The 113,748-nt window shown below is 46.3% G+C and overlaps 2 protein-coding genes across 3 annotated transcripts; both read left to right on the forward strand.

Annotated features, from left to right (window-relative positions):
• The first annotated feature begins 17,713 nt into the window (after positions 1-17,713).
• DEF8 (differentially expressed in FDCP 8 homolog) lies at positions 17,714-34,532 on the forward strand. 2 transcript variants are annotated; one of them, XM_083165269.1, is made up of 12 exons: positions 17,714-17,891; positions 19,778-19,900; positions 21,227-21,330; positions 21,581-21,730; positions 21,858-21,999; positions 22,872-23,036; positions 24,063-24,190; positions 25,285-25,398; positions 25,553-25,633; positions 25,715-25,855; positions 26,551-26,660; positions 33,305-34,532. In XM_083165269.1, exons 2-12 carry the CDS (start codon positions 19,789-19,791, stop codon positions 33,399-33,401), a joined length of 1,344 nt encoding a protein of 447 aa, XP_083021395.1. In that variant the 5' UTR covers positions 17,714-17,891; positions 19,778-19,788; the 3' UTR covers positions 33,402-34,532. The 2 variants fall into 2 exon arrangements, with proteins under 2 accessions (XP_083021395.1, XP_083021396.1); XM_083165270.1 differs by lacking the exon at positions 17,714-17,891 and having other exon boundaries at positions 19,817-19,956.
• Positions 34,533-62,310: 27,778 nt separating this feature from the next.
• On the forward strand, positions 62,311-112,940 carry LOC146046206 (mitochondrial inner membrane m-AAA protease component AFG3L1-like). The gene is made up of 17 exons (XM_083165436.1): positions 62,311-62,387; positions 64,515-64,681; positions 64,992-65,067; positions 68,814-68,911; positions 79,267-79,416; positions 80,569-80,637; positions 80,931-81,055; positions 106,301-106,571; positions 108,236-108,373; positions 108,448-108,601; positions 108,696-108,803; positions 109,780-109,905; positions 110,008-110,118; positions 110,249-110,364; positions 111,054-111,254; positions 111,680-111,874; positions 112,244-112,940. The coding sequence occupies exons 1-17, from the start codon at positions 62,312-62,314 to the stop codon at positions 112,445-112,447; spliced, it is 2,385 nt and encodes a 794-aa protein (XP_083021562.1). The 5' UTR covers position 62,311; the 3' UTR covers positions 112,448-112,940.
• The last annotated feature ends 808 nt before the right edge of the window (positions 112,941-113,748 follow it).

Here is a 113,748-nt window from a genome sequence, read left to right on the forward strand (position 1 = left end):
CAGCAAACATTAAAACATTAACTGCATTTCACCCCGTGATCTGTCATCGCTTTAGACGGGAGATCGGATGCGATATGACAATTGAATCTATGCAAATTGTTAATATGATATTCTGCAATGTTATTATACAATATAATCATTACTCCCAGAACCACAAGTGTGTTACAAACACTGTAGTGTACTCAGGGTCTAATTCATGTTTGTACGCAATGGCTGATGTTCAAACAACATGGCACAAACGGAAACCCTTGTTGCAGAGTTGACAAGAGGTGACCACTTGGAGGGTTTAAGGGGAGTGGTTGGGAAAACACAGTGCCATGCATGATCATACATGCAAATACATGGTGCCTGTGCCACTACTGCTGCGGCCAGTCTGTGCAGCCATAGAACAACCAGCAGCATCCATGTGACTGAGTGTGCAATAGCTTTGGTGGGTGCATCTGATGATTCCCAGGTGGGATTGTCACTTGCTGACATGAGCAGGTCCTCAGCCTAGCGAATTGCGATTGTGTACACACATGACTTGGGCCCTCAGTTAACATTACGCCACACAGGAACTTCTCTTCTCATATGCCACTGTGCCCCCCATGCTGGCGATGTACCTCATGTATGGGGGCCCCTGGTCCTTACCGCCATGTTGTTAATCTGGCCCTACTCTGTTCAGTCGCAGTCTGTAGCCTGACGCTCCTCTTAGCACCAGGAACTGTTAGTTTAGGACAGTGTCTGGTATCTGATGGAGATAACGCCCTATCCTCCTCGGACATCTATTTGAGGTTCAGTAATTGCTAAATGAGATGATCCTATTTGTGGTGTCTCAGACAGCAGCTGTAAGTGTAATGCGCACATGGAAATGATTTCCCAAGCACTGAAGCACACCCTAACTGTGAACAACAAATACACCCGACGCATCATTCAAATGTCATCTGATATTATACTGCAATTATATATGGGGTATCTAATAATGCATGTCCTTCATGTAGCTTCTCTGTTGACGAAAATAAGTCTGATCGGTCATTAACACAGAGAAAGGAGAATATATTAAAGAGAATATTTATATATCCGCTATTAAGCTTCTTTTACAAGGTATATACACAAAGTTCAAGAAAAGGGGGCCTGCACCACCAAAGGCAGGACTGGTGGGGGTGTGCAGAGGCGGAACTATCATTGGTGCACCTGAGGACTAAGGGGCCCACTGCTGCCCCTGTCACCCTCTCCCTGTCACCCACTGCCTCTCCCTGTCATACTTTGCCTCTCCCTGTCACACTCTGCCTCTTCCTGTCACCCACTACCTCTCTCTGTCATCATCTGCCTCTCCCTGCCACACTTTGCCTCTTCCTGTCACCGTTGCCTCTCCCTGTCACCATCTGCCTCTCCCTGTAACACTCTGCCTCTCCTTGTCACCCACTGCCTCTTCCTGTCATCATCTGCCTTTCCCTGTTACCCTCTGCCTCTCCCTATCACCATCTGCCTCTCCCTATCACACTCTGCCTCTCCCTGTCACCATTTGCCTTTCCCTGTTACCCTCTGCCTCCCCCTGTCACACTCTGCCTCTCCCTGTCACCATCTGCCTCTACCTATCACACTCTGCCTCTCCCTGTCACCATCTGCCTTTCCCTGTTACCCTCTGCCTCCCCGTCACACTCTGCCTCTCCCTGTCACACTCTGCCTCTCCCTGTCACCCATAGACTCTTCCTGTTATCCTCTGCCTTTCCCTGTTACCCTCTGCCTCCCCCTGTCACACCTTGCCACACCCACTGTTCTCTCTGTAACTATCTGCCTCTCCCTGTAACCCACTGCTGTATTGCATATTGTAAACTTGGGTTGGGATGGAGGAAGGGGCCCCAAATAACATTTTTGCACCTGGGCCCACAACCCACAAATTCCACCACTGGGGGTGTGTACAGTGTGTTTATCAGTGTGGACAGTAACCACCTTTAAATGTTATATTTAAGTCTTGCTCCATTTACTAGTCTCCAAGCGACTTGCGCACTTATTCTACACTCTCCACCCAGTCGAACTGGGATTCAGGGACAATTTATCATATGTATCTTTTATCTTTATTTATAGATTTTTTACTTATACACAATAAACAAGCAATGAAAAAAAAATTACATACTTATATATCAGAATACAACATTCCTAATTTAACACATAATGGGGGAAATTTACTAAGAATACGAATACAAAAAAATCATATTCGTATTCTTTTTTTTTTAAATAACATTTTATTGAAAAGTTCAAAACAGTTTAACATTATGTAGTACACATGTATGACAGCGTATTCGTATTCTTAATACGAATGAATATGACTGCATACGGCTGTTTCAGCCGTTTGCAAAGTCGTGTTCTGGAGGGGAATTTACAAAGCAGTGAAATACGACTGCTTTGTAACCCTCCGATGGTGTAAATATTCGTATTAGCGGCAGTATATTCGGCCGTATATACGGTCGCTAATACGAATTCTTATAGGCAGTCTTCACAGATCAGTCAGATCCATGCAGGCTGCAGAGTGTAAAAGAAAATGGTAAAATAAATAAATAAATAATAAAAAAAAAAATGGTGTGGGGTCCCCCCCACAGCCATAACCAGCACCAGACTGAAAGAGCCGGGGCTGGTATTAAAAAAATCAGGAAACCAACCAAATAGGGTTTCCCCGATTTTTTAATACCAGCCCCAGGCTCCAGGGCCGGGGCTGGTTCCCAAAATACGGGGGACAAAATGACTAGGGATCCCCCGTATTTTAAGAAACAGCCCCAGGCCCAACCAGCCAGCAGGGTAATGTCACAGCCGGGGGACACTTATTATATAAGTTCCCGCGGCCAAAATATTCACCCTACTGACCAGTCAGCCTGGCCAGGGGCCCTGGGGGAGTGGGGACCCCCTAATAAAGGGGTCCCCCCCTCCAGGACTTACCTGACCAGGCTGAAGCCTGGTGCTGTCCCCGGGGACGCTGGAGGGGTGGTCAATGGGCTGATTCCGTGTAAAAAAAATAGAAGATACTATTATCTAATACTGTGGAACTATGAGTCCCAGCAAGCCTGGCATTAAAGGGCCCACTGGCACTTGTAGTTCCACAGTAGTAAAAATAGTCAAATAAACACACACTGACACACAAGAAAAATAAAGCTTTATTACATCCAAAGCCCATACATACTGATACTTACCTATCTTGAGCCCGTAGGTAGCCCTCGTTCTTGGTCCGGTGTCCTGGTCCTGGTCCGGGTTGGCGTCCGGGTCCATGTTGGCATCCATGTCGGCATCCGGGTCCAGGGTCCGAAGTAATCCATAGGGGACCTGTGGAAGGAAATTATACTTACAAACATCCTATGGCGAAGATCTGTCCTCTTCAATCAAGCAGTAGTCCAGGGGTCTTGGCAGAAAAATTAACCGAGTACACGAACCAAGCCGGACTGAGCAGGAGCCGCACAGTGTCTTAGTTTACATTGTGCGGCTTCGCCCCCCGAATACCGCTATTGGCCGGCTTGCGGCACCTAGCGGCCAATCAGTAGCCGCTAGGCCGCAAGCCGGCCAATAGCGGTATTCGGGGGCGGAGCCACAGATGTAAACAAACACACGTGCGGCTCTGCCTAGTCTGGCTTGGTTCGCGTACTCGGTTAATTTTTTTGCCAAGACCCCTGGACTACTGTTTGATTGAAGAGGACAGATCTTTGCCATAGGATGCTTGTAAGTATAATTTCCTTCCACAGGTCCCCTATGGATTACTTCGGACTCCAGACCTGGATGCCGACATGGACCAGGACCAGGACACTGGACCAAGACCGAGGGCTACCTACGGGCTCAAGATAGGTAAGTATCAGTATGTATGGGCTTTGGATGTAATAAAGCTTTATTTTTCTTGTGTGTCAGTGAGTGTTTATTTGACTATTTTTATTACTGTGGAACTACAAATGCCAGCGGGCCCTTTAATGCCCTGCATGCTGGGACTTGTGGTTCTCCAAGTCCCAGCATGCGGGGGAGGCTTGCTGAGGCTCAAAGGCAGGTATTCAATGCTTTCTATGGGGAGCTGCAGCGTTTCCTGGGTAGGATTCGCTGCACTTTCTCCCCAATTCTCCCTGTAGGAAGATTTGCCGGGCTGACGCCCGTTCTCCCTATTCAATGCCTCAGGGGCTCTCTGATGCCGCCGGGGAGCTGTGGGACGGCTGCAGGCAGGGAGACGGAAGCCTCCCTGCCTGCGCCGGACACTGCGGGGGTGAAGGAGGGCTGTGGGGGACAGAGGGAGAGCCCCCAGAGCTGGCAGGGGGCTGTGTTAGGGAGCCGCTACACACTGGTCCCGATCGTGCATGTGTAATGATCGGGACGAGTGTGCAGTGAATATATGAATATTAATGAGTGGCTCCCGGCTCGGCCCCCTGCTGGTGAATGTGTAAAAAAATATATATATATTGTTTACAAAAAAAAAAAAATATTAAAATATATTCATGTGCTGCAAGCACATGAATAAAAATAGCATGCCCCTTCACAGAAAAAAAATCTGATTTTTTGACACCAAAATAAAAATAAAAAACGCTTTATTTTCAAAGATCACATTCCAGTTCTCCAGAAAAAGATGACGAATGTAAAATAGAGAATCCGGGGAAAATCACTGGAGAAAGCAGTTCTCCACTTCAGCATTGAATACACTCTCAGTGAATTCCACTAAAAACCCCATTGAAAACCACTGGCGAATCGCGGAGAATCACAAACAGAGAATCGCCAGACATTCGCTCTTCATTTGCAGAGAATTGTGTCCATTGAATAGGGCGAATTGTTTTTCCAGTGAGAAAATTCCCTGTAAACCCGGGGAATTGACTGATTCCCCAGAAAATATGGAGAATCAGAGGCATTGAATAATGGCCTATTAGACAATAGTATCTTCTATTTTTTTACACGGAATCAGCCCGATGACCACCGCTCCAGGGTCACCGGGGACAGCACCAGGCTTCAGCCTGGTCAGGTAAGTCCTGGAGGGGGGGACCCCTTTATTGGGGGGTTCCCTACTCCCCCAGGGCCCCTAGCCAGGCTGACTGGTCAGTAAGGTGAATGTTTTGGCCGCAGGAACTTATATAATAAGTGTCCCCCGGCTGTGATATTACCCTGATGGCTGGTTGGGCCTGGGGCTTGTTCTTAAAATACGGGGGACCCCTAGTCATTTTGACCCCCGTATTTTGGGAACCAGCCCCGGCCCTGGAGCCTGGGGCTGGTTTTAAAAAATCGGGGAACCCCTATTTGGTTGGTTTCCTGATTTTTTAATACCAGCCCCGGCTCTTTCAGCCTGGTGCTGGTTACCACTGTGGGGGGGACCCCACGCCGTTTTTCTCATTTATTTATTTTAACATTTTTTACACACTTAAGCCTGTTTAATGCCAATTAGCGGATGTATTTTCAATACGGCCGCTTAGTTAATCAGGAATCACCATTCTTTTGAATGGTGATTTCTGTCGTATTCATTCAATGGTGTATTCATTCATAGTAAATGCCAAAAATAAGTATACACCAAAAAAAAAAGAATATTTTCGTATGAAAATACGATTTTTTTCCCCCGAATTTATCTTAGTAAATTTCCCCCAATATATCAATTTAAAAAAATCTTTATATATTGCGTTGAAATATACCCTCTCGAATGCTTATACTTTCTATCAATCATAATGAGACCAGCTTTCATATAGGGTAAATAAATTGATATAAAAGGAAAATAATACTAAGGGCCTAGAAAAAAAAGTGTAGGGTACCTAGACATTATAAACAAATAAGAAGAGAAAAAAAAAAAGTAAGAACATAAATAAATAAAAAATGCAAAAAGGAGGTTGAATTATTTGCTGGCATAGGCCCTTATTCTGGTTGGTGCGGTCAGAGCCGCACACGGGGCTCCGACCGCACAAACCAAGGGCCGCCCACCCGACGGATCGCCACGGCCGTCCGTACACGGACGGCTGGCGATCCGCACAAAAATGGTGGAGGCTACGCCTCCACCATGGTGGGAGCTGCCCCCTGCCTTCGATGGTCGACGACCATCGAAGGCAGGCCCGCACGCCGCGGCAGCTCCCGCAAGCTCAGACCACACGGACAATCGTCCGTGTGGGAGCTTGAAAGGGGGCTGAAAGCTGACATCCGGCGACGTCAGCTTTCCGCCCCCATGTCATGGTAATGAGGGCGTCATGCCCTCATTACCATGCACACGCCCCGCGTTTGCATGGGAACGCCCATGAAACGCGGGGCGTACACATAGGGTAATGAGGGGCTGAAGCCCCTCACGCCCCTATACGCCCCCTTTGCGGCGGACGAAATCCGTCTGCGGCGAAGGGGGCTGCACATGCGCAGAATGACCTCTGCGCATGTGCAGAACAAAAACATCGGCGGTACGGCCGCACGCGGGCCGTACCGTCCGATTTAGAATAAGGGCCATAGTTATGTACACACCAGTGGTTTGACCCAAGAAAAGTTCCAGTGTACCCCACCACAAGCCCACACTTCCAACAATACCCACTTTCCAGCCCCCTCAGATGAAAGTGTGATGAGGTGGTATTGTAGAAGTATCACAGCTGCCCCCTGCATTATTTGCAACAAGGATGTCTTCAGTATAGAGAGGAATAAAACTGGAGAGATGCAGGGGGATAAGGCTGGAGAGATGCAGAGGAATGTGGCTGGAGAAAAACTGGGGGAATGAGGCTGGAGAGATGCAGGAAATGAGGCTGGAGAGATGCAGGGGTATTCGGCTGGAGAGATGCAGGGAAATTAAGCTGTAGAAACACAGGGGATGAGGCTGGAGAGATACAGGGGATGAGGCTGGAGAGATACAGGGGAGAATGAGGCTGCACTGGTGGCGTATAAAGACGCACAAAGCTGCAAGAATCTATGGCAGCGATTCACATACTGTGCATCAAGGTATCCTGCAAGCTGCAAGCAACATGGGAGCCTTACCACAACACATGGGGTTGTGGTACAGGACCAAAGCAAATAATTCATGGCCACTACTGCTGCACCTGATTGGGTGCTGGGCCGGGAGCTCCTGTTGACTGGCGACCGACCCGCGGACCCACTCTGTAGACAACCAGTCTACCACCACTCTCTGCCCAGCTGTCAGTTCTGCCGGGCAGTCTTACAATGTGCCCGCTGGCTCCACCATGGCAAGGAGCATGTAAACCCCCTTGGCAACAAGCATAAAACCTCCTTGGCAACAAGCATGAAACCCCCTTGGCATGAAGCCTGAAGCCCCTAGCATCAAGCAGGAAGCCTTTGGCATTGAGCATGTAACCCCTGGCATTGAGCATGTAACCCCTGGCATTGAGAAAGAACCACCAAGCAATGAGCATGTAGGTAAGCAGAACTTATGTGGCATAATATGTATAGGGCATCACAATGTCTGGCAAATTACCAAATCACGGTGTGTGGCATATGTGTAATGGGCATCACGGTGCGTGGCATATGTATAAAGGGCATCACGGTGTGTGGCATATGTGTAAGGGCAGCACAGTGTGTGGCATATGTGTAAGGGGCAGCATGGTGTGTGGCATAATGTGTAATGGGCATCACTGTGTGTGGCATATGTATAATGGGCATCATGATGTGTGGCATATGTGCAATGGGCAGCACAGTGTGTGGCATATGTGTAAGGGGCAGCACGGTGTGTGGCATAAAGGGGCATCATGGTGTGGCATATGTTTAATGGGCATCATGGTGTGTGACATATGTATAATGGGCTGCACGGTGTGTAGCATATGTGTTATGGGCAGCATGGTGTGTGGCATATGTTTAATGGGCATCAAGGTGTGTGGCATATGTGCAATGGGCAGCACGGTGTGTGGCATATGTATAAGGGGCAACACGGTGTGTGGCATATGTGTAAGGGGCATCACTGTAATGGGCATCACTGTGTGTGGCATATGTGTACAGGGCATCACTGTGTGTGGCATATGTGTAATGGGTAGCATGGTTTGTGGCATATGTGTAAGGGGCTGCACGGTGTGTGGCATATGTATAATGGGCATCACAGTGTGTGGCATATGTGTAATGGGCATCACGGTGCGTGGCATATGTATAAAGGGCATCACAGTGTGTGGCATATGTGTAAGGGGCAGCACGGTGTGTGACATATGTATTATGGGCATCACGGTGTGTGGCATATGTTTAATGGGCATCACTGTGTGTGGCATATGTATAATGGGCATCACGGTGTGTGGCATAAGTATAAAGAGCATCACTGTGTGTGACATGTGTAATGGGCAGCACAATGTGTGGCATATGTGTAAGGGGCAGCACAGTGTGTGGCATATGTGTAAGGGGCAGCATGGTGTGTGGCATAATGTGTAATGGGCAGCACAGTGTGTGGCATATGTGTAAGGGGCAGCACAGTGTGTGGCATAAAGGGGCATCACGGTGTGGCATAGGTTTAATGGGCATCATGGTGTGTGACATATGTATAATGGGCTGCATGGTGTGTAGCATATGTGTTATGGGCAGCATGGTGTGTGGCATATGTTTAATGGGCCAATAGATTTGGTAATAGTGTCCCTGGGTGGCGCAACCCACGCTAGAAGGATGTATGAAAACACCAGCTATAATTAAAAAGAATTTATTCAACGATGGTGTACACCTAAAAAACACATATACAACAAAATGCAAGTGATCAATTCATATCAGGCATTACTTATGCACAATAAATCCCTTCGTTAGTCTGTACAATGGACAATCTGCAAAAAGACTCTCTCCTCACCAAATCATGGTGCTGCGGTGGGCTTAGCCCCTTAATGGAAAGGTCCTGCGACCACACCGCAGGTAGCTTGGTTCTTTTGCCAAGGAAAGTGCAGCGTGCTTCAAGCGTAGTCCAGAGTCCCCACCGGGATGAAAGTGCTTCGTGCAGTAAGTGCCTGGTGAATAAAGTGCCAAGTGCCAGCAGCAAGTGAAAAAAGCGGCTATGATCGCCGCTCCAGCAACGCGTTTCGGGGATAACGCTGTCCCCTTTTTCAAGCTGTATAGTCAGTAAGCTGCTAGATGGCTGTTTAAATCCCGTACCATCATCCTCTACCGCCAATCACTATCGCGCTATTTTCGCGCGTTACACAATTCAAAGTACCGTCATATGATCAATGATACTTCCTGCTTGCGTTCCAGCAAGTCAGGAAATATGCGCTCCATCGGTGAACATTCTGCCGGAAGTGATGTATCGGGACTGACGTGTCTGTTTCACGTCACATCCTCTGCGTTCCATCTACCGGAAATAGACGTCTCAATATGCTGACTAGGGATTTCTTTTGTAGTTTCCTATAACTTCGCGTGTCAGCATTACTTCCTGTTTGCGTTCCACCGATGGTAGTGATCATTACACATTTTCTTTCTCATATATTCGGATTTCTCAATGTATAGTGAAAGGTTTATGGGTAGTGACTCTCCTCATACCTTCTATGCAGTACTTCGTTCCTGCAATGTCCAGCCCTATTTACCGGGAGAGTCAGTCCCCTTACAGTTGTTTTCCTTTCCTTCTTTATTGATGAGTAGCATGTATGGTACATAAAAAACATAAAAATATAAAACGTAATTAGTAAACAAGAATATCCATAAAAACAAGCATATTATTCTAAAAACCATTTTAATTCGAAATCCGCATTCAATCCATTCGGAACAAGTGTATCTAAATTAAAAATCCACCTCATTTCTGCTTTTGCCATTTAGAAGAGAAAATGTTGAGGAACGTCCTTTTTTAGGTGGGAACAGGGACCTACCAAGGAGAGAATAATTAACAAGAAAACAAGGAGAGGTAAAAGGGGAGGGAAACCCTGCCCCAAAAAAATCATTACATCTCTGGACAGTACTTCCCCTGTCATCACAGATTCAACAGGAAAGATTTTTAATCTTAGCAGTGTGGAGTTAAATAATGATGAATTAAAAATTCTTAGTAAAGGACTTAAGTTTGCCCCCACTTCAAAGATAAACCCATTTGAATTATATGTCGATGTACAAAAATTTGTTCGAAAAGTTAGTATAAAGAAGTTCTTTTTAAGTAAGGATAATGAAGCCCCACCAGAAAGTTCCAACGAAAATAGACCCGTTAATACGACTAATTTGAAGTGTAAATCCAAGTTTTATCCTAAGCATGTCCAACAAGGTAATATAGAGTGTTTTAACTCTTTGGTATGTAAGGAAATAAGGAAAATAGAGTCATCCAAAAAGAAAAATATTAGCAAAAAAGAATGGCAAGCCCTAGAGGGCCTAAAAAGGAATGACTCCCTGGTAATAAAGCCTGCCGATAAAGGTGGAGGGGTGGTAGTCATGGATAAGAGTGACTATATAACAGAAATTGAAAGTCAACTCAGTGATGGAACTACATATAAAAAACTGCGAAGCGATCCGACAGTTTCCATTGTCCAAAAACTTAAGGATTTGAGTATGGATGCAATGGAGAAGGGTCTTATTTGTAAGGATGAATATGACTTTATAAACATCACCAACCCGACAACACCTACCATCTATATCTTACCAAAGATACATAAAAATCCATTGAAACCCCCTGGAAGGCCGATAGTCACAGGTACGGGCAGTATTACATCTAATTTATCGGCCTTGGTGGATTTTTACTTACAGCCATTAGTAAAAGACACTCGTTCTTATCTTAAGGATACAGGAGATGTGTTGAGAAAATTGAAAGATCTTAGATGGAATAATGATTGTATTCTAATTAGTGCAGATGTGAGTACTTTATATACAATAATTGATTGGAAAGATGGAAAGGATGCCATTAGCCACTTTCTGAACACTAGTGAATACAGTGAGGCCCTGAAAGATTTCTTAATAGAATCCATTCATTTTATTCTATTCAATAATTATTTTTATTTTAATGGCTGTTATTATTTACAAGTGAGAGGCACCGCCATGGGCACCAGGTTTGCCCCAAGCTATGCCAACCTGTTCATGGCATACTGGGAACTTATAACCATCCATGACAGGTTGGATAGCGGGGCAAGCCTGGTGTCCTGGTGGCGTTTTATTGATGACATTTTATTTGTTTGGCGTGGTGATGAAGAGGCCCTTAACGATTTCTGCTCTTATTTGAATGATAATGTTTTTAATATTAAGCTCACATTCAATATTAGTAAGAATGAACTTACCTTTCTGGATCTTAAGATCACTGCCCTAGAAGGTGAATTGCACACTCAGACATTTCGAAAAGAGACTGACTCTAATTCATATATAGAAATAAATAGCGAACATCACAAGAGATGGTTAGAGAATATACCATTGGGACAGTACAAAAGAGTAAAAAGGAACTGCTCCCGCAATGATGTTTTAGAAGAGCAATTCAAAGAACTTGATGAGAGATTTTTACAAAAAGGTTATGATCAAAAAAAGCTAAAAGAATCCAGAGATAAGGTGGATCTTGTTAGTAGAATAGACTTGATAAAAATACAAGAGAGACAAAATCAAGATAAAAACTTTGCTGAATGGGCCTTTTTCTCACAATATGGGGCACACCATAAACAAGTAGAAAAGGCGATCAAGAAGAACTGGCGTATTCTACTTGATGACCCAGTATTGGGCAAAGTAATACCTAAGCACCCGCACTTTATCTATAGGAAGGCACCATCGCTTAAAGATCACCTAGTTCGAAGCGCATTAATGGACAGAAACGTTATGAGTGAAAGAAACAAAGGGTTCCATAGGTGTGGTTCATGTGTTATATGTAAATCCACCTATCATAAAAACAACGAGAAAAAAGTACAGACCCTAGAAATTAAGGGAAAGAGTTATAAAATTAATCAGTTTATCACATGTAACTCTAGGAATGTTATATACATGCTCGAATGTGATTGTGGTCTCCTGTATATAGGAAAGACCACCAGGAATTTGAAACTTAGACTAGCCGAGCATGTATATAACATAAGAAAAGGATGTATGACTCATCCACTCTCAGACCATTTCAAAAAAATACACAATAAATGTGAAGGATCCATAAAAAGATTTATAGGATTACAACAGATAAAGACCAACTGGAGATCAAGAGATTTGGATATTCAGTTGGCAAAAGCAGAAATGAGGTGGATTTTTAATTTAGATACACTTGTTCCGAATGGATTGAATGCGGATTTCGAATTAAAATGGTTTTTAGAATAATATGCTTGTTTTTATGGATATTCTTGTTTACTAATTACGTTTTATATTTTTATGTTTTTTATGTACCATACATGCTACTCATCAATAAAGAAGGAAAGGAAAACAACTGTAAGGGGACTGACTCTCCCGGTAAATAGGGCTGGACATTGCAGGAACGAAGTACTGCATAGAAGGTATGAGGAGAGTCACTACCCATAAACCTTTCACTATACATTGAGAAATCCGAATATATGAGAAAGAAAATGTGTAATGATCACTACCATCGGTGGAACGCAAACAGGAAGTAATGCTGACACGCGAAGTTATAGGAAACTACAAAAGAAATCCCTAGTCAGCATATTGAGACGTCTATTTCCGGTAGATGGAACGCAGAGGATGTGACGTGAAACAGACACGTCAGTCCCGATACATCACTTCCGGCAGAATGTTCACCGATGGAGCGCATATTTCCTGACTTGCTGGAACGCAAGCAGGAAGTATCATTGATCATATGACGGTACTTTGAATTGTGTAACGCGCGAAAATAGCGCGATAGTGATTGGCGGTAGAGGATGATGGTACGGGATTTAAACAGCCATCTAGCAGCTTACTGACTATACAGCTTGAAAAAGGGGACAGCGTTATCCCCGAAACGCGTTGCTGGAGCGGCGATCATAGCCGCTTTTTTCACTTGCTGCTGGCACTTGGCACTTTATTCACCAGGCACTTACTGCACGAAGCACTTTCATCCCGGTGGGGACTCTGGACTACGCTTGAAGCACGCTGCACTTTCCTTGGCAAAAGAACCAAGCTACCTGCGGTGTGGTCGCAGGACCTTTCCATTAAGGGGCTAAGCCCACCGCAGCACCATGATTTGGTGAGGAGAGAGTCTTTTTGCAGATTGTCCATTGTACAGACTAACGAAGGGATTTATTGTGCATAAGTAATGCCTGATATGAATTGATCACTTGCATTTTGTTGTATATGTGTTTTTTAGGTGTACACCATCGTTGAATAAATTCTTTTTAATTATAGCTGGTGTTTTCATACATCCTTCTAGCGTGGGTTGCGCCACCCAGGGACACTATTACCAAATCTATTGTTCCACATAGGAGGTGGTGTACCTCCATAAAGTGTCACTGGGGCTGCACCCACCTAGTTAATTAGCGCTCACCATACCACTATACCATATATTTTTTCAGTACATATGTTTAATGGGCATCACAGTGTGTGGCATATGTGCAATGGGCAGCACGGTGTGGCATATGTATAAGGGGCAGCACGGTGTGTGGCATATGTGTAAGGGGCAGCACGGTGTGTGGCATAATGTGTAATGTGCATCACTGTATTGGGCATCACTGTGTGTGGCATATGTGTAATGGGTAGCATGGTGTGTGGCATATGTGTAAGGGGCTGCACGGTGTGTGGCATATGTGTAAGAGGCAGCATGGTGTGTAGCATAATGTGTAATGGGCATCACTGTGTGTGGCATATGTATAATGGTCATCATGGTGTGTGGCATATGTATAATGGGCAGAACGGTGTGCAGCATTTTTGTAAGGGTAATCACGGTGTGTGCAATTTGTGTAATGGGCATCACGGTGTGTGGTATATGTGCAATGGGCAGCACGGTGTGTGGCCTATGTGTAAGGGGCAGCACGGTGTGTGGCATAATGTGTAATGGGCATGGGGGCATGGATAGAGGCTCACAGAGACAAAGACGGGACAACACAATAATAGGCCACCCCCCTTTCCCGGCAAGCTATGACCCCTAATTCTGCGGCATGTGCCTTTGTCCCTCCTTACAAGAACAAAAAGTTGGGAGGTATGCCAGTGGAGAGGTGACGTGCAGGGAGGGGAGAGCTGTGGAAAAGTGGAGCCTCTGGAAGCTTTATTGACAAAGGCTGCTGTGATTGGACAGAAGCTGGATCTGCTGTCCAATCACATCAGCCCTGTCAATGAGGCACTTCCAAAAGTGCTGCATTCACTATTTATTTTAATAGGCTTTTTTAGCCCATGACTCAGCCCCACCCCCAGCCCAGCATAGCTTCATCCACCTCCAGGGCTGGGCAACAGCGGCCCTCCAGATGTTAGTGAACTACATATCCCAGGATGCTTTGCATTAGTTTTGCTATGTGACCATGCTGAAACTGATGCAAGGCATGCTGGGATGTATAGTTCATTAACATCTGGAGGGCCGGTGTTGCCCAGCCCTGACTTATACCCTTATACACTTGTTTGTGAGGCACGCTTACCGGTGCCTCCCAAGCAATTTTACAGGGTACAATTGAAAAAATAATGCAAAGAAAATACTTCTGACACAGAATATGCGTCAATGGTATATTATTTGTATTATTTTAAACAAGATAACAAAGTAGAGTTCGACAGTGAAAAGGTTTACATTAGTTTTTCACTTTTTTTGTCCATAATGTCAACATCCCCGGCCCCTTCCGGAAGGGGCCGGGGATGGTCGCATGCTGTGGAGCTCCGTCACCATCCACGGAGCTTCCACCATCCCCGGCCTCAGGAGCAGCTTGCGGCGGAGGGGACGGAGTCAGAGGAGGCGGGCAGGCAGCGGTGGAGGAGGGGGGAAGCGTGCACCGCGATCCCCCGAGGACGATGCGGCCGGAGCGGGGAGAAGGCTGACCCCACGCGCTCGCCGCAGCTCAGCAGCTCACCCGCACGGGGCGGGTGTGCAAATCAGCCCAGGCGCCCGCCACAGCTCACCCGCATGGGGCGGGTGTGAAATCAGCCCAGGCGTCACCCCTTCACTTCCCCTGGGACCCGCCAGCATCCCGACGCGGCCTCCGGAAATCGAGGCCCGGACCAAGCAGTGCAGCCGCGGCCTCTCCTGCCGGCTCCTGCCGGCTCTGACGCGGCCCCTGCATCTCAGGTGACGCGGCCGGCTCACAGTGGCTGAATAGTGAACGGATGCCCCCGGCAACACCACCGGCCGGGGGGGACACCCTAGGACCACCTCCACTGCCCTTTGGATGCAGTGCCGGGCAAAAGAAGGCGAAAGAAGACCAGCAGACCCGGTGAGAAGGGACCCATCCCCCGCCACCTAGGACAGGAGGCAGATCAGCCAGGAGGACCCCCGGCAATTTCACCGCAGTGGCCGGTAGGATCCCCCCCCCCAACAGGCCGCACCAGCCCCCGGGTAAACTCTGTGGCAGCTCCGCGCCCTCCCCCCCGCCTCCACTTCCACTGACTCTCCCCCGGCCTCACTGACTTTGCCCCCTCCTCCCCCCACCACCCACGGCTCTCCCCCAGGAAGATTCAAGTTGGCGCCGCAAATGGCTGCCTAGGAACTGTGCAAATGTATCATGTGTTAACTGTACTGTCCCTGCTTAACTGTACTGTCCCTGCTTATATTGCTACCTGCCTGGCTGCTGCAACGACCAGTGGCGCCGCTGATGGCTGCCTAGGCGCTGTGCAGCTCGGCAGGTATGTGTTTCCTGTGTGATAACTGTACTGTCCCTGCTTATATTGCTACCTACCTGGCTGCTGCAACGACCAGTGGCGCCGCTGATGGCTGCCTAGGCGCTGTGCAGCTTGGCGGGTATGTGCCCCCTGTGTGATAAATGTACTGTCCCTGCTTATATTGCTACCTACCTGGCTGCCGCAACGACCAGTGGCGCCGCTGATGGCTGCCTAGGCGCTGTGCAGCTTGGCGGGTATGTGTCCCCTGTGTGATAAATGTACTGTCCCTGCTTATATTGCTACCTACCTGGCTGCCGCAACGCCCAGTGGCGCCGCCGATGGCTGCCTAGGCGCTGTTCAGCTCGGCGGGTTCATGTCCCTTATGTGATAAATGTACTGTCCTGCTTATATTGCTACCTACCTGGCTGCTGCAACGACCAGTGGCGCCGCTGATGGCTGCCTAGGCGCTGTGCAGCTTGGCGGGTATGTGTCCCCTGTGTGATAAATGTGCTGTCCCTGCTTATATTGCTACCTACCTGGCTGCCGCAACGACCAGTGGCGCCGCCGATGGCTGCCTAGGCGCTGTTCAGCTCGGCGGGTTCATGTCCCCTATGTGATAAATGTACTGTCCTGCTTATATTGCTACCTACCTGGCTGCTGCAACGATCAGTGGCGCCGCTGATGGCTGCCTAGGCGCTGTGCAGCTTGGCAGGCATGTGATCCCCGCTAGTGATGTCTTAATGCTCTCAATGTAATGCGTTTAATGTCTCAATGGAATGTGTAAAATGTCTCAATGGTATGCATGTAATGTGTCGTCGTTCCCCCCCCCCCCCCCCCCATTTCATCCCTGCTTGATGCTGCACTGTACTCCACAAAAAATTCCTAGTGTGCGCAAGCACACATGGCCAATAAAGTTGATTCTGATTCTGATTCTGATAGGCGACATGAACACCGTCAAAGTGTACCACAGCCGCTTGACATGTTTAGGGCACACTATACTATTCTCCCTCCACACCCTACTAGATGGTAGAACATGAAATGGTACTTCCTCATATTTGTGGCCACAGCTTACGCTACGGAACTTAGGTAGTGTTACCCGCACCAACTTGGGTCCACGACACCCTCCTGTGTCCACACCACCATCTAGTGTCCACGCCACCATCCAGTGTCCACGCCGCCCTCCTGTGTCCACGCCACCATCCAGTGTCCATGCCACCATCCAGTGTCCATGTCACCATCCAGTGTCCACGCCGCCCTCATGTCTCCATGCCACCCTCCTGTGTCTACGCCACCAATGGCGTAACTATAGCCCCGCAGCCCCCGGGGTGGCGGGGAGGCGCTGAGGGACTGTGGGCGCCGATCTGCGAGGCTATAGTTACTAGCCCTCCCACCCACCCAAGTAAATTTACACACCCCCCTTACCCCTCCGCATGCCGCCGCCGCATTCAGGGTCCCGGCCGCAGCGCAGTTCACTTCTAATGAAAAATAACTATCAGAAAATGGCTGCCCCCTAACATCAGACAGTTTTTTGGGATGCTAGAGGATGCGCGGGCTGCTGTTAGGAGGCAGCCATTTTCTGATGGTCATTATAGAACTGCAGGAGGAGACGGAGCCGGGACAAGATATGCGCGGCGGGACCCTGAATGCGGTGGCAGCGGCATGCGGAGGGGTAAGGGGGGTTTTAACTTCACTTGGGAAGGTGGGTGGGAGGGCTAGGGGGAGGGGGGCGGCGCTGCCAATATCGGCGCGGGGGGGGGGGGCGCAAAAATTCTAGTTACGCCGCTGCACGCCACCCACCAGTGACGGCATCTATTACCTTTAGTAAAGTTGTGGCGAGCAAAGTGATCCCGTGAGGGGACAATGGTGCTATTCTGAAAGCAGCTAACGTAACCGGCGTAAGCTGTGGCCGCAAAGATGAAGTACCCATGAAATACCACCTGTCGGCACGTCAGCTCAATACACGTGAAAAACTCATGTTGACCTTTTGACTGTAGACCTTGCCATTGTTGACTTAATGCTTGTATTGACCTTCCGACCCTGTCGGCCTTAGCCATGTGATCCAAGGCCTGTCGACTTTAATTAGGTCGACCTAATGACCGTATCCCAGAGAGATCCCTCATCCCTGTGCTCTGCCGCATGTTCCCGGGCAGCAGACAGGGAGCGGCCTGCAGTACCCCGCAGCGGACGGCAGGTGGCGCCATGGAGGCCGCCGCCGGATAGGAGGAGCCCCGGCAGTCGTGCGATTATGAAAGCAACAACAGCGGCAGCAGCAGCCTGGGAGCGGGCCCGGGGCCGCTCCGTCTGATCACCGGAGAGCTGGCCGGTACCGGAGACACAGGCCGCTCCTGGCTGGGGAGGCCCCGGAGTCACAGGCCGGACATGCCTAGGTGAGAGGGCTGCAGTGTGGTGATCTGTCCTATACATTTCACCTATAAAGGGAGGGTTCTAGTTTTTCATCTATGGTGCAGCCCCGTGTGTGTTTGTCACCTATAGTGCAGCCCTGTGTGTGTGTCACCTATAGTGCAGCCCTGTGTGTGTCACCTATAGTGCAGACGTGTGTTTGTCACCTATAGTACAGAACTGTGTGTGTCACCTATAGTACAGCCGTGTGTGTGTGTGTGTGTGTGTGTGTGTGTGTGTGTGTGTGTGTCACCTATAGTGCAGACGTGTGTGTGTCTCACCTGTGGTGCAGACATGTGTGTGTCACCTATAGTGCAGCCCTGTGTGTCACCTTTAGTGCAGACGTGTGTGTGTGTGTGTCACCTATAGTGCAGACGTGTGTGTCAACTATAGTGCAGACGTGTGTGTGTGTCACCTATAGTGCAGAACTGTGTGAGTGTGTCACCTATAGTGCAGAACTGTGTGAGTGTGTCACCTATAGTGCAGAACTGTGTGAGTGTGTCACCTATAGTGCAGAACTGTGTGAGTGTGTCACCTATAGTGCAGAACTGTGTGAGTGTGTCACCTATAGTGCAGAACTGTGTGTGTGTGTCACCTATAGTGCAGAACTGTGTGTGTGTGTCACCTATAGTGCAGACGTGTGTGTGTCTCAGTTGTGGTGCAGACGTGTGTGTGTCTCAGTTGTGGTGCAGACGTGTGTGTGTGTGTGTCTTAGTTGTGGTGCAGACGTGTGTGTGTGTGTCTCAGTTGTGGTGCAGACGTGTGTGTGTCTCAGTTGTGGTGCAGACGTGTGTGTGTGTGTGTGTCTCAGTTGTGGTGCAGACGTGTGTGTGTGTGTCTCAGTTGTGGTGCAGACGTGTGTGTGTGTGTGTCTCAGTTGTGGTGCAGACGTGTGTGTGTCTCAGTTGTGGTGCAGACGTGTGTGTGTGTGTCTCAGTTGTGGTGCAGACGTGTGTGTGTCTCAGTTGTGGTGCAGGGATTCAGTATTGAATCCCAGGGTTCAGAATCCCGACGCCGGAATCCCGACAGCCGAAATGCCGACAAGGGGGGGACGTGGATCGCCCCCCCCTTGCGGGCTCGCCACGCAGCGGGCCCGGTGCCTCGCTACGCTCGGCACACTAATTTATTCTCCCTCCAGGGGTGTCGTGGACACCCACGGAGGGAGAATGTGTCGGTATTTCGGCGGTCGGGATTCCGGCGTCGGGATTCTGAACGCCGGGATCCCGACCGCCGGGATATTAACTGCATCCCGTGGTGCAGACGTGTGTGTGTGTCTCAGTTGTGGTGCAGACGTGTGTGTCTCAGTTGTGGTGCAGACGTGTGTGTCTCAGTTGTGGTGCAGACGTGTGTGTGTGTCTCAGTTGTGGTGCAGACGTGTGTGTGTCTCAGTTGTGGTGCAGACGTGTGTGTGTCTCAGTTGTGGTGCAGACGTGTGTGTGTGTCTCAGTTGTGGTGCAGACGTGTGTGTGTGTGTCTCAGTTGTGGTGCAGACGTGTGTGTCTCAGTTGTGGTGCAGACGTGTGTGTGTGTCTCAGTTGTGGTGCAGACGTGTGTGTGTCTCAGTTGTGGTGCAGACGTGTGTGTGTGTCTCAGTTGTGGTGCAGACGTGTGTGTGTGTGTCTCAGTTGTGGTGCAGACGTGTGTGTGTGTCTCAGTTGTGGTGCAGACGTGTGTGTGTGTCTCACCTGTGGCCGTGTGTGTGTGTCTCACCTGTGGTGCAGCCATGTGCGTGTGTGTGTGTGTCGCCTGCCGTGCATGTGTGTCACCTCTGTAGTGCAGCCGTGTGTGTGTGTCTTACCTGTAGTGCAGCCTTGTGTGTGTGTGTGTCACCTATAGCAGCCAGTAATATGTGAGCAATGTCCTGTTCCTGCAGGGTGACTGGATATGGAATACAATGACAAGTTGGCCAGGTTCCGTCAGGGTCATCTCAACCCCTTCAATAAGCCCAGGGAGGAGGAAAACCCCCATGAGGACGTACAGCAGGCGCCTTCTAAGGGTGCGTATTCCCAGAACAGGAGCTTAGAGACTATGAGAATCAGCTTTATTGGCCAGGTATATTTGCATATACTAGGAATTGTTTGTCGTAGCGGTGCAGCATCAAGCAGGGAACACAAGGGGGAAAGATAAAAGAGGTGTAACATGCATCACGTAATATAGAGCATTCGCACGTTTGAATTGGGCACAGTCCATATTGCTCAGTTGGTGGACAGCTATTGGGAAGAAGCTTTTTTGTAGTTCTTTGCTTGGATAACCCGACGGATGGGGTTGATGTTTGCCTGATGGGAGGGTTTCGAACAGGTTGTGGCCAGGGTGCAGTTTGTCTGCCGAGATCTTTCCTGCATGCTTCTTAACCCTGGCTAGGCATAGTTCTTGGATAGCGGGGAGATCCGCCCCAATGATCTGTGCTGCCATCCTCGCTACCCTCTGCAGCCTTCGTCTGTCTTTCACGTTTGCTCCTCCTTACCAGATTGTAATTGAGGAGCATAGTGGTACATTTACTAAGATTCAAGCTCTATTGAAGATGAGTTGTTGCTATGAGCAACCAATGTGATTCTACAGTACTTATTTAGCACCTTCTATAAGATGATAAAAAAAATCTGATTGGTTGCTATGGGCAACATCCCATCTTGTATAGAACTCCCATCTTAGTGAATGTACCCCGTAAGGAGCCCATGCATGCTCTGTTATGTACTATTAAAGTACACATTGTATCGGATCGCATGCATTGTGCATGCACTGCGATCCGATGTGTAGCTAGTACAAAAAGTATGTGCAGCACATACTTTTTATACCTAACTATGTGATGCGCGGGAGCGCGCGTCGCATAGTACAGAACGTAGCCAGACCACAACGGAGCGTGTATCTTCTCCTTTAGTCTAGAAATGTGATGAGAACAGACAGAAAGGAATAGGGAGAGGTATGGAGGCTGGTGGAAGGATACCGGTAACTGCGCGCAGTGATTGGTTAGAGCTGAAGGAGCACCATGTGGGCAGTCCACCTTTCTCCAATTGGCTGGCACCATATCTATCTATTACATTTCTCCCTATACATATATTAAGATAGTCAGCGACTTGGAGGAGGTTCCGGTGACTTTCCTATCCAAAGCCATCCTGGATTAGCCTTTATAATTTCTAGCCAATGGCTGCAGAGTCAGATTTGGGCCATGCTATGTTTGTGATATTGTTTCTATCTAGGAAATCCCTTTATGATGTGATTGGTCGCTACAGGCAATGCCACCTTGTGCATTGGGGTGATGTTCCTCACTGTCCCCCCTTAGATCTCTGTAATATCCGCAGCTGTTTGATGTTTCTTTTTCCACCAGAATCTCCACCAGGATCTCCCCCTCCACCGTGTGAGCCAGAGTTCCGCTGCCCTGAGCGAGTGATGGACCTGGGGGTGTCAGAGGATCACTTCTCCCGGCCCGTGGTGAGTGGGACCATATATTTCTATGATTGTATATTGCGCGTTATCCTGACCACCCGGCCTCAGTAAGCAAATTGTATTAGCACAAAGCATCGCCAGCATGTAACCGTGGAGATAGCAGCATGGCAGACCAAACGTGGGGGTGGAATGGACATCGGGGCCTCTTTGGACACTGCTGCGCTATGGGGCCATTAACATTCTCTGATACCACGCTGATGAGCTGTGCCATTCTCTCTCCATGCTCTGACCCCAGGGACTGTTCCTAGCATCTGACATCCAGCAGCTGCGGCAGGCCATTGAGGAGTGTAAGCAGGTGATCCTGGAGCTGCCTGAGCAGTCGGACAAGCAAAAGGATGCTGTGGTCCGGCTCATCCACCTCCGGCTCAAGCTGCAGGAGCTGAAGGTGAGTATGTATCTCTCTGCCACTGACGCTCTATTACATAACACATGGAATCTGATTTATTTATTGGGCGGGTTATTCTGTCTCTATCCTGGCCTGTGATCCATCATCCCCTCTCTTCCCTCCCCAGGACCCCCACGAGGATGAGCCCAACATGCGAATTATGCTGGAACATCGCTTCTGCAAGGAGAAGAGTAAGAGTGTGAAGCAGGTGTGCGACAAGTGCAGCACATTTATCTGGGGCCTTATCCAGACCTGGTACACTTGCACAGGTGAGACATTGGCCTCTGACTGCTGGGATACATCTCTGGCCTCCTGGGCATTTGCTGTGCCACTGGTGGGAGTGCGGACGACTGTGGCACCTGCAGTGATTGCTGTCTGCCATAGGGGTTAACATGCTTGTTGCCATAGGGATTAACCTGATCTCCGGCTCTTGATCACGGTAGCATCAGCATCTACTAATAATCACCACACTGAAGCAGCAGTACAGGAGTGAGCAGTGTTCCCGAGCTGCTGCTGCTTCAGTGTAGTGATTAGTAGTAGATGTCAGTGCTGGCGCTGTCGAAACCAAAAACCGGAGGTCAGCGGGAAGCTGCTGAGGCGAGCTGCTGCTGGACCCCGTCTCCCCGCCGGGCCCTCCTCCTCCCTACCTGCTCCTTATGCGCTGCCGCCACCCCCTCTGCGCCGCACACTGGCCCAGCCGCCCGTTGTCAGGTGCTGCCTGTCCAATCTGAGCGGAGTGGGTCCCATGGGACCAGCCCACTCAAGTGAGTTCCTGGAAGGTACTATATCGCTTATTTGTGGACCCTGCACCTCACACTGACCCAGCTATACCACAGATACCTGCACTGTTTAGGGCCAGCTTATCACTTCAGTAGGAACATTTACTAGGAACATTTACCTCATTGAGGCATGAGGCATGGCATCCTTATTGTGGGCAGAGGTCATTTTCAGAAAATCTATCCTATTATCTCCCCAGTCCTTTGACGTGCAGGGCCATATCTAGGGTGGAGGCTCCCATGGCGCAGCCCTGGGTGCAAGACCGAGGGGAGCCATGGATGCCTGTCCCCGATGCTTGGGCAGGTATATTGGTGTGACAATGCCATCTGAGGGTTGTATGATGTGGCTCTGTTCTGTTTCTCAGGATGTTATTATCGCTGCCACAGCAAATGTCTGAACCTCATTACCAAACCCTGTGTGAGGTCAAAGGTCAGTCACCAGTCGGAGTATGAATTAACCATTTGTCCCGAAGCCGGACTGGACACCCAGGATTACCGCTGCGCTGAGTGCCGGGCACCGATCTCCTTACGTAAGTATAGCAGGGAAATACAGCCAAGTACTTGTAGCAGGAAACCGGAAATGCTTCTTGATAACATCATAATACATGTTTTACATGTTAAAAAATTGGCTTTAACATTCCATGCATTTTGTTAGCATTGTTTGTACCTGATATTTATTATTATGGTGACTGAAATAAGGTCCATCGCAATACATTTTACTTGGACCGCACTCCGCACCCTGCTCTAGCCAGCACCTTCGGTGTGCATTGTGCCTTGTATGACTAGCAGGGAGACCGGACAGCATGAAGATGGGAGAGACTGATGGGGAAATTTACTAAGATGGGAGTTCTATTATACATGGGATGTTGCTATGGGCAACCAATCAGAATCTACTACTTATTTATTTAGCAACTTCTAAAAGATAATAGTGGGCCAGATGTACTTAGCTTCAAAAGTGATAAACAGACAGCCAATCAGCTCCTAATGGCCACAGACTGTGTTTGTAAAATGTCAGGCAGGTGCTGATTTATTGGTTGTTTATCTCTCTCCATTTTATCACTTTTTGAAGCTTCGTGCATCTGGCCCAGAATCTGATTGGTTGCCCATAGCAACATCCCATTTGAAATTGAACTCCCATCTAGGTAAATTTTCCCCTGAGCATCTTATATTGCCTGTTTTTTTTATAAGGTGGGGTTCAGTAAGTATAAGTGATTGTCACAGTGCCCGTCCAATTGGAAGCTGTGTACACTTTACTGTCCTCTGCATTGTGTCAGTGCTGAGTTCTCTGTTCTGTTCATGCTGATCTATATGGCTGGTCCACACTTCAATACGGATCAAGGATTAGTGTGGGGAGGGCGACTGTCTACAACTGATGGGGGAAAATGTTATCAGATCATACATATGCTTACAGCCTGTTACATTTGGGGTGACAAGCTAGTGAAGGTGATAGTCATGTAGTAGTGAGGTTTGGATGTCATCAAGCTGATTACATATTAGCTGGTCCTGTAGGGGCTGCTTTATACATGTACCAGTAACTGATCATTGCCTATATACAGGCGCTGCTCCCAGTGAGGCCCGTCAGTGTGATTACACCGGTCAGTACTACTGCAGCAATTGCCACTGGAACGACCTCGCCGTCATCCCAGCCCGTGCCATTCATAACTGGGATTTTGAACCACGCAAGGTAGGCATGGATCGCAGCTACGGGATTGCACGATAAAAGGTGGAGAGGAAAAAGTATCCTGTGTTCAAGAAAAAACAAAGTCAACATAGTGATCATTCTAGCACACTCGGGTCTGTATCACAGCACCCTGCACCTGTCACTGCCTGTGAAGTTCCTCTTTTCTGCCTGTAATGCTGCTCTTTGCGGTGGTGCTTCTAGCACACTCTGGTCTGTATCGCAGTGACAGGTGGAAGGTGATAGAACATTACAAACATATTATTCATCTGCCCTTCCTGATATGCTGTGAACCGTGTGATCTTTATGGAATGTTGTATTGAGGAGTCTTCTAGTTACCATTAGCCTTTCCTTGGCTAATGTCTGCAATGGGCTACAGAAAACGGGGCCGGATGACTCACCGACGGTCTGTATACAGACACCGAAATCCTGACTGTTCAGCTGTCTGACCGTCAGGATCCCTACCAACAGTGGCTGAACTCCCTCGTCAGAGATGTAGGTATACAGACTGTCGGCGAGTCATACCGAACCCACAGAAATCCATAGTGCATAAAGCAAGGTTCTGTAAGCCACTAGCTATTAACAGGACACTCCCCTTATTTATACTTTTACTTTTCTTTTTATATCACCCCAACATTAAATGAGGCCTTTTTGTAAAATATCCTGGTCATTTTGCTGTTCTCAGCTCATTTGAAGGTGCTTGTATCTGTCTGCATGCAGAGCTTGCCATCTAGTACAGTTTCATTATTTGCCTTCTCATCCCCACTAACCTGTATCACCCACCCCCCTTTCAGAATGTCACCAGTACATGTTAGAATTGGGCTATGGTGAGGACATGAATACTGGAACAATGTTATGTTGACATTCAGGCGCTGTTACATATTTTACCACATAAGGGCAAGTCCCTGCCTTGCCATGGACGGTGGTTTACTGTACGCACTGTTATAATTGGAGGTAACGCAATGGACTGTGGCCTATAACTGACTGCTGGTTCCGTTGTGTAGTATATAAGTCCCTTGCTTATATATAGCACGTATGTTCCCTTTAGGTTTAGACTCTCCTATCTCTGCCACCAACTCAAGTCTGGTCTCCACCTCCAGGTGTCGCGGTGCAGTATGCGGTACCTCGCGCTGATGCTGGGCCGGCCGGTGCTGAAACTGCGCGAGATTAACCCTTTGCTCTTTAACTACGTGGAGGAGCTTGTGGAGATCCGGGTAAGATCAGGTCCCGCTCATGATACTGGGCACAGCGTGCCAGTGCTGCCCATACAGTTGGGTAGAATACATGCGCCACCTCCTCTGGGAAATACAGAGGTTTTTATGTGTTTTGTTTGATGGTTTTCTTCCTGCTGTCCTCTTCCTATAATAGAAGTTACGCCAGGACATTCTCCTCATGAAACCGTACTTTATCACCTGCAAAGAAGCCATGGAGGCCCGGCTGCTTCTACAGGTCAGGAGAAGAGTGCAGGGGGTTGTGTCCTGTGTGCCGCTGGTTGTGTACTGCGTTGTCTAACCTGTGTTTTGCCCACAGCTCCAGGAGCGGCAGCACTTTGTGGAGAACGATGACATGTACTCCCTGCAGGATCTCCTGGATGTCAGCAGCGGGCGGTTGGGCTGCTCCCTGACGGACATACACACCACCTTCGCCAAGCACATCAAGCTGGACTGTGAGGTGCGACGGCAGATACAGGCATTACATGGCAGAGCGGGGTCCCAGGGCACAGTACACATACTCTCCAGGCTAACCTGTGGCTCTCCAGCTATTGTAGAACTACAGCTCCCAACATGCTTTACCAACTGTTATGCTGAGACTTGTAGTTTCACAACAGCTGGAGAGCTTCTGGTTAGCCAGGCCTGCTATAGGGGGAATATTTATCAAGTCCCATAGCAACCAAGCAGACTTTACCTACCATTTGTCTAGTACAGTCTAAGACATGATAGCTGGAATGTGGTTACTATGGGAAACCCTGCACCGTGTCCATTTTAATGCTTGATAAATCTCCCTCTAAGGGTGTTATGGCTTCACTTGAGGCACAATCGCCACCCCCCCACCCACACCCACCACCTGCTTGGGCACAGTGATATAGTGATGCGCCTCTAGTTGCTGTATGAGGCTCATTGGGACTGTTCCTGGAATAGGAAATAGCCTTCTGCCCCTGTACTATTATTTTGTGGTAGGTCACCACGTTTCTCTCATAGACTGTGAGAGAAAAACACCATGGTGGGTATTGCTTTGCACTTCCAGCATAGTACAGCCTTGTTCGTGACTCCCCTACATATGTGTTACCCCCAGTGTAGGGTCGTCTCTGGCTGACGTGACCCAGGGAAGCTGCTGCTCAACTCACGGTCTAATCTTTCTTTTCCCAGCGCTGTCAGGCTAAGGGCTTTGTGTGTGAGCTGTGCAAGGAGGGAGACATCTTGTTCCCATTCGACAGTCACACATCTGTATGCCAGGACTGCGCGGCCGTGTTCCACAGGTGAGGCCACAATCTTCTGTTACTTTAGTGATACGTATGGATAGGAGGCTAAGCACACTCATATGAAGCACTACTCCAGTTATTCCCTGCTCTATCTACATGCGAGTGGTGTGTATACAATATAATATAATAATGCTGCTCCTCACCTCTATGGCAGCCACTAGTGAAGTGTTACTCCGTTCAGCCACATACAACTACTGGTGCTGACATTACGGTTATGGCGATGAGTCACTTTAACTGGCTGCTGACATGACCAATATCTGTATAATTAGTGCATTCTGATCTTTGTCACTTACTTCACTCCTCAGAGACGCGATCATCTTTTATTCGGGACATGCTAGGGGCCACAGGGCTAAAGCTGGGTAGTGGAATGGGAGATTGAATTCTAGCACCCAAAAGGTTAAACTTCTCCGGCCTACCAGGCAGACTAGGCTCCTCTACGCCGCCTCCAGGCCAGGAAGCTTTTTTTCTTTTTGATGCTGGCAGGAGGCAACATGCACCACAGAGAGGGGCTGCTATAGGCAGCCTTGCTCCGCCGGGCTGTGCTAACAAGCGGACTGGTCCACCACCTGCTGGACCACCAGGAAAAAGGTGTGCGGGCAGTAGTACCGGTAGTGGGGCTGCCTGGCACGCACCGGATCTCTGCCATTTTACCGGCGCTGCGTGAGGTTACTTCACTGGTGGCCATTTGTTAGCAGCGGGTGTGACGACACAGCTGGCACCTTCTGTCACACAGGGTTGGACAACTGCAGTTACTTTCATAGCCCTGATCCTGCTCATGGACTCCACTTAATTATAGTAAGTTATTATTTATATTCTGTATAATATTATATGGTATAGCTATATTTTACCTGTTATATTTGGAATATGTACTTTATTTGGTTATACTGTGCTTAATGTAATTGTTAACATGAATAAGTCTAGGCCAGAGTGTTATTTACTATAGGTTAAGTTACCCATTGTTTTAAGTCACCTGACTATCAGATGTGATTTAACATAAGCAGTAACCAGTGTATAGGCCCCCATACACTAGCCGATTTTGGTCAGATTTCAGCCAGATCAGTCAGATCTGGCCGAAATCGGACCAAAGTCGGCTAGTTTTGATGTCCCCTCAGATCCGATGCGCGGTCCCGTGCGCATCGGATCTGCGTCGGGTGGTCGGACCTGCTGCACGTCCGACCACCCGACTTGGGACCTAGTGGGGCGGCGCGGCGGTGGAGGAAGCAGGGGGGGGCTGGGGACGCTGCGGGGGACACGTCTGTGCGGCGAGAAGGTAGAGGGAGCAGGGGGGGCTGGAGACGCTGCGGGGGACACAGGCTGCATAGAGCCGGGCAGGGGGAGCCGGCCGGGAGCTGTCAGTAATGAATAAAAAAAAAAAGCCCATACAATGAATGGGCGGCCTGTGATTGGCTGAGCGCTCTCTCAGCCAGTCAGCAATTGGCTGAGAGAGCGCTCAGCAGCCAATCACAGGCTGCCCATTCATTGTATGGGCTTTTTTTTTTTTATTCATTACTGACAGCTCCCGGCCGGCTCCCCCTGCCCGGCTCTATGCAGCCTGTGTCCCCAGCCCCCCCTGCTCCCTCTACCTTCTCGCCGCACAGACGCTGTCCCCAGCAGCGGGGGACACAGACGTGTCCCCCGCAGCGTCCCCAGCCCCCCTGCTCCCACCAGCTCCCACCTCTTAGCCCCCCCCCCCCCCCTGCTCCCCGGGTTTTTTACATGTGATAAATCAAGACGATTTATCACATGTAAAAAATGGCACATCAAGTGCCAATCTAATCAAGCTCCCCCGGGGAGCAGCCGGGGAAGCTCAGGGGGAAGTCGGGGACGACTTGTTCTAAGGACAAGTCGCCCTAGTGTATGGGGGCCTTATGTTTAGAGCTCCATGTAATCTGATCATGTACACCCCATTGTAGTCAGGAACCCAGACAGTTTGTGTCTGCATCTCATCAAACTCTCTAACATCCTGAACTGCCTGGGTTATGAATAGACAGGGCTGGGTATAACAAGAGTGAGCTCTACTGGCTAGGGGAGAGATTGGCACAGGAGGTGCAGAGAGAGGCATTGGACTTTTGACATACAGAAGCGGACTAGGCATTGCGGTGCCATCAGTGCAGACAATTCATGGTGAAGGGCACTGTGTGAGCTGGTATCCCAAGCCAGGGGACACAGAAATACTGCCAGCTTGTAGTAGCAAAGGAACGCAAGCATCGGTAATCATATACTACTGTGGGGACTTAGTAAGTAAGATACCTTCCTGGCTGGTAATTGTTACTGTCACAGTGCACTGTGTGTATATATATTTACAATAAAGGGCTTTTGCCATGTTACTAAACTGTTTACCTGAGTGATCAGAGAATCCACATCCTCACACAGCCACTCCCCTCCCGGGACAGTAGGTGGCATATCCCACACTGATTCCCACCACTGATCCTTCCTGTTCTCAGCATGTGTAGCAGGGACATGGAGAGCTCTAAAGGTACCCATACACGGTGCGATTATTGGATGCGTTTTGGTCCTGATTGCATCACACGCAATTTGCATGTCATTTTTGTGCGATGCGATCAGGACCTAGTTCAAAAAGTATGTGAAGCACATACTTATTGAGCTGTGTGATGGGAAGTGTGCGGGAGTGTGCATCGCACCACCCCGTTGCACTTTTAGCCACCTCCTTCACTGCCAGAGAGCCTGGGCCAGTCCTCCCTGTCCCTCTCCTCACAGGACACAGGTTACAGAGTTTGTGATCCAGTCAGCCATAGCTGCTTAACTCTTTGAGGTCCGCACCAAAATAAAAAAGTTTATTATAAACCGATTTCTCAACAGTTTTGGTAGAGGCCTATATCTCAAAAACTGTGGGGTCTCATTCTAAACTATTGATTGTTGTTAATATTATCCTCAGTGAATAAAAAATGCATAGAAAAATGTTTTCCTTTTTTTTTCTTTTTTTTAATGCGGACCTCAAAGGGTTAAGGAGCTTAGTGCCATTTTCTTTCTTTGCATTGTACTGTATGCCTTGTATGCTTGCTGTGTAGTCTGTACTACATTAACTGCCTGTCAGCAAAATACTGTGTTAGCTGAGCCTATTAGCTGCCTGTCTGTTACACTTTTTTCAGTGTATACAGAACCCGGTTTTGTCTTCTAGGGGTAAATCCAGTAAGACAGGGGCCCCAGTACTGCTGTCTTGCACAGCCTGTAATGCTGCCCTGTCCCCCCAGGACTATGTTCAGGACGGCTTATGCGCAAGCGCCGCCCGCAGCTCAAGCCTCCTCTCAGTAGCCTGCCTAGGCCACGTTGCTTACTCAGATGATGACGCAGCTGGTAGACAGGCTCTCCATCTACATAGCCCCAGCAGCCTGTGATGCCATCCTCATCCCTGGCTGGGCATTCTGCTGCAGCCTTTTTCTAGTTCGGAAACCCAATGGGTCATTCCGTCCTATTCTTGAATTGAAAAGACTCAACAAGTTTGTTCGAATCCTGAAGTTCCGAATGGAAGCATTGAGGGCCATAGTCTTAGCCTTACAACCAGGAGACTACATGGCATCCCTGACCATCCAGGATACATATCTGCATATCCCCATCAAGCTGGAACATCAACTGTTTCTGGGGTTGGCACTGTAGGACCATCAGTTTCAGGCTCTGCCTTTTGGACTGTCTACCGCCCCTCGGGTGTTTAAGAATGTCATGGTCGTGATGGGCAGCAAGCTTCACATCTAGTGTGTCTGGATACTTCCGTATCTAGAAGACTTATTGCTTCTGGCACAATCTGCAGAAGTTCTCAAGGAACATCTGAACACAGTGGTGATGGTCCTAGAATGTCACGGCTGGATCATTAATTAATTGGCCCAAATCATCCATGACTCCCGCACAGTCTATGATCCATCTGGGAGCCCAGTTGGATACAGTACATTAAAGGATCTACCAGACAGAGGAACATTGCCGGACTCTACAGTCCCGCATCCAACGTCTCTTTTCCCTCATGCCTGCATAAGGGTCCTAGGTTCGATGGTATCGGTGTTTGACATGGCGGAATATGCCCAATTCCACTCCAATACACTACAACAGGAGATCCTCACCAACATCCGGTCACAGCTGATAGCTTTATCACCGGCCGTACGTCCGTCTCTCTCTTTGGAACTTGTCTTGTGGGTCCTTTGCTTAGTTGAACCCTGGCTCGGGGGTCGTTCTGTGGAAGGTCCATTTGGACAATGTGACGATGGTGGCTTATCAACCACCAGGGTGGCACTCAGTCAGGCTGCCATGACGGAGACAGCCTGCATTTTTTCAATGGGCATAGAAGAAGAAGAAGAAGATTCCTTCTCTCTCAGCGATCTTTTCCTGGGAGTCTTCAATTGGGAAGCTAATTTCCTGAACCGTCAGCCTCCGGCGAATGGGACCTCATCCGGAGGTGCTGAAAAGGCTAGTACGACTGGGGTGGACCTGATGTGGACTTGCTAGCATCGGGCCACAACCATAAGGTCACCATAAAAGGGTCCAGGGCTTGCAACCCAGGGGCTTGCAACCCAGGGGCTTGTATGATGGATGTCCTGTCAGCCCTGTGGCTGTTTGCTCTGATGTACGTATTCCTTCCCATTTCGCTCCTCCTGAGAGTGATCCATAACTTGAAGGCGGAGGGTGGCACACTGATCCTGGTGGCTCCCAGTTGGCCCAGACTGATCTGGTTCTCTGATCTACAGGCGAGGTCAGTGCCCCCTCCAATCTGTCTCTAGGTCCAGACCTGCTCTCAGGGACTGTGTCTACACCTGGATTTGCGGAGTCTGGCTTTAATGGGGTGACTGGTGAGACCTCCCTGTTAAGGACCAGAGGCTTTAACGCCAGAGTAATCTCAGCCATGCTTAGGGCATGTAATCCTCCTTCATCGGGTGCTTACCATTGCATCTGGCGGACTTACTTTTCCTGGTGTAGTGCTTGCCACATCAATCCCAGAACTTACCACTTGACCAGGATTCTGTCCATCTTACAGAAGGGCTTGGAGGCTGGATTGTGCTTATCTTCTTTGAAGGTACAGGTTTCGGCTTTGTCCATCTTGTTCCATAGGAAGCTGGCATTGGTGCAGGATGTCCGCACATTCCTGCAGGGTTTCCTACTTATCCAGCCTCCATTTGTTCCCCCCCGCTAACCCAATGGGACCTTTCCCTGGTAATCGCTGCTCTTCAGGCCCCACCGTTTGAGCCCTTACGGTCAGTGGACCTTTTGTGGGATCACCTTGAAGACCATTTTCCTGTTAGCAATTGCTTCCGCCAAGAGGATGTCTGACCTGTCGGCACTCTCCTGTAGGTCACAGTTTCTGATCTTCCATTCTAATCTGGTGGTTCTTCGAACCGGTTTTTATCACTTCCCAAAGGTGGTGTCCAAGTTTTATGTAAACCAGGAGATTGTGGTCTGGGTCTTTCAAGGGTCAGATGCTTCTCCTGCACAGTCTTTCTTTGATGTAGTCTATGCTTTACGCATGTATGTGCGCTGCACTAAACCTTTCTGGAAGTCAGACTCTTTGTGCTCTATGGGTTTCAAAAAAGAGGTTGGCCTGCTACGAAGCAGACAATTGTCTACTGGCACCATTAGGTGGGCAAACTTGGATGCTTCCCATCCGGTTCCTGTGGGGTCTGGGCTCATTACAGTAGGCTTGTGGGGGTGTCTTGGGCTGTTAGGGGTGATGCAACAGTGGAGCAGATTTGCAAGGCATTGTCTTGGTCGTCTGCCAATTACTTCCTGCGCTTTTATGCATTCTACAAGTTTGTCTCCCAGGACTCAGTATTTGTCCAGAGTGTACTTGCTGCTGCACAAGTGCATCCCCACCCTTAGGTGGCTGCTTTAGGACTTCCCAGTGTTAAGCCTGGGCCCCTGATGTGTCCCGAAGAATGAAAAGAGACTTATGTCTGACCTGTTAAATATATTTCTTCATGAACGTCAGGGGCCACGGGGATTCTTACCTGCCGAATCCTACTTTTTGTTATTCTAATGTTGTAGTAACCTAGTTCCGCTGTTGTGTGGACTAGAATATGTTCAGACTGTGTTTCTGTATGGTGCTTCTCTTCCTTCTCTCTCTTCTCCTGCCTTGTCTGGTTAAAAACTGAGCTGTCTGGAGGTGGAGGGGAGGAGCCTGGTCTACCTGGGAGGCAGAAGAAGTTTAACCTCTTGGTTGCTGGAATTCTCTCTCACTTCACTACCCAGCATTAGCCCTGTGGCCCCTCACGTCCTCGAAGAAAGAGATTTAACAGGTAAGACATAAATCTCATTTTCCCGATGGTGTCCATCTTGGGGCATCTTATAGAATAGGATATACATCTTTTAATTAATAAATACTAGAACCTTGGTGTCACATGCCATATTCTGCTTGGGGTAGGATCATTTATATCAGGGCCTTGTCTAAGCTGCAGTTGAAAGTTGGGGTAAGAATAGACCGTACATATATACATCCTTAGGCTTTGTTATCTGTGTACGGAGCATTATCCTACAGTGTGACTCATGCTGCAATATAGGTCATTGTGCAGAAGTAAACACGGTCACACCCATATCTGGGAAACTTTCATTCTGGGTAATGCTAAATTGCTGCTTTAATTAACAGAACCATAAGATTCTGATTTGTTAATTATTGGAATTTAAAAAAAAAATCCTTTTTATTCCAGAGACTGTTACTACGATAACTCAACCAGCTGTCCCCGGTGCATGAGGTTAAACCAACGGAAGCAGACGGAGGAGCCTGGACCACAGCCCTGGCAGTAACGGGGTGTGTGTTCTGGGACTTGCGATCAGGAAGCTGCTGGGATTTGTGGTGCTTTGTGGTCACTGCTGTGCTGTCCAGGGTCTCTGGAATTTACTAAAAAGATGTATTTATTAAGAAACTTGAGGACACTTATGATTTTTATTTTAGTCTGTGACACATTCCAGACTAAAATACATTGTTGTATAGTATAACAGCTGCCTCCCAGACCAATCCTACACAATACTATGAGGACCTCCCAGACCAATCCTACACAATACTATGGGGACCGCTCTGTCTTTCCTCGGACGTTTGACAGAGATGAGTATAGGCTCTTATTTCTCATGTACATTGGTTGTGGTGCCTTATTTGCACATTTTACATGGTGATGTAGCAGTTCCAAAACTTACATCTCCTCCTGCTTCTCTGCTGGGAGTCGAGGGCCTTAGTGACAAGGTCTTTCCACTGATCGCTGCCGCCAAGGATTCTGAGCCTGAGCTGGTGCACCAATTTCCTGTTCAACCACCTGAACTTCCTATACATTTCTGGCTCTTGCACCATTCCCTCTGCAACAAGAGAAGTCTGTATAATGTCCTTCACATGGAACATTAGGGGCTAGGGATTATATTATTTTCTGTAGCACTATAATGGAGGGGTGGGGGTGTTAAGGTGACCCAGGGTTTATAAAGCTAAGAAATTCTTATGTACAGAAGATGGGCATTATTCAGATCTGAGCTCAGTACAAATGTGTTTGGTAAATGGGCAAAACAATGTGCATTGCAGGTGGGGCAGATGTAACATGTATAAAGAGAAAGTTAGATTTATGAGTTATTTTGTTTCTGTGCAGGGTAAATACTGGCTGCATTATTTTTTCACTGCAATTTAGATTTCAGTTTCAGCACACCTCACCCAAATTTAACTCTCTCTCTATACATGTTACATCTGCCCCACCTGCAGTGCACATGGTTTTGCCCATTTTGCAAACAAATTTGTACTGAGCTCATCTGAACAAGGGCCAATGTCTAATACGCAATTATACAAGCTAACGGATACGAGGCTTCCCAACTTTGTTGGGATCCCAAAAAATGAAATAAATAAATGAATGTGGGGTGTTGAATGTGGCGACATGAATAAAATATTTCTTGCCACTTTAATTTTGTCAAGTGATGACATAATGAATAAATCGCTGAGTGTTGCAGCACATTGTGGTATATTCTCAGATAAAGGACCGGATTCTATTCTGTGATTGTCAGCAGACAGGACATGTGCAGTATGCGACAGCTACACCTTGGCGGAAGATACAAGAGCAGACGTGATGTGATCTGGATTTTCTCCACTTGTGACCTGAGAGTTTCTGGACAGTTGTTAATATGGTCCATGATTAATTTACTAATTATATGAATATAAATGGTGTCTGTAATACAGGACTACTCCCTTTACTGGTTTGCACTAATGTGGGGTACACACAAGGATGTCCCGCTCACGATGCACAATGTGAGCGGGCTGTAAGTGTTTCTTCAGACCCGCTCACGATGAAGCGCGGGGGGGCACGACCCGCTCACGATGTGCACCGTGGGCGGGTCTGATCCGATGTCGACCCGCACCCGGAAGTATGGTTGTTTCCAGAACCTACCTGCTGCAGGTAGGATCTGAATAATGACCGACCGACCCGCGGGACCGCGCATCAGATCGGTATCGGTCCACACCAGGACAGAAAAGTGCCCAATCACCACACAATCTACATCCAATCGGAATTGGATCTAGATTGATGGGATCGCACCCTTGTCATCCTGGTGTGTACCCAGCATAACTGTTTGCCCTGTATTACTGATGGTAGGGTCAGGTGACACTGTATGGGAGACAGTAGGTGGACTGGGTCACTAAGGAAGGAACTGGGCTGCGTGTACTATTGCTCAGTAACCAGTAATGGGAGCAGACTTCCTTTTATTCAGGAAATGTGCAGCGCTGTCATGTGCCAAATAGATAATCAGGTCATAGAAACATAGAAGTTTGAAGGCAGATGAGAACCATTTGGCCCATCTAGTCTGCCCCTTTTTTATCCTTCAGGTAATCTCAACCCTTTTTGATCTTTATTTCTTTGTAAGGATATTCATATGCCTATCCCAAGCATGTTTAAATTGTTCTACTGTCTTAGCCTCTACCACCTCTGATGGGAGGCTATTCCACTTATCCACTACCCATTCTGTGAAGTTATTTTTTCTAACAATTCCCCTGAACCTACCTCCCTCCAGTTTCAGTTCATGTCCTCTTGTTCTATTACCGTATATACTCGAGTATAAGTCAACCCGAATATTAGCCGAGGCAACTAATTTTACAACAAAAAAACTGGGAAAACTTATTGACTCAAGTGGGACCCTCACTCGAGTATAAGCCGAGGGGGGCTTTTCCGCATAAAAAACTGTTCTGAAAAAGTAGGCTTATACTCGAGTATATATGGTACTTCTTTTCTTTTAAAGAAAAATTCCCTCCTGTTCTATGTTAAAACCCTTGATATATTTGAAGATTTCTATCATGTCCCTCCTTTCTCTTCTCTGCTCCAAACTATACATGTTAAGATCTTTTAGTCTTTCCAGGTAAGTTTTGTGATGCAGGCCATGCACCATTTTAGTTGCCCAGGTCTTTCCCGCAACCTCCTCCATTAACACTTTGTTACCTTCTATAGTATAATAAAAAACACAAATATATTCTTATGAATGATAAATCAGTAAATCAGCCCCTAACTGTAATTTCTTAAACACTTGACAGGAGCTGATTGACTGGAGCACTGTAGCGATAACAAGTTACTATATTTATTTATTACCAGTTATTTATAAAGCGCACACATGTTCCGCAGCGCTTTACAGTTATTTACTGTTTGAACAGTCACTTCCCCAGTGGAGCCTACAATCTATATTACCTACCACATGCACAGGCACAGCTATTATAGGGTTAATTTTGTTGGGAGACAATTTACCAGTATAATTTTGGATTGTGGGAGGAAACCCAAGCAAACACAGGGAGAATATACAAACTCCACACAGGACCATGGTGGGAATGGAACCTTTGACCTCTGCTGTGAGGCAGTAATGCTAACCACTACATTGTCTGTAATGCCCTATATATCTGCCCCATGATGTAACATATGCATCAGACGTTCTTTCGTACACCCTGTATGATACTGGAGGTAGACTACAGCTGGGTATACACCTAGGTGATGTGCTAACCCAGTGGTATGGCGATGTGAGGATTATATATATATATATATATATATATATATATAATATCACTGTACACGCTATGTGATCAGCAGTACAACAATGCTATATATTGTTACATGATTAATGCAGTGTCGCCTGTTGCATTGTCCTTTCTGACATCAGATGCGATCATCAAACTAATAGTATGTACACATGGTACAATCCAGCATGAGATTTTGACTATATAGTCAAAATCGCATCGAGATCGCACAGGTTTTTTTTACCTTGCTATCCCGATGTGCGCTCCTGGGACACACAAATCAAACGCCAGATAGACAGGGCAGCAATGACTATATAGTGGAAATCTAATGCAGATAGCATGAATTGTATGTAAATAGCACATGAGTTGGCAAAGATTGCATAGCAAGTCGAATAGCAAAGGAATCTCACCGTGTGTACACCCCATTAGACTAGGTACACACTAGTAGATATATCTGCAGACGGATTGGGCAGCTTGTTCTCCATACACGCTGCCCAATCCGTCAGGACTGACATCACAAATGGGCAGGGCATTTGCATACGGGCTGAGCTGACAATTATCATAGTGCAGCTATACAGGTGGTCAGCAGATCGCAGATCGCCCGTACACACAGCACGATGCGCCAATTTAGCTTTAAATATATTGGGCATTTGCTGTTTTACACAGCTGACGGGATATATCTGTGAATGACGCTGTTCAGATATATCGCTCATACATGTGAGCTCAGGGAGGACAGAAACCTCCAGTGGAGCAGAAGGGCAAAGGGCTCATACATACACATGGTGTATCGATATATTGGACAGTGTGTACACACTAAGAATTGTGTGGATTTGGGGTACACACTATATAATGGTCGTTATAATCTGTCACTGATCGTAAGATCAGCCGATATGTTGTATAAAATTATAACAAAAAAGAACAGTTTATGTAAGACTGCTTAGCGTTCATACAGACAGTGATACAGTTCTGGAAGTCTGGGGGTGTCAGCATTAGATAGATAGATAGCATCCAAATCCCATACAAAATGGGACAAACAGACGGCACTCGGAGACGGTTATTCAAACAGTGTATTAGGAAATACAGATAACGTTTCGGGGGACTAACCCAGTCAGACCTATTCCTACAGCAAATGTGCACCCTAACACCCCGCACATTTATACATACCTGACCCCGCCAGCTCCCTGGTCACCACACGCCGTTCCGCCGCTACCGGAAGTTGCCGCCGTCTACTGCCGGTCACGGACTCAGCTGGCGTTACCAAGCAACGCTCAGCTTGCATCCCATTGACCAGGAAGTGAACCGGCATTGACACACCAGCTACAGGGGAAGCCTGCATACGTGGTTACAGGGAGCTGCAACAGCCAAAATAGTATAATAACCAATAAGTCCTTGCGCAAAACACCATGTCAGACTGACCTGCAACAATGTACTGCAGCTAAGTGCGCCCACTCATCAAGACATACCAAAATTGTCCACATGTACGGACCATCGTCGCCGCATATCACCACCGCTGTCACTGTCATAAGTAACCTGGCGCGGACCAAGAGGGAAAATTACATTAGCAAAAATTACAAATATACATAAATATCTTGCATACATGAAAATACTAGATAGAAGAGTGTGATCATATACAGCAAATATTAAACCAAAACAGAATAAAGTATTCACATTAAACTATTCCAGTTTAGTTTCTTGTTGAGTCCGCCGGGACAAATAGTACCCAGCCGAAATATCCAACGTGACTCAAGAAGCTCAATGCATGGCCCTTTGTTTTGAAGTGGCATGCCACCAGTTGATCCACCTCTCTGCCGCCAATGGACAGATTGATGGCAAACCGGTGCAGCCCCATTCTTTCTCAAAGAGACCTGGTGGTCTGTCCAACATAATGTAACCCGCAGGGGCAAACTATAATATAGATCACATGTGTAGATCTACAGTTAAGGACATGCCTGATATCAAACTGCTTGTCAGAAGGAGGGTGCTTAAAGGATCTGCAGGTCACCATATGGGTACATGTAGTACATGAAAAACAACTGTAACAACCAGGGGGTTTGTAGGTGGTATTAACCGGTCGTGGTATACCCATGCCGGTTATATCTGGTCTCATTAATCTATCCTTCAGATTGGGGCCTCTTTTGAAGGTAGTCAAAGGTCTCAAAGACTGCAGCCCCGGGAGATCTTGATCTGTTTTGATAATGGGCCATAGGGCATTGGTGGCATGACGGATTTCCGGACTCGCAGTAGAAAAAGTGCTCGTCCATGGTAAAATGGTAGAGGCCAGGATCTCTAAATCATAGCCCCTCTGTATGAATTTAGCAACCAATTGATCGAGACGAAACTCCAATCTCTTGCGATCACTCATGATGCGAGCAATGTGCATCATTTACGACATTGGAAGTCCGTGTTTAGGCGTGGGTGGATGGTGGCTAGTGGCCATCAGAAAGGTGTTTCATTCGATATCCGTGCTATAAACATCAGTAACAATTCTGCCCATATCAATTCTGATAGACACATCCAGATAGTGTGATACCTCAGTGCTCCATGTAGCTGTATATCTAATGGTGGAATCCACTGAATTGATGTGACCAATAAGTTCCTGCAAACTCTCTACACCACCCGTCCATAGAATAAAGATATCATCTATGTAACGGGTGTATGCCAAAAGGTGTCGGTTTACCTCAGTGCAATTCAAGAACATCCTCTCCTCGTCGGCGAACATAAAAATATTTGCAAACGAGGGGGCCACGGCAGACCCCATGGCACACCCCCTTAATTGCAAATAATATGCTCCGTCAAAGATGAAATAATTGCAAGTAAGTGTAAATTTAAGCAACTCACAAAATAGATCATGATCAAATACTAACGGATCTAAATATTGCCTAATGAAATTAGATACAGCCTCCAACCCTCCATCATGGGGGATGGAGGTATAAAGGCTGCATACTTCCATACACACCATGAGGGTCCCTTCGGGGACAGTCCCTATTTTGTCCAACAAAAGCAAAAAGCTGGTTTGTCCTTGAGAAAGGATTTCTTTAGCAATAAAAGGGGTTGTAACAGGAAGTCCAGGAGTTGAGCAACAGGCTGATAAAGAGATGATGGGCCTTCCAGGTGGTCGTTCTCAATTTTTATGAACCTTCGGTAACGAATAGAGTACCGGGACCTTGGGCCATTCTGTACTCATCGCTTTTACAATTTTTGGTTTAATCTTGTGGTTTTTGAGTGCCTCAGACAACAAATTCCTGAGCTCCAGTTGATACTTCTTAGTTGGATCATGCCTCAATTTACAATAAACTTCTGTCTCCGCCAGTTGAGAATATAGCTCTTGCCTATAGTCATGGAGATCTTGAACCACAAACTTTATCAGCGGGCCTGATGACAATGTCCACATACTTGCTTAGCGATTTTAAGGCTTCAGCATCAGCATATGTTAAGTTCTTTTTAAATTTATCCGGGGCCATTGAAAATTTGTTGACTGACACATCAAGTAGACGTCCAAAAGTACGGATAGACGAATTGTAAGATGGAGGATCAAAGGATGATTTAGACTTACTGACGAGAAATTTATCCAATGGATTAGTCAAATCTTGAAGGGGATGAGACTGAAAATGTTCTTTTAGTCTGATCTTCCAGAGAAATTTGTGCTGATCCAATTTCCAGGAGAAAGGATCATGGTAATTTGTAGGCACATATGACAGACCCTTATTTAAGATTTGAATCTCTAAGTCAGTTAAGATATATATATATAAAAATAAAAGGGGGTCTGGTATTCCACAGCTGATATTCCCCCGGCGGGTGCCTGCACTACACCAACATGTTATACAGACCAGCAAACAAAATGCAGCACTCCAGCACGATTACGTCAAAATACTTTTAAAGAAACAGTGGTAAAACCAATAGCAACGTTTCAACAGCAATGTGTTGAAACCTCAGCAAGGAGCCTGATGACGACACAGTGCTGTTGAAACGTTGCTATTGGTTTTACCACTGTTTCACTAAAAGTATTTTGACGTAATCGTGCTGGAGTGCTGCATTTTGTTTGCTGGTATATATATATATATATATATATATATATATATATATAGCAAGGTGTGTGTTGACCTGGCACTCCCCCAGCTGGTCAGGGACCCAGGTGCCTTCTGGAACAGTTGTGCAGGAGTAGGCAAAGAAGCAGACAGCGGCACTCTGGGAATTTTCAAAAACATATATTAGTGCAAAAATAGCATACCAACGTTTCGGGGCATAAGGTACCCCTTTGTCAAGGTTACTGCACTGTTCACCTTGACAAAGGGGTACCTTATGCCCCGAAACGTTGGTATGCTATTTTTGCACTAATATATGTTTTTGAAAATTCCCAGAGTGCTGCTGTCTGCTTCTTTGCCTACTCCTATATATATATATATATATATATATATATATATATATATATATATATATATATATATATATATATAGCAGACAACACGGCGGCACTCGGACAATAAAAGACTCTCAGAAACAATGCATAGATGCCAACGTTTCATTTCAATGAGGTTTACTCATTTTCATCAGGGCAAAGAATACAAAAATCACTCACCATTTTATAAGTGCACCATCACCACGTTTCTGTCCTGAGCCGCGCAGCTCCACGCTTGACGCGGCCCCCTCTGATGACGTCACCCGGTGCCCGTCACCAAGTTTAAAAACATTCTAATGGCTGTCAAAAATACAAACATGAAATACTTGATGCATAGTTACGTATTGCATAACATGTAGCGCACATCATATACTGAGAAAAACAGATCAATAAATATATACGCTTAAAGAAAACAACTTAAACCAAGGGTCTCATTTAACCCCTTAGGGCTCAGTGAATCTAACTTGTAGATCCACTCTGCCTCTCTTTGCAGTAAAATCTGAGACCTATTACCACCTCTCTCAAGGGGAGGTATATGGTCTATGATTTTATGTTTGAACGCCGTAGGTGAGTGTCCCATAAGCGCATAATGTCTAGCAACAGGTTGTTCGCTGCTGCCAGTCAGCACCGCTGTACGTAAGGCTTGCCTGTGCTGTGCCATTCTGATTTTAAATTGGCAGTCGGTTTTACCGACATAGAACTTACCGCACGGGCAAACCAAAATGTAAACCACGAATTTAGTGGAACATGTGAGGCGGTGCTTAATGGGAAAGACTTTGTTGTTAAAAGGATGTTTGATACGGTCACCCGTCCACATGTATCCACATGTTACACAACCTGTGCATTTTACACAATCTAATTTGGCTGTACCAAAAAATGAAGTGGCTGGCTGTTTATCAAAGTGGGTAATATCACTGTGGAATAGGAAGTCCCGGAGGTTACGCCCCCGGGAATAGCTGGTGACAAGCTTTTTGTCCAACAGACCAGGCAGTTCACGGTCAGTGGAGACAATCGGCCAATAGGACTTCACAGCCCTATGCGCTAAACTGCTCCCAGTGTTAAACCTATTTGCCCAAAAAATTCTGTTGCTATTGGTTTTCTTGTTTTTATTTTTCAAGGTTTTGGCCCGGGGTATGTTAAGAACTCTATTTTTAGTGGCCAAAAGCATCTTATAATCATACCCTCTGTCTTGGAATTTTTTGATCATCCTATCCAGTTATTATTGGCTCTTAATTCTTTACCGGTAATTCCTTCTAATTGTGTGCTTTGTAGCATAGATGTAAATGCTTTGTACACTAGCATCCCCCATTCAGAAGGGATAGCTGCTACACGTCATTTGATTACCAACGACCCCCTGTATACTGGACCAGAGGTGAGCTTCTTTTGTGACCTTTTAGAAATGGTTTTAACTAAAAACTATTTCTTTTTTGATAACCAATTTTTCCTACAAGCCACTGGGTGTGCGATGGGGTCCTCAGTGGCCCCATCGTATGCGAATGCCTATATGATGGCTGTAGAGAGGGACATTTTTTTCACCGATACATCGGTTAGTGATAACATCGTATACTATTCTAGATATATCGATGATATGATTTTGTTGTGGAAAGGCACAGAAGAGGCTCTCCTCGATGTTATACATCGACAGAATGTGAGCATTAGTCCAATCAAGCTCACATGCAATCATTCTTTTAGCTCCATTGATTTTTTGGATGTCCGTATTTCCATTAATGATGGACGTTTGAGTACTTCACTTTTTGTTAAACCCACAGACAGGAACATGCTGTTATCACCCACCAGTTTTCATCCTGCATCAGTAGCCCGCGGGTTACCTTACTCACAGATGCTGCGCGTGCGCAGGATCTGCAGTGATGAGGATGATTTAAACATACAACTGGATAGGATGATCAAAAAATTCCAAGACAGAGGGTATGATTATAAGATGCTTTTGGCCACTAAAAATAGAGTTCTTAACATACCCCGGGCCAAAACCTTGAAAAATAAAAACAAGAAAACCAATAGCAACAGAATTTTTTGGGCAAATAGGTTTAACACTGGGAGCAGTTTAGCGCATAGGGCTGTGAAGTCCTATTGGCCGATTGTCTCCACTGACCGTGAACTGCCTGGTCTGTTGGACAAAAAGCTTGTCACCAGCTATTCCCGGGGGCGTAACCTCCGGGACTTCCTAGTCCACAGTGATATTACCCACTTTGATAAACAGCCAGCCACTTCATTTTTTGGTACAGCCAAATTAGGTTGTGTAAAATGCACAGGTTGTGTAACATGTGGATACATGTGGACGGGTGACAGTATCAAACATCCTTTTAACAACAAAGTCTTTCCCATTAAGCACCGCCTCACATGTTCCACTAAATTCGTGGTTTACGTTTTGGTTTGCCCGTGCGGTAAGTTCTATGTCGGTAAAACCGACTGCCAATTTAAAATCAGAATGGCACAGCACAGGCAAGCCTTACGTACAGCGGTGCTGACTGGCAGCAGCGAACAACCTGTTGCTAGACATTATGCGCTTATGGGACACTCACCTACGGCGTTCAAACATAAAATCATAGACCATATACCTCCCCTTGAGAGAGGTGGTAATAGGTCTCAGATTTTACTGCAAAGAGAGGCAGAGTGGATCTACAAGTTAGATTCACTGAGCCCTAAGGGGTTAAATGAGACCCTTGGTTTAAGTTGTTTTCTTTAAGCGTATATATTTATTGATCTGTTTTTCTCAGTATATGATGTGCGCTACATGTTATGCAATACGTAACTATGCATCAAGTATTTCATGTTTGTATTTTTGACAGCCATTAGAATGTTTTTAAACTTGGTGACGGGCACCGGGTGACGTCATCAGAGGGGGCCGCGTCAAGCGTGGAGCTGCGCGGCTCAGGACAGAAACATGGTGATGGTGCACTTATAAAATGGTGAGTGATTTTTGTATTCTTTGCCTTGATGAAAATGAGTAAACCTCATTGAAACGTTGGCATCTATGCATTGTTTCTGAGAGTCTTTTATTGTCCGAGTGCCGCCGTGTTGTCTGCTATTATTGGCGGGGCACCCTGCTCCTTCATTGACGGAAGGCAACGGACCAAGCTATCTCTAGTAGCGAGTGCCAGAACCCATCCAATCTATATATATATATATATATATATATATATATATATAAGACAAATGCGAGTACCGGCACTCAGATTTCTTTGAAAAAGCAAAATGCCCGGGTGCCAGGGACGCGGAAAAAATCCGTATAGAACAGCAACACATATGAACAGCACTCTCGGGTCTTGTAAAGCCAATAATAAATAGCAGGACACGGCGGTCTCAAGCAACGTTTCGTGCTTTATTGCACGTCCTCAGGCTCAAATACAATACAAACAAGTCTTACCTAAATAGCACCCCCATCACCGTGTGGTCAGGCAGCTTGCTTCCGTCCTCCGTCTGGTCATGAATGACGTCACTCCCTTGCGACGCACACCCGCCGGTGCGCTCAGACTTCCGGACCGGTTGCCATGCGACCCTGTAAACAAAAAATGTGCCATACATAAATGTTAAAAAGATACTAGATAATCAGCAACAAGCCATCCACTGAATATAATGCAAAACTACATAACAGAATATCCGAAAACTATTATGCATAAATAAAGTACAGAGACTCAAAGCATTTATAGGAAACAGGAGAAACTGCAGTGCTCATTTAACCCTAGCGGGTGCACCGTACTGAGACGGTGTATCCACCTAGTTTCTTGTTGTAATAATAATTTTGCACGATTGCCTCCCCTGATGCTGAATGGGATTTGATCAATAATTTTATATCTCATGGTGGCCAAACCGTGACCAAACTCCCTGAAATGTCTAGGGACTGGCTGCTCATTCAACACTTTTTTTCCTTCAAGCGACTGCCGGATGGTCGACCTGTGTGTCGCCATCCGTTCTTTAAATTGCCTTGTGGTCTTCCCCACATAGAGGAGACCACAGGGACATTTAATGACATACACAACGTGGGTACTAGAACAAGTTAAGACATGGCGGATAGGGATTTTTTCACCTGTATGGGGATGAGAAATGGTGTCACCAGTTTCTAGAAATCGACATATGGTACAATTGATGCATTTATAGCATCCAGGTCTTTTTTTCAAAAAGTTTTGCGCCCCTTGCTTTTGATGTTTAGACACGTCATTGCGAACCAGCCAATCTTTCAAATTGCGCTGTCGCTGGAAACTCGGGAGAATAGCTCTTCTAGCAAAAGGTTTGCTATTGGGGTCTTTCTAAATTAAAGGCCACATGTCTCTTGTCATCCTAATAATCTCAGGGCTTGCTGGACAAAATTTTTGTACAAATGGTATTTTCTCTAACTTATCAGTAACTTTTTGACGTGGCACCAATGTTTGATCTCTAGGGATTGACATTACTTTATTTTTGGCATCTTGTAATTCTTTTTTATTATACCCTCTGACAAGAAACTTTTTGATCATGAGATCAATCTCCTTTTCAGTTTCCTGTAAGTCATCACAAATTCTGCGTACTCGCAGAAATTGTGACATTGGTAATCCTTTTTTAGTAGCTACAGGGTGCTGACTGGAATTATGTAAAAATGTGTTTCTGTCTGTGGGTTTTTTATACAATCCTGTTTTAATTTTGCCATCTTTAAGGGAGATCTGTACGTCAAGAAAATGAATGGTAGTAGAACTAATTTCATGTGTAAATTTAATGGTAGAGTCCAACGCATTGATGGACTTAACCATTTGTTCAAAATCTTGTTTTGGGCCCGTCCATATCATGATTAAATCGTCTATGTAGCGATTCAGGAAAAAGATGTTTTTTGATATGGAAATATCACTCAAGAAAAATTCTTTTTCCACCTCAAACATGTAACTATTGGCATACGCCGGAGCTACGCAAGAACCCATTGTGCAGCCCCGGCGTTGCAGATACCAACGGCTGTCAAATAAAAAGTAATTTCTGGAAAGCATTAGATTAAGCAGTTCAATAAACAATGTTAAATCAGGACCATTGTAAGCAGAACTATTACACAGCAGCCTGCGGGTAGCCTCCACCCCTGCCCCCTACAGAGGCAACTAAACGACACAGAAGTATATCAACAACTTAATGAAGATCCTACACAAATCTTTAATCGTGAGCTCTTTAAAATTCTGGAGGATGCATCTAAACAAGGAACTATCACTGCATCTACTGCCAAACTCCTCTATGAAGAATACCCTACAGCACCGGTATTATACTCAATTCCTAAACTGCATAAAAATGCAACAAACCCGCCGGGGAGGCCGATTATCACCGCCAGGGACTCTGTTTACTACAAGGTGTCTAAATTCCTGGACTTTCACTTACAGAGTACAGTTCAGGGACAAGCGACATACTTGAAGGACACGACATCTCTGATTCTTAAACTTCAAAACTTACCTGAAATACCAGCAAACAGCTTTTTGTGCACTCTTGACGTGGTTAGTCTGTATACCTGCAGGCTGCTGTGTAATTGTTCTGCTTACATGTTTGAGGTGGAAAAAGAATTTTTCTTGAGTAATATTTCCATATCAAAAAACATCTTTTTCCTGAATCGCTACATAGACGATTTAATCATGATATGGACGGGCCCAAAACAAGATTTTGAACAAATGGTTAAGTCCATCAATGCGTTGGACTCTACCATTAAATTTACACATGAAATTAGTTCTACTACCATTCATTTTCTTGACGTACAGATCTCCCTTAAAGATGGCAAAATTAAAACAGGATTGTATAAAAAACCCACAGACAGAAACACATTTTTACATAATTCCAGTCAGCACCCTGTAGCTACTAAAAAAGGATTACCAATGTCACAATTTCTGCGAGTACGCAGAATTTGTGATGACTTACACGAAACTGAAAAGGAGATTGATCTCATGATCAAAATGTTTCTTGTCAGAGGGTATAATAAAAAAGAATTACAAGATGCCAAAAATAAAGTAATGTCAATCCCTAGAGATCAAACATTGGTGCCACGTCAAAAAGTTACTGATAAGTTAGAGAAAATACCATTTGTACAAAAATTTTGTCCAGCAAGCCCTGAGATTATTAGGATGACAAGAGACATGTGGCCTTCTAATTTAGAAAGACCCCAATAGCAAACCTTTTGCTAGAAGAGCTATTCTCCCGAGTTTCCAGCGACAGCGCAATTTGAAAGATTGGCTGGTTCGCAATGACGTGTCTAAACATCAAAAGCAAGGGGCGCAAAACTTTTTGAAAAAAAGACCTGGATGCTATAAATGCATCAATTGTACCACATGTCGATTTCTAGAAACTGGTGACACCATTTCTCATCCCCATACAGGTGAAAAAATCCCTATCCACCATGTCTTAACTTGTTCTAGTACCCACGTTGTGTATGTCATTAAGGCCCTTATTCTGATCGGTGCGTACTTTCCCGAATTCTTTCGGATCGCGTTTTTTAGCCGTCTGCGCATGCGTGGGGAACGCAATGCACATGTGCCACGTATGGTCTCCGTACTTGTTCTCACTAATACCGTACAGAAATGTGCACCGCAATCATTCGGCCAATATGGGTGTGTTATGGGCGTCATGCGGAATGACACAGGGGCGTAGTTTCAAAGTGGGCTAAACTGGGCGGAAACATGGGCGGACACGGGGGAGTACACATATTTGGGTAGGCGTGCATTCGGACAGCACGCCGAATGCACGCGAACAAAAAGGGTAGAAATGTGCGGTGTCCAAAAGGCTAGTATTGCTTTGCGGACACCACTCGGTCATGCGCTAGGCAATCGGAACGCCTAATCAGGACGGACGCAACACAACCAATGTCAGCTGAACCCAATACAATCACCTACTTTACTCATTACTTGTTAATGACACGCTTCTCACTGCTACAATTGGAAGCATTGCAGCTTAAAGGGAACATTACATGCTGCACTTGTCACACACTTTTACACAGCAAATAATCAACACAACTTAATATTAATAATACTAATACACATGTCACTTCTGCGTGTATCAATTAATACAGACATTTGTGGGGCCAAAATAACATTTATTAAAGAAACTTTGGCAAAAATGACAAAAACATCACAAAACAAATGGTACTATAACAGGACTAAAAGTAAATAATATATAATAAATAGCCACAGCAGAATCATTAGGAACACATCAGGTGGCTTCATAACAAAAGTACAGCACCAACACTTCAAGTACAGCACACAGAAATGCTAGCCCAAACAGGGCAACAGGGGAACCAAACATGACATTTGAACCGCGGGCAAATGTGGTGACCCTCGGCACGGATTTTGACACAGGATGCTGACACACACAGCTCAATGGAAGATTTGGGAAGACATAACGGTGGAGATTAATGGGGACACAAGTTCATTTGCGGGCAAGTTTGCCCCTGGCAGGCTCCTTGCCACGTGTAGCAGCTCTTCGGCCTCGCCCATGGCCACAGTCAGATGGTGGGTCACGTGGAGCACATGCTGGGGAGGGGGTGGATCTTCTTCCCCCTCTGGCAGCAGGGAGTGATGATGTTGGTAAAGCACCCGAAGCGGGTGACATTAGGACCCTATTGGTGGTAACTAGCTCCACCATAAGTTCATTATGGCGGAGGAGGAGTTCATTTTGCCGCAGGGCTTGATCAGCCAGCACCTGCAGGCTAGCAGCAATAGCTTGCTGGCTGTCACTCATAGCTTGCTGGCTGGCACTCATAGCCTGCAGGCTCGCAGCAATACTCTGCTGGCTGGTGGTCAAACCCTGCAGCACCTCCTCGGCCCTACGCACCCGCTCGAATGCCGAGTCTCCCTGCTGCACAATACTGTCTAGCACACGGCCCCACGTGGACAATTCAGCCGCGGACATTTCCGGCTGCTGCTGCACGGGCCTGCTACTGGGGCCAGGTGGCACAGACTCCACAACCTCCTCAAGAGAATCTGGACCAAGCGGTGGGGATGCTGTTGAACGAGAAATTACCAATTACCACACATTCCATGCCAAATTCAAAACATCTACTTATGGCCTGCCAAATAATTACCTTCAAGCGTAGAAGCCATCACTTCCGCTGGGGACTCGCTGTCTATGGTGCTCACCCCCCGGACCTCCTCCACTGCAATGCAGCACTGGGCCATCTCTTCAGGGGGGTTGAGCTTCAGCTTGCCAGGCATGGGGCCAGCCCCAGAGGTGTGGCTGTGTTGCCACCGCTCGGTCAATTTCTTCTTGAGGTTGCCTTTGAAGTCGTGCCACCTGCAATCAAAGTGTACATATTAATACATGTAACTCCTCATGTTTGCTGTAGCACCCATTGCAATCTGAAACATAATACAACATGTGCCTACTGACACCAAACTTACATTATATTCATTTTTAAAACCAACCCTTAGAAGATACAACAACAGTCACCCTCCAATAACTATCAATTCAATGTCATGGCCAACATGTCTGTGCCTCCAAGCAACGTGAACACCCATTGACCAACTCCATCTAATATTGAATGTAAACATTACTGGACTTGTACTGCTCAAATGTAACACACATGCACTTGCCTCTTCTTAACGTGCTCCGCCTCACAAACTTGTGGAGCCACTGCATTAATCTCCGCCGTTATCTCCTCCCAGATCTTCCATCTCCTTGTGTGTGTCAACTTTACCGCTGGGCACTCTATTAAATCACGTGCCCGGGTCACCAGGATGTCAAGCTCCTGCGGTTCATATGCCATGTTTCTTGTGGTTGGTTCCTCTGTTGCCCGACTGCGGCCACGAGCACGGCCACTGGCACGGCCACGGCCACCGGTTGGTGTACTTGAAGTGCTGGGCTGGCTACTCTGTTGGGAAGCCACCTGCTGTGTTCCCAATGATTCTGCTGATGCTGAGGATGGGCCAGCTGCTGATTGGCCTGATGTTGATGGCCCATCTGGCTGCTCTGGGTTGAGGGGGACATAGGTGGTGTTGGCTTCCATGCGGGACAAGAGATTCTGCACCACCTGTTCTTCCTCTGACTCTGAGCCAGCCATGTTTGCAACAACTGTTTGCCTTTCTAGGACAACTTTAAATACTATTTCTTTAATTGGCGTTAATCAGCTGCAACCTGCGTTCCGTACGGCCGCGTTCCGTACGCCAGCGTCAACCGTGCGGCGCATACGGGACGCCCCTTGGTGTGGAAAAATATTTCTCAAAAACCAGGCAAACTGAGTAAGTCAGATTTAGTAGCTAAATGCAGATTCCAACACCAATTACAAAATAAAACAGAGGTCACACATGAACTGTATATTTGAATGTACATCTGTACTGTGCACTTGTTTGGTATGTAGTACAACTGACACTACCCATTCCATATGTCAATCCAGTCCACCACTTAGCCACAAGTAATCAGTGCTAGCATCCAAATCACATGTGAAAGCACTCCAAATTCAGGCTGGATGCTAGCTACTTTTCATTCCACCTCTGTAGTAGGGGCCAGTAGAAGGTAAGTGTACACATGGCAGCATGGCCTAATTTTAGTAAAAGGTCTGCCACTATTTGCTATCTTTCTGCTGCATAGCTTTCATTATAAAATAGCTGTTTAGAACCTTGTGGAGTTAGGTGTAAGTGTCTAGTGATGCAGACTATTTCACCTGGTGCTTCTACCCATGTTTGGTGGATGGTATAGATTATATATAATGTGTTTCCATCTTATTTTACACTGTCTGTTTAGGATGGGTGTGCGATGCAATGGGTTAGCCGTCTGTTCTGGCGCATACACGCTGTTAGTGTAAAAATGAACAATAAAGTTAATACCAAATATCACTCTGATCAACCAATGACAGCACATGATTGTTTGATTTGTGCCATTGCTAAGATGGCGGCCTATGGGAGAGCAGCCCCATTCTCACCCGCGGAGCTGAGAACTCTGGTCTCCGTTATGGAGACCAGGCTGGGGCGGGCGGGCCCCTTTATAACCAACAGGCAGAAACGCAATGCGTATGCGGTTGCCCGCCGCCGTATATACGCACGCACCCAGGTGCGGCGGACCATCGCTCAGCTGAAGTGGCGGTGGTCCGACCTCAGGCGCAGGGAGCCAGAGAGGCTGCAAGAAATAAGGGCCAGCATTGCTAGATGTGAGTATTTCAACAGTAAATGGGGATTTGGACATGATTGCTTACCTGACATTATTTAATCCACTAAGGTCACCAGCCTGATCATGAGTTAAACATGGCATACAATATATGAGTGCTACTTCCTGTTTGACACCCTGTAATGGTCATAAAATATGTTATTGGGGAGGATTAATGCTTGTGATGCTTACAATGGCCCAAATGTCACAGCATACCTGCCATGTTACAGGCTGTGTTTTGTAAAGGCCACTAAGGAGCTGTTTGCCTGTACAATTATCTGTACTTCTAACCTTTGCATTTATAGCTTGATAAGGCTTAATAGTAATTACCACTAATTGCCACTTTTTTGATTTTTCACATACACAGCACGTGCTCGCACAAGACAGGCCCGGGAGGAGGCAGAGGTGGCCCTCGAGGACCTGCCGCAGGAAGGGAGCCCGGAGGAGGGGGCCCAGGAAATGGAGGAGGAGGAGGCAGCGGTGGCCCTGGAGGACCAGCCGCAGGAAGGGAGGCCGGAGGAGGGGGCCCAAGAAATTGAGGATGACGAGGGGTGGGCTGTGGAGGCACTGCCACCCGAGGAGGACGTCATCGAGGCCGAGGATGGAGCATTGGAGGCCCCTGAGGAGGAGGTGGAGGCCGGTGAGGTCGTCCAGGCGGCCGGAATTGGTATGTATACATAAGGATGAATTTATCCGTTTGGCATGTACTATTTGCTATGTAGCACTGGTGATTCAATTGATTTTTACAATACTATAAAATGACAAAACAAACGGGATAGCAACAGACACACTTTGGGGTTAGATAGGGTGGGCAAACCATCCCTTTCAGCCAGGACACATATTAATGACACAGGTTGTGAGGATGTCTTTCATCTCGATTTTAAGTGCCACTGAACCTGTGTAGTTAATCTGTATCCTGGAAGAAAGGGATGACTTGCTAATGTAAGTGTTTCATGTCCCTGCTGCTTGCATACAATCTGTAGCCTCATATAGGTGAGTAGAGTTTACTGGTGAATGATCTTTGTAAACTAGATTCAGTATGGCATAAATGGAGTATGGACAGGCGTGGCTTAGACTGGAGTAACAAGTGGTCAGTGCCCCTGGGCCCTCCTCTAGCTAACCACCCCCTGCGGTCTGCATGTATGTTATGCACCATAATTGTGTGTGTATTTGGTCTTAGTAATGCTTTTGAGCATGTGAGTGGGTTAGTGCTGCAGCTTACCCGAACTGGCATTCTGACAATGATTTCTGGAGCAGACCATCAGCAGGCAAGCCATGCTTGATTGCACAAATGTACTGAGCATTCCTGAGAGTTGTGTAACTCCCCTGCCAGGCTCCATCATATAAGAGACACTGAACTTTGTTTGCCGAATTGTGATTGGTGCAGCACGTGACATGCTTCTCAGAGCTTAGTCATGGGTGGGTTTGGATTGAGAAGGAGCAGTATGACTGTGAGGTGTTCGTCAGAGTAAAGGGTAGAGGGCCAAAATCAGGCTTTCCATGTAGTATGTATGCATGTATGTATAGGTGTATGTCTCATATATATAGTTATATATGTGTGTATATATATATATATATATATATATATACACACACACCTGTCACAATGCATGTTTAAAAAGTCGGTTTGACTATGTTAAATGTATGCATGAATATCATTAGTCATTTTTGAATTTGAATTTCCTCCACGCCCAAGCAGAGGAGGGTCGCCGTGGGGCCCTCCTTAGACTGAGAGGGCTGATGAGGCAAATGATGGAGGAAATGGACCGCATCATTGATGGGGAATTTTAATTATTTGTTTATGGACAGTTATTTTGTAATAAATCGTTATTTAAAGTTCAAAGTTGTCAGTGTTTTTTTCTAACATGCTAAAGTATATGTGTAACTTGTTTAAAAACTTTAAAATAAGCAAAATGTACATAGTGTATCTAGATGTATGTTAGGGTCACATGCTGTAAGGGTTAATGTGTGTCATGAATGTAGTAGGAATGTGGGTCAGTATAGATGAGCATTTAATTGATTGAAATTGATAACAATCCCTTTTTCAGGAGGTTGGCTAATTGCCTAAGTGGGTCATGTGATCGCTGTGTGTACTCAGTAAAAAAGTGTGGGATTGAGCGTAAATACTCCGCATCGGGGCGTACGGACAGCTTCCCGTACGTTCTGACGCGGTAAGACCGTGCTTGTGCGGGAAGACCGTGCAAGAATCTGTACGTTTCCACCGCACACGCACGGTTTGTATGTCGTCCGTACACACGCCCTGTTCTTAAAGAGTGAGTCCGTCCGAATGCGAAGGACACGTGGGCGTTTCTACGGACGAAGCCCGCACGCCGCCGCACAGCGTGGCGTGCGGACCGCACCGTAAGAATTCGGGAAAGTCTGCACCGATCAGAATAAGGGCCTAAATGTCCGTGTGGTCTCCTCTATGTGGGGAAGACCACAAGGCAATTTAAAGAACGGATGGCGACACACAGGTCGACCATCCGGCAGTCGCTTGAAGGAAAAAAAGTGTCAAATGAGCAGCCAGTCCATAGACATTTCAGGGAGTTTGGTCACGGTTTGGCCACCCTGAGATATAAAATTATTGATCAAATCCCATTCAGCATCAGGGGAGGCAATCGTGCAAAATTATTATTACAACAAGAAACTAGGTGGATACACCGTCTCAGTACGGTGCACCCCCAGGGTTAAATGAGCACTGCAGTTTCTCCTGTTTCCTATAAATGCTTTGAGTCTCTGTACTTTATTTATGCATAATAGTTTTCGGATATTCTGTTATGTAGTTTTGCATTATATTCAGTGGATGACTTGTTGCTGATTATCTAGTATCTTTTTAACATTTATGTATGGCACATTTTTTGTTTACAGGGTCGCATGGCAACCGGTCCAGAAGTCTGAGCGCACCGGCAGGTGCGCGTCGCAAGGGAGTGACGTCATTCATGACCAGACGGAGGACGGAAGCCAGCTGCCTGACCACACGGTGATGGGGGTGCTATTTAGGTAAGACTTGTTTGTATTGTATTTGAGCCTGATGACGTGCAATAAAGCACGAAACGTTGCTTGAGACCGCCGTGTCCTGCTATTTATTATTGGCTTTACAAGACCCGAGAGTGCTGTTCAAATGTGTTGCTGTTATATATATATATATAAATATATATATATATGGTACTTATGTAATATCTGGGCTCCCATTTTTCTTATGAGATCGTGTCCCCTCGCGGGGCTCGCTGCGCTCACCACGCTTCGGGCACGGTGGCTCGCTGCGCTCGCCACACTATATAAAATCAACTCCATGCGTAGTTGGATAGTAGGGGTATGAAAAAAATGGGGTTCATTTAACATGGGAGCCCAGATAATACATAAGTACCATATATATATATATATATATATATATATATATTAAAAAGGAAGTTCCGAGAACCCGCGCTTCAGGCAAAGGGAGCTGCCCTGTCCAGAAATAGTCACAAACTATTAAAACAATGGGTACTTATGTAGTATCTGGGCGTCCGATTTTGTGATTGTATGCCTTACCTTAAGGCATACAATCAGATGCGATGCGATGCGATTTGATGCGATTTTGCATAGGATTCAATGTTAAGAAGGTCCTGTTCATTTCCCCACTATCCAAGTGGGCATAGAGTTGATTTTATATAGTGTGGCGAGCGCAGCGAGCCACCGAGCCCGAAGCGTGGCGAGCGAAGCGAGCCCTGCGAGGGGACGCATATTTCTTAAAAAGTATTCTGTGTCCCCTCGCGGGGCTCGGTGGCTCTCTACGCTCGCCACAGGTTTATATCCAACTCCATGCCCACTTGGATAGTGGGGAAAGGAAAAGGACCCCTTTTTCCCATTGAATTCTATGTTAAAATGGACTCAGACCATTTTAACATTGAATCCTATGGAAAAATCTTGACCATCGCATCGCATACGATTTGGTCGCATGCGATGCGATCCGATCCGATTTCTAAATCGGACGCCCAGATACTACATAAGTACCAAACAATGTATATAGCAAAGGAATAGGATAAGGTGCTCTCACTTGGGGGATATATAATGCTCACAAAATGTCCCAATGGTGCAAGGAAATGGTCACTGCACTTTATGTCATAGCTGAACATGTCCATGAATCTCAAAGAGAAAACGAGAGAAGCACACTTCTCACAGTGTGGATTATATAATACTGTGAGATATTAATGTGCCATACAAGAAATGGGCCATGGCTTAGCCACAAATATATATATATATATATATATATATATGCATACATACATGCATACATACAGTATATATTTGTTTGCGTGACTTGTACTTTTGGTGCGGTTAGTCTTAAAAACATTTCCTTTAGTGTGACTTAAAAATAACAAAATTTCAGTTTTAAACTTCAGATAAAAAAGGGGGAAGTAACGCAGCTGTGGTTTTGGGAAATACTGTAAGTCTGTCCAATGAAGGTTTCCCCAGACAGATGGTAACTATGTAAAGTTCTATAAGACGCCTATTCCTCATCTCTATAGCTGCTCCTGTGATTATCCGACTGATCTGCTTTTTAAATTCTTCCTTTTAATTGTTCAGAGCTTATGCCTGTAACAATGCTGCGTAGGCTGATAATAGGATGGAGCTGTGTTTTATAGCATCATTGGCATCCAGAACACACTTTATCTCTGATTTAAAACACTTAAGAAGCTGCTCGTTTGATGTAATTTGCTTACCTAGTTGTGTTACGGCTTGGGTCCCTGCTATAGGCTGCCATTGGACACTTTTACGCGTTCTGAGAGTTCGCCTGTACCGAACCTGTTTCAAAATGCATCTAGAGAGAAAAAGTTTTTTTCCTTTTAAGAGATTTTTTCATTGTTTTATTATTCCTAAACCTCATATTTTATTTAATAATAAGTAACTTCTGACTGCGGAGAGATGATTATCTCCGTAGTAAGCAAGAAATGTTTATCTGATATTTAAAGCAAATTCGTCTGTTGCTAGAAAATGACCACTTCACATTCTGCAAACAAATTTCTGTTGTTCTGTACCCGGCAAATGACAAATCGCCTCCTTCTGGTGAATAGAGAGATTGTAGCGCCACCTGTAGTAGCAGTTACATAGTGCTGTGGTCCATTAGATGAACTATCTAGTAACTACAGCTTATCTCTGCATCTGACACAGTATTCCATAAGAGAAGTGTAGCTCTACCAGAATACACATCAGAACACATCTACTATGGTTTACTGTGTCAGATTTGCAGAAATCCGTTTGGATGCTCGTCCACTTCAGGGTTTATTTTGTATTACTAATCTAAAGTTTATCCTATGCGTATGGTCCATCAAATTCTGGTCTAGTTGTGGATCTCTGCATAAAGGCTATCAATCGTGATTGAAGCGTCTTTCTTATGTGCACCATCCATTGAAGCATTCATTTGATCTATCTGAGCATGTAAAAATACAGTTACTATTGACTAAAGATTAACAGACAATATTTTTACATCACCCAAGTGAAATAACCCCTGCTGATATAGTTCAGGGGTTCTCAAACTCGGTCCTCATGACCCCACACAGTTTTCCAGGTCACCTGGCAGGTGCACAGGTTCATTTATTACTAATTTACACATTTTAAAAGATCCACAGGTGGAACTAATTATTTCACTTGTGATTCTGTGAGGATGCCTGCAAAACATGCACTGTGTGGGGTCCTGAGGACCGAATTTGAGAACCTGAAATATAGCCTGAGGATAATTATCAGGATTTGTTGAGAACCAATTACTGAGACACCCAAATTATCTGTGAAGCATCTTCTCTGTAATATATACCATGCATCTGTGTTCGAATTAGGGTGGCCAATTCCGGGATTGGGATCGGTGGGATACTAGGATCTTGCCCCTAAAACGCCGGAATTTCAATCCCGGGATTGGGGGTTTTGAGTGCGCATGCACAGTCTAATGCCGGGCAGCATCTGAGTGGGTGCTCAGGCGCTGCCCGGCTTCTTCCGTCTGCGCAGTTTGGCGAAGTCAGAGGTCACACTGCGCAGGCCACACAGCCCCGTCCTGGGCGCGCTGCCATCCTGTCTCTTCAGCCCACCCAGATGATTGCTTCTCCCGCCCAGCTCACGGTCGCTCCACACATGTAAGTAAATATGCGATGAGGCCGGGGCATTTTTTTTTATTAGGGAAGCCAATCCCGGGATCCCGGGAATCTGGCATTTTCAATCCCAAATTCTGGGATTGAAAACAATGCCCCGAGATTGACATCGCTAGTTCGAATGATCCCTGATGAAGTCTTGTGTAGATGAAATGCGTTGGGTTCTTCTCTACATTGATCTTTCTCTACAATTGTGAAACACATTACGTCAAAGGATTTACTTTATGTAAATTGTTATCAACTTTTCAAAGGTTTAATGCAATTGTCCCACTCATAGAAGCACCTCGTTTTACCTGTCCCATACCTTTTACCCATCACTTTGCACATTTTCACCCCAAAACTAACATATAATTATTGGCTCATTCAAAATAATTATAAACTACAAAATGACCAATTATTCATTAAGGGGGGTTGCCAAGGGGTTCTGAGCTAAGTCCTGACATTTTTACCCAAAATTATGGATTTTTCCCAACTTTTCTCCTGCTCAGAGCAGGTAAAGAGAAATTTACTCTAAACACTATTGGGAATCAATTATCACATGTGCGCTGCAGGGTAGCTGCCATAAAGCAGTGATCGCGAAAACCCCCCAAAATTATGGGTCCCTGGGATCCCTCACTTACAAAAATCGGGGTTCTACTTGACCTTTTCTGGGTCCCAATGGAATAAAGCCTCCTCTCCCCTTCCCCAGCATGGCACATACAGAAGTCTCCCCCTCTCTTCCATATGGCATATACCTTGAGCCAAGGGCCAGCCTGAGACTATTTTTTTATTTGGTAAGCAAACATAGATTTGGGCACCCCAAAACTGTGGCTATTGTGGGTTGGGGGGGGGGGGAATCAATTGGCAATTTTCCCACTCACATAAAGCAAGATACATATATACTAGAAAAAGGCATAATGTCGGATAGGGACAGCTGTGCTGCACTAATCAGGATTGTAAAAGTAATGGCAGCAGGAACAGGAGGGATAGGGTTAGTGAAATCCCAGCAGAGTCTATAAGCTCCTCTCCTACAGGCAGCTCTGCCTGTTAAGAGTTAATTGCTGAGCTGCAGCCGCTCTGCCAGCCATGCAGTGAGGGGAGGGGATGCAGTCAATTTGCCGGCGGTCGGGATCCCGGCGGTCGGAATCCCGACACTGGAATCCCGAACGCCGAAATCCCGAAACTTTCTCCCTCCGTGGGTGTCCACGACACCCATAGAAGGAGAATAAATTAGCATGCCGAGCGTAGCGAGGCACCGGGCCCGCTGCGTGGCGAGCGCAGCGAGCCCGCAAGGGGGGGCGCTCCACGTCCCCCCCATGTCGGGATTTCAGTGGTCGGGATTCCAGTGTCGGGATTCCGACCGCCGGCATTACATATTGGATCCAAGGGGACAAGTGGGCCATTAACAGCCAGCACTCAGAGCCTGCAGGAGGTGACAGTGACACACAAGAGAGCAGCACCGTGAGGTAGGAGAGGAGGAGGGAAGTCCAGGGCCTGCGCCACCACTAGGCAGCTCTAGGCATTTGCCTTGGGCGCCGGCCACTGGAGGGCGGCACTTGGGACGGAGCAGGTCACAGAGTGTAGTGTACCCCCCTTCCCACTCTGCTGGACCAAGGTGGCTATCCCCGGCGGCTTTGTGCAGGCACTCTCCCGGGCGGTGATTGACAGCGGGGGATCAGGAACCGCTGCTGTGCTATGATGGTGCCATCGGACACACAGCGCGTGGGGACACTGAACTTGCGCTGTCTCACCATTATAGCAGAGCAGCGCTTCGTGAGCCCCCGCTGTCAATTGCCGCCCAGGAGAATCTCCCCCCCTGGAGTGACCCGGCAGCGGCGGTGGACGCATCACCCCCCCCGGCGGGTGAGCGGCGGGTGGGGGGCGGGTTAGCGTCGGAGCACTCCCCACCGCCTGGGGCGTTGTGTTAGCTAGCACCGGCCCTGGGGAAGTCTGCTGCCCGAGTCCTGCTAGCAATAAATCCCCTTACATGACACCAAGCAGCCTTCTAAATGGACCACTGCTCCGTCCTCACTGTCAAACCTCCCTGGTTCTGGCCCCCAATGCTGGTTTCAGTTCCTCATGCTCCGTCCTCACACCAGCCGCAGCTCTGTACCCCTGCTGAGCTGCAACTTCTGGTGTTGGCTCCAGCCGTCTGTTGTTAAGGCACAGTGCAGGAGCCAGCTTACGCGGCTTCCGTGCAATGCTGCCTATGACTCTGCGGTGACAGGGACCCTTTCATTTTCGCACCCAGCAGATGTGTAAAGCGGACGTAAGTCACGCTGTGTCTTGTCACACATATTAACAGGGCATGCACGCCGAATTGGCTGGGACCCAGGGGATCCAGCCATTCATAAAAAATTAGTCCCTGGTGCTCCAAAGTGGGTAAAATACTCGCTATAGCAAGCTATACCCTGCATAAAGCATGATGCGAAAAAAATGATGCGTTCTGCTTTTTTCCTGAACAAACAGGTTATTACAGCTAATTGGATATCCCCCCTATTCTTATACACTTCCTTATATCCCAGCTGTATTGTGTACTAAGAATTGTGCTTTAATTGTGTTATGTCTAGTTCTGTGTACCCTGTACTGTTCTAATGTGTTCTGGTGTTCATTCTGGCACCCGCTGTCTTTGGAGGCCCATGCAGTTCCTCTTCCCTGAATGGAGTGTCGCTGTCTGCAGTGGTGCTTCTAGCACAGTGTGGTCTGTATATCAGTACTGATGTGCAGGCCAGATCCTGTGCTGGAGGTACTGCGGCGGGCGGCGACACCCCAGGCTGCGTGGGTTTTCGAGGATGGCGGGTGCTGGAATGAACACTATGGGCCTTATTCTGATCGGAGCGGCCAAACGTGCATACGTTCGCCATTAACGTACGCTAGCCGTACGCGGCCGTTAGGGTTAAGTCCACCCACAAATCAGCCGCTTACGTACGGGCGGAAATACCGTGGAAGGGGAGTGGCGTACAAATGAGCGTACGGCAACGTACGCGGACGGGCCAGCCCTTACACTCCGACAACTGGCGTACAATGGAGCGTACACCACCGTTTACGGACGTCTCTCGGCCGTCTTCCCACCGACTTCTTGCGGCTATCTGAGCGTACGCCAGCTTGCACGGACGGGTCCCTATTGTTTTCAATAGAAAAGTCAGCTTATGTCACCGCTCGTGAGAGTGAGCGTACGTCCGTGTACGCTGACATACCCTTCACATATATGGACCTGCAAATCTTGCCTTTCAACTATAATTATGAAAATTAATTAATTGATTGAATTAATTAATGTGCAAAATAGTGGCCATGGGCTTAAAACATTGCTGAAACATCCTTTGTAGGTGTTAGATGTGGTTTATGTTATTGTATCATAAATACAAAACCTATGTTTGTATTAGAGTGAACACGTTGACACATGTCGACTTGTGTAGATTGAGTGTGCTACTGTGTAAAGTCTATGAAAGCACGTAGTGAATGTGTCTAACTGTTTAACAAATACCTACCTTAGCATATATAAGCAGGTCTTACAAAGATTCTTACCTTAAATTAAACAAACCTTTAAATGTAGAGAAGTATAGAAAGATAAGCTTCCAATGTGTTTGAGTGCTGTGTGTGGCTTGCAGGTAGTGAAATCATGGTTTGGACTTAATAGACTGCAGCATTGCTTATTACATTCAGGTGTATGTGTTTGAGTAGTAATCAGCGTAAATTAGCAAACCCAGACGCACGCTGGCATGCGGTATCTGTAGGGGTGGTTTGAGATGGCGGTTGGCGGCCGCCTGTTTTGTGTCCGAAATGAACGGTGCTTTAGTCGATCGTGCGGTAGTAGCACCGCTCATTTTTGGTGCACACCCCCGTGTACGCCCATATTTACGCCCATTTTCCCTCATTATTTCGGCCGCTCCCCTCATCACGCCCCTATGCCGCCCCCAATGCCCGTACGCTCGCGTACAGGTTTTTTCGCACGTAGAGACCCGTCCGTAAGCGTTGTGGAGTGGTCGCGCCTGCGCATTAGCGAATTTACGCATGCGCAGATCGTGAAAAACCCCGGGACGTACGCGTACGGCCCGGCCGCTCCAACCAGAATAAGACCCTATGTTCTATATGTACGGTGCTGGCTGGTGCAATCACATACCCTCCAACTGTACCGATTTTGCCGGTACAGTACCGTTTTTTAACAGTCTGTACCGGCAAAATCAGTTTGTACCGAATGTACCGCTTTTTTTTTACTTACAGTGTGCCACAAAAAAATCCTCCTATTGGCTGCTGCTGTCAGTTCCTGGGCCCTGCTGCTTGCTTCCCTGTGGTGCGCCGGCTCTCCCCTCTCCCCCTCCACTCCCATGAGTGCATTGCGGCCTGCGGGCATTGCATGGCGTCATGACGTCACGCGCCAGCACCGCACTCAGGCTCAGGCTCAGGACGTGCAGACAGAGAACTCGCCGGAGCGAATCTCTGTGAGGGAGAGAGGGATGCGGTGGCCAGCCCCGGCGCGCGCATGAGGGGGGATGAGGTACTTGTGAGTTATCTGGGCGTCCGATTTTTTGATTGTATGCCTTAAGTTAAGGCATACAATCAGATGCGATGCGATGCGATATCGCATCGCATCTCATGCGACCATCGGATGCGATGACCCGATTTTTCCATAGGAATCAATGTTAAAATGGACTGAGTCCATTTTAACATGGAATTCAATGGGAAAAAGGGGTCCTTTTCATACCCCTACTATCCAAGTGGGCATGGAGTTGGATATAAACCTGTGGCGAGCGTAGCGAGCCACCGAGCCCGAAGCGTGGCGAGCGAAGCGAGCCCCGCGAGGGGACGGTATTCCGTGTCCCCTCGCGGGGCTCGCTACGCTCGCCACGCTTCGGGCTCGGTGGCTCGCTACGCTCGCCACAGGTTTATATCCAACTCCATGCCCACTTGGATAGTAGGGGTATGAAAAGGACCCCTTTTTCCCATTGAATTCCATGTTAAAATGGACTCAGTCCATTTTAACATTGATTCCTATGGAAAAATCAGGTCATCGCATCGCATCGCATCCGATGGTCGCATGCGATGCGATGCGATGTCCCGATCCGACCCGATTTAAAAATCGGACGCCCGGATAACTCACAAGTACCGGGGATGATTCTCCATGAGGACACAGTGGTCGCAGCCCCGGTCCGGAGCCTGCCACACTAACAGCAAGTACATCATCCAGAGTGCAGCAGGTAGGTGGCTCACTAAATCACTCCAGCGGTGTCTTATAGTATCCAGCATCATGTCGCACCTGTTTACAGCTCATGTCACATGGTGGCTTGGTGGACTGCTGGCATATTAAATCAGCATATTTAATATACTTATTTTTTAAATAAGTATATTAAATATACTGATTTAATATGCCAGCAACCCACCAAGCCACCATGTGACATGAGCTGCATCAGGTGCTGGGCCGGGGGGGGGGGGGGGGGGGGGGGGGGGCAGGGTGCCATATGCCCCCCAGGGCTCTGTTATCTGCATACCCTCCAACATGCCTTGCCCCCCCCCCATTATCCATGGCCACGCCCCCTTTCAGTATGTGTACCGATTTCTGCAGGTCCTTACACTATCGCTCAAAATGGCTACAATACACACAGCGGTACTTGTGTAATATCTGGGTGCCCGATTTTTTAATTGGGTCGGAATTACTTAACATGTATTCCGCGTCCCCTCGCCTCGCTGCGCTCGCCACACTATATAAAATCAACTCCATGCCAACGTGGATTGTGGGGGTATGAAAAGGGTGGGTATACAATTAAAAATGGGGTCTGGGGGGCATTTAACATTGGACTCAATGTAAAATCGGGTCTCAGTGACCATTTAACATTGTATCCAATGTAAAAATCGGGTCGATCGCATCGCATGCGATTTGGTAGCATGCGATGCGATCTACGCGATTTTTCCGACCCAATGAAAAAAATCGGGTCCATCGCATCTGATTGCATGCCTTAAGTTAAGGCATGCAATCAAAAAATCGGGCGCCCAGATATTACACAAGTACCCACACAGCTATCACATTAATGTTATAGATATATATATATATATATCTGTACTGTTACTGGCTACCTAGCTCAGGGTTGCTGACTTTTTCAGTCTCCTCTCCGGGAGAAGCTCGGAGGGGAGACTTCCAGGGGAGACGAACGGCAGCGTTCGGGGAGGCTCTTGAGCGTGACGTCATTAATCCCCGCTAAAATGACGCGATTGTGACATTTTAGCTCCGCTCCTCCTCTGTGACCTGCGGATTGTGGCGTTTAAATGCAGAGGTCAGGGGGAAGACAGCGCAATCGGTGGGTGGCGTGGGGGTCCCCCAGAATCCGGGAAGGTTACCCACCTTTCCGGGGGGCCGGGAGGATGACCCGATTTTCGGGATCATCCCGGCCATTCCGGGAGGGTAGGCAACCCTGACCTAGCTGGCTGTGCAATAACCATGTGGCGCCGCTGAATTGGCTGCCTGGGTACTGCACAGCTCGGTAAATATGTTCCCCATGGCCGTGTCCCTTATTAGAATGCATCTAGTGCATATCTGTACATGTGATGTATATGTATGATGTATATCAGTACTGCCATTGTTACTTGTACTGATAACCCTTTGTATTACAGTATGCGCATTGTTATTTTTAATGTCTGTAAAGCGCCTTGAGTCCTGCGCTATATAAATAAAACTTACTAATGTCCTATAAGCATACTTGCCTACTTTTGGGAACTAATTTCAGGGAGATTGTAGTTGGTAAAATAATTTTGCACAGCACCCCCATTGAGGGGAGTGTCATGCTCCACCCTTAGAGCGTGTCTAGTTCCATATATGGAGAGACTGTGAAATGATTGTGCATGTTGCACCTAGAAGCGTGGGGGTGTACTGCTACATCTGAGAAGAATCTTTAAAATGACTTATATCCAAATGTAGATGAGCCCCAAAGCAGTTAGTAAGAGGTTTAGTGCTGGGAAATGGCACTGATGATTCAATGTAAATGTATCTATCTCTCATTCCTTTTTGCCCCAAAAATGTAACAGTGTAATGTGAGCTAAGTGAAATGAGGGAGATTGCTAGACTAATGAGGGAGAGAGGGAGATTGCTGCTATTTCAGGGAGTCTCCTGCAGAATGCAGGAGGGTAGGTAACTATGCCTATAAGCGACAATCAATCATTATGAAGTATTCTCCTCTGTTCTCGGAATATAATAACTAGGAACTTTCACATGGTGGCTCTTGTTACTGCCCGGAAACCCATAGATGCTGAACACTTTAGGCCTGATCGCGAAGGACCCATGGTGTGCCTCCAGAGCTGCCTATCTTAAATTCCGCTTTTCTATTTGTTGGAAGTTTCCAGGCATAAGAATGGGCAGAACAAGTCTGGCAGTGTCAGTGACATTGCCTCAGCCGCTTCCAGGGAGATGAGTCCCGGGCTGGGGCGCCTGCTCTGCGCCGGAGCTGTGAGAGGATGGGGTCGCGCTGTGTGGTACCGGGGTGTAGCAGGCGGGACACGCCGGGTGAGTGATGTCATGTAATGGTCTGAGTGTGGTACCCCTGTTCTTTATAGCTTACACATGTACCTCATTTCTCCACCAGTGCCTCATTTCTCCGCCTGTACCACCTGTACCTCATTTTTCCACCCGTACTACCTGTAACTCATTACCTACACTCTATGTGCCTTATTACATACACCTGTACCTGAGGAGTGGTTGATTTAACACAGGCGTGTCATAGCCAGAAGGTTTCTCTCCCACTGTGACGTCGCTTATGTTTAACATCTGTTTCCTAATAGCTGAGTGTGACATACCTGTCATTTGTTTTTTTCAGTCATTAACTGGCAGCCATGTGTTACAGCAGAGGCCACCTCCAATATTATCCTTTCTGGGCTCTAAACCATGGAGAGGTAAGTAACACTCCCTATATACAGTTCCCTTTATGCTTCACATTGCCCACAATAATGTTCATTTATTTTATAGATCCTTTATTAGGATTTATCTGCAATGGAAACTGCTTGAGCTGCTGACAATGCAAACATTACACTACCTTCCCAGTGATTTGCTTGTGATGTACATACTTATGTATATACTCCCAGAGGATGCCTGGGTGACATTGGCTAAGTCAGGGGACCATGAATGGATAACTACCGTGGCTCCCCCAGATGCAAGTGCACACTCCAGTATGTTTGTGCCAGTAGTTGCTGCAATTGTTCTCAGATGTGATGCTTATTTGCCTTAAAAATAATTTCCTCTTTCGTGCAGGCTAAAGCTGGGTACACATTACCGCAAATGATACAACGTTCTTAAGGGTTTCCCATGAACTCCCTGACAAACAATATAGTTCATACACACTGAATGATGTTTCAGAGAATATCGTTCAGTGACTATATCCAGGAGCATGCTGTTGATGATGATATAGTGCATGCACAAAAATATTATCGTGCATATTATCATTTAAAAAATCTCATCTAATATGTACCCAGTTTAATACTCAGAGACTGTTCAGGGTGCAGCAACAATTAAAATGTTCCTAAAAGAAACCAAATGATACTCTTGTTGTTCTGACAAGTGCTATAGAAATAAATAGTCTGCGCTCTCATCCACTTCTCTAAAAAAAGACTGTGGATTGCGCTTATATTAGCTGCTCAATTTTGTAATAAAAGTGCTAGAGAAAGTATAAGAATCGAGCGATTAATTATTTTGACAATGTGCAAGCCTTAAATATGCCTGAAGAGTAAATTAAATCTAAATGAAAAATAAATAATAATAAAAATATACCAGGTCGGACTGGCTGCCTGCTGGGCTTTGTGCGCCCTCTCCGTGTGCTGCCGCCATCTTGGATCCTCTGGCAGCTTCAGCTGGGATCTGGTGCCTCTGAAGTGCGGCCCTGTGACTTATGTGCGCTGGTGCCCCGGCAGGTGTCTCGGGGGGTGGAGGTACCTGGTGACCCTCCGGAAGATTGGCGGTGGAGAGCGGGAGTCGCCTCCTGAGGCGCGCTGCTCGAACGCACGGAGACGCCGGCGCCATCTTGCCCACCGGGCCCCTGAGCTGAGGTACCTGTGCTAACCTACTCTGGCGACCGCTGGGTTTCTCATCTTGTTCCTGCACTGGTCTCAGTGGGTGCCTTTGCTGTGTGATCTCTGGAACCTGCAGGGTCCACATGATATCTGCTGCGCACCGTCTGGCTGCACCTGGGTGAGACTACAGACAGTTGTCCTGCTGCTGCCGATCTTCTCTGAATAGTTGGTGATGTGCTAGCCATCACCAAACTGTAATCTATTAAGATCCTTATACAAGCAGCCTGCCTACTCTTGCTCAACTTGACAACCTGGCTGTGTACATTGCAGGCGTTGTGATGGATGTACAGCTGATTCTCAGGGCCATATCTGCCTCAGCTGACAGACTTGCTGACAGGATTGCTGATGTCCAGAAGCTAACCCTTTCTGCCTCTCCTGTCCCGGACAAATGTCCTCTTACTGTTCACCCCATAATGATGGAAGCATCTGTTCAACATACTCTGCTGGCTGTATGTGCCTCCTCTGACCGGCTTAATAATGGGCTTGCTGATATGCAGGGGGCTGATTCCTCTGCTCCCCATGTTCCTGATAAGCCTATTGCCGTGGATATGAAGATCCTGTCTAAGTGCCATGCCCCTGTGACCCCTGCAGCGCCTTTCTATGCATACATCTCAGATGGGCTCTATATGATGGATCTCCTTGGGTTTGAGACTCCTTGGTACCCCTCATCTATGTTCTTCACAGGGATCTCGTTCAAATCCGTGGCTTCATATTTCCACCTTATTCCTGATATGGTTCATCCATATGCACTCCATCGGCCTCTAGCGCTAGATAAGTGGGGCTTACAATATTGGATAATATATCCTGGACCCTCTCCTGATTATTCCCAAGTAAATTGGGCTGTCATTTGCTTATTTCTGTCATTTCAGGAGCTGGAGTCTTGGCCGGATTAGTGACTACTTATATGGTTGTTTAAGATGCCTCTCATGCTCTGCTTAAGACTTTATTATTTTTCTTACTTACACTGATTTTGCTCTTTACTATATGGTTTTGGGGATTGGCTGGACTGATTGTATTGCTTAGTGAGATGTCTTTTCAATGCCTATACTTTTTCTCCTTTAGCAATACCAATATTTTATTTTAATTTTTAATCACTAATGTTGCTCGTGAATATGTATATCCTGTTTATTTCCTAGACCTGGGCTTTATTAGTGTACAACGTGTAACCCTGCACTAAACTTTCTCCATGATGTGTGCACTATGATTGATGGAGAAGGTAGGGGAGTCACATTATAGCCTGTTACTATGGGCCTTATTTTGCTTCACTCTTTCTGACAAAATACTTCTTAGATGGACAAAACCATGTGCACTGCAGGGGGGCAGATGTAACATGTGCAGAGAGAATTAGATTTTGGTGAGTAATTTTGTTTCTGTGCAGGGAAAATACTGGCTGCTCTATTTTTACACTTCAATATAGATCTCACTTTGAAATAAAACCCCACCCAAATCTAACTCTCTCTGCACATTTTGCATATGCTCCCCTGCAGTGCACATGGTTTTGTCCATCTAAGAAGGATTTTGTCAGAAAGAGTGAACCAAAATAAGGCCCTATGTTAGGTCTGAGACCACTACCCCTTATGTATCCTTGATATAATATCCTGTAAGTAAGGGGGGGGGGGGGGGGGTCATGTAGTTTAGTGTAGGGTAGGTAATGGGATCCATGTACGCCTTAGTTGGGGGAGGGTTGTACAGGGTGGGGGGTTTTATGGGAGGTTTGATTTGGGTTTTTGGTGGTATTATTTTGTTAGAGTTAGTGGGTTTAGACTTTCCGACAGTAGACTAACTTTTTGATATATCTCTCACTTATAGTGTTACAGTACCATTTATAAAAATACTATGCGATTATGACTATATTATTTTATATGGGTGTATATGCCCGGATGGCGCTTTCGGGTACTGCGTTATATCCTTAGAAGTAACGGATGTCAAAATTGTCTACGTTACCTATGTTCATGCTACATGCTGTGTATGTTTGTAAGATTACTTATCACTATACGATTTGTTTCCTATGTCTGTCGGGATCTTGTTAGATTGTTTATATGTTGTGAAAATGCAATAAAAAAATACACAATTAAAAAATAATAATAATAAAAATATACCACATATTGTGGTTAATGTTTACAGCTCTTAATTGAGCCTGAGGGGGGGGGTGGGGTTTCCCCCGCAATGTCCAATATTGATAGCTTGCTATGGATGGTATTGAGTAAGTGTCCGGCAGGATAATAGCTTTTGGAGAGACTGGCTAGCTGACCCTACTCTTAACTAGCCTCCAGTCTGTATGCTGATGGTCTGATCATTGCTCATCACTCATCATCTGGTGCGGCTTTTTCCTCGCAACCAGAAGTTTGGGTGGGGGCTTCCAGTCCGGACAATGTGCGGCTGTGAACGCTTCCCCCTCTTCGCCAATGCGTTTTGAGGCTCTGAGGCCTCTTTGTCAAGGATATAGGGTTCTATGCCTACCAATAAGTAGAGCTGAGGAAAAAAACACACACCAGGGAATCCTCTAGATATAGGGAGGGATAGAAATCAAAAATACAACATATCCCTTTAATATCATTTCCACATTTCTCCTACAGAGAAGTCAAAAGAACCTGACTCCCAAGGCAGCAGTGGGGACAACAAGAAAAGAGATGACAAGAAGAAAGAGTCTGCCTGGTGGCAGAGGGTACAGAAGGTGAGACGTGAGAACAAATAGAGGGCGGTACTGTGACCTGGCAGAGCTTGCTCCTTGCGTGATGTAATGCAGACTATTACACGTGTCTCATGGGGAATAAGCTTGTATTACTGCAGGGGTTACTCGGGTACTAGGTGTGAGAATGGTGGCGGAGGATACAGAAGGTGAGACTGGTGCTGTCACCTGGCAGAGCTTCCCCCTTGCATGCTGTAATACAGACCAGCCCCTGTGTCTCATGGGTATTATGCTAGCATTACTGCAGGGGATTCAGTATGAAATCCCGGCGGTCGGAATCCCAGCGTTCAAAATCCCGTCAAGGGGGGACGTGAATCACCCCCCCCCCCTTGCGGTCTCACTGCTCTCGCCGCGCAGCCGGCCCGGTGCCTCGCTACGCTTGGCACGCTAATTTATTCTCACTCCAGGGGTGTTGTGGACACCCACGGAGGGAGAAAGTGTCGGGATTCCAGCGTCGGGATTCTGAACGCCGGGATTTAAACTGCATCCCTACTCTGGTACTAGGTGTGAGAATGGTGGCAGAGGATATAGAAGGTAAAATGGGAGAACACATGGTGCATTGTGCTGTCACCTGGCAGAGCTTCCTTCTTGCATGCTGTAATTCAGACCAGCCCCTGTGTCTCATGGGGATTATGCTTGCGTTACTGCAGGGTGACTCGGGTGCTAGATGTGAGAATGATGGCAGATTATTTTAGCTCCTCCTGCTCCTGTCATTTTACAGCAGTAGTCACTCCTCAGCGGTGCTGGCAGCTCCAGATTGGGTGGAAGAGCACTTCAGCAGAGACAGCAAGTGAAATTGAGCTTATAAAATGCTCATTGCAGTGTTTATAGCCTTGCACATACTCATATAGATATTTGCTTTGTGTATTTATATCTATTACTGCTAACCAGCTCCTCAATCTGGGAGCTCAGGTTAAGGGTGTGCTGGTCTCCCCAATATCTCTGAGTCCTTTCCTCACTTGCTTGTTAAGCATAACTGTGCACACATTAAGTGTTAGACTTCACATAGCTTCTATACACTTAACGCTGACTTTGACTGTTTGGTGTTTTACTGTGTGTTGTGGGGTGATACCTTTTCTACAATGGTTAGTGCTGCAAACCATGCAGGTTAACTTTCTAAGGGGGTTATTTTGGTTCACTCCTTCTGACAAATTCCTTCTTAGATGGACAAAACCATGTGCACTGCAGGTGTTGTAGATGTTACTTGTGCAGTGAGAATTAGATTTGGGTGGGGTTTTACTTCAAAGTGAGATCTATATTGCAGTGTAACCATAAAGCATCCAGTGCTTACCCTGCACAGAAACAAAATAACTCACCCAAATCTAATTCTCTCTGCACAATTTACATCTCCCCCCCTGCAGTGCACATGGTTTTATCCATCTAAGAAGGATTTTATCAGAGTGAACTAGAGTAAGGCCCTAAGTTTGTTCCTGCATCCACTTCTCAAGTCACTTGTGAACACTGTATGTCACCCCAGACTAGTGGGGGGTCCCCACAGCTCAGTGGTATCCCCACAATTGGGTGGGGATTCTCCGGAACCTCCCTGGGCAAGCAGCATTCAAAGTATGCTGGAATCTGTGTCCACTCAACTGACTGCAAATACATTGCAATCACAGAGAGTGCAATCACAGAGAGTGCAGCAGGATTTAACTGTCCTTTCTGCAAGGGTGGACATTCTCACTCCCATGGGTGGCCTGTCACACAAACGTGATTTATCTGCTGTAGAGCCTGACTCTGAGGAGGTGGCTGTTGAAGATGGGGAAGATGTGGATGACACACAACCAAGTTCCCAGGGGTCTCAGTCGCTGTTACAGGGTCTGAGTCCTTAATATTGGCCATAAGAGAAGTCCTTGATCACCCTCTGGCTGCACCTGTTGTTGAAGGTGATCCCCTTTTTCTTCTACGATCCCCATGGCAGCCATAACACTGGGATGTTTCCCTTCCCCCATAGATCAGACAGGAGTTTTTTCTCTAGGACCGCCCACCTTGGGTATAACAGCCTCCTCCTCCTTCACCTCAGTGTCTTTTTTTTTTTCCTGTCTCCGTTTAGAGAGGACAGAGTAGGAGTATTTGTTTTATTTCAAACAGGGTTACCTCTTATTATGGAGTGGCTTCCTGGGGAGGAGAAGATGTGAGGGGGATTGGATTTATCTATACCCCTGCACATACGCCCGTTTTACGTCTGCATAAAGTAATTGGGATGTACATACATTCTGGAGTTGGAGTCCGGCAAGGAAGGCAGCGTGGGCTAGAGACATGCGGCAGTCCAGGCTGTAAGCCGCGACTGCACGCTGCGGTGTTAAGCACTGTAAGGGCGGAAGTATGCGCCCAGAGCGCACTAAGTGTGTTCCCGGGAAACAGGGGGAAACACTTTCTGTTCCGCTCAGCCATCCTGACTGCTGCATAAACGCTACTCATGGCATCACACGCTGCACTGGAGTTAGCTGTTGCTGATATGGATGTGCCTTCTCCCCCTAAGCTGGATAATGCCCCTGTGAGGTAAGCCCTTTGGTTTTGGGCATTTAGAGGTTTTTATTTTCTAGTTACTCAGTATACTTATTATTTCTTATAGTGTGCCTACAGAAGGTACCCCCTGTACCGAAGAAAAGGCTTTCTAAGAAGAAATATATTGAGTCAAATTGCATGTCATGTGACAAGGTGTTTTCTGCCAGTCAAAACAAATCAATATGTGAAGATTGTGAAATAAGACATAAGGATCCCATAAGGGAAGTTATAAAGAAGAAATCAGAGCATACTGAGATATTAAGGGAACTTATGTCATGGATGAAGCAAAATTTCGTATCTAAAGATGAATTTGTACAGTCTCAGACAGCAAAGAGATCCAGATCACAAGCTGGACTGAGTCAGGATGATGGTTCATCAGGAATGGATGATCCAATAAAGGATTCCACGGATGAATCGGTTGAAATTGAGGATGATAGAACCTTCAATCTTGATATTGTGGAAAACGTATTAAAGAACATATATAAGGCGATGAACTACCAGGAAGCTCCAGGTACTTCAGTTGAAAAGGATCCTCTATTCGAAGACAGATCCAGAAAGGGAAGGTCCTTCCCAGTTAACAAAGTAGTAAGAGAAATAATTGCTAAGGAGTGGACTAATGTGGACAAGAATCTCACACTTAGTAACACAGTGGATAAGATGTATCCGTATAAGGATGAAGAATTTATTGGATGGTGTAAAATTCCAAAGGTGGATGCAGCGGTTTCAGAACTCACGTCGAGATCAACAATACCGGTAGAAGATGCACCAGCCTTCAAGGATTCTATGGACAAGAAGGTAGAAACCTCTCTACGAAAGGTGCATACTGCTTCCTCAGGAGCGCTCAGATCATCGGTGGCGATTGCATCTGTATCCTGTGCCCTTAGACTCTGGGCAGCCAACCTACATACTGATGTAGAAGACAAAATATCTAAGGCATATATATTACGCAACTTAGAAATAATGCAGAAATCCATTGACTATTTATGTGAAGCATCGCTTGACTCTGTATCCTTTGCGTCAAAATCCATGGCAGCTGGAGTAACAGCAAGAAGGGCGTTGTGGCTAAAGCCATGGAGTGCCAATGCAAATTCCAAAAATAAATTAACAGCATTACCCTTTGAGGGAAATTATTTATTCGGGTCCAAACTTGACGCCATGATCCAGAAACTATCAGGAGGTAAATCTGTCCGACTCCCACAGGACAGAAGAAATCGGTTTCCTTACCCAGGAACACCTAAACCATCTTTTAAAGAGGCGAGAAGTTACAGGCCTGGAAAACCATATTATAGAAGAGGGAATCCTAACCTATCTCGTCAGTCCTTTCGGCAGCCATTTCAGGGAAGATTTCAGTCTGACAGAGGTGGAAGACTATGGCTATCCACAAGGAATCAAGATAGGAGCGAGACTATTGAATTTGCCAGAGGCCTGGAGAAAGACGATTGGGGACAGATGGGTCCTGAATATAATACAGAAAGGTTATTCAATAGAATTTGCAAGATATCCGAGACAAGATCGGTTTTTAAGATCCAGAACACCAAGATTGATGGAAGAAAGGAGAGAGTTGTCACTGAAGATAGAACAACTACTAGAAATAAACGCTATAGAAGAAATTCCCAGGCGACATCACAGAAGGGGGTTTTACTCAAACTTATTTCTGGTGAAGAAGACCAATGGAGAATACAGGACAATCCTGGATCTGAGGGATCTGAACAAGACCATAAAGAAGATAAAGTTCAGGATGGAGAGCTTGACATCTATAGTGACTGGAATAAAGAAAGGGGCATTCTTAGCTTCAATAGACTTAAAGGACGCTTATTATCACATTCCAGTAAACACCTATCACAAAAGATTCTTCAGGTTCACTGAGTCAAACAGGCACTTCCAGTTCGCTTGCCTACCCTTTGGGCTAAGAACATCTCCGAGGGTATTCACAAAGGTCCTGGTCACCCTGATTGCAGAATTGAGAAAACTAGGAGTCCTGATATGGCCATATCTGGACGATCTGTTAATCGCGGGAGATTCGGAGGAAGAAGTTCTACAAAGTATAGAACTGACATTGTCAACTCTACAGAGGCACGGCTGGGTAATAAACGTAGCCAAGAGTCGTCTGTCACCAAGCCAAAATATTCAGTTCCTGGGCGTCCTAATAGATACTGTAAACTTCAACATTGTTCTTTCACCAGAGAGATGTTTGAGAATTCAGGGAATGATAGAGACCGTTCTATATTCAAAGAAGGTGACACTGATTATGGCAGTACAATTGTTGGGCATGATGACGTCCTGCATAAAAGTTATACCATGGGCCCAGGCAAATATGAGGAAACTACAAGGGTACCTGATACCTCTGATTCGAAGAGGATGCAGGGACCATCATTTAATAGTACTAAAAGACTCAATAAGAAGATCCATATTATGGTGGACAAGAGACCTGGAGGAGAAGAAGTCCAGTCTGGAGAGTCTGAATTATGTGGTATTAACCACAGATGCCAGCCTAACTGGTTGGGGTGCACACATGACGAATGCATCAGTACAAGGAGTATGGTCCCTGGAAGAAGCAATGAATTCCTCAAATGTAAGAGAACTTCAAGCGGTCTGGGAAGCAATAAGACAATTGAAGAATTACACAGAGGGGAATCATGTCAGAATCATGTCAGACAATGTGACGGTGGTCTCACACATAAATCATCAAGGAGGCACCAGGAGCAAAAAACTGATGAGAATGTCAGAGGATATTATGACCTGGGCAGAGAGATATCTTCTCTCAATCTCGGCAGTGTACATACCAGGCAGAAGAAATATAATCGCAGATTTCCTGAGTCGAAAGTTACTGGATCCAGGAGAATGGGAACTGAACGAAGATGTATTCAGAGAGATAATACAGAAGTTCGGAGTTCCGGAGGTAGACCTGATGGCTACTCACTCCAACAGAAAGGTGAGGACATTCTGCTCAAAATATTATCATGCCCAAGCAGCAACGTTGGATGCCTTTACAATCAAATGGCAGTTCAAACTAGGGTACATATTTCCACCTTTTCCCTTGATAGGCAGGGTGATAAAGAAGATACAAGAGGACAAAGTAGACCTGGTGGCAATCCTACCATATTGGCCACGGAGGGGTTGGTTCTCGAATGCCCTACGACTATCTGTACAGAAACCATGGGAGTTGCCCAACTGACCGGATCTGCTGAAGCAAGGTCCAGTACTATACTCAGAACCAGCGACATGTCTAAGGGCGTGGAGATTGAGCGGCAAATACTAAAGAAGCATAATCTCTCATCACAGGTCACTGACATGATGCTGAAGGCCAGAAAAGACGTCTCCTCATTAGTGTATTACAGGACATGGATAAAATTCATCGAATGGGGTCAGTTCTCAGGTGAATATTCCAAGATTTCCACTGGAGAAGTATTACAAATCCTGTTTGACGGTTTCCTATTAGGTTTAGCAACAGCCACCATCAAGGCACAAGTTTCGGCCTTAAGTGTTCTGCTGGACAGACCATTAGCTGAAGAGAAGATTTTAAAGAGGTTCAGCAGGGCCATGAAGAAAATTAGGCCTCCGATCAAGTCGATTGTGGCCCCATGGGACTTAAACCTATTGCTTACAGTATTAACCAAGCATTCATTTGAACCACTTATAGACATTCCGCTCAAACTACTTACTTTGAAAGTGGTCTTTCTCGTAGCAGTCACCTCAGCTAGGAGGGTGAGTGAGCTACAGGCGCTGTGGATTGAAGAACCCTATCTTATTGTGTTTCCTGATAGGGTGGTGCTGAGAACACACCCACAATTCTTACCTAAGGTTATCTCAAGATTTCACCTCAATCAAGAGATAACACTTCCCGAGTTCTATCCAAATCTTCAGAATGAAGAGGAAGAAATGTGGCACAAATTAGATCTGGTGAGAGCCATCTCTATATATCTGGAAAGAACCAAGACTTTTAGATCCACTAAGCATCTATTTGTAATTCCAGAAGGGATAAAGAAAGGAGGAGCACCAGTTAAGCAAACTATCTCAAGGTGGATAAGAGAGGTTATCCCATTTGCCTAAAAGAAGGAAAACAAAGTGGCGCCCCCTATCGTCCAGGCACATTCCACTTGGGCAGTCTCCACATCATGGGCGAATAAGGCGAAGGCATCTATTACAGAGATCTGTAGGGCTGCTACCTGGTCCTCGGTCCATACTTTCTCTAACCATTACGCACTTAATGTATCTACTGCCCACTTTGGGAACCATGTTCTGCAAGGAGCTATGTCCGTTTGACTGGCTTCGCCATATTAAATTTTTCATGCAGCTATCCCTCCCGTGTGTTTTTACTTGGGTATGTCCCAGTGTTATGGCTGCCATGGGGATCGTAGAAGAAAGAGTAGAATTATACTCACAGATAATTCCTTTTTCTTCCTAGAGATCCCATGGCAGCCACTTATTGCCCTCCCGTGTTATTGTGTTTTTTCTCCAGGAGTATGGAGACACTCAAGACACTGAGGTGAAGGAGGAGGAGGCTGTTATACCCAAGGTGGGCGGTCCTAGAGAAAAAACTCCTGTCTGATCTATAGGGGAAGGGAAACATTCCAGTGTTATGGCTGCCATGGGATCTCTAGGAAGAAAAAGGAATTATCGGTGAGTATAATTCGACTCTTTTGTGTCTCAAAAAAAGGCAGGATGTGGTATTCCCTGAACAGGCTGATTTGGAAGATGCTTTCAAATCGGCTTGGAAAAATCCTGATGAGATTTCAGGTGTCCATACGCTTCAAGTCCACTTTCCCCTTTGATGCCGCCGACAGGCGGGTGTGAGAGGAGCCTCCAGTTGTAGATGCTTCTATGTCCCGTTTGTCTAAAAAGGTGGTGCTCCCGGTACCTGGGACTTCCACATTTAAAGGTGCAGTGGATAAAAAGCTAGACTGTACACTCAAGTCTATGTATACGGCCAGTGGGGCGGTTATGCTCCCGGTACTCGCTAGTTGCTGGATGGCAAAGTCCATTCATACCTCGGCGACCCAAATCCAAGAGGGATTGTTGGGAGACATGTCCACGGCCCAGGTGGCTGATTACCTCCATCACATACAAGATGTAGCTAAGGTGCTTTGTGACGCACAAAAGGAGGTGGGCGCTATTAATGCACGTAACTCGGCCATGGTGTTCTCTGCCCACAGGGCTCTGTGGCTGCATCAGTGGGTTGCTGATGCTGACTCCAAACGCAGTGTGAAGAACCTTCCTTTCACGGTAAAGAGCTAGATGAGTTGATTTCTAAAGCTATGGCCGGAAAGTCAGTAGTCCTTTCAGACCGGCAGATTTCGCCCTAAGGTGAGAGGTGGCTCTAACGCTAACAGAGGCCTGCGTGGTAAATTCAGAAAGTCTGGGTCCTCTGCACCTTCAGACTGCAGCTCAGGTGCAGCGTCCCAAAAGCCCTTAGCATGACGGGCTACAACCACCACGAGACTTACTCGCCTGTCGTTTATCAGCCAGGTGTGGGAGGATTCCTGCCTCAGTCCATGGGTCAGGGGTCTTATTTCCCACGGCTACAAGCTGGAGTTCGACAAGTTGCCACCTGCATTGTTTTCTACGAATTCTGCAGTCAGGCTTGGACCTGGGCCTACGGTTCGGTTCCTTGAAAGTACAGATTTTGTCTCTTTCCGTTTTTTCTTTCAAAGGAAATTGGCTAGCATTCCGGAAGTACAGACATTTCGCCGGGGAGTTGGAGGATTCAAACCCCCTTTGTGCCACCTACGGCTCCCTGGGACCTTGCTGTGGTCTTAGGGTTCATGCAGTTGTCTTGGTTTGAACCACTGGCGTCAACTGATTTGAAGTACTCGCGTGTCAGTTAGGTGCTTTATCTTGCAGGAGTCCTTATCTGGTGTTTCACGCAGATAGGGCAGAACTGAGAACAAAACAGCAGTTTTTGCTGAAGGTTGTCTCGGCTTTCCATCTGAACCAGGCTATTGTGGTTCCATCACCCTAGGAGGTACTTGTGTATTTTCACGGCGCCCATCGCATACCATAAGGCATACGATGGTATACGATGCGAGGCAATACAATGTTAGCAGATGTAATACAATTTCAAATTGTATACCATCGAATTGTATGGTATAAGATTTTAAATTGTATAAGCACCCTAATGGGTGTTTTCAATGTTAAATGTGCCCCCTATAAGATAAATAATTGTATAAGCACCGTAATAGGTGCTTACAATGTTAAAAGCACCCCCACGCCACCCGTGCTATCAACGCCAACCCGAAGCGTGGTGAGCGTCGGCGGTACGCATCCTCCGACCTTTTCATACCCCCACTATCCACGTCGGTGTGAAGTTGACTTTATATAGTGTGGCGAGTGCAGCGAGCCACCGAGCCCGAAGCGTGGCGAGCGCAGCGGAATACATGTGAAGTACATGTTCTTGCCACACTATATAAAATCAACTCCACGCCGACGTGGATAGTGGGGGTATGAAAAGGTCGGAGGACGCGTACCGCCGCCCCTCTCGGGCTCACTGCGCTAGCCACGCTTCGGGTTGGCGTTGATAGTGGCAGTGGCGTGGGGGTGCATTTAACATTGTAAGCACCTATTAAGATTGTATATACAATTGCATCTCATTGCATTGTATGCCATATACAATTTTAAATGGAATACAATGCCATACGACTGAATATCGTGGGCGCCGTGATATTACACAAGTACCCCCTGGGATTCCGGAATCCCTGGATGTGGTTCGTGCGCTTAGGGCCTATGTTGGTAGAACGGCCAGGCTACGCAAGACTGATTGTCTTTTTGTGCTTTATGATGCCCAGAAAAAGGCTTTGTCGGCATCTATTGCACGTTGGATTTGTGCTACTATTAGTCAGGCTTATGGAGCGGCTGATTTACCGGTTCCACCTTCTGTGCAGGCTAATTCCACGAGAGCGGTGGACGCATCCTGGGTGGCTGCTCGGGGAGTGTTGGCTCTGCAATTATGCAGAGCAGCTACTTGGTCGGCTCAACACACTTTTGTAAAGTTCTACGTCTTGGCCAAAGGGGAGACCCAGTTTGGGCAGGTGGTGCTGCAGCTGTCTACGCACGTACCCCCCCCCCCCCCTTCTGAAAGCTTTGGTACATCCCCCAATGTATTGAGAACCCAGTATACCAAATGAATGATGTGCGGAGTTCTACTGCATCTTGTCACTTCAATGGGTGACGTATTTTGGCTTGTTGCCTATGTTGTCACAGGTGATATTTGCTTGTAGTGTTCTACAAGGAGTAAACTGTTTTTTTTACCAGTTATAAATGTTTAAGGGTGTGCTGGTATGAATCTCACCGCATTCACATATAGTTATATCCTTACCTCTCCTCGGGCACAGTTTTTACCTTAACTGAGGTGGAGGAGGAAGTAGTAGAGGGGAGGAGCCAGTACACCCACTGTAAAGAGTTCTATATGCTTGTCTCCTGCGGAGGACCTCTTCTTCCCCAATGTATTGAGAACCCAGTATACCATATTAACTGCGTGAAGAGGATTTACCGGTATGTATTAAAATCATATTTAAAATGTTGACATCCTGCACAGACTGGCCAACGGAGTGTTTAAACTCTAGGAGGGTATGTTAAGGACACGGGGGAGTTAGGATTAGGGATATTTAGTCACAGATGTTCTCAGCATGTCCCTGTTGGGCCTGGGAAAACACAGCTGCAGCTGCTGAACCATGCCAGTCCCCCCTAGACCACCAGTTGGGTCTTGTTGACAAAATGACGACGCCCATTGTTGTGACTGGTGGAAGGGGATTGCTTCCCCATCTGAATAGAGATCATGACCTGATGGTTACAGACATTTTCATAAACACTACAGTATCTTTCCGTCTTATCACCACCAGGGGGACTTTCCGTGGGATGATAAAGATTTCCGCAGCCTCCTCTTCCTGGCAGCTGGACTTGCCTTTGGGTTCACCGTGTTTTACCTGAAAGACTCTGGAAAGGAGATCAGCTGGAAAGAGTTTGTGCAGCTGTACCTAGAGAGAGGGCTGGTGAGTGAGGCCGTATGGCAAGTACTTTATTACTACGTAATATCATGATTTATATCTGTGAGCTGAGATCTGCCCCATGATATCCAACCATCCATTATGTGCCTTTCCATCTCACCCACCGATGGTCAGTGTTCTTTCTAGCACCCTGCATCTTTCTTAACCTGTGCAGTTCCTCTTCCCTGCCTGGGGTATCGCGATCTCCTGTGGTGCTTCTATAGCACGGGGCTGGTCTGTATATCAGTGCTGAAATGCAGACCACACTGTGCTAGAAGCACCACAGCAGTGGGTCCCCTCAGGCAGGGAAGATTAGGAAATGTGCAAGGTGTTAGAATAATCACTATATCCTTTTCCCTTTCTTTGTAAGGCCACATTGCCCTGCAGGTATTTACCATATGGACTTGGCTAGCCTCTTCCAGTCAATGACAGTAGGCGGTATTCCCCTCTCGCTATAATCATTTCTTCCTGAGTTGCTGAGAAAGTTGCCAGCGGAGCTTTTCAATTGTTGCTCAATTTGGGCGTGATCAGCTGCTTTGACCTGCCTTCCAGCTTGTAAAGTTACTTGTTTGACGGTCAAACAGGACTCTTCCCATTGCATTGATTAGTTTATTCGGGTTTAGCTCTTTTACGTGGATACATGCAACACTAATGCTATAAATTAGACATTTTGCTCATTCGCAGTAGCAAAAAAAGATTCAACTACGCAGACATCGGTTTTGTGTGGACCTCTGAATCAGGCCCTGAATCACTCCAGCAATTCCGTATGAACTGGAGGTACCCAAATAGATTTATTTATTTATTATTTATTTACAGTTTCTTATATAGCGCAGCAGATTCCGTTGCGCTTTACAATAGTAGACAGTGATAAGACAAACTGGGTAACAACAGACAGACTTGGAGGTAGGAGGGCCCTGCTGCAAGCTTACAATCTATAGGGATATAGGGGGGAAACATAAGGACAGAAGAGATGGTTCACCCTCCAGTGTTCCTATAGGTGTCAATGGTTAGCCTTGAGTTTGATAGCTTGTTGGCCAAATGAGCCCCCTGGCTAAAGCTGCTGTGAGGAGATAACTCTGTGTAGGGCTTCCGATAATTGTGTTGATGATGCAGGATCTCTGTGTCTTATGTCCTAATTGGCCTCTGTCATTTCTGCAGGTGGATCGTCTGGAGATTGTAAACAAGCAGTACGTGAGGGTGATCCCTGGACATGGCGCCACAGCAGAGGTTTGTACTATGGCTGCTGTGTGCTGCTAATTACCAGTGGTCTCTGATAATGGATAAATACAGCCAATGCTAAGAATAACCATTGAACCATTGTCCAGAGTGTCCCTTTTTTATAGCACCCTGTAGTTTTTTTTTTTTTTAATAAAGAAATGTGTTTGAGAATCGAGGTGATAACTAAGAACAGACATTCCCAAATCCAATAGGACGTATCGTCACTCAGCAACTGAATAATGCAGTGCATTCATTGGTTATCAGGGCTGCAGTACAATGTCTGTCATTAATGTGACCTACAGGCACACGCATGGTTTAACATTGGCAGTGTGGACAGCTTTGAGCGCAACCTGGAGATTGTGCAGAACGACCTGGGAATAGAACCGGCTGATCGTGTCACCGTCGTGTACAGCACCGAGAGCGATGGGTGAGTTCAACTGTGATAGGAGTTGGGCAATTGAAAATGGAGCTTACAGTAATGCATATGGGACAGCTGTGTTCCCCATTCTCTTGCAGTTAAGGCCCATACACACTAGAAGATTTTCATTTCAAAAGACTTTGCCAAAGTAGTGTGTACACACTGTGCAATTTTCCTCAAAGTGCAAATCTTTCATTATAAAAGGCGATTTACATAATGGGTGGGGTTTGAATTCCATTGGTTCCATATTTACATTACTGGCAGTGACACGGGGGGAGGGGGGGGGGGATGCAGCCTCCAGCGAGTCGCTCCACGGGGGGGGGGGGGTGTGGTTGTGCGGGCGCCGGAGCAAGTCAGCGGTGGTGCAGTGTGGCTCAACTGGCTTTAAGGGGGACGGGGTGCGGGTGCCAGTCACCTTGCTCCACGCCACTGACCTGCTCCCAGGTGCCGCCCTCCAGTGGGCCGGCACTGCCCCACCAATGTATATTTAAATGCAAACTGCATATATATGTGTGTGTATGTATGTATGTATGTGTGTGTATATGTATATATATATATATATATATATATATATATATATATATATATATATATATATATATATTCACTCACTCACCTTAACATTCAAATAATCAATTAAATAAATAATGGGGTTTTATTTGAATGTTAAAGTGAGTTAGTTTGTTGTAGTGAGTGCTGGGCCCCCCGTGTTTGTATTTACTAGAGTGTGTGGTCACAGGCCAATGCACCCCATTCTTAGGAATGGCGAGTGTGTTAGGGTACGTGTGTGTGTGTATATATGTATATATATATATGTATATATGTATGTGTATGTATATATATATATATATATATATATATATATATATATATATATATATATATATATATATATATATATATATATATATATATATATATATATATATATATATATATATATATATATATATATATACACAATATCCTTGGAAACCTTGACCAGGTAAAGCCCAGGGAAATGAGGCGGCACTCAGTCGACTTGTGCAGTAGATTTTTATAGGGTATTACAAATTAAAGTACATGCGTTATTCGTAACGTTTCGAGACTACATCAGTCTCGTCTTCAAGACGTGCGCTTAGAAAAGTGCAAGGTGCATTGTGCAAATAGAAGCAGGAATACAGAGCTCGTAGGCTCTCTTACCTTAAATGTGCTGCGTGTGGGGTAGAGATTGCGATCCCCGCTGTCTGGACCCGACTGACAGCTTCCGGGTGTACGGCTCCGCCTCTCTGACGTGGCCGTTGCCATGGCACCTATGGACGCTGCCTGTCTCCGTGCCTCAGATTTGGGGAAAGCTTTCTCAGTAAGACCAGCGTATCTGCTGGAAAAGTGCAAAGCGTGCATAAAATAAACCATAACAAAACAAGTGAAAGCAGCATATTAGAAAAGCATTGGCTAAAAAGTTCAAAGGTAATGACTAAATGTTTGTGGAACCTTTTGAATGAACTATAGCAAGTGTGCATAACGTATGTGCACAGACATGTGAGCGGGTGTCATGGTCCGCGCTCATTGTGGTAGCGGGCATCAAGCAACCTCTGCATATTTCTTACATGGTATTGTAGTGACATACATTGGCAGTTTTATATAAAGATATAAAGATATCTGTGATAAACAGTCTGTACTCAAAACAATTAAACAAACTGTCTGTCTTATACACATTGGCATATATGCTTTACTATGTATGCTGTCTATGTCAAGGGGTTAGGAGAATCAAAAGGGTGATCAATTCAATATGAAAAATTCAAATTGAAAAATTCAATTTGAAAAAAGGGGGGAGAACTGCTGTCGGTAGGATTCTAGATAAATGAATTCCAAGCAATTTTTTCGTTTAAACCCTGGGGGGCTAGTGCGTTCAGTCGGAATATCCAAGCCGACTCTCGTTGTGTCAGCAGTTTCTGTCGATCTCCTCCCCGTGGGAGTGGGGGAATATGATCAATAATCATGCTTTTTAAACTTTCCACACTGTGACCACACTGTTTAAAGTGCTTGGCCACCGGTTGCTCAATTTTTTCACCGCTGAGGCAAGCTTTTATAGCCGAGCGGTGAAGTGCCATGCGGTCCCTAAACGTCCGAATGGTTTGCCCCACATAGTATTTACCACAGGGGCATATAATTATATATATGATAAATTGGGATTTACAAGATACCACGTGATTAATCTTGTATTTTTGGCCCGTATTAGGGTGATTGAATTCTGATCCCGCTATCATGGTACTGCATGTGGTGCATTTGGGGCATTTGTAGCACCCTGGTTTCTTTCTCTGTACATTAAAAATGGGGACCTCAGTTTTAGACGGGATATTAGTTTTCACCAGCATATCGCGTAGATTTCTTCCGCGTTTATAGCTGGGCATGATGGTTTTATTTTTAAAGTAAGGCAGAGATTTGTCTGTTGTTACCAGAGGCCATACCGCTTTGGTGGCTCTCGGAAGGGCCATGCTAGCTGGTGTGTACGTGGTCACAAAGGGGATTCTTTGAGCTGCGGTTTGTTTTGGGGGGCGTGGCTTGAGCAATTGATCCCTGGGTATTAGCATCACTTCGGATTTTTGTTGTTTTAATATACCGGGGTCATAACCCCTCTCGATGAATTTCATGACCTGGTTATCTAGAGCCTCACCAAGGGCAGAGGGGTCACTGGTGATCCTGGCCACCCTGATCATCTGCGATTTAGGCAGTGCCCTTTTTAATGATGGAGCATGATAACTACTGTTTTTCAGCAGGGTATTCCTGTCTGTCTCTTTGTTGAAAACACATGTGGTTATGGATTGATTATTTAAAGATACAGTGACATCTAAATAATTAATACTGGATTTGCTCATTGTGTGGGTTAGTTTAATGGGGCTGTCTGACAAATTGATATTGCATATGATGTCCTCCAGATCTTCCATGGTCCCTTCCCAGATTAAGAACAAATCATCAATGTATCTGGTGTACATGATTATTCGGGAACTGATGATGGTATCTGTAAAGAAAAAATTGTTTTCTTGTTCAAACATAAAAACATTTGCTAATGATGGAGAGACATTCGAGCCCATTGAGCACCCAGTGAGCTGTAAATAATATGAGCCGTGATGCAAAAAATAATTACGAGTAAGGGTTAATTCCAAAAGATCCAAAAACAGAATAATATCCAAAGAAGAAAAATGAACTCGATGTAGAAATGATCGCATGGCTGCCACGGCTTGTCCATGAAGGATAAACCTATACACGGTTATCCCTCATGGACAAGCCGTGGCAGCCATGCGATCATTTCTACATCGAGTTCATTTTTCTTCTTTGGATATTATTCTGTTTTTGGATCTTTTGGAATTAACCCTTACTCGTAATTATTTTTTGCATCACGGCTCATATTATTTACAGCTCACTGGGTGCTCAATGGGCTCGAATGTCTCTCCATCATTAGCAAATGTTTTTATGTTTGAACAAGAAAACAATTTTTTCTTTACAGATACCATCATCAGTTCCCGAATAATCATGTACACCAGATACATTGATGATTTGTTCTTAATCTGGGAAGGGACCATGGAAGATCTGGAGGACATCATATGCAATATCAATTTGTCAGACAGCCCCATTAAACTAACCCACACAATGAGCAAATCCAGTATTAATTATTTAGATGTCACTGTATCTTTAAATAATCAATCCATAACCACATGTGTTTTCAACAAAGAGACAGACAGGAATACCCTGCTGAAAAACAGTAGTTATCATGCTCCATCATTAAAAAGGGCACTGCCTAAATCGCAGATGATCAGGGTGGCCAGGATCACCAGTGACCCCTCTGCCCTTGGTGAGGCTCTAGATAACCAGGTCATGAAATTCATCGAGAGGGGTTATGACCCCGGTATATTAAAACAACAAAAATCCGAAGTGATGCTAATACCCAGGGATCAATTGCTCAAGCCACGCCCCCCAAAACAAACCGCAGCTCAAAGAATCCCCTTTGTGACCACGTACACACCAGCTAGCATGGCCCTTCCGAGAGCCACCAAAGCGGTATGGCCTCTGGTAACAACAGACAAATCTCTGCCTTACTTTAAAAATAAAACCATCATGCCCAGCTATAAACGCGGAAGAAATCTACGCGATATGCTGGTGAAAACTAATATCCCGTCTAAAACTGAGGTCCCCATTTTTAATGTACAGAGAAAGAAACCAGGGTGCTACAAATGCCCCAAATGCACCACATGCAGTACCATGATAGCGGGATCAGAATTCAATCACCCTAATACGGGCCAAAAATACAAGATTAATCACGTGGTATCTTGTAAATCCCAATTTATCATATATATAATTATATGCCCCTGTGGTAAATACTATGTGGGGCAAACCATTCGGACGTTTAGGGACCGCATGGCACTTCACCGCTCGGCTATAAAAGCTTGCCTCAGCGGTGAAAAAATTGAGCAACCGGTGGCCAAGCACTTTAAACAGTGTGGTCACAGTGTGGAAAGTTTAAAAAGCATGATTATTGATCATATTCCCCCACTCCCACGGGGAGGAGATCGACAGAAACTGCTGACACAACGAGAGTCGGCTTGGATATTCCGACTGAACGCACTAGCCCCCCAGGGTTTAAACGAAAAAATTGCTTGGAATTCATTTATCTAGAATCCTACCGACAGCAGTTCTCCCCCCTTTTTTCAAATTGAATTTTTCAATTTGAATTTTTCATATTGAATTGATCACCCTTTTGATTCTCCTAACCCCTTGACATAGACAGCATACATAGTAAAGCATATATGCCAATGTGTATAAGACAGACAGTTTGTTTAATTGTTTTGAGTACAGACTGTTTATCACAGATATCTTTATATCTTTATATAAAACTGCCAATGTATGTCACTACAATACCATGTAAGAAATATGCAGAGGTTGCTTGATGCCCGCTACCACAATGAGCGCGGACCATGACACCCGCTCACATGTCTGTGCACATACGTTATGCACACTTGCTATAGTTCATTCAAAAGGTTCCACAAACATTTAGTCATTACCTTTGAACTTTTTAGCCAATGCTTTTCTAATATGCTGCTTTCACTTGTTTTGTTATGGTTTATTTTATGCACGCTTTGCACTTTTCCAGCAGATACGCTGGTCTTACTGAGAAAGCTTTCCCCAAATCTGAGGCACGGAGACAGGCAGCGTCCATAGGTGCCATGGCAACGGCCACGTCAGAGAGGCGGAGCCGTACACCCGGAAGCTGTCAGTCGGGTCCAGACAGCGGGGATCGCAATCTCTACCCCACACGCAGCACATTTAAGGTAAGAGAGCCTACGAGCTCTGTATTCCTGCTTCTATTTGCACAATGCACCTTGCACTTTTCTAAGCGCACGTCTTGAAGACGAGACTGATGTAGTCTCGAAACGTTACGAATAACGCATGTACTTTAATTTGTAATACCCTATAAAAATCTACTGCACAAGTCGACTGAGTGCCGCCTCATTTCCCTGGGCTTTACCTGGTCAAGGTTTCCAAGGATATTGTCTGCATATTGTGGAAGGCACCAGCTCGCAGTTGCCACGCATAAAGTGAGTGCCGAACAACCTGCATTATATATATATATATATATTACTTGTTTCCTATCTGGGCGCCCACTAAGTTAATTGAGCACCATGCTATTCTCCGTAGTGAAATCTGATCGCATCGCATCGTACACATACACGATATTGAACGATGCGATGCGATCCGATTCGATTTCCCATAGGAAACAATGTTAAATGGCTCAATTTAGCCAAATTATCATAGGAACAATAGTAAATGGGCCAAAAACACCCCTGAACATTGAAATGTCCCCCCAAAAGTAGTTGACGCCACCCCACCATCAACGTGAACCCGAAGCGTGGCGAGCGCAGCGAGCCCGCGAGGGGCGGCGGTACGCGTCCTCCGACCTTTTCATGCCCTACTATCCACTAGGGCGTGGAGTGAGAATAGAATAGTGTGGCGAGCGCAGCGAGCCACCGAGCCCGAAGCGTGGCGAGCGCAGCGAGGGGACGCGGATACCTTCACAGGTAAACGCGTCCCTTTGCGGGCTTTCCAGGTGTCCGCGTCGCCATGGACACCTGGGAAGCCCGCGAGGGGACGCGTATAACTGTGAAGGTATCCGCGTCCCCTCGCGGGGCTCGCTGCGCTCGCCACGCTTCGGGCTCGGTGGCTCGCTGCGCTCGCCACACTATTCTATTCTCAACTCCACGCCGACGTGGATAGTAGGGCATGAAAAGGTCGTAGGACGCGTACCGCCGCCCCTCGCGGGCTCGCTGCGCTCGCCACGCTTCGGGTTGGCGTGGATCGTGGGGTGGCGTACAAAAATTGGGGGGACATTTAAGGGTTAATGGGCTCTGTGGCCCATTTAACATTGATTTCTATGGCCAAATCGGGTGGATTGAGGCATTTAACACTAAAATCGGGTCCATCGCGGCTTTTAACATTGCTTCCTATGGGAAATCGGGAGCGTCGCGGGCATCGCGGGTACGTTTATGGCCGGCTGCGACGCGACCGACGCGATTTTTCAAGTTTAACATGGTTTTCAATGGGAAAATCGCGGGCATCGCGTCGGTCGCGTCGCGGGCAGGCATAAATGTACCCGCGATGCCCGCGACGGGCGCCGTTCTAGGTAAAGAGTACCGAAACAAGTACCATATATATATATATATATGTATGTATGTATGTTATATATATATATATATATATATATATATATATATATATATATATATATATATATATATATATATATATATATATATATGTATATATATCTGTATGTCTATATATCTATATATATCTCTATCTATCTCTATCTATCTCTATCTATCTCTATCTATCTCTATCTATCTCTATCTCTATCTATCTCTATCTCTATCTATCTATCTCTATCTATCTATCTCTATCTATCTATCTCTATCTATCTATCTATCTATATCTATCTATCTATATCTATCTATCTCTATCTATCTATCTATCTATATCTATCTATCTATATCTATCTATCTATATCTATCTATCTATATCTATCTATCTATATCTATCTATCTATATCTATATCTATCGGCACTCAGGACTTAGTAGCTTGGAAGTTAACCTTTCAGCCAAGCTACAGAGTTTCTGGCTTCGTTTGTTTCAAAGTCCTGAGTGCCGCGGTTTCCTCACTGCACATAGCACCTTCACAGGTTCAAGATGTCTCTTACCGATGGCACTGCATTGGTGGCAGTGGGCATATAAAAATATAAACATTGGCGGTCAGCTGGCCTGAAAGTCTCTGATCTTTCAGCCCGGCTGCCATACACACCTGGCGATGATGGCTCAAATATGAGCCATCATCGCCAGACATGCTGGTAAAACCAGCAGACGGCCCACTTTGCTAGCGATGATGCGGGAGCGCGCATCATCGCTAGTTGGGCATCGGTGGACCATACACAGCTGTTTTGGGTGATTTTCAGCTCAAAGTCTGCAAGTGTGTATGGGCCTTTAGATGTTTTGCTTTTCTGCAATACAAATTAATTACCAGCCTGTTCCTTTGACTGTATAATACATATACAGTTGTGCTCATAAGCTTACATACCCTAGCAGAATTTATGATTTTCTGTCCATTTGTCAGAGAATATGAATGATAACTCACAAACTTTCTTTCCCTCATGGTTAGTGGTTGGGTGAAGCCATTTATTGTCAAACAACTGTGTTTCTCTTTTGTCCAGTCCGGTGACACAGCTTCACCTTGGGATGTAGGAGGGTCCGCAGGAGCCAGGCACCTATGCTGAAATCTTTCCTCTGGCTGCAGGCTCCTCCCCTTCCGCATCCCATCATGCTTCAGTTTGTTTTAGGTGCCCACAGGAGTGGGTGCTATGCTCGGCTGCTCTTGCAGCCGCCAATTTTTTTCCTTTTGGATTTTACTAGAATAGTTAGGAATTTTTATTATTTTATTAACTTTACCTAGTGCAGGTTTTTCTTTTCCAGTGTGCGGCTTCTAGGAAGCGATGCACATTGAGAGCGCAGCAGAGGCTGACAGAAGCGCTTGTGTCAGCGCTTTGTGTGCGGCGAGACGCGGCTGCGTCTCATATAAAGAGATGCAACAGCGTCTCCTGCACCGTGCTTTGCCTGGGCCCGGGCAGCGTCTGAAACCGGCTCCTTACTTAGAAGGGGATCGTGGGGGTCAGACCTCTGGCAATGGTGGACGCCATCTTGGAGGGTTTATAGACTGAAATCCCTCTAGGGAAGTGAAGTCTATTACAGATGTCCAGCGCTGCTGGACGACTCCAAGTGATCCCAGGAAGAAGGGGAGGCACTGGAGGTGAGGAGAAACACTTGTGGGAGTGGCTAAAGGAGGAAAGGGTGCTAATTTGGCTATCCTACCCTGCTGAAGCAGAGACTTGGTCTCTTCCTACTCTGTGTACTGGCGCCATTTTCTCTCCACTGCGGAGCTGAAGCCTGGCTGAATTCTTCAAGGTACAGAGATTAGTTTCTCCTGGGAAAGCACCACCCCTGCTGACGCTGAAGTCACCTACCGCAAGCAGTCAGATAAGTGCACTATATACATTGACTGGTACTTTGCCTGACATTGTGCACCATGGGATAAATAGGACTGACCCGTGTGATAATGCTGCTGTGGAGAGGGGGGAGGTGTGGGTCATGTTATTAGACTGCAGATCCTGCGGAGTAAAATTAACATGTGAACAGATGGATCTAGTGCGCAAGCCCTGAGGTCTGAGCAACAAGAACCTGCGTGGGCTGCTGCATTGGGGAGGTCTATGAATGCCTTGGCTGAGGCTCTCAATAGGCAAATTGATAGTCTTATTAAGTCTCCTGGCCCTAGTTCATCCTCCCAGACTTCTATGGGATCTCCATGTTACTGCAGGTCATACAGGACACTACTCAAGGGGTTCATAAAATGAATTGCAGAACCTTCTGATAGCCCTTCCTCCAGATGGCCATCAGCTACACCTCCTCCATTATCTGTTGATTCTGATGAGGATGGTGTGTGTGAAGATGATTTACGTTGGGAGCAAAGGGAAGAGGCTGATGCTTCTGTCCCGGGCATTGAGGATTTAATCCTTGCTGTGAAACAGGCATTGGACCTGTCTGAAGAAGACTGGGTTCAGGCGCATTGTGTTTTTTTAAAAGAATGCGTAAAGAGTCTGTTACATTCCCTTCTGATGAAGGTATGGTCTCCCTGTTGGGAGAAGCCTGAAAGTTTCCAGATAAGAAAGTGACTATGTCTAAAAGGTTTGCAAATATGTACCCCATGGGGGGGCGTGGCGGGACCAGGCATCTGAGCGGACGTGGGTGCTGGGAGTTCCGCATAAATCCTTATTAAATATCCTGCCCCAGGGACCACAGACCTCCTGCCTCTCTTCACTTACCCTCCGGAGCCTTCCCTGCTTTTCCAGTGTCGCTTGTGACTCCCCTGCTCGGTCTGTGTGGGCTGTGGAGGCCGCTTGGACCTGCGGTGCATCGCGCTGCGGGCGCCATCTTGGATATCCTGGATGGGAAAGATCTGATACTGTCCTGCGGTGCGGTCTTGTCCTGGGCGCTCCTGTGCCTTTTGAAGCCTCCCCGGTGTCCTCTGTACTGCTCGCAGTCTTCCTTGGTGACCTGCGAGGGACTGCTGCTTGGACCTGCTGAGCTCCGTGCTGCCTTCTGCTAGGGTGGGTGATATTACTTCCCTGCTGCTGCTGCCGCGACATGATCGCTGCCGCAGCCTCCCTCATGGAGAGAGAGGCTCTGCCAGCTGCCCTGTCTCAATATCTGCTCCTGTAGCCCGCTATCCTTTGTCCTCCCGGCCGGCCACGGGCCATCCTTTAAAGATGGTGAAACGCGGTCGCCATCTTTAAAGCTCAGTGGATGTGGTCCCTGCTGCCTGGCCTCTTTGGTAAATACTCCCTATTTATTTGTGCACTCTGCGTCAAGGAAGTGTGTGGTGTGCTAGCCACCACCATTCTGCCTTCACTAAATACTTGCAATATATCCTGTATGCACTACTTCGAAGATGTCTGATCCTCTGTATCTAATTCTGGAGGCCATTATTGCCTCTACGCAGAGGATCCTCGTTGCACTGGGGGATGTAGATGACTCCAAAAATTCTGTGCTTGTAACTTCTGAATCCTCTGCTACCTTTCTGGATCAGGTCTGTTGGATGGCGGTTGACCTTGGTACCTGCGCTGCTGGGTATGAGGAGGATATGTCCTTATATACTGACCCTGTGAACCCTCCGGATTTAATTTGTCAAGTGGAGCCGTCCCTTAATATTTCCACTGGGAATTTGTCTCCTGATTTTGGCGGTTTATATAAAGCTCTGCCCTACAGCTCCGGCGGCCGTGCTTTCAGCAGGAAAATCCTTCTTTACATTTTCGTCCTTGGTTTGGATGGGAGGATTCTGAAATCTTTGTCTCAACACTGCCGATTGATGTGTGTGTGTATCTGGATATATGATGGTGGGACTGCAATATATGCTACTGCACATGGGAGGCGAGCCTGGCCGGACTGAACTTCTTCAATCCTTGCTAATTACAGAGCTTTTACCATTTTTGGCTGCTCCTTTGTTGACATATAACTGCATATTCTGTTTGTTTCTCATACTGAGATTTTTGTATTTCTGTATTTCTATCCTAATTTTGAATGCCACATATTGCTTTGATTATCCAAATATACCTTATGTTCGACATTGCTTTGGTAGTAGACCCAGGGCCTTGTGTGTGGTCAGAATAATCTGTTTTGATGGAAGGGGGAGGTGGATTTTGCACATCCTGACCCGGGGTTCTACCTATTTGGTAACTGGATCACTGGGGGCTTGTCCTCCTTTTTCTTTTCTTTTCTTTTTTTTTTTGCACGCTTACCTGGGCTCTTGGCAGTCTGTACCCTCAAGTTGCCTAAAAATAAAAAATAAAGTATCCTATTTTCTTTGCCCCTGCCAGTTATTCTGTCAGTATCCTGTGTTTGTGGGTTTGGGGGGGGGGGGGGGGGGGGGGGGGTGTTTAGTTAGTTAAATTAGTTAGTAGGGAGTATAGTGGGGTGGGTGGTGGTGGGTAAAATGGGTGAGGTAGGTTAGTTTTTGATTTGGCTAGGTTAGCTATATAGCTAAGGGCCGCTAACTTGCTTTCCCGTATAATTTATAGTAGTAGAGGGGTAAGGGTAGTTATTTTTCAGGGATCCAGGTACGCCTAAATTCGGGGTGGGTTGTACAGGGTGGGGGGTGGGGGGGGGTTGTGGTAGGGTTTGGGATTATGGGGAGGTATTTTGTTTTGTGTTGGAATGAACTTATTTTATTTCAAGATAGACATGTCACTGTCCATAGCTCATCGTGTTACCACATTCTGCTTGGTACAGTCGGGCAAAAAAGTATTTAGTCAGCCACCAATTGTGCAAGTTCTCCCACTTAAAAAGATGAGAGAGGCCTGTAATTTTCATCATAGGTATACCTCAACTATGAGAGACAAAATGAGGGAAAAAAATCCAGAAAATGACATTGTCTGATTTTTAAAGAATTTATTTGCAAATTATGGTGGAAAATAAGTATTTGGTCAAAAACAAACAAGCAAGATTTCTTGCTCTCACAGACCTGTAACTTCTTCTGTAAGAGGCTCCTCTGTCCTCCACTCGTTACCTGTATTAATGACACCTGTTTGAACTCTTTATCTATATAAAAGACACCTGTCCAACACTTCAAACAGTCACACTCCAAACTCCACTATGGCCAAGAGCAAAGAGCTGTCAAAGGACACCAGAAACAAAATTGTAGACCTGCACCAGGCTGGGAAGACTGAATCTGCAATAGGTAAGCAGCTTGGTGTGAAGAAATCAACTGTGGGAGCAATTATTAGGAAATGGAAGGCATACAAGACCACTGATAGTCTCCCTCGATCTGGGGCTCCCCGCAAGATCTCACCCCGTGGGGTCAAAATGATCACAAGAACGGTGATCAAAAATCCCAGAACCACACGGGGGGACCTAGTGAATGACCTGCTGAGAGCTGGGACCAAAGTAACAAAGGCTACCATCAGTAACACACTACGCCGCCAGGGACTCAAATCCTGCAGTGCCAGACGTGTCCCCCTGCTAAAGGCAGTACATGTGCAGGCCCGTCTGAAGTTTGCTAGAGAGCATTTGGATGATCCAAAAGAGGATTGGGAGAATGTCATATGGTCAGATGAAACCAAAATAGAACTTTTTGGTAACAACTCTACTCGTCGTGTTTGGAGGAGAAAGAATGCTGAGTTGCATCCAAAGAACACCATACCTACTGTAAAGCATGGGGGTGGAAACATCATGCTTTGGGGCTGTTTTTCTGCAAAGGGAACAGGACGACTGCTCCGTGTAAAGGAAAGAATGAATGGGGCCATGTATCGTCAGATTTTGAGTGAAAACCTCCTTCCATCAGCAAGGGCATTGAAGATGAAACGTGGCTGGGTCTTTCAGCATGACAACGATCCCAAACACACTGCCCGGGTAACAAAGGAGTGGCTTCGTAAGAAGCATTTCAAGGTCCTGGAGTGGCCGAGCCAGTCTCCAGATCTCAACCCCATAGAAAATCTTTGGAGGGAGTTGAAAGTCCGTGTTGCCCAGCGACAGCCCCAAAACATCACTGCTCTAGAGGAGATCTGCATGGAGGAATGGGCCAAAATACCAGCAACAGTTTGTGAAAACCTTGTGAAGACTTACAGAAAACGTTTGACCTCTGTCATTGCCAACAAAGGGTATATAACAAAGTACTGAGATGAACTTTTGTTATTGACCAAATACTTATTTTCCACCATAATTTGCAAATAAATTCTTTAAAAATCAGACAATTTCATTTTCTGGATTTTTTTTCCTCATTTTGTCTCTCATAGTTGAGGTATACCTATGATGAAAATTACAGGCCTCTCATCTTTTTAAGTGGGAGAACTTGCACAATTGGTGGCTGACTAAATACTTTTTTGCCCGACTGTATATGCTCTTTTGGATAACTATTTATGTTAAGCGATTTTGTTTAGTACACTATGCTAAGATTGTCACCTAGATATTCCTGCTTTTCTATGTTTGCCAGCTGCCCGAATGGTGGCTTCAGTCCCAGAAATATTCCAGGAATTGTGACTAATACTGTTTACATGATTGTAATAACTGCGTGTAATTTGATCTTATAACATGTATCTATTGACATGTCTGCTCATTTGGGTGTTTTGTTTGAATGGTATTTTGAAAAATTCAATAAAAACTACTGAATTAAAAAAAAAAAAAATGTACCCCCATGCCTGAGGAGCATGTAAAGTTGTGGGAGAAAGTTCCGTTAGTAGTGGCTAGAATGTCAAAGGCCACAGCCTTACTGGTCCAGGTGTGGCGCGGCCTTCAGGGACCTGTTAGATAAAGTGGAAGGATGCCTTAAGGCAGTGTTTGAAGGAGTGGGCTATTATTGCTTCCGCCTGGGTAGCAATGAAGTGGGCTGAGGCTTTGGGAGATCAGTTGCAACCTGATTCTGAGGCTTTTCTCTTAACTGAGAAGCTCAGATGTGCTGCAGAGTACATCACTGAGGCTGGTGAAGAAGGAGCTAAGATGGCGTCTAAGGTTTCCGACACGTCGGTATCTGCAAGACGAGCCCTCTGGCTTAAGGCCTGGGATGCAGATAGCGAATCCAAAGAAATCCCTTGTCATTGGCATTTAAAGGGGAGTTGCTTTTTGGTTCTGAACTAGAGTCCATCATAAAGAAAGCCACAGGGGGAAGAGTACTTTTCTTCCTACCACTACTAAAACTTCAGGTTCAAAATTTGGATTTTTCAAACCTGCTTTCCGCTCGTCCTTTCGAGGGGGAATGCCCAGCAAAGGACAGGCGGGAAAAGGTAGATTCCCGGCCGGTAAAGGGAAAGCTTCCAAATCCATTTGGAGCCTTTGGAAAGAAGCAGGTGTCTCAAGGCGAGGGAAAACCCTCTGCATGACTGGGTGGAGGCTCCTTGTTCTGCCCTCAGAGTGGGGGGTTGCCTCCTGCAGTTTCGGGACAAATGAAAGAAACCAAGGGTCTGAGGTTGGAATATTCCAATTGTCTCAAGAGGTTATCAGATAAATCTCAGGGGGAATCCTCCACAGAGATTTCTTCCAACCCCTTTGCCAAGAGAAGCCAGTTTGCACACGGCCCTTTTGGGGGCGGCGTTGGCTCTCAGGGAAAAGAGGGTTGTAGTCCCGGTTCCTCAGGAGGAATGTAAGAAAGGTTTTTACTCTATCCTTTTCTTGGTACACAAACCAGACGGGTCAGTCAGACCTATACTAAATTTGAAGTCCTTAAACCAACCCCTTTGGGTGGATCACTTCTGCTTTGAGTCTCTGCGCTCAGTGCTTGGCAGTATAGAGCCAGGGGAATTTTTGGCATTGGTAGATATTCAGGATGCTTATCTTCACATACCCATATGCACAGAGCATCAATCCTTACTTCGCTTTGCGATAGGGGAGACCCATTTGCAGTTCAGGCCTTTGGTCTGGCTACAGCACCGAGGGTAGTCACAAAGGTGATGACTGTCATGGCAGTGTCACTCAGGCTGAGGGGAATAGTGATTATTCCCTACCTGGACGATCTGCTATTCAAAGAAGAGTCAGAGAACAAGTTCCAGGAACACCTGTCGGTGGCAACACCGTTCTTGCGAGACATGGGTTGGGTACTCCATCTACCCAAGTCCCATTTAATCCCCTCACAGAGACTGCTGTTTCTGGGAGTAATAATGGACACCCACTTGCACAGGGTATTTCTACCAGAGTCCAAAGCGAGGGCATTGGTCAGCTGGTATTACTGTTACTGCAGGCTTCAAGACCTACAGTTTGGCAAGGGGTGAAGCTCCTCGGCAAAATGGTGGCGACTTTCGAAACTCTACAGTTTGCTAGGTTTCATTCCAGAACTCTTCAGTGGAACATCCTCTCCTGTTGGTCAGGGAATGCGAAAACCATGAAACAAGAAAGGTTACTTCCCTCTCAGGAGACAAAGGAGTGCTTACTATGGTGGACGGACATAGAAACCTTGCAGCTGGGACGGTCACTCCGCTCTTGGGACTGGGTGGTCATAACGACCGACGCCAGTCTCAGGGGTTGGGGGGCGGTTGCCCTTCCCCTTCGGTTGCAGGGCCTGTGGTTCAAACAGGAATCCAGATTGCCAATAAATATTTTGGAACTTTGTGCAGTGTGGAAAACGCTCTAACAAGCAGAGGATTGTCTGAATGGCCTTCCGATCAGAGTACAGTCAGACAACGCCACGGCAGTGGCTTACCTGAATCATCAGGGCGGGACTCGCAGCAGCATGGTGATGCAGGAAGTCTCGAAAATTTTCAGATGGGTAGAGATAAACATTCCTATTCTATCTGCGGTCTTCATTCCGGGGATCCGGAATGTCGAGGCGGTTTTTCTCAGCAGAGCGGACTTGCTGAAGTGGGAATGGTCCTTGCATCCGGAGGTATTCCAGGAGATTGTGAGTCGCTGGGGCTCCCAGAAGTGGATCTAATGGCATCCAGGAACAACGGTCTGGTTCTGAAATTTTGTTCCAGGATCAGGGACCCAACCACTTGGGTGGTGGATGCAATGACGGTTCCGTGGGAATTTCACCTGGTATACATTTTTCCTCAGTTCCCAATGATACCACGGGTATTAAGAAGGGTGAAGTCTCAATAAGTGCAGGCAATTCTGATTGCACCAGACTGGCCCAAGAGGTCATGGTTTTCGGACGTTCTGAAGTTATCAGCGGAATCTTGGCCCCTTCCTCTTCATCAGGACCTTCTAAGACCAGGGCCATTTCTGCACCTGGACCTAGCTCAGCTCAGTTTGACGGCCTGGCTTATGAGACCTCCTTAATAAGGAGGAAAGGATTGTCTGAGGCAGTTATCCAGACTATGCTTAGGGTTCGTAAACCGGTGTCTGCTGCAAATTACCATTGAGTCTGGCAAATTTACATTAGGTGGTGTGAGCGTCAGAAGGTTTACACTTCCAGGTTCAAAGTGGCCAGATTGTTGGATGGTTTCCAAGATGGTTTCTCTACAGGTTTGGGATTACAGTCCCTAAAAGTACAGATCCTCTGCTCTATCCATCTTTTTTTAGAAGAGGATAGCCTTTTTGCCTGAGGTTCAAACTTTTTTACAGGGTGTTACCAGGTTAAAACCCCCATATAGGCAGCCGGTGGCTCCTTGGGATTTATCGTTGGTTCTGTCAGTTCTGCAGAACCCTCCTTTTGAACCGTTCAGGTTGGCTGAATATGTTTCTTGGAATATGTTTCTTGGAAATTGACTTTTCTGTTAGCCATTGCTTCGGCTAGGCGTGTTTCGGAGTTAGGAGCTTTATCCTGTAAATCTCCACATTTAATTTTTCATGAGGATAGGGCTGTGCTTCGAACAGTTCCTACGTTCAAAAGTGGTTTTTTCCTTTCATTTAAACCAGGAGATTGTGCTCCCAGTGTTTTTCCTCCAGAAGGGGCAAAAAATAGGGACAAATTAAGGAAGTTGGACGTAGTTCTTGCCTTGCGAATTTACGTCGAAAAGTTAAAGGACATCCGCAAAACAGATCTGTTGGTTTTGTATGATGTGCATAAGAGGGGATGGTCTGCGTCTAAAGGTGCCCATACACGTTACAATTATTGTATACAATATTGTATACAATATCGCATCTCATAGCATATCGGTTTTGTGATGAGATCAGATGAGATGAGATCTAGTACAAAAAGTATGTGCCGATATGCGATGAGATGCGATATTGTATACAATAATTGTAACGTGTATGGGCACCTTAAGCAGATGATTGGCAGGTGGCTCAGGTCAGTCATTGCCTTTGCTTACACCAAGGTAGGTAGACCTGGTCCCTCTCAGATTAATGCTCATACCACCAGGTCAGTTGCTTCCTCATGGGCTGTGAGTCATGGAGCTACAGCGGAACAGTTGTGCAGGGCTGCCACTTGGTCCTCTGTTCACACCTTTACCAGGTTCCATGAGTTTGCGTCGGACGATGCTTCATTTGGACGGGCAGTGATGAGAACTGTCAGTCTGAGCGTACCCTCCCATAATACCGGCTCGTGATTGTCCCAAGGTGAAGCTGTGTCACCGGACTGGACGAAAGAGAAAAGGGGATTTTTGTGAGAACTTACCATTCGAACCCCTTTCTCTGAGTCCAGTCCGGTGACACAGCGATCCCTCCCCTACACTCAGTAAGTCATACCTTTCATGTGTATCATGTTATGGTTATATGATTGTGCATATAAGATGTCGGGCATTGTACGGAGTTGTGTATCCTAGTGTGCTTTAGAAAGAACTGAAGCATGATGGTATGCGGAAGGGGAGGAGCCTGCAACCAGAGGAAAGATTTCAGCATAGGTGCCTGGCTCCTGCGGACCCTCCTACATCCCAAGATGAAGCGGTGTCACCGGACTGGACTCAGAGAAAGGTTCGAACGGTAAGTTCTTACAAAAATACCCTTTTTACTCTTTTTTAATTATAATGACAACAGAGACTACCTAAATGACCCTGATCAAAAGTTTACATACCCTAGTTCTTAATACCGTGTATTGCCCGCTTTAACATCGATGACAGCTTTAAGTCTTTTGTGGTAGTTCTGGATGAGGCTCTTTTATTTTGTCAGATGTTAAAGCTGCCCATTCTTCTTGGCAAAAAGCCTCCAGTTCCTGTAAATTCTTGGCCTGTCTTACATGAACTGCACGTTTGAGATCTCCCCGGAGTGGCTCAATGATATTGAGGCCAGGAGACTAAGATGGCCACTCCAGTACCTTCACTTTATTCTGCTGTAGCCAATGACAGGTCAACTTGAACTTGTGTTTTGGATCATTGTCATGTTGGAACGTCCAAGTAAGTCCCATGCGCAGCTTCCGGGCTGAGTGCAAATTTTCCTTTTCCAGTATTTTCTGATAACATGCTGCATTCATCTTGCCATTCATTTTGACCAAGTTTCCTGTGCCTTTGTAGCTCACACATCCCCAAAGCATCAGCGATCCACCTCTGTGTTTCACAGTAGGAATGGTGTACCTTTCATCATAGGCCTTGTTGACTCCTCTCCAAATGTAACGTTTAAGGTTGTGTCCAAAAAGTAAAATATTGGTCTCCTCACTCCAAATGACTTTGTTCCAGAAGTTTTGAGGCTTGTCTTTGTGCTGTTTGGAGTATTGTAAGCGGGATGCTTTGTGGCATTTGCGTAGTAATGGCTTTCTTCTGGTGACTCTCTCTCTTTTTTTTCAGCGAGTCCTCTATTTCAGATGAAGTTATTTGTGGATTTTTCTTTGCATCCTGAACGATTTTCCTGGCAGTTGTGGCAGAATTTTTTGTTGTTCTACCTGACCGTGATTTGGTTTCCACAGAATCCCTCATTTTCCACTTGTTAATTAGAGTTTGAGCACTGCTGATTGGCATTCTCAATTGCTTGGATATCTTTTTATATCCCTTTCCTGTTTTATACAGTTCAATTACCTTTTTCCCACAGATCCTTAGACAATTGTTTAGCTTTCCCCATGACTCAGAATCCAGACACGTCAGTGCAGCACTGGTTGAAAGATGCAAGGGTCTTTCAGGAGAGCAGAAACTCACTGCTTGTGTGTGTGTGTGTGTGTGTGTGTGTGTGTGTGTGTGTATAAAAGGTTAAACAGATCACAGGTGAGGATGGTTACCTTTAGTAGCCGTTCAAACCCATTTGTGTCAACTTGTGTGCATGTTATGAGGCCAAAATCTCCAGGGTATGTGAACTTTTGATCATGGTCAATTATGTAGTTTCTGTTTTCATTATGATTTACAAAGAGTAAACACAGTTGTTTGACAATAAATGGCTTCACCCAACCACTAACCATGAGTGAAAGAAAAGTTTGTGAGTTATCATTCATATTCTCTGACAAATGGCCAGAAAATCACAAATTCTGCTAGTGTATGTAAACTTATGAGCACAACTCTGTGTGTGTGTGTGCGCGCTATAGTGAGTACCACCTAGCCAATTCAGTTAGTCCATTCCACTGATACTCTTATCAGATATTTAAGAAAACAGTTCTTCCATCCACTTTTCAAATAAGGAGACTCCTACTAAGATAAGTGATCCTTTATTCAGAAGACCCATATATATATTTTCCTCTACCTCCCCATGGCAGCCACTAATGGGTTAAGTCCTGTAGGGTAGTACACTGGAAAGGAAACACAAAAAAAAAAAAAAAACCCACTGGGCCCTATATAAGCTCCTTCTACATAGGTATCTGTGTCTTTTTTTTCAGAGTAGTGGACAGGCTTACCTTGAATTACCAGCCCTCTCCACTGCCTAGCGTTGTTGGGGTTGAGGATAATAGTATTAGATATGGTACCCCGCTGTCGAGAGCAGTAAAGGGGTACCTGCGTCTGCTGGGTGTCCAAGGCCGAAAACCGGAGCAGGACAAGAGCGGGGCGTCTTCCGGGAGCAGCATGCTAGCCGGCGTCTGAGGATTTCAGCGTGGCTTGGCCAGAAGAGATGCGGGGAGGCGCCCTGTGGGCGCTCAAAACTGAGCCGGCGTCTGACGTCAGGAGGCGTGCCCCGGCTGGGGGAAGTCTGAGGATGCGGTGCTGGCTCAGCCGGCGTCTGGAATGACGCAGCCGGGAGGCGCTGGGGGATGGGACTCGCGTCAGTAGGACGCGCCCAGCAATTTAATTCAAGTTTAAAGCCGGGAGAAATTGCGCTGACCGGCGGTAGCACCAGGGAGCAGTGACTACAGGTCTAGTGAAGCTCTGAACCCAGCAGACTGGTATGACTCCTGAGACAGCGTTGCTAGAGGAGTGCATTATGCTGTATGATATATTGTTGCTGATTTGATATTATTGCTTCTAGCTTAATGCTGTTAAGCAAAGGGCAGCATAATGGAGGATGATAAAAGGCATCAAAAGAAATCAGGGTAAGCCAGGATTCTGGAAAATAGTGCATTAACTTGTATGCTGAATGGGTTGTGATTACTGCATATGCTGTTTAGGTCTGATACCAGCAAAGGAAAAGCGGATGTCAAAGATAAACATAAGAAGCATCACCCATCAAAATGCTCTTTGTGACAAAGTTTTATTAGACACATGCATGGGATCCATTTGTGAGGCATGTAAAGTAGCCCAGCAAGGGACATTACCGCAGATGACAGAGCTTGTAAGCATGTTAAAAGCGGCTCTGGCTGACGCTTTTTTCACTAAGCAAGACATGGGAATGATGTCTACTAAAAGGAGCAGGGCAGTCTTATCAGATGGATCTGATGATTCAGGAGAAGGCCCATGCATTAAAGAGGATGATCTAGAAGGAGAGCTAGATCAGGATAAAACGGATATGGACTTTAATCCAGTATTAATAGAAAACTTGCTGGCTCTTATACACAAATCTCTCAATATAGAAGAGGCCCAGGAGGAAGAGAAGTTACAATACTTGCTCTTCTGCAATAAAAAGAAAAAAGTTAAAAACATTTCCCCTCTCAAAAACCCTTAAAGAGTTGGTAGAGGAGTGGCGACATCCAGATAAAAAAGTGGCGGTGCCATTAAAGTCGCGAAAATGTATCCCTTTGACCCAGATCAAGTGAAAAATTGGGAGGAATTCCCAAAGGTAGACACAGCCATCGCCAGAATCTCCAGAAAAACAACTTTGCCATTGGAGGATGCTAACATCTTCAAAGATGCGAGGGAGAGAAAAATTGAGGTTAGCCTCAGAAAGCAGCATGTTACTACTGGGGCAGCAATAAAAGCGTCTTCAGAGATGGCGATTACATCCAGGGTCCTACGTTCCTGGTGCCAAGATCTTGAATCAGATACCTTGGATGGGATCAAGAGATCTAAATTAATAAAGGTCATGCAAAATATTCAGGTTGCGGTAGAATTTCTTTGCGACGCATCATTGGATGTAGTAAAGTTGGCGGACAGGACTGGCGCCACTGCAGCCGTGGCTAGGATGGCTTTATGGCTGAAACCGTGGGCAGCGTATACGCAATCCAAGCAAAAATTGATATCTTTGCCTTTTCAAGGACAGTATTTATTTGGAGCAAAACTAGACGATATTATTACAATGCTATCTGGTGGCAAATCTGTGTGGCTGCCACAAGACGAAAGTAAGAGGCTTTTCGGGCAAGCCCTTCAGATATCAGCAGAATGAATTCAGAATGAATTCAAAGAGGCAAGAACCTACAGACCGGAGAGGAATTATAAAAGATCTTGGGCAGGCAGGAGCTTCATGGCCAAAGGGGAAGAGAGGGAAGATATCCCTCCAGACAATTCAGCCAATGACTCCAGAGTGACAGTTGGGGGCAGACTGCTCGCATATGGGCCGGTCTGGGCCCAATCTGTCGAAGACGATGGGTGTTAGAAATAGTAATGTACGGATACAAGATCGAATTCGTAAAACACCCAGGGACTTGGGAAACAGAGTCTCCCATCCCACAAGATCCAGAGGAAAAATCAGCCTTATTTGCCAGTCTAACCAACATGATTCACCAAAAAGTGGTCCTGAAAGTACCAAAAGATCAAGAACTTCAAAGTTGGCAGTCGAAATTCTTCGTAGTCAGGAAACCATCATAAAGGTTTCAGGACAATCCTGGACCTAAGAAGACTAAACTCTTTCTTGATAGTAAAAAAGTTCAAGATGGAGTCGCTAAAAACAAGTCTACCGGATATCAAGAGGGGCATATTTAACAACCATGGTTTTGCAAGACTCCTATTTATACGTGCCTATATTTCCGGGACATCACAGATTTCTGAGGTTTCGATTAAAAGGAGAAATGTATCAGTTTGTCACCCTTCCCTTCGGATTGGCCACTTCACCCAGAACCTTCACAAAAGTCCTGGTAGTTTTAATCGCCAACTTAAGACAACAGGGCATCTCCATGTGGCCCTATTTAGACGACATTCTTATCATGGCTCTAACAAAGGTGCAGTCGGAGGAGCACACGCTGAGGGTTATGCAGTACCTGAAAGATCACGGATGGCTAGTAAATCTGAAAAAAAAAGTCAAATACAGCCTTCCCGTATAGTGAAGTATCTGGGAGTATCAATAGACACTCTCTCTATGACAATAAAATTGACAGAGGACAGGAAGAAGAAGCTTATCAACGAAGTGGTCAGGCTTCGAGACAGAAGATGGGCATCTTCAGGAGACTTTATGAAGGTCAATCGGTCTTATATCAGCAGCACTGGACGCCGTATCCTGGGGCAGGTTTCACATGCAGTCCCTACAAAATTGTTTTCTCACACAGTGGGACGGAGACTGGAAGAACAAAAGTCAGTGCATCCAACTGTCAAGGGGAGCAAGACAGGATCTGACATGGTGGTCTCGCAAACAAAGACTGGATCAAGGAAGGATGTTTGCAACAAAACAGCAAGTGGTGGTAACTACAGATGCCAGTCAATCAGGCTGGGGGGCAGTATGCGGAGGTCGCATAGCTCAAGGAATCTGGTCACGAGATAAATCAAAAACATTTGAATATCAGAGAAATAAGAGCAGTTCTTATGGCTTGCCAGCATCTGCAAGATCTGTTACTCGGAAGAGATATAGTCATAAGGTCAGACAACCAGTCTGTAGTTATAATACATCAACAAACAAGGAGGAACAAGAAGCAGAGAGCTGATGACAGGAGTGGTGAAGATATTCACTTGGGCAGAAAACCGAGTGAACAGTCTGATAGCGGTGTTTGTAGCAGGCAAAGAAAACGGTCAAGCCGACAGTCTCAGCAGACATCAGTTAAAACCAGGAGAATGGGAGTTGGCACCAGAAATATTCAGGAAGTTAGTAGAAATGTGGGGAATGCCCAAAATAGATCTGATGGCCACAGTGAAGAACTCCAAAAGTACAGAGGTTTTTTCGAGACACTGGGAGCCACAAGCAGAGCAATCGAACGCACTAACGGCCGAATGGGAAAGGAATCTGGTGTATGTGTTCCCTCCTTTTCCGGTCATAGCCAAATTACTGGCCAAGATTCAAAAAGAGAAGGCAATAGTAATGGCAGTTCTTCCATACTGGCCGAGGCGGGCCTGGTTTCCCAAGCTGATGGAGATGGAAATAGACAATCCCTGGGTACTAGCGGAAAGGAATGATTTGATCGGAGTATGGCAGGCTCAACCGCCCAGCTGGAAATTAACGGCGTGGTTCCTGAGACCCAGCTGTTAGTGGAAAGAGGTTTTTCTAAAAAGGTAGTAGGAACTCTCCTTAAAGCAAGAAAGGGGTCAACTTCTAAAACCTATCATAGAGTATGGAGAAAGGACATTACCTTTTGTAGGTCATCCAGTAAACATCCTAAAGAATTATGGTGTGTACACATGGCAGATATGCCGTGCTATGCGAGTCCTGATCTGATCAGATGGTATCGGGACTTGCATAGCACAGCATGCTGCAGAGGGACAATTTAGACTATATAGTTTTGCCTGCCCTCACTATATCGCTGCCGATTTGCGCTCACTCGGGAGCGCGCATCGGGCTAGTTAGCCCTAAAAAGCCGACAATATGCGATATGGCTTCCGATGTTCACTATATCGGGATCATCGGAAACCATATCGCCCCCGTGGGTACACACCATTATCCACGGTGATGGAATTTCTTCAAGCTGGACTGGATAGGAACTGATCTACCAGTTTCATCAAGGTTCAAATTTCAGCTTTATCAGCAATGCTGGACTAGAAATTAGCTGAAGATAACTATATAGGAAGATTTGTACAAGCAGAAAAACAAATTTAAACCTTCATTCCACAATCCTTTAGCACCATGGGACCTCAACCTGGTACTTAACGCATTGGTAGATCCGCCATTTGAACCTCTTCATGAAGTGGCTTTAAAATGGCTGACAATCAAAGTGGTGTTTCTGATGGCTATTACCTCGGCCAGGAAAGTGTCTGAGCTGCAAGCTCTCTGGATAAGGCAGCCTTTTTTGAATTTCTTTGAAGAAAAGGTCGTACTGAGAACTAATCCACAATTTCTTCCAAAAGTGGTCTCATCATTTCATATCAACCAAGAAATTGTTCTTCCATCCTTTTTGTTCAAACCCTACCAATTCTAAAGAAGAAAGACTACAAAAGTTAGATGTAGTAAGGGCACTTAAAATTTATCTGGAACGGACAAACGATTATAGAAAGAATGAGACTATTCGTTTTGACTGAAGGGAAAAACAAAGGTCTGGGGGCCAGTAAAGCGACTTTGTCCAGATTGATTAAATCGGGCATCGTTGAAGCTTACAAGATCAGAGGGCAACAACCTCCTATACAGTACTATTTTTCGGGAAAAATAGGTTCAGGAACTCCAGGTCTGGGGGTGGATCTATTAAATAAAAAAAAACATATATAATAGAGAGAGGGAAGGACAGATAGATGTATATATTGTATTTAGAAACAAAGACACTCACAGGTGACTTTAAAATAAAACTTATCTTATGAAAAGTACATTTTCAGTTCCTGATGATGTCATATTTAATTAGAGGTTCAGGAACGGAGTTCCTGCTGAAAAATAGCACTGCTCCTATAGGCCTTAAAGCTCATTCAACGAGGGCTATGTCCGCTTCGTGGGCGGAGAAAGAAGCAGCCTCTCTAGAGGAACTCTGCAAAGGGGCCTGCTGGTCCTCAATCCACACATTCACAAAACATTATAGGGTGGATGTGGCGGCATCTTCCGGCAGAAAAGTACAGAGTGCTGTTATTTAAAAAAAAAACAAAAAACTACAGTATGTATTATTTCAGGATGAGGTGAGGTAACCTAGTATCCTTGTGTATTTTTTATCCCACCCAGTGACTAAACTGCTTGGGTATTACCCATTAGTTGCTGCCACGGGGTGGTAGAGGAAAGTACAGATTCTTACCTGTTAATATGCTTTCTTCTACTCCACCATGGCAGCGTAGTTCCCTCCCATTGAGTTGTATATGATATGAGTTGAAGCTTTATAACAAGACACTGATACCTATGTAGGAGGAGCTTATATAGGGGGCAGTGTTCTTTTTTTTTTTTTTTTTTTTTTTTTGCGTTTCCTTTCCAGTGTACTACCCTACAGGACTTAACCCATTAGTGGCTTCCATGGTGGAGTAGAGGAAAGCATATTAACAGGTAAGGAAAAAAAATAATAAATATATATATATATATATATATATATATATATATGTATCACACACACACACACACACACACACACACACACACACACACACACACACACACACACACACACACACACGGTCTCAGCTGGATTTATGAACCGTCTCCAGTTAGTTTACATATAGCACCCAGTATATTGATGGTGCTCTAACATCTCTGTATCCTGTGGTCTTCCTGCAGGTCCTTTCTGCTGAACGTCATTCCCTCGCTGCTCATCATAGGCTACCTGTTCTATACCCTGCGGAGGGGTGTGATGGGATCCGTTAGAGGCGGCAAAGGGGGCGGCATTTTCGGTGTCGGAGAGACCACTGCCAAGATGCTGAAAGAGAACATCAATACCAAATTCCGGGATGTGGCTGGGTGTGAGGAGGCCAAGCTGGAGATCATGGAGTTTGTCAATTTCCTGAAAAATCCCAAACAGTATCAACAGCTGGGGGCCAAGATACCCAGGGTAAGGGCTGGGGGGGAGCTGTATCATTTGCAACTCCCGGGGAGCTGCAATGTGGAGCGAGCAGGGGGGCCGGGGACATCGAGGTGGCGGGCGGGGGATGCTGCAAGGTGGCTGGGGGGACGGACGCACGCTGCTAGTAGTGCGGACTCTGCGGGGGACACAGGCGGCAGTAACATAGAGCCGGGCGGGGTGAGAAGGGAGCTGTCAGTACTGAAAAAAAAAAAAGCCCATACAATGAATGGGCAGCCTGTGATTGGCTGAGCGCTCTCTCAGCCAATTGCTGACAGGCTGAGAGAGCGCTCAGCCAATCACAGGCTGCCCATTCATTGTATGGGCTTTTTTTTTTTCAGTGCTGACAGCTCCCGGCTCCCCCCGCCCGGCTCTATGTCACTGCCGCCTGTGTCCCCCGCAGCGTCCGCACTACTAGCGGCGTGTCCCCCCCCCCCCCCCCCCCACCCGGACAGAGCATGACAGCTCCCTGCTCCGGCTCCCCCTAAGATTTATCTTATGTGCAGCCGGTTAGGCGTCCCGACACGGGACTGCGCATCGGGTCGGACCGGGTGTCAAAACCTGCGATTTGGTCCGATTTCACTGCCCGATACATCTGGATCGGGTGAAATCGGGGCCAAATTGCATAGTGTATGGCGGCCTTAAGTTCTGTGCTGAATATCTGTACAATGGGAGCAGATAAGGGAATGGTTTTCTCATTTGTGCATTACACATTCCAATAGGTTCAAGATTTTATTTATTTTTCCCTTTTTTTGTTTTGTGTGACTATTGAATTTATGTGTAATGCCACACTGGTGCCCTCCCCGATAGAGGGCTAGTGATGTTAATGCTTGCTACCCCCTCACCAGCATGTATTATCTGTGCTCGATCTACCTCCACATTAGACCAATAATACAAAATAAAAATGATTTACGGTATATATGTTAATCGGGGACATTCCACCTTCAGATGACTTTGCCTTATGGGCTTCTGCACACCCCGCTGTAGCTTTTTACTATGCATGATCCTGGCTTCCGGCTCCCCTCTCTTCTAGTCATGTCCTCTTGTTGCCGCTTGGCACTAAAGCCGCTCCATGTTCTCTCTTTGAATGCAGTTGCGTTCTACACACATGCTTGTATTGCGTTCAAGGGCCTGATGATATAAACACTTTGCTGGGAGGCAAGCAAGGTATTTAGCAAGAGTTATGTACAAAGCAATATATCAGAGTTGCCAGAAAGTGACTCTATATCATGCAGCGACGTACACCATTTCCGTGCATTGTGTAAACCATATATCAATATTAGTGATGCTGTGCTGGGGTTCAGTCCTAGGTCTCTAGAACATCTGTCTCAGTGCGCTGCATTCTCTTTACCCCTGAGCAACTGTTTTTGGAGAGAGAAGTGTTTCTAACATACTGCGCCAAACTTCCCAACTCCATGTCTGTAGCACAGGCTTCTGGGAAATTCTGCCTTTTTAACTCTGTCCCCTGGGATTCCTTCCTTACACAGGTCACTATGGATGTCTAGCCTATGTACTTATTAGTGCTCATCAGTATAGGATACCGCACTCGCAGCTTTTGTGTAACAGAATCTGCCCCTTGGTGTACAATAAGCCTCACCGTGTAATTCTGGATTGCCCTGTTAGTAAAGTATGGATATGTCTGTCTTCTTCTGTAGGGGGCAATGCTCACTGGACCCCCAGGCACCGGCAAAACCCTCCTGGCTAGGGCCACAGCTGGGGAAGCCAACGTCCCGTTTATTACTGTGAATGGATCGGAGTTCCTGGAAATGTTTGTTGGCGTTGGTCCGGCCAGGGTAAGTGGGCAGTGGCGCTGTGGCCATTACACTACTAGTTATGTGTCCTTGCCCATCACTTCTCTCTTCTGTAGGTGCGAGACATGTTTGCTATGGCCCGAAAAAATGCTCCGTGCATTTTATTTATTGATGAGATTGACGCTGTTGGCAAGAAGAGGGGACAGGGGAGCTTTGGGGGACACAGTGAGCAAGAGAACACCTTAAACCAGCTGTTGGTGGAGATGGATGGTGGGTAAAGTATCCGTTCTCTTACAGAACCTTGAGGTCTTTCTATTGGGCGCAGACTTGTCCGAGATCTAATCCTAATTCTCTTAATATTCAGGCTTTAATTCCGACACGAATGTGGTGATCCTGGCCGGCACTAACCGTCCGGATACACTAGATCCAGCTCTAATGAGACCGGGACGGTTTGACCGTCAAATCTTCATAGGTAAAGTCGCAAACCATGTAGAAGGAATTGGATTGTTATTATTATAACCCGGGCACTGTATGAAATCTGCAAAGTGTAACAATATGGTTGTGTGTAAGGTGTATGGTTCAGCCGTGCTAAGATAATCGGGCCAGTGAGGGACTTCTTATAGTCCTGTTTCTGTTATTGCTTTATCTGGACCTACCTAAAATCCAGTTCTATATGCTGCTGATCCATCTATTGTGTGGGGATGAACCTCATGCGGCTGTAGGGATTGGATGAGATAACATTTGGGATTACTTACTCCTGTTGCCATGAAACCTTCTTACAGACAGTACATGAGTAGGTTAGTCTTTCCTCTGGGAAATGTCGCTGTCCCCTGTATTGTCTTGTTCTTTGGTAGACCGCCCTAGAGGTACTGGGGATGAGGAATGCACAGGATCAGCTTTACTATTAGGTAGCTGCCTAGGGCGCAGCCATTTGGGGGGTCACTACTGAGTCTGCCTATGTTGAAGACATACTTGTCGTACTTTAATACAGGTGATGGCTGTTGCGAGTCTAAAATCCACCTCTGCACTTTCACTTGATTAACTGGAAAGTGGTTATTGGTGGCAGTGTGGGTTGGGGGGTTGCGTACGGTTCCCAGAAGCCTTAAGGTGGCCATACATCAGAAAGATATTGTACCCAATCATACAATCTCAATTGATTTGTAAGATGGATTGTGTGCACATTGTGTGTCCAAAAACCACCAAGAACTGCCAGGGAATTGAAGGGAAATTGGGCACAATCGATCTTAAGATCGATCTTTCTGATGTATGGGCAGCATTACACCAGCCCTGGGGGTGCATAGAACTGACTACAATCCCCCCAACAGCTCTCCGCCAGCCTCTTTCTATTTCTTTAGAACCACAATCACCGACATTACCAGAGGATAGTGGATTGTCCTGCACAAAGGATAACCCTTTTATAGTAAATAAATACATTTCCTCTCTTGCAGGTCCTCCTGATATTAAAGGCAGGGCCTCCATTTTTAAAGTTCACCTTCGCCCTTTGAAGTTGCCTGAAAGCCTCAGCAAGGATGCCTTGTCCCGGAAGTTGGCGGCTCTAACACCTGGCTTTACAGGTGAGGGCATCACAATTGTCTTGTGTCCCAACATTCAGTCCATGTGACTGGCTGGCCCGCCACTAACCATTCTCCATTGTGACATCTCCTTGCCCCTCCCAGGTGCTGATATCGCCAACGTCTGCAATGAGGCCGCTCTGATTGCCGCAAGGCACCTAAATGAGTTTGTGGTTGAGAAGCACTTCGAACAGGCCATCGAACGGGTTATTGGAGGTGAGTGCTCTGGGGATGAGTACAACGTATAGTGAAACGCTTACAGTGTCCAGTTAAATGATCATTACAGGTATTGCTATTGAGAACAGATTTGGGTATTTGGACTTGAACCATTCCCTTCTGTTTTCAGGACTGGAGAAGAAGACTCAGGTCCTTCAGCCAGAAGAGAAGCGCACAGTGGCCTATCATGAGGCTGGACATGCTGTGGTCGGCTGGTTCTTGGAACATGCTGACCCTCTACTCAAGGTAACAAAAGAAGGTACCAGCGATTTGTGCAGCCTTACACCCGGACAGACCATGCTGCAGTGGAAGTGGTGGAGATGCCTTCATTTGGTGTATTATTTTCTTACTTATCCTCCTCATATTTGACTTTTTTGCATGAAGTTTATCTGTTTTCTCCCAAGCGTAATGTCTGTGGAGTATGTGCTGTGTCATACATGGCTATTTAATGTTCTATATCAATATTAAGTATCTTCTGCTCTATATATGCAGGGTAAAGTGCAGGGTCTGATTCAGACTTGCCTGCTAGGTTGTGTACACTTGCAGCCTAGCGAACAGGTCAGCATCGCCCGCTAAACACCCAGCACGCCCTGTATGCGAACAAATCCTCTCACCTGCGGCTGCAGGGGAGAGATATTCTTGGATAGCTGTAATGGAGTGGGCACTGACATGTGACGTCACCCGCCAGTACCGTGCAGGTATCGACCCGCCTGCATTCCCATAGAATGCTGGACGCTCCCCCTGCCCGCCCCCTCCCTTCCCTCAAAAAAGTGAATGCCTCGACGAGTGTGATACTCGCCAAAGATGTTCGCAAAGGGGGTCTGCACCATGTGCGTAATGTGATCAGGCTAGAATCAGTCCCATAGTCCTGTAGTCATAGGCCCATGTTCTGTGATGGTACATATGAGACCTTTTACTCCCTTGTGCTCCCTCAGGTGTCAATCATTCCACGTGGGAAGGGTTTGGGTTATGCCCAGTATCTCCCTAAGGAGCAGTATCTCTACACCAAGGAGCAGCTGTTTGACCGCATGTGCATGATGCTAGGGGGCCGCGTGGCCGAACAGATCTTCTTTGGTCGCATCACAACCGGCGCACAGGATGACCTGCAGAAGGTCACACACTCTGCATATGCACAGGTAAGGACATAAGAGCAGTGCCTGGATGTGGCGTGCGTAGTGCCTGGGTGTAGCAGGGTGTGGCGGCGCTGTGCCCGAAAATAATCCCTTTCTGACATCTTTTATAACAGACCATACAAGCTTACATTACAATCCTGCACATACATGTGTCCCTGGGGAGAACTGCAGACGGGGTTCAGTGCACCATTGCAGTAATGGCAGCAGGTATATTTTCCAGCTGATTCCCACACCCTGCGCATCTGATCATTTCCCTAGGATCTAGTAGTTTCTATAAGCATCACACAGACAGCGGCTTTGTGGCCTGAACCAGTGCACATTAGAAGGTAGCCATATAATTCCGTGGGAACGCTTGACTGGTGCGTTATATTGGAGGTGCGACTTGTAAAATGACTTTGCTTTTATACCCGCTCTGTTTCCTCCTATAGATTGTGACCTTCGGGATGAGTAAGAAGGTGGGGCAGGTGTCTTTCGACCTTGCACGTCAGGGGGAAATCTTTGCAGCCAAGCCGTATAGCGAGGCAACAGCAGAACTGATCGACCAGGAGGCCAGAGAATTAATCGTCTCAGCGTACGAGAGAACCCTGCAGCTGCTAACACAGTGCAAAGAGCAGGTGGAGAAGGTAAATGTTACTTAGATGTATTTGCCAAGTACTGTCCAACTTGTTACTGTATACAGTGACTGTAAAGCAATGCATTACATTGTACGTAGGGCTAACGTGCTAAAATACACTTTTGCTGCCACTTTCCGTTGCCTCTCCCAAATAGTCCCAGACTGTCATTTTGCAAAGAACCCTAAGCTCTATCATTAGGGGTACCTTGGGAATGAGCAGTGCAACTGTAGTACATGTACTACCAGACAATAATCACTCAGCTGCGTAAATTTCGCCACCGTGAACATCTCCGAATCAGCCCATAGGAAGCGCATTGTAGTAGAAGGTCTTTGCTTTATTTACTTGCAAACCATTAACCGCAGCCTTTGTCACCACTAGGTCGGCAAGCGTTTGCTGGAAAAGGAGGTTCTGGAAAAATCCGATATGATTGATCTATTAGGACCTAGACCTTTTGCTGAGAAATCCTCCTATGAAGAGTTTGTGGAAGGGACCGGTAGCTTTGAGGAGGACACGTCTTTGCCAGAAGGTCTGAAAGACTGGAACCGAGAGAAGAGCGAAGCGCAGGAAACCACAAAGCAGTAGTGACGTGGACCTGGGACTTTAATCTCCTAATGAATTGTAATCTCAGGGAGGACGACCAAGAAAACAATGGGCCAATTTTCTTCCTTTGTGTGTATAGGACCTTACCAGCAGTGCCTCCGGAATAGCCATGGAGAGGGGAATTTACCTCTAGCCAAGCCCTGTGGGGGGTAGACCCTTGGCCTGCCTGTCTCTTGCTTCTCTGCTATCGCTGCACTTCTCAGTGAAGGGCCGGTCAGGTGTGGACGCACCTCCAGTCTCACAGGGACTCACACCCCCCTCACTTCCTGCTGGTATATTCACTGCGGTCTGCCGACCTGATTGGGTGCTTATGTGTCAGTCCAGTTCAACTGGAGGTTTCAGGTGTAGTAGATATTGCTGTATAAATGTATCTACGCTTTCTATTGGTGTATTCCATTGTATGATTAGGAGAGGCGATGCTGTTTACCAAATCATCATGTTTTCTACTGAATATATAAAGATGATTATGAAGGACTCCTACCGTCTCTAAGCTGGTGGTATTTAATCGCACCTGTTAGTGTTCACTGTGACCTTATTGGATACATACCACCTAAAAGAAGGCAGTCCCTTCACACACACACACACACACACACACACACACACGTGTCTGTGGAACCACAGCTTTACCCATGGGAACCCCACACGAACTAGCGAGGATTAGGACCGTGTTGGTGTTCATCTTTCTAAACCGATGAAGCTCCTCAGCCCTGGCTTGGGTGTCACACGTGTTGTGTTGCAGGACTGGTCTGTATGTCTAAGCTGAAATACAGACCATGCTGTGCTAAAAGCACCACAGCAGAGCGCGAAACCCCAGGCAGGGAAGAGGAACTGCACAGTTTTGGAAAAGGACAAAGTGCTAGAATGCGCAATACTGTTACATTTGCCCTGTGCAGTAATATAGATCTGAGCACCCTGCAGTTCACATGCAATGGCAGTAATGGGCGAATCGTCATGCATCTCTGCACTGCCATCGCCCCAGTGTAATCCGCGCTCTGTCTGAGGCGCCAGTCATGCACCTGTGGTCTGGTAATTCAGATTACAGTACATACAGGTTGTGGATATGGAAGTCTTTTGGATATTGTCTTTACCACGAGCGGCATCTTAGACTTCCTCTTGTGCTCCATGTGGGATTGATGATCATTGCAGCTCACAGATCTATGACAAGGCAATCTGCAAAGTGATCTGTATTTCCAGTATGTGTTGTGTGCAGCAAATAAAATGTCAATACACAGTGTGTGCTCTTTTGCTGTCTGCCAACAGGGCGGTGCTAGCTGGAGAAGGAT

Source organism: Crinia signifera, chromosome 11 (assembly GCF_055691185.1).
Source record: "Crinia signifera chromosome 11, ASM5569118v1, whole genome shotgun sequence".
NCBI classification, from domain to species: Eukaryota; Metazoa; Chordata; class Amphibia; order Anura; family Myobatrachidae; genus Crinia; species Crinia signifera.

What these genes read in the sequence shown, in the direction of transcription:
- DEF8 (XM_083165269.1), top strand. Translation starts at nt 19,789, where the DNA reads ATGGAATACAATGACAAGTTGGCCAGGTTCCGTCAGGGTCATCTCAAC. An exon ending in CCGGGCACCGATCTCCTTAC is followed by an intron (nt 23,037 to 24,062) that starts GTAAGTATAGCA and finishes GCCTATATACAG; the next exon opens with GCGCTGCTCCCAGTGAGGCC. An exon ending in ACATCAAGCTGGACTGTGAG is followed by an intron (nt 25,856 to 26,550) that starts GTGCGACGGCAG and finishes TTCTTTTCCCAG; the next exon opens with CGCTGTCAGGCTAAGGGCTT.
- LOC146046206 (XM_083165436.1), top strand. Translation starts at nt 62,312, where the DNA reads ATGAGGACACAGTGGTCGCAGCCCCGGTCCGGAGCCTGCCACACTAAC. An exon ending in TACAGCACCGAGAGCGATGG is followed by an intron (nt 81,056 to 106,300) that starts GTGAGTTCAACT and finishes GTCTTCCTGCAG; the next exon opens with GTCCTTTCTGCTGAACGTCA. An exon ending in TCTAACACCTGGCTTTACAG is followed by an intron (nt 109,906 to 110,007) that starts GTGAGGGCATCA and finishes TGCCCCTCCCAG; the next exon opens with GTGCTGATATCGCCAACGTC.